This window comes from Cricetulus griseus, chromosome 2 (genome assembly GCF_003668045.3).
Source record: "Cricetulus griseus strain 17A/GY chromosome 2, alternate assembly CriGri-PICRH-1.0, whole genome shotgun sequence".
NCBI lineage: Eukaryota > Metazoa > Chordata > Mammalia > Rodentia > Cricetidae > Cricetulus > Cricetulus griseus.
In genome coordinates this window covers 419,305,567-419,449,745 of record NC_048595.1, presented here as the reverse complement: position 1 = coordinate 419,449,745, position 144,179 = coordinate 419,305,567, and the positions used below count along the sequence as shown (strand labels likewise).

General features: G+C 39.7%; 1 protein-coding gene across 1 annotated transcript; it reads right to left on the bottom strand.

Annotated features, from left to right (window-relative positions):
- Window positions 1-74,943: 74,943 nt before the first annotated feature.
- On the bottom strand, window positions 74,944-143,526 carry Pth2r (parathyroid hormone 2 receptor). Its single transcript, XM_027396062.2, has 13 exons — window positions 143,452-143,526; window positions 130,721-130,823; window positions 123,785-123,895; window positions 123,554-123,669; window positions 115,647-115,744; window positions 113,810-113,999; window positions 112,562-112,715; window positions 109,792-109,852; window positions 104,769-104,832; window positions 88,399-88,493; window positions 79,060-79,198; window positions 77,170-77,211; window positions 74,944-75,336 (listed from the first exon to the last, which is right to left on the bottom strand). The coding sequence occupies exons 1-13, from the start codon at window positions 143,524-143,526 to the stop codon at window positions 74,944-74,946; spliced, it is 1,641 nt and encodes a 546-aa protein (XP_027251863.1).
- Window positions 143,527-144,179: the final 653 nt, after the last annotated feature.

Genomic DNA, 144,179 nt, shown 5'->3' with positions numbered 1-144,179 from the left:
ATAGGGAATGGGGATTGACATGTAAAACAATCTTGTTTCTAATTTAAATTGAAAAAATAGAAAAGAAAGAAATTACAATTCAGTTTAGTTCTAAATCAAATCATATTTTTAGAAAAAATCAATCAGATGTATAAATAGAGAAAAAATAATTTTCATCATAAATAAAAAATAAGTAGTGTTAGGGGTTATCTAAAGACACAAAATGATACCATTATAAATTATAAAAAACTAAGGGGAAACATTTCAAAAAATAGTTTTTTGCTATATACTCCAGAGGACATTTCATTCCCTTGGTAATTTGAAAAACACTAACTTTGCATACTGAAAAGGCACTGAGTAAAGTTCTGTTGGGAAGGATCCCCTGACAGTGTGTCTGTACTGTGCTTTCAGCATAGAGACTGGAATGATTTATTCCATATACATAAGCTCACACTGATGGTGTTAATTGTAAACAGACAGAACCTACAGACACTGGAAAGATGGGCCTCTGAACATCCTTCGTGGGATTATTTTGATTTTGTTAGTTGATTTGGGAAGATCTCTTTTAACAATGGACAGAAGCCTTGCCTGGGCATGGGACCCTGGATGGTAAAAAATGGAGAAAGTGAGCTGAGCATGCGCTTGCATTCATTCGGTGGCCTCTGCTTACTGACTGCAGATGCAGTGTCAACGCTGCCTTGACGGCCCCACCATGACAACTGTAAATAATGTAACTTGAATTGACTCCCAAATAAACCTTTCCTTCTTTCAGTTGCTTTTGTACTCTATCACAGTAACAGCAAAAGAAACCAAAGTACTTATTATTGCAAAGTCCTTTAATAAAGTTAAATTTACACATGTAAATGTGCTAACATTTCCAGAGAACTACCTATCCACATAATGGCTTACCATTCGGCCTGAAAGCAATCCAGGGTTCTGGTCATTTCCATTTTGATCAGGAAATTACAGAGAAAATCTTCTATGGCTTCATGCACTACATGCCTTGAAGGAAGAACTGTTTTCTACTCCTGAAATTTAAATGTACAATTATTTATTCTGTAAACATCAAGATTTTTATTGAGGGAATGTGTAGACTGTTCACTTACTCATCGTGTAATAACTTTTTCTTAAATATTATGTACCATGGTTGATTTAAATGACTATGAATAAAAAAAAACTTAACTAGGTGGAATCTTGCCATGAGGTCACAGCTCCCTGTATTCCATTTCATAATATATTTATCTCCTTGATCATACTACTTAGCTTCATTCCACTTACTGGTGCTCTTCTCAAAATTTACATTTTGCTAAGCATGCTTGTTTTCAAACACAAACACTAGTGACCATCTGACATATTCTATACAAAGCTGTTTTGAGATGTCTTCTGCCAATGGGGAATCAATCCAAAAGGCTTCATTTTAATACTGGGCAGACTCTTTGGACAAGGGCAGAAAGAAGCCACTTTTTTCACCAAAATATCACAAGACCAGTCTCTGGGCCACATGCTAACATTATTCTCTGAAACCTCTTGAGCAAGCCCCCCACAGTTCATCAAATCACATTCAGTACAAGGGTCTTCCGTGCTCTTACTAGTATGGCCCATTAAGCAGCACTTAAAGTGTTCAACTGCTTTTCTAATCCACAGCTCCAAGGTCCATATTCCTTCAAACAAATGCATGAGCACGCCTATCAAAGCAATACCAACATTTTAATAAGCTTACCTGCTAGCATCAACTACATGACAGTCATTACCATCAATGAGTGTTACTGATCAATTGCCTAAAAGGATAAAATAAAACTACTTGTACTAATTTACATACTCTTCATTATTCAGGAATTATACACGTTCTTCCATTACTAGGCTACTGATGTTTTTCTGGCTTCCCACTTTGCATACTTTGCATATTCTTATCTCTGGATTTTTATTCCAGAATTACTGATCTACCAGGTACATCATTTATCCTGATCCCTATCTCCACTCTCTATTCAAGACTACACAACTATGTCTTAAATAGAAATTGCCTTGGAAGATAAGCAAAGAGTAACAAATTACTTGATCATTAATAGAATGATTGATAAAGACTTCTCCAAGTGCTAAGGCACTTGACTTTGGACCAGGACTCTGTGCCAAAATACACCTCTCATGTTTATAACTTAGTATATGCTATTTTATTCTTACCATGGAAAAACAAATACAATATGAGTACACTGGAAGAATCCAAAGGACAATTTGAACTTGAACTTTCCATACATTCATTTGTCCAGATTCAAAAAACTATAATTACACTAAACCAGTTCTATGCAAAGCTGTGCACCAGACTGAATAATTATATCTGTCTGATTTATAAAAATGAGTTTTGATGCACATCAATCTAAACCAAGTACAGCCACAAAAAAATGTTTTTACTAGATTGATTCAAAAGTAGCTTGAGAGTCTAGGCTTAGAAAGGGGTCCAGACCAGGCTGGTGAAACCCACAGAAACAGCTGACCTGAACATCAGGGAACTCTTGCTCCCCAGACTGATAGCTGGGGTACCAGCATGGGACTGATCCAAACCCCAGGAACATGGGTTTCAGTGAGGAAACCTCGGAAATCTACAGGCCCTCCTGTAGGAGTTCAGTACTTATCCCTAGCATAGGTGTGGACTTTGGGAGCCCATTCCACATAGAGGAATACTCCCTGAGCCAAGACACACAGGGGTGGGCCTCGGCCCTATCCCAAAGGATACGTTAGACTCTGACGACACCCTATGGAAGGCCTCACCATCCAGGGGGAGCAGAAAGGATATGTGATAGGTAGGGTTTTAGTTGGGTGGGGTGGTAGGGGAGGACGGGACGGAGAAGGGAACTGGGATTGTCATGTAAAACAATCTTGTTTCAGCCGGGCGTTGGTGGCGCACGCCTTTAATCACAGCACGCCTTTAATCCCAGCACTCAGGAGGCAGAGGCAGGCGGATCGCTGTGAGTTCGAGGCCAGCCTGGTCTCCAGAGCGAGTGCCAGGATAGGCTCCAAAGCTACACAGAGAAACCCTATCTTGAAAAACAAAACAAAACAAAAATCTGGAAAGAAAAAAAAAAGAGAAAAAGAGGCTTAGTGATTTCTACACTTGCTCTCTTATTTTTCCATTATTCTTTATTTATGCTTCATTATTGCTTTCAATGCAAGACTATACTACATAAGATCCCTTAGCTTTAAAAAAAATGAAATTTTTCCTTGCCAGCCATAACCCTTTCCAACCAGATTCCTGCCCTTTCCAGCCAGATTCTTGCTCTTTCCAACCAGATTCCTGCCCACTTCTCAGCACTATTTGAAGCAACAAAAATAACAACAAAAAAAAAATCCTCAAATCATTTTTTCTACTTGCTCTTCATCTGTTCTCTTGAATTCATCCATCAACACCATGTCTGCTTATATCTTCTGACGCAAATGTCAGTGCTACAAGTGTGTATGGCCTCTACCTGATGAACATTATGATCAATTCTTGGTTTTCAACTTGTCCTACAGCCAATTGCTTCCTCCAGATTTTAAGTTGCTCTGGGATCTCAATCATTATGCCCATCACTATCCATACACACTGGATTTCATTCTATACTTGAGAAAAATATATGTGTTCATGATTTCCAAATATCTGACCTTAAGTCAGGCACAGTGGCACACACCTTTAATCCCAGCACTTGGGAAGCAAAAGCAGGAAGATTTCTGTGAGTGCAAGGCCAGTCTTGTCTGCTGATTTTCAGGCCAGCCAGGGCTATACAGTGAGACCTTGACTCAAAAATACAAAACAAAAATATAAAAATACAAACAAATATCTATCTTTAGCTTTTGATCTTTATTCTGGTCCTCACACAAAACACAAATAACTATATAAGTGTCGTGTGTGTGTGTGTGTGTGTGTGTGTGTGTGTGTGTGTGTGTATGTGTGTGTGTGTGTGTGTGTCTGCATATGCCTCCCTCACATGTTTCCATAAATATCTAATTAGCATTTCAAAAATCCCATTCCAGACCAAGTCCCTTCTTCCAACCTTTTCCTCCCTCCCTATCAATGGCATCTGCATTCTTCCAGCCAAAAGCTTTGGGTCATCCTTAATTATTCTCTTTCTTTACCCTAGAAATAATTTTTTGGCTCTATATTCAAAGTATACTCAGAATACAACAATTTCCTCCGTATCATCTGCTACTTCCTTAGTCTCACCTTTTACAGGTAGTTTTAACAGAACCCTAAACAATCTGCCTGTTTCTACTCACTTTCCACAGTGTGGTGTCAATACAGAAACTGACTCACAATACTGAGAAAATCCTTCCAGAGTATAAGAGCATATCATTTACCTACATAAGCCTTCCATTAGACTCCCCTTCACTCACAGTAAAATTTGTCTCCTTTCCAGTCTTGTCTTCTTGCTTTTCACAGAACATACTAAATGTTCTCATCTGAAAGCCTTGGTACATGCTTTCTCTTTACCCTTAAGCATTTATTGTTTTTGTTTTTAACCAAATAACCACATGGCCCAATCTTTCATTTTCCAATATGGGTTTTAAAACAGTGAAATCAGAAATACCTTGCTGACCCCACTGACCCCAGGGACCCATCTTCCTCTGTCAGACGCCATCCTAATCCTTCATATGGCTGATCACCATTTAATATGGCAAATGGTTTTGTCTCTTGTGTGTCATTTGATGCTTTGCAGCAGGATGTAAACTTCATAGGAACAGAAACTCCTTGCTTTTCTATATCTATCATATCTCCAATGTCTGAAGCAGTGCCAGAGGCAGAAAGTGATCACTGAAATATAAGTTGATTGGATGAATAACAAAGTGTATAAAGGAAATACAGAAATTTGCAAATATGTAAATTTTGAGTATAAAGGTCATTACATTCATAAAACAACTGCCTGTTGGCATGATCCATTTTTCATTCAAACTCCAACGCAGTGATGAATAACTAAATTCCCTCTCCACTAAATCTTTAAAGATAGGCTCTTGATGTGTAACACACTGAAAATATCCCTGAATAATGAGCAAAAGAACCCACCAAGTGATACTTGAGGTGTCACTGATCATACCGTACAGCATAATGAGTAAGTTAGACCATGGTATGTTAACTCAGGCTCCCATAACAAAGTACTAAGATGAAGTGGTTTGAACAAAAACATATACCTTCTCAGAATTCTGAAAATTGAGATGAGAGTGCCAGCATAATAACCTGCTAAACTGTCCCCAACCAATCCTGTCTTGAGGGATAATGAACTACCAGATCCAAATACCCTTTTTTTGAAAGGCTTTCATTTATTTTTTTTTCCTCCACATGCCTAGATTCTGAGTTCACCTCTCTTCCAAGAAGCCCGACCTATTCCCTCCTGCCTTGCTATTGGCATTCAACTCTTTATTAAACCAATCAGAAGGCACATTGGCAAAAACACATCTTCACAGTTTACAAAAAGATTATCACACAACGCACAATGGATAAGATCAATAACACAAGTGACAGCTCATGCTGATGAGGATGTGGAGCAAGGGGAACACTCCTCCATTGCTGGTGAGAGTGCAAACTTGTACAGCCACAATAAAAATCAAAATGGCAATTCCTCAGAAAGTTGGGAATCAATCTTTCTCAAGACCCAGCTATATCACTCTTGAGAATATACACAAAAGATGTTCCACCCTACCACAAGGACACTTGCTAAACCATATATAGTGGGAAATTACCAAGTGGAAATATAAGGGTATTTAATAGGGAAAAGCCTTACTTACAGAGTGATCTAGCTAGCCAGCGTGGCAGCAGTCTGTCCAGCAAGTACCAAAATGAAACTGAAAAAGAAAACGAAGTCACTCTACGTCACCCTGACCACGCCCTCCCAAGTGTGGTCAGGCACACCTGTAGCCAGCCCCTAAGTAGGCATATCTACAGCTACCCCTACAATTCCCCTTCTAGTCTAAAAGAGGATTGAAACTTAACAGTGTAAAGTATCCAATCATAAAGGTAAAATATAAGAAGCTACAACAATCTGCTTATGTAACATCCTAGCTATCTATTTTAACTAAACCCTAAAGTCATCTGAAAGAGGTGTCCAAGCCTGAACACCTCCTTCCATTCCCAACCATAAACAATAGGAAGCTTTCCCTAACTAGGTATATACACTATCCTAAGTGACAACAATGGGGAAAGGGGGCATAGCATCCTCCAAGGTACTTCCTGCTGAAATGGGATGACGATAGTCATGTGGGGTCCTGTAGGAAGAAAATATTAGTGTAGTAAAAGTCTTGAATGGATTGTATCCAGTCCATGTTAGATGGGATTCTCTTGGTAGAAGATCTCACTTAAAATCCTCAACTTGATTAAAGTCAGTATCCAAAGCTTTGGCCGGAGTGTCAGTTGAAATGGAGCAAGTTGGATCCAGTGCAGTCGAGGAGGTGTGGCCCATGTTCTTTCCAGGGTGTCCAGGAATTGCTGTCAGGCAGGTCTTCATTGTCTGGGTGGGACTCAAACATAAACAGTTAGCAGAGAAATGTTTGCTTGTGTAGGTACACATGCTGGGGAATGCAACCATGAGAGCATAACAATTATGAGAGGGTGTACACCTTGAGAGAAAGATCCAAGAAAAGACAAAGACAGTCCCCAAATTCTTTTATTCTGTATTACATCAATTGGCTTCTTGATACAATACAGAAACACTAAAGCTTAGTTAAATAACGTGCTTGGATTTTAGAGGAGGAAAGCCAAATCCACCTCTAAATCCAGCATTAGTTTAATTGAATAGGGACTAGAAAAAGAGAAATAGAGTTCTCTGAGAGACAGCTGTAAAGTTTACAATATGGCACATTCCTTTTGTTTAATGGTTATAGGTACATTTTCTTCTTAAGCATCTACCCATGCAGTGTCCTTTGCCTTCTGGAGATGAGTTTTCCTGTGAAGAGAAAAGCAAAACACTTCCCTTTCCTTTGGGGGGTTTCTATTTAGTTTATAATATATACCTTAGTAGAATACCTGTCATTTCTCCTTGTTGAGAGGTTTTTCCTTTTCCACTCGAATCTTGATCAACTTTGATGGTATCCAAAGTTTTTCTTCTCCTGTAGAAACCAATGCAAAACCCCTACCCCAACATAACACATGTCCTGGTTTCCATACAGAGGTTAGTACATCTTTTAAGTATACTGGCTGATTTAGTTCAGCAGTTTTCTCCGTAGTCCAGTGTCTTTCTGCAGCTGTTTGTCCTTTTTCATTGGCATTAAGTTTAGTGTTAATAAAGCATTATGCAAACTATGTTTGGGGGGTTTAGTCTTCCAAGTTTGTTTGTTGAGCATCTCCTTAAGTGTTCTATTAGATCTCTCAACCACTGCTTGTCCTGTAGGATTGTGTGGTATACCAGTAACATGCTTTACGTTATAATATTTGAAAAATTGTTCCAATTTTGTAGAGACATATGCTGGAGCATTGTCAGTTTTTATTTGTGCAGGTATACCCATAACTGCCATCACCTCTAGCAGGTGTGTAATAACAGAATCAGCTTTTTCAGAGTTAAGAGCAGTAGCCATTGGAACCCTGAGAATGTGTCTATAGTATGATGCACATATTTCAAATTTCCAAACTCTGCAAAGTGAAAGACATCCATCTGCCAAACCTCATTTCTCCGAATGCCCTTAGGATTACAACCTGCTGGCAATGGAGTTTGATTATAAAAGGAACAAGTAGGACAGTGTTTCACTATCTCCTTGGCTTGTTGCCAAGTGATGGAGAAGTCATTTTTCAAACCTCTGCTATTTACATGATATTTCTTATGAAATTCTGAGGATTCTAGCACACTTCCAATTAATAAACGATCAATCTCATCATTGCCTTGTGCTAGTGGGCCTGGCAGACCCGTATGGGATGTGATATGTGTAATGTATATAGGATTACTTCTGTTTCTGATAGTTTAATGTAATTGTAAAAACAGAGAAGTTAATTCTGTATTATCAGGAACGAATTCTGCAGTCTCAATGTGTAACACGACTCTCTGCATATTGAGAATCAGTAACTATATTAAGAGGTTCTGTGAAATCCATAAGTACCATGAGAATTGCATATAATTCTGCCTTCTGTACAGATGTATATGGACTTTGAACTACTTTATTTACCTCACCTGCTTTATAACCTGCCTTACCTGATTTGTTGGCATCAGTGTAGAAGGTAAGAACTCCAGAAATGGGAGTTTGTCTTACAATACGTGGAAGAATCCAGACTGTCTTTTTTATAAATTTAATTCTGTCAGTTTTGGGATAGTTGTTGCTAATTGTCCCCAAAAAGGCAGTAAGAGCTATTTGCCAATATTCATTATCCTTCCACAAGGAGGAAATTTCTTCATTAGTTAAAGGTACTATAATTTCTGCTGGATCTTTTCCAGTCAGCTGAGGAAGTCTTAATTTACCCTTTAAAATCAAATCAGAAATCTTTTCTATATATGTCTTTAACTTTTTATTCTGTTTATGTGGCAGAAATATCCATTCCAATATAGTGTCTTCCCTTTGTATCAGAATTCCAGAAGGGTATTCTCTGGATGGCAAGATAACCAGAATACAGTCTAAATCAAGGTTTATCTGATCTATGTGTGCATCCAATATTCTGTTTTCTGCCCATTGTAACTCTTTTTCTGCCTCAGCAGATAATATTCTCTGACTGTTTAGGTCCTTATCACCTTTAAGGGCCATTTTTAAATGCTTTAAGTCATGTCCTTCTACACCAATAATCATCTGTAATTGAGAAATTTCCCCTAATAATTTCTGAAGAGAATTAAGAGTTTGATAATGATCTCTCCTAATTTGTACCTTTTGAGGTCGGATTCTTTATAAGTCTATCTTGTAACCTAAATAGTTAATAGAATCTCTTCTTTGTATATTTTCTGGGGCAATCTGTAAACCCTAATGAGGCAGAACTTCCTTCACCATTTCAAACATACGTTCCAAAGTTTCCTTATTAGAATCTGATAAAAGAATGTCATCCATGTAATGATAAACAAGAGATTGAAAATTTCTTATGAATTATTTCCAAAGGTTGCTGTACAAAGTGCTGACACAAAGTAGGACTATTTAGTATTCCTTGTGGCAAAAGTCTCCACTGATATCTCCTAACTTGCTGTGAATTATTAAGAGTTGGTACAGTAAATGCAAATTTTTCTCTATCATTTTCCTGTAACGGTATTGTGAAAAAAACAGTCTTTCAGATCAATGACTATGATAGGCCATCGTTTAGGTATTAAGGAAGGAAATGGCATTCCAGGTTGCAGAGAGCCCATGGGTTGAATTACCTTATTTATTGCTCTCAGGTCTGTCAGCATTCTCCATTTCCCTGACTTCTTTTTGATAACAAATACAGGAGAATTCCAAGGACTGGTAGATTCCTCTATATGTCCAGTGTCTAGCTGTTCCTGTACTAACTTTTCTAAAGCCTCTAGTTTCTCAGAGGTCATAGGCCATTGTCTTACCCAAACTGGTTCATTTGTAAGCCACTTCAATGGCAGAGCCTTTGGCTTCTTTGAAGGTCCATCATTTATACCTAGTTTCTGTACAGCATGGATGGTTGGTAATCATTTTCCATAGCATCTTACCAGATCTTTTCTACTATCTAGAGATTGTACATAATTTGTATCTGACACTGGAGGAATATTAATCTGAGTATTCCATTGCTGTAAGAGATCACGACCCCAGAGATTTATAGTTATATCTGCCACGTATGGTTTCAGTATCCCTTTCTGTCCTTCTGGTCCAATGCAGACCACTGAGTTAACATTCTGTCGAACTCTAGATAGAGTCCCAATTCCTAAAAATTGTACATTTGCCTTTCTAAGAGGTCATTTCTGAGGCCAAGGTTTTGGGGTAATAATAGTTACATCCGCCCCAGTGTCTACTGAGCCAGAAATAACTTTATTATTAATTTTCACTTTCAACTGAGGCCTTTTATCATTAATAGAAGCTTGCCAAAATATGCGTTTCTCATTTTGTCCATTCACACTTGATTCTTCGTCACTATTCAAATTACCATCGAGAGCAGTATCATTTTTCAAAATAGGCAAAGAATTATCTATTGTTCCTGTGACAGATTGTCTCCCTCTGCTACTAGGAATGACCTGACCTTTCTCGATGTGGGGGCCTTCTTGAGTTCCCCCTCTAGGTTTTTTGACCTTAATTGGTTTCCTTGTATGTCCCTGGTCAATCTACATTCATTGGTCCAGTGTCTGCCCTTACCACATCTTCTACACAATCTAGAAAGACGTGGCCTTCTGTATGAGGCATTGTTAGAATTCGTTTGTCTACAGTTTCTCTTAGTATGTCCCATTTTACCACAGTTGAAACATCTAGGTTCCTGGTGCCTTCGTGGTCCCCAGGAGAAGGCTCTTCCTACCCAAGGTTCTGGTTCATAGTAGTAGTAACCTCTAGCCTCTTGGTACCTATGTTGACCTCTGTAAGGTGCTTCTCCTTGCCAAGCCCTTACATCCTCACCTCTAGAACTTTTAATTTCCTGTTGCCTTTTTAAACCTTTTGAAATGGCTTCTCCTACCCAAGCTCCAGTATCTTGTACATTATAATCAATGTTGGCTGCATACAAAACCCATTCTTCTAGTGGAGCTGATCTGATCTTTAAAGGCAAAAGTATTCTTTTGCATATTGGGTTTGCATTTTAATAAGCTATTGTATATATAATTGATTGTCTTGTTTCTGGATCTGTTACCTGCAATTCTATCCTGGAACTGTTCTGTAGGTCCCTGTTCTATTCTGGTATAAGCTTGTAGGCGTTCTCCTGGCTCATGAACCTTATCCCAGGCATTTAATGCTGCTTTCCTGCATAGAGACAGTATATTGTCATCATATTCAGCCTGAACGTGTGGGTCAGCATAAATACCCTGACCAAGAAGCTTATCTAGAGGGGCTTCAAAACCTTCCTTTATGCCCTGACGCTCAAGGAGCTTTGCCTCTTCCCTTACTAATGCCTTCCACTGGATTTGGCATGAATTCTAAGTACAGCTGCTACCAATCATTCCCAATCTGTGGGTGTCACCCTGTTAAAGGTTTGCCATGAATGTAATAGCTGTTTTACGTATGGGCTATGGAGACCATATGAGACAACTGATTCTTTAATATTCTTAAGATCCTTCAGCTGTATAGGTTGCCATTCATAAGCCATCCATCTGTGAGGGTGTTTCTTAGAAGATGGCTTGTCTACCATGTTAGCTGGGTACACTAATGGTGTACGAGTAACAACCTTGTATTGTTGTAAGCCTGGGATTGGAGTGATTCTGCTTCTGAGGCATCCCAATGATCTTTAAGCCTTGTAATGATATTCTTTTGAAAAGTTTCAATCTCCTTAATCATAAAAAATTCCCAGCATGTTAGTGAATCTGTAAATTGCTCTAACTGCTCATCTACATGTTTTTCTAGGTCTTTAATACGATCATCCATAGGCAGCATCTGGATGGCATGGAAACTGCCTTCTAGGTATTAGAGTCTAGATTCCAGGTCATGATGTGCTGATTTTGAGTGCTCAACAATCAACCTTATGGACCTATGTAATCTGTCAGCCCTGTACTGTAAATTATCTTCCAAACATTCACATCTAGACTCAAATTTCTGATCTGCTACCTTGAATGCTTCAATAATTGGTTGAATGGCATTGTTCAATTCTTCAACCCTATCCTGGGTATTTTGCACCATTGCATCTAGTCGCTGGGTAACATTGCCTATCTGAGTTTCTAGCTGGCTACAGATATTCTTTAGCTCATCATGGTCTTCTGACAGCCTAGCCTCTAAGGCCTCAGACATAGAGGATCTCTCTGTGTTTATCTTATCATAAATACGCTGCATCTCATCAGACAGCTCTGTCTTTAGCATATTGGACACAGAGCCAAGCTTAGCCTCCAATTTCTGTTCCACTTGCTGCACAATTGTGATCTGACCTAATCTGTTCTCCAAAACCTCATTGCCTAAAGCTGTTATTTCCTGTAAATAGGTGGTGAGGTTATCCTTATCCCTATTCCTGAGTCCTCTGGCTAGTAATACTATTTGTACCAGCAAGCTAAATTCCATTACGGTATATAGGGGCCAGTAATTGGCAGATTAGCATCCTCCTCAAACAGTGAATTCACATAATAAGTAAAAATATTACCAATTTTAGCAAATGATAAATATTCCGCCATAATTTTACCTGATTTCTACTCCAGATGCAGTAAATATATTTGACCAGCAGGTAGCACAGGCATTCAGTTGGTCCATGGCGTTTGGCAGCAGTCAGTCAGCAGTGGAGAGAGGTCACAAAAGCGGCTGTGCTTATCTTAGAGAGCATACGGCCTTGCGGCTGCAACCACTGAAATAGATGCCGCTTTACCAAAGCAGCGACCAGGGGAAGCTCTGCTGAAAGCCGAGGCCTACTCACCTCTAGGCAGCTAGAAGTCTCCGAGCTGGGTGGATGGTTCTGAGCAGCTCAGCTGCAGTGGGTCGGCTGCTAGCCGGGAGCACCTGTGGAGAGAGGGTGCTTTCCGGGCCTAGGCTGCAGGCCTGGTGGAACCCACAGCCTGTCCCAAATGGGGTATAGGTTTCCAATATCCCGCTTCTGACACCAGATATAGTGGGAAATTACCAATACGGAGCCTAGTGGAAATATAAGTGTATTTAATGGGAAAAGCCTTACTTACAGAGTGACCTAGCCAGCCGGCATGGCAGCAGTCTGTCCAGCAAGTACCAAAATGAAACCGAAAAAGAAAACGCAGTCACTCCACATCACCCTGACCACGCCCTCACAAGCATGGTCAGGCACACCTGTAGCCAGCCCCTAAGAAGGCGTGGCTACAGCTTCCCCTACAACCATGTTCATTGCTGCTTTGTACATAATAGCCAGAAGCTGGAAACAATGAACTGAAGAATGGATAAAGAAAATCTGGTGTACACAGCTGTTAAAAAGATGACATCATGAAATTTGCAAGCAAATAGATGCACCCTGAAAATATCATTCTGTGTGAGGTAACCCAGACTCTGCAAGACAAATATGGTATGTATTCACTTAGAAGTGGGTATTAGCTGTTAAGTAAATGATAATCAAGCTACAATCCACAGATCCAGAGAGGTTAGATAAAGAGAAGGGCTATAGAGAGAAAGCAAAGATCTCCTTGAGAAGGGACAATACAATAGATTCTGTAGGTGAACTGGAGGTAGGTGAGATCAGGAGCAGGAGAGATCAGATAGGGCATAGGAAAGGAGGGAGAGAGCATGGGGAGAGACAGCTAGAATTGGGAGCTATTTGGGTGGGTAGCAGTGTGTAAACCTAGTGCATTGGATACTTCCTGGGAACACCCTACTGAGGACTCCTAGGAGTGGAGGATACAGAGTCTGAACTGAACATCTTTTGTGGCCAGGTAAGTCTTCCAGTGGTAGGACTGGGTTACATTTGGTTGAGTTGTAGGCTAAGGAGATCCCGTGGAGATCCCTAAACCACCCAGGCTAATGCTAGGACAGAAGGTCAATCTCTGAAAACTGAGGCCCCATTGCCAAGGGCAACATAAACACAGCTCATTGAACACAGAGAGGTCGAGCTGGTGCCTGCATGTAGCTTTAACGCCCCTCCCCCATTCTAGTCTCTGAAATGAGAAAGTACTCTGCAGGATATAGATAGAGAAATCAGGGCACCAACCCAGCCACAATCTGTCCTTCAATCTGTCCTTCCTGCAAGATGTGCTGGGAGCAATGGTGGCACAGAACTTGTGGGAGTGGCAAACCAATGTTTTATTTAACTTGAGGCTCATGCCATGAGAGGGATCTCATGCCCTACACTACCTAGATGCATGGCCAGGAACCAGAAAGAGACTGGATAGCCCAAAGACCTAGGGGAGAGCCAAACACAACAGGAAAAAACAGTGAAATGATCCTTAATGATACCCTGCTATACTCATAGATTGACGTCTTGTCCAGTCATCATCAGAAAGGATTCCTCTGGCAGCAGATAGGAGTGGGTGTAAAAAGTGGATTGGATATATTGCATAAGAGAATCATCTATTTTCAATTTTTAAAAAAGAATCCTACACTTCTAGTAACTTGTTACAAAGTAATCATAAATCTAATTCACCAAATTTAAATCTTGAGTTTGGTATATGCAGCAACTTAATGATGAAATTGAAAGCTTGAATGGGGAATGGTTTCATATAGGAAACAATTAGTATGGAAAAAAAGTTAATTTAACATGTAGGCCAGTCATTAATGGAATTCTATATATTCTCTGGCCATTGATTAGATGAAATTGAAAATACCAACATTTGAATTTTAACCTTTCAAATGCTTTCAGCAGGTAAAGTATTTAAAAATTCAGAGACTAAGTCACACTCAATGCCGCTAGTGAATGAGTATGGCAATAAACTCATTTCTGTGATTTCAAATCCATTATAGACCTGATGGAATACTGAATAACTACATAGAATTCACACAATAATTTTATGTAACAGGATGTCATGGGAGATGCATTGTTCCAGCTGACTTTGTTGGTAGTCATTCTTTTCCGTAGAGTTTTTATTCTGCTTGACAGAAGGTCAACTTAAAATGGCAGGCTTGCAAAATGAATGAATTGTAATCCTACCTCTGACTGAAAGATTATAACTTCTAACTGTTCTTGCTGCCGGTGCAGTCAGTTTTAGATCATGTAATTGTGCATAATTCAGAGCAGGTGGCAGACATTCTGATATAAATGCTCTTGCCCTCTAGAAGGTGGGAGTAGATTAAGATCAACTAGGTGGATAAATCTGACAGATTGCCCAGATACCAACTCATGACCTAATCATAGGCATTAGTAACAGCCCAGATCACATGGTTCTAAGCAGTGACTCCTGCTGAGTGTGCTGTATTTGAGACAGGCTAGCTAGCTAGTGATGATACAAAAGCATTCTAGAAGAGAGCTTCCTTAATAAGATGGAGACATCCCTCTGACTTTTCCATTTTGATTTTCTCTTCATACCTCTGCCAGTCTTCTGCCTGGCTAGTCACAGCTTCACAGGTAAAGCAGGTCTCTATATTTCCATTTGCATAGTCTCCTGTACTTGTGTTTTGCAGCACTTTGCATGGTGTGATTATGTCATTAATCATATGTAAACATTTGCTTAGCACCCATTTTTCTCAAGGACTTGGCTAATCCTGTATTCCTAAAATCTGCAATTTCTCCAGTGCTGAACACATAAGACTACATAACAACTTTCTGTAGATTGGTTTTAAAGGGCTGCTTTCCTATTTTTTTGGTGTCTGTTCTTTTCCTCATTTCACCTCTGAGCAGAAAAATGCCAAATGGAAAGAAGCCCAATAGTCAACTTGTGTCTTAGAGTCTGTTTACAGTTGTTAAAATGACTCAGACTGGGTAACTTATATGGAGCAGGGATTCGTTTGGCTCAATAGTCTAATCTCTGGGAAATTCAAGAGCATGATACTGGGGTCTGCTGAGGCCCTTCTTGCTGCATCATCGGCAGAAGACACATGAGAAAGACACTGAGCTAACAAGAGCATGTTCATTATAACCAGTCTATTCTCATAAGAAGCTCAGGCCCTCCACAAGAACATTAATCCATTTCTAGGGCACCTACACTTGTGAACCAATCAACTCTCATTGGCCCCCACCTCCCAACACTGTTATACTAGACATTATGTTTCCATACATGAACTTTGGGAGACACATTCAAACGACCACTTACTGAGTGCTTCAAAACACGACCTAGCCTCCATTAAATTAAAATCTCAGGGAAATCGGGGCTTAAGACTTGGTGTGTTGGTGTTTTGTGACTCTGCTGTTGAGCCCAGAGAATTGTATATACTAAGCAAGTTCTCCACCACTGATTGACATCCCCGGCTTTGAAGTTTTATCTTTTTTGTTTTGTTGTTTTGTTTGAGACTATAGCACACAGCGTAGCCCTGCTAGGCCTGAAACTCACTATGTAGACCAGACTGTCCTTGAACTAACAGAGATCTGTCTGTCTCTTGCTTTGTAATTTTTAAGCCTCTGACTAAGAATCACAGCTCTAAGCTTATAACTGCCATATTTGTTGTGCCTAGAATAACATGAGGTTTAACAAAATCCTATTTCCTGGTCTCATCGTGTGTGGCAGGCTACATAAACATTTTGACACTTTCCTGCCTTTACACTTTGTCATGGCAGTATGTGGCACCTATCCACTAAGGATGGGAAATGCCTTTTTGTCCTCTGATGTCCACAGAGCCAGGCCACTTGCTTTGACCAACAGGATGTCACCAGGTGTGATGTGTCAGAAGCAGTGACATGCAAAGCATTTACAAGTTCAGGCGGGTACACTAGCACCCCTGCCTTTGCCAAGAGAACATGACTGAGGTAACCCTCTGGTCTCTGGAGAAGAATAAGAGATATGTGGAATAAAACCGACTTAATCAAGCCAAATAGCTGAGTATCCAATGAGTAAGCCCAGCCAAGCTCATTGGAGCAGCTAGGGACTCTCCACTATATCAGATGACCCCTGCCAACTCCCAGGTATGTGATCAAAACACTCATTGAAATTCCATAGTCACTATACTGAAGGTACCTGGTAAAACCATCAAAGAAACTCACATAGTGATCATGATGGTCCAAATTCCTTTGTTTACAACTAATAAAAAGCTATTCCCAAACCTTTAGGTTTTCTTTTTGCTTCTTTTTTATTTAAATTAGAAACAATCTTATTTTACATATCAATCCACGTTCCCTCTCCCTCTTATCCTCCAATGCCCCCCACCTAACCCTCCCAACCCCAATTCACCCCCCACATGGAGAGTGAGGCCTTCCATGGGGGACCATCAAAGTCTGTCACATCATTTGGGACAGGACCTAGGCCCTCCCCCATGTATTTAGGCTGAAAGAATATCCCTCCATGGGGGACTGGGCCCCCAAAGTCCACTCTTGCATTAGGGATAAATACGGGTTTCATAAGAGGTCCCACATTCAGGGGGACCAGTTCAATCCTATGCTGGTTCCCAGTTGTCTGACTGGTGTCCATGAGCTCCCATTTGCTCAGGTCAGCTATTTCTGTGGGTTTCCCTAGCATGGTCTTGACCCCTTTGCTCATCACTCCTCCCTCTCTACAACTGGATTCCAGGAGTACAGCTCAGTGCTTAGCTGTGGATCTCTGCTTCTGCCTCCATCAGCTACTGGATGAAGGCTCTAGAATGGGATTTAAGGTAGTCATCATTCTCATTATAAGGGAAGGGCATTTAATCTATTGCTTAGATTCTTAGTTGGTGGTCATCCTTATGGATCTCTGCACATTTCCCTAGTGCCAGATTTCTTTTTAAACCTATAATGGCTCCCTCTGTTAACGTATATCTTTTCTTGCTCACCTCTATTCATCCCCCAACTCAATCTTCCTGATCCCTCAAGTCTTCCTCCCCCCTGCTCTTCTCCCCTCCTCTTTCTCCTACATCCTTTTCCCTCCCCTCTCCTTCCTCCCCCATGCTCCCAATTTGTTTGGGAGCTCTTGTCCCTTTCCCCTTCTCTAGGGGACCATTGAAAGACCCCTGCCCCTTAGCTCTTAAGTTTGCCTCCTCCTCTGGTCGGCAGCTGATGGGGCGCGCGGCGGATGCCTCGCTCCTGCGCCTCCCCGATCCCCACCCCCACCGGCCTCCACTTCCCCCGCCACCGCACGTCCGGCCGCCGGTTCCCTCCAAAGCTGGTCCACCCCGGCGGGGCCCCCGAGCCCCCTGCCCGCCCGCCTGGCACCGCACCCCGGGGCTGGGGCCGAGCAAGGAGCCTGCGAGGAGGCACGAGGGCGAGCACCAGGTGGGCCGGCATGAGGGCGAACACCAGGTGAGCCAGCCTGGGGCCCTGCCCCCGTGCCCCCGCCTGATGGGGAACACTCAGTCCCAAGGTCTCTGCCCCCAAGGTCAGCCATCTGGACGCGGAGGGGGGAATTGAGTCTGTTGTACCAGACACCAGACCTTGAGAATATGCTGGTCTGGAATGGCTCTGTGCCTCATTTGAACCATCCAATAGAAATGACTCTGTACTTTGCCTCATTTGAATGACTCTGTATTTCACCTCATTTGAATGACTATACTTCGCCTCATTTGAATAACCCTGAGTAGCGCCTCATTTACATTGACCAATGGGAATAGCTCTGTACTGCACCTCATTTGAATTATCCAATAGAATCCCTGCTTCTCGCTTGCACTTTTTGCTATATAAGGACCCCTCTCCCTTGGCTCGGCGCGCTTGGCCTCACAGAAGCTAAGTCTCCCCGGGTACCCGTGTATCCAATAAAGCCTCTTGCTATTTGCATCCAAGTTCGTGGTCTCGCTGATTCTTGGGTACGGGTCTCCTTCTACGAAAGTACCTCTTCGGGGGTCTTTCACCATCATCAGAGAAATAAAAATCAAAACAACTCTGAGATACCATCTCACACCTGTCAGAATGTCTAAAATCTAAAACACCAACAGTTTATGTTGGAGAGGATGTGGAGAAAGGGGAACACTCTTCCATTGCTGGTGGGAGTGAAAACTTGAACAGCCACTTTGGAAATCAGTATGGCAGTTTCTCAGAAAAATGTGAATCAGTCTACCTCAAGATCCAGCAATTCCACTCTTAAGCATATACCCAAATGATACACATTCATACAACAAGGACATCTGTTCAGCTAAGTTTATAGCAGCATTATTTGTAATAGCCAGAACCTGGAATCAACCTAGATGCCCCTCAATCAAATAATGGATAAAGAAAATGTGGTACATTTACACAATGGAGTCTACTCAGCTGTGGGGGGGTGGGGGGGCAATGATATGTTGAAATTCGAAGGCAAATAGATGGAACTAGAAGAAACCATCCTGAGTGAGGTAACCCAATCACAGAAAGACAAACATGGTATATACTCACTCATATATGGATATTAGACATAGAGCAAAAACCTACCAGCCTACAATCCATACCACCAGAGAAGCTAGAAAATAAGGAGGACCCTAAGAGAGAGATGCATGGTCCCTCTTTAGATTTTCTACATGTACTGAATTACAAAATGAGTAGTGCAGAAGTCCACAAAGCTCCAGCAATGACAAAACCCAAGCATTTAAGTAGCAAAAAGTATTATAGAAGAGTGGTCTCTGCACCACACTGCATGCTGGTTTCCTTCCCACAGAGGACTCTGCAACTTCCAGGTGTACATTCTATCAGCAGCACCATGCTAATGGAAAGAAAATGCCACTTTCAAGACAGTTTCAAAAGAAGTCAACAATGACATGATTTCATTGCTTCTAATTGGGCTATTCATGTGTTTTAAAATTCCTCTGACTCTGACTGATCAGGGTGTACTGTGCCAATTTCATGAGCTGGAGTGAAATTATTTAAAATAGTCTCTGTAGACTGAGAAGGTATGTGGGGTGGTTCAGAAATGAAACACCTGGGTGCTATTAGTGAAAGAAGAAAATAACGCTAAACAGCTACGTACGAGCCTTCAAAAGGTCTGAGTTGGAAGTAGTACATCAGCCAGCTCTTCTTTGTGGAACCCTGAGGCCACATCGATAAATAAATAAATAAATAAATAAATAAATAAATAAATAAATAAATAAATCCATGTTATATTAATAGGAATATCCTTTATTTTCCGGAGTGCTCAGACAAGAGGAATAACCTAGCCAACCTTTTAAATATCATAGTCCTTTATATACAAGGTATGTGATGATTTCTGGTCAGTAATGTTTATTGCAATTTAATCCCTGGGATTTTGCTTTATTATAGCTAACTTGCCCCATCATAGGCTTGAGCGAATACGTGGGTTTGAGAGAGTGGCTATTTGCTTGCTTTGGGAAGTTTTGTATTTGGTTGCTTGCTTGCGTTTTGGTGTTTGTTTGTGGCTCTCATTAGCTCCCTCTTGAATGGCAATCCTCTCTAAGGTGTTGAGCACTAACATGCAATTTTGTTGTGGGTTTTGTGCTTGTCTGTGGCTCTGATTAGCCCCTCTTGGATGTCAGTCCACTCTAAGGTGCTGACCATTAGCATGCAGTTTTGTTCTTTGGGAAGCTGACTATTTCCCATTACTTAAATCAAAAGGACAGGTGAGAATCAAGCACTGATGCCGCTCAGGGTGGAATTTCTATCCGCAGACCCTGGGGGGAAAATCCTGGCATCAACACACAGACTTGATGCATTCACTAGAACTAGTCTTCTTATTTCAATAAAAAGAGCGAAAGAAACTGTGATCATAAGCCACCAATCAGATTAAAATCATGAAATGAATGATATCTCTGTAGAAAGCTTATGCTTTCCAGAAACACTACTCACTTCCATGTGTTTCAGTTCAAACTCAGAGTCCAACAATTTTTAAGCTATTTATTTTTTACCCATTTGAATCTCGTGAGTCATATATACTAGTTATATATAGTTAGTTTTATATACTAACTCCCTTAGGACTCAGCAAGCTATGGAACTTTCTACTAATTTTTTACAATGCTTTGGAAGACAAAAATAAATAAGAAGATAAATATGAAATTATTGTTCTTCAAGGGCTAATGAAATATTTCTTCAGAAGCAATTGAGTACAGTTCATCAATGGTCTGTTCATTGTCATTGATTAGCAGGCAGAACTGTAAGAAAATGAGATACACAAGGCTTCACAACTAGTTTGAAGTCATGAGGGAATCATCGGGTCAGCCCTGCATTGAGGAAAGAGATTGCATTGCAACACAGATGTTTCCCTATATGTTAAATCCAAAAAAGAGATGGTGCCAGTGGTGAAATTAGCCATGCCAAACCTGATGAGGAAATCTGAGACAATCTCACCAAACATACCCACTGCACAGTAAAAGATGATAATAAAGAAAACCACTAGGTCCCAGCTTTTCTCTGAGAAAGGAAACAGACCATGTATCAAATTCGCCAACTTTTCTTTGAGCTATTCAGAAGTCAGGTTCCCTCCTTAAGGAACAGCAGGAAGTGGCAGAGCCCAGCCACTGGAGACCAATGACACGAGCTTCACCTGAAAGTCACTAGTCTATCTCCACAGGAGGGACCAAAGAGGCAGTTTCCAGCTTCTTCCCAAGGAAAAAAAAGGATCCAACCACACATCCATTGCCACAAATGTTCTAGCAACTGCACAAAGAAATGATTTCCACATTGCTAGTTTATGTGTGGACAAGACACAAGAAACCCTAGACACCTGGTTTCCAGCAAGATCAGAAACAGTAGAGCAGGTGGGTGGTCACTAAGGTCCTTCCTAATAACACGGGATGAATAGATGAAAAATCTGAACTTCCGGTGTCTTCCTGAAGGGAGAAAGAGATAGACCATGTACCAAAGACCTCAGCTCTCTAGGGGCTGACAGAAGGACCAGATTCTGCCCCAGCTTGACTTGACACACTGATTGCATCAAAATACATTGATTTGTTTGGGAACTGTAAGAACAACAAAAGCAACTTGGTATAGATAGCATGAATCTGTAAAAGGCCCCCAAATCTTAGGCTGGGCTAATTGGTGGTGGTCTTCTACCTTACAAATCCAGTTGCAGGAAGACTTTCAGGGGTCACTGTTTTCTATCATGCACAAATGACACCTATGATGACATAAAGAGTCAAGAAAAATGAAACAAAAAAATAGGAAAATATGTCCCAAAGAAACAAATAAATATGCTAGAAGCTGTCAAAACCACCTACTGAGCTATAAAGCAATTGTCTTAAGATATTTAGGAACATTAGTAGAAAAATGAATAAATAAAATTAAGTTCAAAAAAAGAAATACAAAGCTTGTGTTGGCTGCTTTGTGATAAAGCCTGACCAAAGGCAACTGTCTAGAAAAGGTTTATTTCAGCTTATAAGCCAAGTCCATGTTTGAGGGAAGAAGCTAAGAAAGGAGCTCAAGGAAGGAGCCTGGAGTAAGGAATGAAGCAGAGGAACACTGTATACTGGCTTGCTCAGCTGCATTTCTTACACAACACAGGACTAACTGCTCAGGGGTGGTACAGCAATCAAGAAGATGCCCACAGACATGCCTACAGGCCAATCTGATGAGGGGTTATCTTAATTGATGTTCCCTCTTCTGACATGACTCTGGTTTGTGAAAAATCCAACCAGCATATAGCTTTTGAAAAAAGTCTCTAAAGGGTTTCAAGGCCAAATTAAGCTGAAGACAAGATAAGTGACCTGAAAATAAACCACTAAAAATTACATTCATAAGAAAAAAGAGAAAAACAAAATTTCAAAGGAAGATTAAAGTACAATGAACTTAAAGTACACAATTAAATGGGTCAATGTTCGTATATGAGACACACAGAAGGAAAAGAGAGAAGAGGTGATCAGAAAACTTATCAAAGAAATAATATTTAAGAGCTCCCAAAATCTAAGGGAGGAAGTAGATACTCAGGTCTTGGAAGCCAAATGTACCCAAATAAGACCCCAGAGAAATTCTCTCTGAGACATTATTTCAAGTTTTCAAAAGGCTCTGCCATTAGCTGACAGACAAAGGGAGAATTTGAAAACATCGAGAAAAAGAAATGGCTTTACATGTACAAAAGAATCTCCATAACTCCTAGTGGATTTCTCAGCAGACACCTTGTAAGCCTGAGTGAAGCATTTTTAAAATGATGAAAGACAAAACTATTTTCTATGAAAATAACATGGGAAAAAATCTTTAAAGATAGGAGATATTTTCCCAACAAGCAACGTGATCTATATTTGCAATTAAATATTACTCAAGCCTTAAAAAAAAAGCACCTTACAATATCTGACAATATGGATGAAGTTTTAAAACATCATGCTAAGTGACATAAGCCATTCACCGAAAGGAAGACACTGTATGATCTCATTTATATGTGGAAATTAAAATAGACACAATCATAGGAGTGGAGAGTTCAGTGGTCGTTCCTGGGTCAGGAGAGGTAGAAATGAGGAGGAGTTTTTCAAGGAGAGAAACAGAGAGAACAGAGAGAAACTCTGGAAAGTGTTTGCCTAGCATGTGCAAAGTTCTGGGCACAGTCCTCAACACTACAAGAAGATAAATAAAAATGAATAAATAAATAAATAAATAAATAAATAAATAAATGATAAACTAAGTTTCGGTTTTGTAAAATGAACAAATTCTGTAATGTTGCTCTAAAATTTTGTACCCAAAACTAACAATACTGATTTAAAACTTTTATTCTTAAAGGTGTTAAATATTAAAATCTCTCTCTTTTTTTTTGGATGCAAAAGCAAAGAGTCTTTTATTGTTGTTGTTTAACGAGCTAACCCCATTAGCTCGGGCCCTTCATCCATTCATCATGGCAGATGCTTAGAGAAGGACCCCAAGAAACCACAAGGCAGGGAATATATTGGGTAGAGCAAGGGGAGTGTCTAGGAGTACACAACAGTCTTAGGATTGTTGCACTTCCAGGCTTGAACCACCTGTCTTGTGTTGATTGGTCAACTTGTTGTTATGGCCTATAGGCCCTCCCAGGGTGGTTGCTATGCTCTGCACATCACTGTTGTGCACTTGTATAGTAAATCACACCCATAGCCATAAAGCACAGCCCTGCCAGCTAACTTCTGATTAGTTCCTTGCCACAAGAAAGGTATCTGACCTCCTAGTGACTGAAAGGAGGGGCAAGGCCAGGCAAGCAAATGTTGAGTCATGGCTGCTAAAGCAGGAGCCTGGTCCCTTCATTCCCCACTTCTATAAGTACCAGTGACAGGACTCAATCCTGAGTCCTGCCTGTTAGGGGCTCAAAGGGGTAGTAACAGGCCCTGACATTAGCTAACAGATTTTTCTGAGGGAGTGATATTTGAATCTGTTGTCATACTGTTCCTTATGTAAGGGAGTTTCCTTTGACTTAGCATCTCAACCAGGGAAAGGGGAGACAAATTCTTTCCTGTGCTACTTCCTGCTGACTCTGGGGCACAGTTAGGGACCCAAGAAGGCTGAAATGATAGTCAAAAGCAAAGAAGGGAATTCAGGCAATCTATCAGAAGCTTCTGGTTGGCAGACTCTGTTCAAGAGACAGGAGGTGTCCACATCGGCTGGACTTGTTCATATCCACAGCAAGTCCAGGACTCGAAGTCTTTAGGTGCAGTCAGCAACTGATTCTCAGACCTGTTTGAGACATGTTTAAACTGGGAACAGAAGTTACAACTTATGTACTCAATGAGAACTCTTAGGCCCAAAGTTTTAGTGATCAGGAAAGGCAGGAGTCCCAAGCCGGGGGAGAAAATCTTATCCTCAGGAACAGACAGGTGGGATAACATAGGCTGTACTTATCCGGAGTCCTTTTGACCTGTGAGAAGTGGATCCAAGCTTTATGACTTATGATCCTCTGAATCCTATATGAACTTTATTATACAAAAGGACATAACAGTTTTAGATATATTAGCATTATCAATCTATACTAAAATCCACATTGTAGAAAAAGCAGATATTTGGGTATCTGCCAAACAGCAGGAAGACTCATACCTTTGAGTCCTAGTAAAAACTACAGATTTGGGCTAGTAGCATGTACATTTTTCTTCTGTCCAGAGAGCCAGGTATGGATTGGACAGAGGTGTATTAGGCCTGATGAAAAGCCCTTTAAGTTTATATTTAGATGACAGCCATAATAAATCTAAAAACCTTGAGCTTGTGACTGAACAGCAAGTAGTCATTGCTCTACTAGCTTATCAGAACTTTATTAAATGTTAAGCTCTGAACCGTTTATATCTTTAAAACTTCTGTGCTCTTACATCCTCAAGTCCTTATTGAGGAGTCATATTAAGGCTTGATTTTTATATATAAAATGAGTTATCAAGCTGACTATAGTCTTGTGGATTTGGCTGCCTGATGCTACCAAGCCGACAACCATTAATACCTTCAGAGATCTGAGAAAGATAAATTTTATAGTTTCTGAATCTATTAAAAAGTGACAGGGGCCAGTCCATATACAGTTAGTCATACCCAAGTCTCCATTAGCATTGGAGGCAGAAGTATTAAAGAACAGCATTAATCTTTATCAGGCCTATAAGGTGAGAGTTTTCTTTCTCTCTGTGGAAGAGAGACATGGAAAAGATTGACCTTATTTTGTCTAGGCAAAGGGGATGCAATCAATTTTCTAGGGTCCAGCAGCTTTGTCCACAGTCTGGGACAGGTCCTGGCAGCAGGTATTGCATTTGAGCATCTTGCTCACTGAGAAGTGTGGTCATAATCCAAGTGCAAGAACCAGGTTGCCTCATAATCTTCCTTGGAAACTGTGGGTCACTGTCAGGATCTGGCAATCTGTCTGATATTATAAACTTTTTAAATTAACAATTTAAATGCCATATTCTATGGGTCTCTGGAGCATTAGAGGTTTGTCTGTCTGTTTAGTATATCATAGGAGACAAAATTTGTAAACAGGACAGAGTAAGAAGGAAGAACCAGAATGGGATCTCTGATTCTCATGTTGCAGTAAATAGACAGGACACTTAAAGCTATAGAGTAGACCTAAACCTGCCAATGACAAGAAAGCAGTTCTGCTGCAGATGGAATAGTCAGGGTTCTTGCATGAAACATGTACCCTATCAAGTCCTGGAAAGGCACACCATCTCACAAACAAGCCATGAACAACAGAGCCGATGAAAGAAGAAATTAGAGACAAAGAAATAAAAGGCAAAAGTAAATGAATTATGTCTGGCAGAAGCTGTCCAGACTGTCCCTCTGTCTAGGTAAATTTCTGAATAGACAACTTGGTTTTTTAGTTGCTTGTTTAAGCTTGACTGTTGAAAACATACAGGGGACTAATAAGGTTTATCCTTGTAATTAACCATTAGTACTTATCATGACTAAAATTTAAAAAGTTGTTCATTTATAAGGATAGCTATTAACTTGTGTTTCTTAACATCTTACAATAGGTTAGCAGCTTTTATAAAACTAGAACTTTACACTGTCAGGTTTGGCTTTAAAAACAATGATTTTAAATTGAAGCCCTTTTTAGCAAAACATGAAAACATCTATATGACTCTGTTTATCTAAATAGCTTAAGCTTAACAAATTTAGCAAAGACAGAGATGTATTGTCTTATTGCATTGTAAGACTCCCGGAGGCTCAGGCCCCCAGGATCTCTGCCCAGGACCTTGACAACCCCAATCACCAGGCAGAGTTGAAAGCTTGATGCAAACAGCAAGAGGTTTTATTACAGTTGTTGAACGAGTTAACCCCATGTTAGTTCAGGCATTTCAACCATCCACCATGGCAGATGGCTGGAAAAGAGACGCCGAGAAGCCACGGCATAGACATCTTATAGGGCAGTGTAAGGGGAGTGTGTAGGGGTACGCACAGGCTCAGGATTGGTGTGCCTCCAGGCTTGGAGTGCTTGCCCTGTGTTGATTGGCCAACTGGTTGTTAAGGCCCTTAGGCCCTCCCAGGACGATTGTTATACTCTGCACGTCAATGCTGTGCACTTGTCCATAAAGCACACCCAGAGCCGTAAAGCATAGCACCACCAGCTAACTTCTGATTGGTTCTTTGCCACAAGGCAGGCATCTGACCTCCTAGTGACCAAGGCAAGGTCAGGCAGGCATGTGTTAGACTGTCATGGCTGCCAAAATGGGGAGCTGGTCCCTTCAGCATCATAAGAAATAAACATTTTAATTTCTGGTTGGCTATTGTGATTATGGCTCTGACTTCAAATTTTAGCTTTTTAATTTAAGTACAAACATTAACAACAAAAACATTTTATAAGCAGAAATGTCCCATAACCTTATAAATTTAAACATTCTTAAAAAGATATTCAAATTCCTTAATGTCTTTTTGTAATATCAAAAATAAAATACCCTTTATGCCTTTAAAACAATTGTCACCTGGGTGGCTGTTAAATTACAAAGTTTATCATTCCTGTATATAGAAGCATTAACATTTTAAATCTTATTTTTAAAAAAAAACTTGTTTTTAGGATGGTACGTGAATTATTATATAAAAATCTATCTTAATTTAAACTCTTTTGTTTATGTCTATCCTTACCTCTTAATTAGGCTGCTCTTCGTGGCCAAGATGGCAGTTGAAGTATCCTTTTCAACTTCAGCAAAATGGTACCAGCCAGCCATGTGAACAGCTTGTCATGTGGCTAGCTGCAAAATGGCAGCAACCTGCACCATTTCTGTTTTAGCTCTATGCTTGTAACAAAACTTAGATTATGCCAGAAAACACAGAACTTTTTAACAAAATAAGCTTACACAATTTTCTTTTGAGAATAAACATAATTAACCTAATCTTGTCAAATTTTTAATTTATATTACCAATTTTTTAAATTCAATACTTGTAGATATGAAAAACCACAGCAAACAATTCACATTTCCCTTTCCCTCTTGTGGTTTTAATAACTTTAAGGCCATCCCATTTCTGTGGAAAGACCAGATATAACCAAACGCTACCCTGCCCCGGCACCATATGCTCGAGGCAGAGAGTTGGGGGTGGGACAGGGGACTGGCAGATGGTTCCCTTGCCAGCAGGCCATGTGCATGGGGCAGAAAGACCTGGCAAACCCCAACCCTCTGCCCATGCAGACAGTGTAAAGAGACCCCACAGTTTATCTGCCCTGACACTCTGCTTGCCATATGCGTGGGACAGAGGACCTGGCAGGACAAGGCCAGGCAGTGCCCACCCCACCACATGCTCTGACCTGTGACACATGGCAGAGAGACCTGAGAAGGGGGCAGCCTGCAAGCCCAGACGCCTCTGCCCATGCAGAGGGTGCAAATGATACCCCCGTGTCTTCCCTGCCCCAACATTCTGCACACCACATGCGTGGGGCAGGGGGAAGGGAGAAGGCCGGCAAATGGTGGAGGGATCCCCGCCCTGCAAGCCATGTGCTCAAGGCAGAGAAACTCCCGCTGCATGCCCTAACTCCTACTCTCCGCCTGAGGCAGGATGGCAGATGGGGCAGGGAGAAAGAGAGATCCCCACCTTGTATGCTTCACAGGCAGGCAGGTGAAGACAGAGAGATATAGACATGCTAGCACTGGGCAGACTCATCCGTGAGGCCCACTGCAGTGGGCTGGAGTCCAGAGCAGCTGCCGAGCCTCTGGACCTCCTGGGTGCCAGAGTCAGGACAAAAACATGTTTGACAAACACATAACACAAACGTACAACTCAGTAAAACTGGGACATACAGCACAGTACAAACATAGACTGGGGCCCTATCCAGAGTCTTGCAAGAACCTTCAGATGGAGCTGGCACTTGATCCTCAACCAAGTCCCCTCCTACAGATTGGGCAACCCTATCCCTGGGTCACCTACCTACACACCACGGATCAGTTCTGAACCTCCACCTTGAATGAGGGATTGGGGTGTCCCCATTAATCAATCCCTGCAGGCCTACCCCCTTTATAACACATCTGTCAAGTATAGAGGGAAATTACCAATACGGAGCCAAGTGGAAATATAAGGGTATTTAATAGGGAAAAGCCTTACTTACAGAGAGACCTAGCCAGCTGGTATGGCAGCGGTCTGTACACAAGCCGAAAGGGGTAAAAACTGAAAGAGAAACTCAGCCAACTCAAACTCTTACTCTATGTCACCCTGACCATGCCCTTGCAGGCGTGGTCAGGCAGACCTGTGGCCAGCCCCTAAGTAGGCGTGGCTACAGCTTCCCCTACAATTCTCCCTTTTAGTCTAAAAGAGGATTAAAACTGAACAGTGTGAAGTATCCAAAATTAAGAATCATAAATCATAGAAGCCACAACAATCTGCTTATGTGACATCTTAACTATCTATTTTAACTAAACCCTAAAGTCATCTGAAAGAGGTGTCCAAGCCTGAACACCTCCTTACAATCCCAACCATAAACAATAGGAAGCTATCCCTAACTAGGTATATACACTATCCTAAATGACAACAATGGGGAAAGGGGACATAGCATTCTCCAAGTTGCTTCCTGCTGAAATGGGATGATGACATCCTTGTGGGGTCCTGTAGGAAGAAAATGTTAGTATAGTGAAAGTCTTGAATGAATTGTATCCAGTCCATGTTAGATGGGATTCGCTTGATTGAAGATCTCACTTGAAATCCTCAACTTGATTGAAGTCAGTACCTGATGCTCTGGCAGGAGTGTCAGTTGAAATGGAGCAAGTTGTATCCAGTGCAGTCAAGGAGGTGTGGTCCATTTTCTTTCCAGGGTATCCAGGAATTGCTGTCAGGCAGGTCTTCATTGGCTGTGTGGGACTCAAACATAAACAGCAGAGAAATGTTTGCTTGTGTATGTACACATTATGGTTATAGTTTTCTTCAGTTATTATAAAAGATAAGTTATCCTTCTTTGATTTAGACAGAAAAGAGGAGATGATGGGGAATGTACTTCTTTGTATGTTTATCTTATTGATTGTTGAATAAAATACTGTTTGGCCAATGGCAAGCAAGAACTAGTAGTCAAAGAGGATTCTGAGAAATGTAGTAGAGAAGTGATGATCCAGGCAGGAAGTGACATGGCAAGGAGACTCATATCTAAGCGAGGAAACAGGAAGTGTGCCCTCTTTTCCCCTCCGCTCCTGCTCCAGCAGCACGATGTGACCCACCAGCAAGGAGGGACGCCAATAAGGCATCCGATAAGATAAGTCTTATAAAATATATAGGTTTATGATAGTTAAGACTAAGCTAACAGATGAAAATCCTAGTCATTGGCCAAGCAGCTTTGAACCTAATACAAGTTTCTGTGTATTTATTTGGGCCTGACTCTGGCAGGCGGCTGGCGTAAAGCTCACACGTGGCGGTGGGGCTCAGGTGGCTTTAGGCAGAAGGATTTATCGTGTCAAGAGTCTACCGCCCTGCCCTGCCTACAGATTTCGCTAGCATACCTACAGAAACATAAAATCACAAAAAAAAAAAAAAAAAAAAAACTTGGCACAGAACATAGAACTCAGGATCTGCCAAGCTAGCACAACAGACAACACTAGTCTGGTTAGAGCCAAACTAGGCTGAAGGCAGCCAACAGATCAGATAACAAAAACCTGCCTAACTGACTGGAGATGAAACACTCAGCTTGCTAAGCCTCCTCCAGAGGAGCTGGGGAAACCCAATTCCAATTCCCCCACTGGGTCCTCTGATCTGAAAGCAGAGAGCAGGCTTCACAGAAACCAGAGCTCACATAATCAGAAACAAAGACCAAAGCAGAACTTCCAGGGCAAAACAGAGTTACCTGGTATGGCGCCACATGACTCAATGAAAAGGGGGTCATGGTGTATTTTGGGGATCCCAGGTGAGTCCTCAAATGTTGTGCCCAAATTCTGAAATCCCCAAATCACCAAGAGACCCATTTTGATGCAAAAGCAGAGTCCTCTATTGTTATTTAACAAACTAACCCCATTAGCTCCGGCCTTTCGTCTGTACATTGTGGTGGATGCTTGGAGAAGGACCTAAATATCAAAATCTTGTGTTAAATTTTCTTAGAAAATATTTAAATACTACTGCATATAGCAATTATACACACTGCCTTATAAGCCTACATGTCAATATGTATTGGGTATCAGAGTAACAGCACAAATGAGAGGATAAATGGATTTTGAGCAAATATTTTTATAATTACTAAAGTTAAACTGATGTTAAGCTGAGCCACATTGTTTAAGGGACTCTAATTTATAATCCCTATGGAAATAATCTGGGTAATAAAAATATAGTAAAATGAATAACAAAAAGCTTAAGCTGCTAAAATATAAAACCATCTTTAAAATACCAAGGAAAACAGAACAATGGAACAAAAAAAATAAGATAGAAAACAGTGAAACAACAGACAAAATCCTAACTTACTAGTAGCTTTATTATACATAAGTTGATTAAAATTTCTGATTAAGGGGAGCTGAAGAGATGCACCAGAAGTTAAGGGCATTTGCTGATTTTTTTGCAAAGAACTCAGGTTCAAATCCCAACACCACATGACAGCCCACAACCATCTGTAACTGCAGTCCCAGGGGATCTAACACCCTCTTCTGGCCTCTATAGGCACTGTATGCACATGGTACACACATACACACAGGCAAAACCCATACACATAAAAATAATTAATAAATAAATAAAATGTTTAAATTTTCTTATTAAAAGACCAACTCATATGTCACTTAACAGCAAACATATATTCTGAGAATATGTAAGAAGGCAATTTTATCATTTTAGAACACCATACATAGTTCTTAGACAAATTAAAATGGCTACAGTGTCACTAAGTCTTAAGCTCTTACGGGATATTGTTAACCAAAAAAAAAAAAAAAAGTCATTGTGAAGTATGTGAAATAATATACTATCTCCAAGAGATACATATTAAATGCAAGCATACAAATAGATTTGAAGTAAAGGGTTAGAAAAAGATACGCCATGAAACTACACTCAGAAGAGAACTAGAATGACTATGTTAATATCAAACAGGCTTTAAGGCAACAAGTAAAGAACATTTTATAATGATAAAAAGATTAACCTATCCGGAAGAAATATTATTTATGCAGTATAAACATAGATGCATTTAGTCAAAAGCCACAATGCACCAAAGTACCCCAACACTTAGGAGTTGGAGGAGAAATTGACAGCTATACAATAGCAAAGAGATAAGATAAACAGAATTACCTTAGACAAGCGATACCTGAACAAACTGTGAAGCTACTTAGACATAGTGGATACCTGTAGGAAACTCCACCAAACAACACTGAGAACACTCTCTTCTCAAGAGTGTCATGAAATACTACCCTAAACAATCATATTTTGGGTTATAAAATACACCTTAGTAAATTTTAAAGGATTGACATCAGACAAAGTGTATTTTATAACCACAATGAAATTAAAATAGACTGCACTAACAGATGGAAACTTAGGGGAAAACCATGCTTATGTGGAAATGAACAATATGTTCCTAAATAAACAATATGTTAAAGGATAAATTCACAAAATAAATGAAAATATAGGTTTCAAGGAATTAAGAAATCACAATATAACAAAATTTATTAAGTTCTACTAAAGCAATACCAATATATTAACCGAAAACTAAAAATGCTTATTTAGAGACTAAAGAATGAATAAAGAAAGACTGACAATATGCCTGGGGTCTCTTTGGGCCTAATACAAGTGTTCTAAAATTAGAGGAGTGACATTTGTGAATGCTGTAACTACATTAGCTATACTAAATTTTGAACTTCGGGCCCACTAAGCACGTTATTTATGTACTATGACCATCCCAGTCTTAGCCAGAAAAGACTGCAAAGGACTGAATGAGCATCCAGGGCAATCACTCTTTTAGGATAGTCTCTGAAGACTGGCTGCCATAAATACTTCTTCTATTGAGAAGCCTTTGGGGGGGGGGGCTTTTTAAAAATCTTTGAGTTTGTCTATTTAATAAAAATAGTAAAAGCCTATAAAGTCTGTGACATGGATTCAACCTTATGCAATGGTATTTTTTACACACAAGTGTTCAATTGGAGAATATTTTACTGAGTGTTTTCCAAGCTGGGCATTGAAACGTGGATTATTACGTACAAAAGTCTTAATCCTTGCTTTTGGAATCTGATTATGTTTTTGCCCATTAAGCTGCCTTGCTGTGAGGTTCTCTTGCTTGCAGATTTACTTTTTGTTGAAAGGCATTACAATAGAGTGCTTCAAAGCAAGTATCGTACAAATTTAGATCATTCTGGCTTGTGTGTTTATGGCTGTGTGTTACTGGAGAAAAGTCATTTATGTCTCTGACCCTCAACTTTCTAACTGGTTAAATGGCATGGTGATGATAATTATTTCACAGGGCTATTGATAAATTGGAAAAGACAGTCAGAGTCTGATACCATAAAAGTCAGACCACAGGAGGAGGCTTTGTGGTTAGACCCAGTTCAGATTATCTGAGTCTCATATCATTTTGAAACTTCATACAGTGACTAGCCATCCTATGCCTGTGATAAAAGTTTCTATTGCTAATTGCTATTAAGCTTAATATCTAAGTTGAGATTCTCCAAGGCACAGAACTAATAGGACAGTGTCTTGGACTATTTAAGTAGAAAGAAATATATTCCAAGATGATAGAGGCTGATGGATCCTCAGCTCTTCAAGGTAAGTTATCAATCAGAAGGGCAGGAATGCAAATGCCATGATTCCAGTGTGAAGGACAAGAGCCTGAGACCCAAGAAGAATAAGACATCAGTTCAAGGGCGAAGGCAGAAAGAACTCCATCCATGACAGGAGAGAGTCAGCCTCTGTGTAAATGATGAGTGAGCCGAGCCTCCCCACTGCCACGATCCAGTAAGCAAAACCCTCTTCACTGAAAGGAATGACAACTAGGGCTGATCTCTGGTTACACACACACACACACACACACACACACACACACACACACACGCACACACACGCACAAACACACAGGAGGGGGAAGAAACTACTAGCACTTCAAAAATGTAGATAGTTACTGCAAAATGGTTATGGGTGTTATTATAGATGAAAGACAGAAAATAGTAAATATAGTAATTTACACTGTAATGATAGACTGAATATTGAATGAGAGAAGACGGTCAAGACCTTGACTGCTGGCCAAGTACTTTACCACTTAGCAATATCCTTAGCCCTTATCCTGAGGAAATTGGGGTACACCTAAATGACCCCATTTTAAGTAACTACACCTGTAGTAGCCCTATTTCCAAATAAAGTCATATTCTAAGATATTAACAATTTAGACCTCAATTTTTGAAATTAGGGGAGGACACAATTCACTCCATAACAACCAACCTAGATCAGTCACCAGCCAGCCCAGCCCTAGATACACATAACAACTCAGTTAACTCCCAAGGAATTAAGCAGATTAACCCCAGGATATATGAGCAATAAATGTTCATTGTATGACAGTGACAGTTTGTACGTTATTATGATAATAAATGGCTGATGACGGTAGGTGTGATCTTAGACCGTACAGGGGTTTTCCCATGTTTTAATGGAACTAAAATGCCCTCCTACATTAATGTCCTTCTGAAGAGCAGAAACCCTATCCATCTTTTTTCACCTACAAAATGGTCCCCCTGGGAGAATCTCTAAGGCAACCAGCCCAGGTTTTTACATAATATGATTTAGGGAATGGCTAAAGCCAACACCAAGATTCATTTGAGAGCAGACTGAAGAATATGTAATGAGTTCATCCAATCCACTTTAAAGGGAAAGAAGAATTGTTTCTTTTAAAAATCAAGTTCAGTTAAGCAGTGAGTAATAACTGCAGTAGGCAGACACGGATCCCATGGCTACCTGTTGGTGGAGGCCTCCTGCTGCTCCATGATTGAGACAGTCTGTTACTTTTTAAATTGAGGCTTTATCTCCACAGCTGGAGCAGGGTTTCATAATAGCTTTTTAGACCGTGCAAACAGGAACAGGGAGGGGTTGGATTCTCTTGTGGGACCTGCTTCCTCCAACTCTAAGGTTTGTGTCTATCCTTTGCCTAACAGACCTGCTAGGGCTACATGACAATTTCAGTTTTCTCAGCAAAGTGCTACAGTAGCATCCTTAGTCTACTTCTTACTTCATCCTTGGCAAGGAAAGGAACTTAAGTCATTTCTTAATTAGAAAAAAAGTGATATGTTTCTATTGCTATCGATCTAAATTTGTATGAGTCTATGAACCTATCAGCTTTCAGAACTTATTAACAATCCAGATAGTATACAAAACATTATTTCTCTTCAAAAACAATCTCAGCTTTTTATAACTTATACTTCTTCCCAAGAAGAAATACTCTCTCTCTCTCTCTCTCTCTCTCTCTCTCTCTCTCTCTCTCTCTCTCTCTCTCTCTCTCTCTCTCTCTCTCTCTGTGTGTGTGTGTGTGTGTGTGTGTGTGTGGTACGTGTGCTTGTGTTTTAAATATGTGCTTTAAGAAAAGGAACAAATAAGTGCTATAATAAATTTTCAGACTCTTCACCAATATTCCTATACTCTAGCCTTGACTTTTGCTGAGGTGTTTAATAATATAATTATATAGGACCCACGTCACATGTCCTGGTTGTTTGTCATGGTCACGGAATACCTGGTTGTTTGTCATGGTCACGGAATAACTGACAGAAACAACTTCAGGGGAAAAGAGGTTGGACTTGACTTAGAGCTTAGGGAACACAGTCAGCCCTAGCAGGGAAGGCATGGTGACTGGGTGGAGCAGTACCCACATACTGCAATGCTGTGACTGTTAGCACAGAGTATAAGGAGGTACCAACAGAATAAGGAGAGGCAGTACCCTTAAATACCAACTATCAAGAAACAGGAGACACCACACTGTGAACCCCAGTGATTAGTTGGATGAAATAGATATCCCAAAGTGATCAGGGAGAAGGTTTTAGTCAGTATTATAAGAAATCCTCCCTCCAGGGACTCTTAGCTGAGTAGTGGTTAGCATCAAGGCATCAATCAGTTGACTAAAGTTCCAATGACATTGCCAATCATACTGGGCCAATGTGGATTAACCACTATGTGCACCTTCCTTGTTTATACCTGCTTCTTGAATGGAAATGTGTGGATGACTTTTAAAATGATACCGAGGACAGATGTAGCTTAATGTCTGAGTATATTAGTGTACAGAACTTGCCACTGGCATGGATTTCAGAGCTGTTTTTCATAATACTTTAATGAGTTCCAAAAGAGTCAGAACTATGCATCATGAGAAAAAGACACACTGTAGAACAAACTAACTTTAAAGATGTTAAAATAAGATTAGTCCAATGACATGAGTTCATGCAATTATGATTAATAAGAATGCAATTATTTTCCAGTGGAAGAGGAAAGAGAAACTAGTATAATGTGACCTACTTCCACCCCATGAAGATAATTTGTTATAGTAGAGAAATAACTAGTAGTTGTAGAATCTGGGAATAGCATTACAATTATGTGCAACAGAGGAGTAAGCCTTTCAGACTTTCCCTCCAACATGCTAATCTCCCTACACTGAGTCCTCAACATCAAGTCTGCTCTGACTAATTTTGTTTTGGGATGACTGCAACCCAACCATATTACGCTACAAATTATACTATGTTAAATGACTATGACAGGAGAAGAGGAAAGTGAAGCTGTTCAACTATCCCTTTGTGTTGGCCTGGTCTCTAATTCCCTATCCAAACAAAACCAGAGAAAATACCTGACCTATGCAAATATGATTTCACAGGATAGCAAATTTAACAGGTACATAAATCACTATTTTTCAACACTTAGTAATCAAGTTTGCCTGTTGTGGCCTAAAATATACCCAGTTCTTCCTTGCTGGAGCTCAGATACCCAACATGTAAGTTGAAATTCCCCTGTTTGTTGTTCCATAACACCTCATTGACTGTGCCAAGAAAAAGTTGAGTATCTCCTTCCCAGAAACAACTATCAGAAATTCATTGATGTGAACAACAAATTCAAACTTCCTACTTTCAAAGACAAGCAAGAAGAGCTGTCAATGCTCTTGTTTGAAGAGTAGAAGAATTATGTGGCCTTAATCAGTGGTGAGGATGACAAACAAGGTTTTCCATGAAGCAAGATGTTCTGAACTGGCAGTCCACTTGCTTTTGGTTAAGGAGCATCCTTGTTAAAGACCAAGGAGAGCTGGAGACAGGAAATGCAAGTCTGTTCATGGATGCATTGTAGATGCCAATCTCAGAGATTGATGCTGATCTCAATTAGTTAATGATAAAAGGGGAGGGTTCTTGGACTGACAGATACCACTGTGCCTCTGCAATAAAAGCCCAAAAGAAATAGTAGAATCTGAAATCTTTTAATCTCTCTGAAAAAGATGATGTCCACCAATGTTGTCAGAAAAAGCCTTGAAAGAGAAGGTCAGAAGCTCAAGACCAAAGCACCAAAGATCCAACACCATGTTATTCGACGTGTCCTGCAATGCAAATGGATATCTATTGCTCTGAAGATACAACATACTAAGAAAAACAAGGAAGAAGCTACAGAATACTAAACTTTTGATCAAAAGAGTGAAGAAAGTCAAAGACAAATGCCAGAAACAGATGTCAAGAGTCATGGGCTGTCCTCACTGAGAGCTTCTACTTCTAAGCAGAGTCCAGTAAAAAATAAGTCTTAAGAGGAACAAATGAATGACCAGACCCTTGGAAAAGCTGCAGGTAAGGCAATGCAAGATAGCACCCCAACTCAAAATCTGCTCCCACTGCATGACCCTGAGCATTTCTTTAATCTCAGTGAGCCATGTTTTCTGAGTTGTACACTATCAGTTATAATTGCCTTGAAATAGTTAAATGAGCACATTCTGAAATGAAAGATCTAAAATTTTATATGTAAGGTACTGAGGACAATAACAAAAGCAAATTGAAAGGTAAGCTGTATCTGATGAGAAGGAATTTTTAATCTAAAACTTGAATAATAAATCAGATGCAAGCCAAATGGACATAGGACACCATAGGAAAATTTTAAATTACGAAGAGTAAGTACTGATTAAGAGAAAACAATTATATGGGTTCTATCAAGTTCTTCCTAGTACTTCATGCCTCTTTCCACTCCCTGGGCCTCATGAGTTTGCTGTTCTTGTTCAATAGATTGGCTTTCTCATTAATTGACTCCAATCTGGACAAAGAACTTCCAATAATAAAAATAATGTGTCAGAAAGATCTTACAGGGTTCAAAAGATTGATTAATAGCATTTCCTACTCTTCCAGAGGACCTGAATTTGGTTCCCAGCACTCATATCAGACAGCTCACACATCTATAACAATGGGTTTGGAGAACTAATACACTGTGCATACATGACATTAACAAATGCACACACCAAAAAATTATAAAGCAAAACTTTTTTTAAAAAAGGAAGAACTTTGTTTTGTTTGTTTGTTTGTTTGTTTTTTGTTTTTTGTTTTTTGTTTTTCTGAGACAGGGTTTTTCTGTGTAGCTTTGGAGCCTATCCTGGCACTCGATCTGGATACCAGGCTGGCCTTGAACTCACAGAGATCCGCCTGCCTCTGCCTCCCGAGTGCTGGGATTAAAGGCGTGTGCCACCAATGCCCAGGATAGGACTTTTGTTCTTTAAATTGTGGTTTAAAAAAGTTAAAACATAATTTAAGAGAAAAAGTTTGTCCAATATTTATGTGACTACTCATTATGCTAAACATTGAGTCAATTAAAAAAGAATTTAATTGCAAGAAAAATTATATAAACACATGGAGATTGAACAATACAGTCTAGACTGGCCAGTAAACCACTACAAAAATAAGGGTTGTTTTATAATTTTTACAATCAAATGAAAATGAAGGTATAATTCATTTATACCTAAGAAGGCATAGATCAGTTCTTAAGGAAAGTTACAGCTATGAAAATCAGATGTAACTTGACACCTCAATATCTTAAAAACAACAATATCTAAACTCAAAATAAAAAAGAAATAAGAAGCAGAGCAGAATTTATAAAATGAAGACTTGAAAACCAACAGGAAGAACTGATTAAACAAGCTGTTAATTTCTTGAAAAGATGAAAAGGTTTGACAAATTGTTGGCCAAACTAGGTGCAATGAAGGCCTGGATTAGTAAGAGTTGAGCTAACAAGGGAGAATGTTATAGCAGATAACAATGAAATCAGGAAGTACTTTGAAAATTCATATTCCAAAACTTTGGAAAACCTAGAGGAAATGGATAAATTTCTAGACATGTATGAATTATTGGTGTGTGTGTGTGTGTGTGTGTGTGTGTGTGTGTGTGTGTGTGTGTGCACGCGCACGCGCTCACGCACAGACACTCAACAGTTACACAGAAAGAAAGGAAGGGAAGGAGAGAGAAAAATTGAGACATACAGAGAGAAATGTTACAGAAGCAATGTTACAAGAACAAATGGATTTACTGCTGAATTCTATCAAACTTTTAAAAACTAACACAAAATTATCCATACATCAGAAAGGGAAGGAATGTTACCAAACTCATTCTATCATGTCAAAACTACCCTGATACCAAAGCAGATAAAATGCAACAACAAAGAGAAATATCGTCCATTTCCCCGATAAATGTAATTTTTAAAAAAATTCTCAATAAAAATTTTTAAGCTTAATTTAACAATATATTTAAAATATTATCCACCACCACATCTGGTAGTTCTCCTTCCTGGGGTGTAAAAACAGCTCAACATATGAAAATTCAAAGAGGCGATACAGCTCATAAACAGACTCAGAGACAGACATCATATAATCAATCATCCATCCCAATTAATATAAAAAGACCTTTGGCAAAGTTGAACATCTTTTCATAACAAAAGCCTTGCAGAAATCAGTGATGCACTTCAAGATAATGAACATTGAGGCTGGAGAGAGAGCTCAGTGGTTAGGCATGCATACTGTTCTTCCAAAGTACCCAGTTTCAGTTTCCAGCACCCATATAGGATGGCTTACACTATATCTCAAGTGCCAGAGGATCTAATACCCTTTCCTGAATATTACAGACACCTACATATACATGCATAAATACCCCCACAAAAACATACACATATATGTGTAGATTTAAAAGATAATATAAATATTTTTGAAATAATAAGAAATGCTATATATTATAGACCTACATGCTACTAAATGGGAAGAAAATATAAAAGGGTTTTTGTCTTAAGACAAGAATGAGACATAAGTTTCCACTGTCTCCAGCCTTACTCAATATTGTGCTTGAATTCCTAGACAAGGCAGTAAAATAAAATAAAATAAAAGGTATGAAAAATTAAAAGAAATCAAACTATCCCTATATATAGATAGCAAGATACTATACCTAAGAGATTCTAAACATCCTACCAGAAAATTCTTAGCCCTAATCAAACACTTTTAGCAAAGAAGCAGCATGAAAATCAAAATTGGAAATGAGGCTTAAGGGCTCATGGCTGAGTTCTCTACCCAACAAGGCTAAAGCAGAGAATCATCATGAGTTTGAGGCCAACTTGGTGTGCAAGTTCTAAATTCCACACCAGCCTAGTCTACAAAGTAAGACCTGTGACAATAAACTCAAAAAAGTCTAGTAACAAGCCTAAAGGTGAAGACCTGTATACTGAAAACTGTAAAACACTAAGATACTTGAAGAAGACACTACACTAACAGACAGAATGCTCATATTTTCTATCATCCCAATTAAACTTGTAGAAAAATCTACAAAAAAAGCAAACCATAAATCAACATGATCCCCACCAAAACTCGAATGGCATTAACCACACAACTAGAAGGAACAATGTTGAACTTCATATAGAAGCCAAAATGACTTTGAATTGCCAAAGCAAACCTAAGAAGAAGGAACAAAGCTGGAAGTATCATCATACCTTAACTCAAGTTATACGACAAAGCCATGGTTACAAAACCAGCATGGCATTGACAAAAAAACAGACACACAAACTAGTGGAATACAATTGTGGGTCTATAAATAAACAACAGCCACATGGCCATTTACAAAAATGACAAAACTATATATTGGAGAAAAGATAATCTCTTCAACAAATGGCTCTGAGAAAACTGTCCATCAATGTGTAGAATAAAACAAGATCCCTGTACAAAAGTATCAATTCAGAAAGGATCAAGGACTGTAAAGGAAGAAGGAAACATGAAAACTACTAGAGGAAAATGTACGCAAAGCACTTCAAGACATTGGCACAGAGAGGCGTTGCTAAAAGAGCCATAATAACTCAGAAAATAACAGCAAGAATCAACAGCTGGTACCATAGGTAATTAAAAAGCTTCTCCACAGCAAAACAAAAAAAGTGATTAGCAAAATAATCAGCTTATAGAATAGGGGGAAATCTATGTCAGCCATGTATCTAAGAGTACGGTCATTAAGATGGCAAATGAAAGCCAGGAGATTGCTCAGTGGTTGAAGGGGCACATTGACAAACCCAGTTACCTTAGTTTGAACCTTTGAGCCCACATGATGGAAGGAAAAAAACTCTGACCTCCACATGTGTGCTGCAGCACACAGGCATACACGTGCATTCACATGTGCACACATGCATAAATAAATGAAGCATAAAATGTAGTGATGTAAAACAGACTTTATATTTCTGATTCTATATGATTTTGATTACACATAAGCTGAAAATAATTACATAGAAAAACAGCAAAACAAGTAGGCAGGAATATTCTATAACATGACATTTTGAAGTGGCCTGACAAAAACTGTGTTTGATAAACACAAAGTAGACTAAATAACAGGGTTTATTAATTACCCTAGCTTCGAAGTATGTAATTAGCGGTAGCATGTGATTGCCATTTATGTGCTGCAAGTAGCAGCTGTCCTAGTGTGGCTCTTCATCAGTGACTGACGTCAAGGGCAGCAATGACACACAAAAGAATTTTAATTTAAAATAGCCTAAAAAGATCAAAATATAGGCTAACTTCTAATAATTAAAGCCCAAGAAGATACAGCTTTTTGATATTTTATTTGGTGGTAGGAACTTTAAGAATGTTATATTAGTATTTGTGGGGGGAGCGTTGCTTGGGGAGGTCAGAGGACAACTGTCAGAGATTGATTAATACCCTCCACACTTGGTTGGTTCTCTCCTTCGACCATGGGTCCTGAAGACCAAAACTGGGTCCCAGATTTGGACAGCAAGCATTTCTACCTGCTTGTCATCCCTGGTAAAAAGAAAAAAAAAACTTTTTTTTTAAAACAACAATAATTCCTAGACCCTCTAAACCCAACTCTGCTTTTCAGTAAGACTAAAGGTAGGATCCACAACCTCTAGATCACTAATCAACAGACCTGGGCATTTTACTCCTGGCTAAGATACAAGCAAGATGCATGTTCATGGCTTATTAAATTAAGTTCTTTTGGAATCAAACACTGAGAATAAAATATCTTTAACGAGTAATAACAACTGAAATCCTGGGGCACCTGTGACATGAGGAGAAACATAAATAAGAGTGTGTTACTAAGTGGGTTGCTGCTTTGGGCAGCTGAGATAATCCTGAGATTATCTGGAACACTAGATTTAATAAACATATGGCTTAGTGTTCGATCTATTAGAGAGACCGAGGCACAGAGCGGATATCCACCAGCGCCCGACCGTCTTGTGCAAGTGTGTCTCCCTGGAGGAGTTTACTCCCCAGGACTCAGGTAGCCAGAGGAAGTCTGCAAGCAAGCCTTTGCAAGGGCTTCATGGAAAGCACATGGCTGGTGTACACAGCTGTGAGAGTTCCCAGGAAGATGTGGGCTGGGAGCCTGCAACCTCAGCAACAGGTCTCCCGCTTCTGTGATCTCGGATTACTCCTCTATAAGATTATGATGCTATTGAAGTATGCGAGGAGCAAGATATTTGCAAAACTTTTTCATTTGTATCATCAAAAAATATCAGAGTAGATAATTCTTAGATTTCTGTCATGTTTCTAATGTAACAATTGTTACATTCCCATAAACTCCATTCAGCTAGGATGGTCCAGCCTTTAGGATAACCCAAGCTAAACTGGAACGATGGGTGTGTGATTCTCCCCCATTTGTAACTTTTATTAGTTCTTTGAAATTTCACGCACTTTGCAGGATATGTGACTCTTACTGGTGGAATTTTTTTCTTTTATCTTTTAAATTGGTTGTCACATCTTTACATGTGATATCTGAAAACATCAAACATGCCAGTCAGATCAATCATATAAATGATTGTGATTTGCTACTTACTATTTACAGCAAAAGACAAAATAATTGTATTTGCATATAAGAGATGGCTCTGGAATTATATTTCTGTTAGCCGAGTGACCAACACATTTGGTCTTTATTTGGAAGTATGTTATTTATTATCAGAAACCCCCATCTCTGTCACAGGCCTTTTCAGTCTCTCTCACATCTGTGACAGTACCTGCTGTAATCTATTTTGTAGCACACCTATGATGCCAGTAGCTGGTGAAGATCTAGGATTCTGAGGGTTAAGGCAAGCCCACTGACAATTAGCATTTAACTATGGCAATGATCGTTTCTTCTCCACTCAAATAGACTATTGTTGTTTATCAACTAGAGAATTAGAATATACATTATCTTATGTTTGTTTTTCCTTTCTAGCTCTAAGCATAAGTCACTAAAGCAATCGGTGGGGCTCACTGTCCAACTGCACTAGAGGATCATACTAAATCCACAATGGCAAATTGTCACCCTGCAGACAAAGCAGCTGATGCAGTGTCATCTCCAAAGGAAAGTTGAATCTTTTGGAAAGGATGGATTCACTATCAGAAGTGGAAGCATCTCCTTCTCCCATTTTCCGGTTGCATCTTCATCATTGATTTACCAACCTATTGAAGCATTCTTGCATCTTCCAATATTATGAAAAATATAAAACTACAGATATTAGTGATTTTTATGTTAGTGGGAAATATCTATTTTTCTACTTTTTCATGAGTTCTGCAATACAAACTTTTTAAAAATAAAAAAAATCTTTTCTTTGAGACATTCTAGCTTTGGGGTCAGTTAGATAAGCCCTTTTTGCTCAAGCAATAAAAGAATTTTCTCATAATTTTCTACTATTTTTATTTTTCAATATATACGGATTTTATTTTGCATTTATTCTGTGACACATGAGACAAAAACCTTAGGCTTTTATTATTTTCTAAATTCATAGTTTTTAAATTTGTTTATTTTCTTCATGGGAATAAGACTCAACGTTTATCAACTTGTCTTAATAATGTTATAAGACCAATGCGGTTAATCCCTATTACTAGTACAGTCATCTTCTACCATTTTTCCAGTCACTCGTTTTCACTAAATACTAAGAGGAAAATGGATTAAATCATTCCCATCCATTGCTTTAACCATATTGCAATTCTACCACGCTGAACTATTCTTTGGTAAACACACTACGAATTACATAGTATGAAATGTTTATTCATGAACACTCAATAAACCTGTCATTTGAGCAAAGAAACTTTGTATAATGTTTCAAGTTATACAAAAATAAGCACATGTAAAAATGAACTGTTACCTCAGTAAAAATAATGTTATCTCTAGCATAATTTATAATTTTGTAGCAGTTTACAAGAAATTATAAAATATTGAAAACTGAATGTAAATGTGGTAAAACAGAACTCTGGGAGTCTGTCAACCATCATGGATCCCTCCTCAGCAAGTAGGACTTGGGTTCCTGCATTCCTTTGGATGTGATATGCTGCACACATACCTAATAGTTGGATAAAGACACAGTGTTAGTGTATTAGATGTCACTTTTTTGTATTGAGGAGAAAGTGTATTGGCTACTTTTGTATCGTTGTAATAAATATTATCTTACAAAATAACTTAAAATGGGGAGCTATTTATTTTTATCTCAAGGCTTCAGAGGGCTCAGTTCATCGTGTGGAGAGGGAGGGGGAAAGCAGAATACCTCACCCCACTGCAGAGCAACAAGCAAGCAGATGGGAATTCTGACACTTGACTGGATTTTTCCTTTTTCTCCTCTTACTCTTTCTAGGTCCATGAGATGATAACACCCATAAGCAAGATGATTCTTCACCTCTTAATTAATCTAATGGAGACATTCTATCATGGACACACCCATAGGTATTAAGTTTCACTAATCTAGCTGATTCTAAATCCAGTCCAATGAAGATTAACCATCCAGATGGCTTCATCATTTCTTCACCCAGTGATATTCCCTTTGCCTCTTGTGTCTGGATGCCAACTTTTCTGGCTCTTCTTAAACTTCTGGGCTTGTAGTCTTCATACAAAGTTCAGGGTTAGAAATAAACATTGCTGAAATTCCAGAGATATAATTCACTGTTCCTCCTCTAACTCTACAGAAGTATTTAGTGTGGTATGAAATATTTTTAGCCAAGGTGACAAAGGGTCAAGTTGCTAAGTCTCTGTCAGATCAAAAGGAGAGAAGACCTAGTCTGTTAACTTCTAATCAATTAGGCCCCATGCTGGTTCAACCTTTTTTACAAAACTCATCTCTTCTAAAACTGACCTCCCTCTACCAACTTCTTTTCCTCCATCTCTCCCTCCCTCTCTTCCTTTTATCCTTACTTCCTGTCTTCCTTTCTTAAAATTCGATCCATGAACAGAAAAATAAGAAGACATAAAGAAATAGCCCAATATATGTGTGCACTACAGAAAACTATCCATGGGAATATGTCACAACATCTTGGTGAGAAATCCTTCATAAAAGAGTAGTCACAAAAATAAAGTCTTATTTTTAAGAACGAATTATACTTTTAGAAATCTGTTCTTTGGTAATTCAGAAGTAATTAATATATCTATCTTAGTTAGGGTTTTATTACTGTGATGAGACACCACGACTATGGCAACTCTGTAGACAGAAGTTTCTGTCCCACCTGGTCCAGCAGCCCTTTAGTTCCAAATAAACACACAGAGCCTTATATTGATTATAAACTACTTGTTCTATTTCTCAGGCTTCTTATTGGCTAGCTCTCTCTTAATTATTAACCCATTTCTATTAATCCGTGTATCTCCATGTGGTCTAATCAGAGAATGCCTGGGCAACCTACCTTCCTGGTAGCTACATGGCATCTCTCTGACTCCACCTCCTGCCTTTGTCTATCCCTGTTTTGATTTCCTGTATGGCTAAATTCTGCCTGTCTATTGGCCAAAACAATTTAACCATCAACCAATAAGAGAAACATATATTCAAAGCATACAAAAGGGCATCTCCATCACAACTCTTATAAAGGAAAACGTTTAATTGGGGCTGGCTTACAAGTTCAGAAGGATAGTCCATTGTCATAGTGGTGGAAAGCATGGTACAGGCAGACATGATGCTGAATAAGGAGCTGAGAGTTCTATATCTTGATCCACAGGCAGCAGGCAGAGAAACCCCCACTGGTGAGCTCACTCTGGTGGTGAAGACAAGGAAGATTAGGTGGGCTGACCAACCCTGCAGCTTCCCAGGCTCAGAAACAGGGTTATGTGTTGGTCCATCTCAACACCCAACCCATCTGAGATCTGCTGGAGCACTTGAAGGGACAGATCCTGCAGACTCAAATTTGCAGGAGTTCCATGACACAGGGCAACAGCAGGACAACCAAGAGGAATTCCAGTGAAGGTCCAGCATTGAAACTGTAGCAGAAACGAGAGACCTCAAACCAGACCAATGCAAGTAAAGATGTGTGGGTAAAAGTGTTTAATGCATGACTCACTGACTATCACACTACGACTTCCATAATGAGATTGACTTTTTCCTTCTCTCTTTTTTCTCTTAAAATTTATTTTATTTTATTTTGGAGGGGAGGTTGCAAGGGCAGACATGAAAGGACAGGGAAATGAGTGGGATGGAGATGCATGATGTAAAAGACACAATTAATAAATAAAAAGGTGAGAAAAAAAGGCAATGTAGTGCTATGTGTTCCTTCCTGACTGATAACAGCACTACGTTAACCACTTGTATTTTCTTCAACACAGTGTGTTGATGAATTTGACAAGAAATTACTTTCGTGGAGAATAAAATTTGTTTGTTGCTAAGGAGACAGCTGCTGAATCTCAGGTGGCAGAGAACATTTAGAAACATTCCCAACACTTCACGACTACAGCCTTTAACAGTTTTGAGGGTTACACCTAACAGAGAAGGGTTTAATGTGAATTCTACTGCAGACCAGCAAGTGTCTAAATGCTTCTACCTCAGAACTGGGGAAAGAGAAGAAGAAAGGAGCCGTGGCACCTGTATCCATCAAGGGTCTCTAGAGTAACAGTACTTACAGAATGGTTCTCTTTCCATATGTAGGTAGGATTTTTAGAGTGACTTACAGGCTGCAGGCCAGGTAATCCAATGATGGCTGGCTGTGAAGAACAGAAAGCCCAAGAATCCAGTAGTTGCTCAGTACACTGTTTCAGCTGCTCTTCAGTATATGCTGGAATTCTGAAAAAGTAGACTCTAATGCCAGTGAAGAAATGGACTTGCTAGCAAGTCAAGGGAATGCAGGCAAAGGGCAAAAGCTTCCTTCTTCCAGCAGAAGGTGTGGCCCAGATTAAAGCTGTGTCTTCCTGCCTCAAAGATCCAAATTAAAGGTGGATCTTCATACTTCAGATAAAGCAAAAATCCCTCATAGGTGTGCCCTCCATTTTTGGATTTTGGGTAATTCCAGATGTAGTCAAGTTGACAATCAGCCATCTCAACACCTATTTCCTAAAGGAAGTTGCCAGAGGAACATTATCTCAGGCCCCAGGAAGCTACAATATCTCTCTGAGAGGTTGTCTAGAAGTCTATTCCATTAAATACCTGCTTTGTCAAAATATAGAGTGACTACCAACATCCATAGCCGAACGTCTCTAGGATGAGACTGTGACACGGCTCCTTCCATACTTCAGGTCCTTGGATCTAAGAGCCCCGAGCTGAGCACTGAACATCCATGCTTCTTTCTTGAAAGGTCTGTTTGCTTCTCTCAGAATCCTGAGAAAGTTTATTTTCCTTCCTTGGTTTTTCTTCAGATGTATATACCGTTTGCTCAGCTCCTATCTAGAGAGGAGTAAAATCAGGCCTTGATTAACCCCACTTTTCAAGTGAGACAGCACTTGTGCAGAGGGCAGTTTGCACACTGATAGTCTCAATTTCTGTGTGTAATTGGAAGATTTTGAAGTGACAGATGTCATAATGTCTGTCTTAAAAGAACTGATTCTATATAGTACACACCACCTCACCTGGAGCCGTAAAGACCCAACAGGGGAGGAATGATCTGTGGGTTGAGGAGGAGCCAATCTTGCTTTTTGCAAACCATTTAACCAAATATTGTTCTTTGTGATCTGATTTTTTCTGACAGAAAAAAATCTTAATGATAATTAGTGAACTATAATTTAATTGGTGATACACAGTTTAAGTGACCTCAAACTCAAGTACTTCCTATCTTTTGCCCCATGTATGTTGGAAGTACTGCTGTGTGTTGCCTGGCTCTATTTTTGTTTACACATACGTTTTGGTATATTTAACCATTTTCAGAGCAGTTTCTAGCTTGTATTTAGTTTTCAAATACCCCTCATCCACTCCAAATTCAAGAAGAATTGTAGAGGACATGGTCTTTCCCTGCCAAACTCTTAGACCAGACCCTCTGACTGTGGCTAGTTGAGATTTAATTTAAATTTGTTTGAGGTTTAAAATTTTTAAATTTAAACATCTTAATAGATAGTCAGCTTTTAGGGAGTGATATTTGAAAGAGAAAAGGGAGATCAGTTTTTCCAATGCCAGAAATGTTTGCCTTTAGATAAAACTAACACACACACACACACACACACACACATATATATGAACACTTATGATATGAAAGAATGGGGATGGAAATACTGCATACTAAAGGTAAACTAGTGATGAAATATGATATATGAAAAGGCTTTATGAGACCCCCCCCAGTAGTTTACAAACTAATAAAACATAATTTTATAAAAGGAAAGAGTTTGAACAGAGATATCCCACAAGGGAAAACAATCTTTCCCCCCAAAAGACAGGTTATTAAATTAAAATCCTAGTGCCAGGCATAGGTTACTGCTCTATGAGTTATTAATCAGGGGATCCCTGAGGCACTCAAAACAAGACAAGTCAATTGCCCTTTTTTTATGCAGACAGCACGAGGCTTTATTGCAGTTGTTTAATGAGCTAACCCCATGTAGTCTCGGGCCTTTCATCCACCCACCATTGCAGATGGCCAGGGAAAGACGCTGAGAAACCACAGGACAAAGATCTTAGAGGGCAACACAAGGGGAGCGTCTAGGGGTATGCACAGGCTCAGGATTGGTGTGCCTCCAGGTTTGAGGGCTTTCCCTGTGTTGATTCGCCAACTGGTTGTTATGGCCCATAGGCCCTCCCAGGGCAATTGTTATGCTCTGTGCGTCATTGCCGTGCACTTGTCCGTAAAGCACACCCAGAGCCATAAAGCATAGCACCACCAGCTAACTTCTGATTGGTTCCTTGTCACGAGGCAGGCATCTGACCTCCTAGTGACCAAGGCAAGGTCAGGCAAGCACGTGCTAGGCTGTTATGGCTGCCGAAATGGGGAGCTGGTCCCTTCATTCCCCCATTTTCTTTTTGGAGATTCCAATCATGGAATTGCTGTCTCTCCAGCATCCCCATCAGGGTGTGAGAGATATTGGCATCCCCATGCAAGGGAGTTCCTTTTGACTTAGCATTTCAACCAAGGAAAATGGGCGATGTATTCTTTCCCATGCTACTTCCTGCTGACTTTGGGATGAAGTTAGGGACCCAAGAAGGCTGAAATGCTAATCAAAAGCAAACAGGGAATTTAGGCAATGGGGAATCCATCAGGAGCTTCTGGTTAGCAGACTCTGTTGCAGAGACAGGGGGTGTCCACATCAGCTGGACTGGTTCATATCCATAGCAAGTCCAGGGCTCGCAGTCTACTTAGGAACAGCCTATAGTCATCAACTGATACTCAGATGTGTCTTCCAGAAGCAGAAACCTGTTTAAGACATGTTTAAACTGGGAACAGAAGTTAAAACTTATTTATTGAAACCCACAGTGCAGAAAAAGCAAATATCTGGATATCTGTTCAAACAGCAGGAACATATTTATAACTTTGAGTCCTAGCAAAAACTACAGATTTGGGCTAGAAGCATGTACATTAAGTCAATTGCTCTTGACTACCTTTACAGCTAGATGATAAGACCCTACCACTGACAACATGTGTGGCACACACTTTGGTTGTCAGAGAGGGAGAAAGCAGTCTGAACTGACCGGAAAGTGCCATGTAGGCTATGGGGGAAGAAAACATTTCAAAGATCCTACCTAGCACTGGATGAGGCATGCTATAATAATGACCTTCCAAGTAAGATATACCCTCTGGTGCAGCAGTGCCAAAACTGTTTATGGGGGTAATCAACAGTTTGTTTACTTGCACTTAGTTCTATTCATACCTAGCACAGTAAACATCGTAAAAGCCATGGCTATGGAAGCCATAAGCTCTAGGGGAGAAACTATTAATGTTGTTGTTTTTACATGTTAATATTGTCAGACTCCCTTCTAAATACATATGTTTATCTCCATAGATTTGTGCTACTCTCAGCCTTTGTCAGAGAAACTTCTTGTTTCAGTGGTTCATTCAGAGACACGGAACTGATTGAAATGCTGAGAATAAGTGACTCTGAGTGGTCAACTATAGATCAAACTTCTATATCATCCCCAACACACCACACACACAAACACCACACATATACAACACACAACAGACACACAACTCACACACACTACACACCTCTCTCTCTCTCTCTCTCTCTCTCTCTCTCTCTCTCTCTCTCTCTCTCACACACACACACACACACACACACACACACACACACACACACACACACACAAACTGGTCAGGGAACATTTCATTAAAAAAGGACAGAAATGTAAGAGCCACAGGACATGGAGGAGTGCTGTAAAAGACTGACCCTGACATGACACAGCTGTTACATACATAAATTCATGGCAGTTGTGTGTACCCACACAAAATGTGTACAGAATTAAGAAAGGCACAAACCCCAGCATGGTACAAGGAGGAGATCCAGATGTCCTCTCTCCAAGTGAGGGAGGGTGAAGGGACTCCAGCCAGTCCAAGCATGACAATCGTGGCTCTAGCAGGCCTTGCCCTTCCCCATGCCCTCTGTCTTGCAAAAAAAAAAAAAAAAATAGATTATATTCCTAAAGCTAGCCACCAACTTCTATTCCCTTATTTGGCGATTCCTCCCCCTGATTACCACCAAAATCCAGCTATCAAAGTATGCAAGTCTAGCAATCAAAATTCCCCTTTTGGCTGCCCTAATTAACATGCCCACCCAAAACAAACCAACTCAACCTAACACAGGGTTTCCTTTTTACCTTTATAAACTGTCATCTGCCTATGGGCCAGGCACATCTGTCTCCTCTCTGCCCAAAAACAGTCCGTTGTCCTTCCAGGACAAATATCCCTTCCCCTTCTCCCTTGTCCTCTATCTCCTGTTTTTGTCTCTTATTCCCTGCTCTTTGTCCTTTTGTGGCAAATAAATCTCTTTTGTGCTGAAACTTGGTCTTGGAGTGTCTAGTACCAAACACTTTAGAAAGAGAGTCACCTTTCTTTAGGGAAGCACTAATAGGTGCCAATACACCAGAGGGTGACCCCATACATACAAAGCACTAATAAAACTTGGTGGGGAGAAAAACAACAAGAAGAATTGGAAAGGGAGATGGGAGATATGTCAGATCTATTGGGAGTGGTGTAGAGGGAACGTATTGTCATCAGTGATGGATATGACCAGGACACATTGTATAAGTAAAATAATGTTTATGTTAGACAAAACAAAGAGAATGGCCTTGATAACTCCTTGATTTAATGAAGTCAACAGCCTGTTTTGTTAACACACCCCCTTACTCAAAATTCATGTAGTAATTCACAAAAACAGTTTATATTCTTCCTGCTTTTTTGAGAAAGATGAAATAAAGTAAATAATATATACAAACATATAACTTGAAATTGTAACCCTTGGTTGAAAACAGGAAATTTCCACTAAGTTTAGGAAATAAAGAACCATTGGAATAAGTGGGTCATATAAGACTTAGCATTACTTATGCAACATTCCACAAAAGACAACCAGCAGTTAATTCAATTTGGTGTCATTTTGCTAGATGAGCCTTATTTTACCTACTGGCGCATTTAGTTAGCACTGCCTTCTACCTGCTGTACATTCCTCCAGTTATTTTAGGAACAATAAAATTGAGCAAAACTCTCTATAAGAGTATTCACAGTTCGGGACAGGAAAGGTTCCAAACCATTATGTGATAAATCAAAGTAAGCCAACCTAAAAAAATGGAATGAGTAGTTGACATTGAGTGAGGTAACCCAGACCCAGAAAGACAAATGCCATTTCTCTCTCAGAGGTGAATTGCAGCGTCAGACATTTAGATTTCTTTAATTTGGAGTGCCTGTAGAAGCCAGGAAGCTAGAAATGAAGCATTGGCCAGTGGAGTGGGAGAGAGATCTTAAGGGAGGGGGAACAGTAGAACACAGGTGTTTTACAGACATTTTAAGTGGGAAGAGAAGCAGAAGAAAAGAAGAGGACCATGGGGACAGATAACTAACAACGAGTGTGCCCAAAATGACTATAGGGGAAACTGCCCTTTTTGTTTCATTGTTTTGTTTTGTTTTGTTTTTATTTATTACTTTTTATTCTTCTCTCATACAATAAATCCTAACTACAGTTTCTCTTCTCTCCTCTCCTCCCAGTTTCCCCTCCCACTTCCTCTCTCCCCCAGATCCATTCCTATTTCCATTCAGATAAGAGTAGGCCTCCCAGAGATATCAACTGAACACAGCATAACAAAGTTTCAATAAGACTAGACACCAGGCATTGGTGGCACATGCCTTTAATCCCAGCATTCCAGAGGCAGAGGCAGGCAGGTAACTGTGAGTTCAGTGCCAGCCTGGTCTACAGAGCAAGTCCGGGACAGGCTCCAAAGCTACACAGAAAAACCCTGTCTCAAAAACTCAAAACCAGGGGTGGGCCTAGGCCCTATCCCAAAGGATATGAAAGACTCTGATAACACCCTATGGAAGGCCTCACCATCCAAGGGGAGAAGAAAAGATATGTGACAGATAAGGTTTGGGGGAGGGGGGTAGGGGAGGACGGGTGGGAGAAGGGAACTGGGATTGTCATGTAAAACAATCCTGTTTCTAATTCAAATAAAAAAGTTGGAAAAAATCAAAACCAAAAACAAATAAACAAACAAAACCACAGTAAGACTAGACACAACCTCCTTATCAAGCCTAGGCAAAATCACCCAGTAAGAGGACTAGCACAGTTGTCATCAGAGAGGCTTCCTCTGACAGCTGATGGGATCAGATGAAAAGACCCACTGCCAAACCTTAGGCAGAGAGAGTGCCCAAACTGGAGATCTCTATCAGGTCCATCCCCTCTGAAAGGGGATCCCAGAGGAAGAGGGTGAGGAAGAATTTTAGGAGCCAGCAGGATCAAAGACATAGCCCAGCCCATAGAATCATCTAAGCAGGGTTCATAGGGGTTCACAGAGACTGAAGTGACAATCACAGAGCTTGCATGGGTCTATGCTAGGTTCTCTGCAAAAATGGTATGGTTGTTAAAAACCTGGTGTTTCTGTGGCTCTGCTAACAGTGAGATTAGGGTTGTCTCTGACTCTTTTGTCTGCTCTTGGGACCCTCTGTCTTATATGTACTAAAACACATAATTACAAAAGAGTTTGAAAGCAGGTACCCTACACAGGAGACTAATGCTCCTTACTGAAGCTATAGGTTACAAACTAGAATCCCACTGGCAAGCGTGGTACACTTTCTCCCAAGCCATTGGTCAGTGTAGTACCAGAGACACCCTCCTCAATAATGCAGGCTATTGTAATTATTCCTGGATACCCACAAGGACTTGATCTTGAGAGTCTGTTGCTAAAGATGCCACACATTTTTTGTCACAGACATGGAAAAATAAATCTGGTACTAACCAGGAACCTTCCTCACTGTTGGTTTGTTTCCATGGTGCCCAAAGGTCAGCACAGACTGATGGAGAGGAATCAACAACAGTCATACCCAACCCTGAGTCCAGGGAGCTACAATAATGACCAGTCTATCAAAATATGGCATGGTTGCATATAAAGCCTATTCTACAGAAGTAAACATGTCTGGTCCTGAGAACCTATTCAAGACCCTATGGCGGAAGATCTCAGGCCCTAGGGGAGAATTCACCATAATTATTTTGCTAGATAGGCATAGTGTGAAACTGCCTTCTAAATACTTCTCTTTATACCCACAGATTAGTGCTGTTCTTAGGCGTCATCAAAGAAGCTTCTTTTTGTATTGGTCAATGGTTAATGTAGAGATGGAAAGTGGTCAAAATGCAAAGATTAAGTGACTGTGGGATGCTCATTCCTAAATAGACATCTATATCACCCTATGCCTACCCAAAGCCTGAGGGAATATCACGAAAGAGGAGGCAGAAAGTTTGTAATCATGAAACGTGAAAGCACATATGGCCTTCAAATTTTCCTTCAGTGGTCATTTAACTAAAAAGAAAAGTTAAAAAATGATAAAAAAAAAAAACTGACAAAGTGAGCTAATATAGAGCTAGAGGCAATGCTGCAAAAAGTGTCTTCTGAGCATCACACGGCGAATGTACTTATGGACTCACTGTAGCTATGGTAAGACCTTCACTAGATTGGGCCCATCAGCATTTTGTTATGGATGTGGGAAGGACTCATGAGGGCCCATCCCTCCCTGGGGTACTAGTAGTAGTTAATTGAAGATGGAGGAAAGGGTATCACTTTCTTTGGTGGTATAATCACTGGTAAGTTCCATGCTCCATTTACCCATGCCTGTGCAGCAACCCTATTTACTCTCAGCGGGTCTCACATACAAGACATAAAAGTAATAAAGCAAATTGAAAACACCAAACAATTTTTATTATTTCTGCCAATTATATCCATCAATATTTACATGAGAAATTACTACTGTGGCACTTATAAATAGTGAAGTATTTTTAAATCACTGAAAATGGCAATAGTATGCTAGCTATGAATTGTTATTCAGATAAGACATCAGACTTGGTATGAAAAAAATGATTGCATTTTTTAAAGCATAAAAGTATATTGAGACATCCTTGTTTTCCAGTTTTGAGAAAGCTGTATGATGTCTTCACAGAAGACAGCTGGGTTTTTTCAAACTACTTATGTAGTCAGTTTTATATGGCATGCTGTTTTTGGTCAAAGTATCTGAAGGAACCCTGGCCTCACCCAGAGTTATAGTCTTGGGATGCCCCAGCATTCTGGGAACTCCATGGAAACATCTACTTTTCAGGAGAAAAATTGTGATAGAAGACTTGCCCCTTAGAGTACAATGTTTCCTCCTCTACTTCTAAGGAACCACTTAAAGTCCTTGCTAGCAGGACAGACTATGTTGCCCTGTATCTGCTCACTCTGTATTGATGGTTGGTATCAACTTTTATATTCCTTTTAGCAAAATGCCACCTAAGGGGAATTTAAATGCCACCCGTGCTTTCATGTTTCACCAACTTTCATGGAAACAGAAAGCAATGTTGCTGTGTATAATAAAGATAAATTGAATAAAAGTCCACAGAAACAAAATAATCCAGGGAAGAAGAAAATATAACCTGTAAATTGAGTTATCAGACAATTTTCCTTGTTAGGGAATGTGTACTTAGGAACATGGTAAAGGACTGTAGTGGGTTTATACTAAAATATAGCCACTCCTCTCAATAAAGTGACTTAGGGTGACATGATGTGATGAACAGGACTAGTCCTAAGAGTTCTCAGCTAATTCAGAATCAGAAAAATCAAAATATTGGCACGCACTTAGACAAATGAGTGCTAAAAGCCTCTGCCCTCACACCTTATTTACAGAGCACTTTCAATTTGCCCTCTTGCTTTGAAATTCCTTCTTTAACTTATCCAAGGAAAATTATCTATTTCATTTAGAAAATGGAGAATACATGTGGGCTTCCTTTGCTTTTTTATACTAAAATATTACTTAGGAAAACAACATCAATACAGTCCTATGACACATAACAATTCTTTGGTCATCAGTGGATCATATATCCAATAAGGGTCCCCTAAGACTATCATTGAGCTAAATAATTCCTATTGTCTAATGACTTTGTAGTCATCATGTTGTCAAATCATAATGAATTGCTCATGGTTCTGTGGCACTACCCATCACAGAAAACTATACACAGTTATATATGGTACATAATCAATAACAATTGTTAGTGGCTTATAGATGTATATGCTATACCTCTTACTGTGTATAATGTATTCCTTCTCTTTATTAAAAGAAAATCTTTATTGTCTTGGTGGTTTGAATAAGAGTGTCCCCACAGCTTGTAGATTTGAATGCTTAAGCACAAGAGAGTGACACTATTTGAGAAGGATCAGGAGGTGTGCCCTTGTTGGAGGAAGCATGGCCTTTCTGGAGGAAGTGTTTCACTGGGGGTGAGTTTGGGGGTTTTAAAAGCCCATATCAGGCCCAGTCTCTCTTTCTCTGTCTTTATGCCTATGGATCAGGCTGTAGCTCTCAGCTACTGCTCCAGCACCTGCCTGTATGCTCCCTGCTATGGTGATAATGAACTAAGCCTCTGAAACTATAAGCAAGGCCCCAATTAATGCTTCCTCGGTCATAGTGTCTCTTCACAGCAATAGAAAAGTGTCTAAGACAACTATGAAGCAGTAGACTATATTCCATCAACAATAATTCCCTACATCTCACACTTACCATTCATAAAATTCTAAGGTCTTGTTGAGAAGCCATGTAAGTGATGATTGGGATATCATCCAAACTGATCAACAGTCAGAAGAAACCAAACCCATGTTCATCCCTTTGCTTCAAAGCAACATCTAATGGTCCTAGATTCTAAGACCTGGTGTCAGAGATATTAACAGTGAATTTTCAAAGAGAAATCATCTCTTTTATATATGGGTAATAAAAGAATAGATTCACTACTCTACAGAAATTTGTACCTCAAAACCTTTGGGGTTTTTTTGGGGGGGTGAGGAATGTCCTAGTTAAATGTGTAGTTTATAACTTCTTGATCTAAGGAAACCTTAGTTTTTTGACAAAATGTTCAAATGTTACTCATCAATAAACTAAAACATAGACAAATGACTGCTCAGATTTTTCTTTTATGCAGATTTGTTGATTTGAATTAGAAATAAGATTTTTTACATGTCAATCCCAGTTCCCTCTCCCTCCCCTCCTCCCCTACCCTCCCCAACTAAAACCCTACCTATCACATAGCCTTTCTACTCCCACTGGAGGGTGAGGCCTTCCATAGGGTCAGAGTCTATTGTATCCTTTGGGACTGGTCAGATTTTTCAACCCTCCAGTGTTGTTGTGTGGTAACTAACTACCTGTCAGGGGCAAAGTGCTTCTGGGTGATATCTAGGAGTATACAGAGCTATCATGCCTAGATTCCCAGTATAAATTTCTGAAGGATTCTTTCTGGTCAGTATCTCCTCACTGTGGTAAATGTTAGTGAAAATAAAGGCAAGAGGTAAGATAGTGGCCCACCTACAAGAGCATGACACCAAAAAGGAATTAGAAGATACATTGCCAAGTTTTTTATTTTCTCAACTTTTTCCACACAGAAAGAAAAAATGGTTTTAGACCTGACGGCACATAAAAAACTGGAATATGGATTTTCTTGTTTTAGGAAGGAATGCCTTGGAACCTAATTGAAACTTGCTTTAAAGCTAGGAGCATAGCAAGATCTTTGGCTCCCACATTTCAATATGAATAGCTACTTCAATTTCTAGTTAATTCCTATCAAACAAGTAACAAGCAACTGTAGCAACTTATAGTTAGGGTTACTATTGCTGTGATGAAACACCTTGACCAATCATGACCAAAAGCAACTTGAAGAGGAAAGGGTTTCTATGTCTCACACTTCCATATCACTATTCTTCATCAAAGGAAGTCTGGACAGAAACTCAAACAGATCAGGACCCTGGAGGCAGGAGCTGATATAGAGGCCATGGAGGCACACTGCTTACTCCTCATGGCTTGCTCAGCCTGCTTTCAAATTCATGGCCTCTTTCTTCACTAATTGTTATTATATGAATATCTGTATTTGTATAGACATACCTATTCCTAAATATAACTTGTTGAGTCCAAATCATGCTACTTGTAAGTATGTTTCCAGGGCTGACCATTTGACATTGAACAACCAATCGGTGTGCTCTTCCCTGGGGAGGACCACTTCACCTGCCCCATCTTTCCTCAGTAGCATGTAGTTCTTTGGTGTCATCCTTGTTCAACTCACATCTGGACAATCATGTTGGTGAGGTTTTATGGATATAGCTCCTGATGTGACTTGGAGACACACTCTCACACCAAACTTCCTGATCTGCTGACTCTTACAATCTTTTCACTCTTTCTTCCACGATTTTCCTTGAACCTTAGGTGCTAGAGTGTTTTTTAAAAGTATCCATTGGGACTTGGCTCCACAAATCTACATTTTGATTGTATGTGGGCTTTTCGTAATGGTCTCCATCTGTTGCAAGGGGAAACTTCCTTATCCGTGGGCAGAAGGATAAATGTTATAAATGTTTATAGATTGTTGTTAGTGATTGTGATAGTTTAGTAAATTAGTGGGTGTAGATTCTTCTCTATGGTTTCACTAGCACTGAGTAATTAGCTAGATTTCTAGTACTTGGCATGGTATTCCTGTTGTTGAAAAAGTTTTAAGTCCAATTAGAGATCTGTTGGGTACTGGTTGTTTGTGTGTCTCATAGGCATCATAGCCAGGTAGGACTTTTGGTTTCCTCCCTCCTTTGGAAGCTTGCATGGTACCTTTTGCTACCAAGAAAGCCAATCTCCAGGAAGGGGCATTCAGGTCAGTTCCAGCTCAGGAGTCTCTGAGCCCAGTTTCTGAATTGCATGATGTCTTCAGCAACAGGGACTTAGCTTCTACCTCTTAGGGATAACCAAAGGCATCTGCACCATGCTGCATATTTTTGGAGTCTCTTAGATAGCCCTGACCAATAACTCAAAGGAGGGCTTCTACTCTACGGTATTGGAGTTTATGTTAGGTGGTCTTTGGATCCAGGCTATGCTTTTAGGCAGTTGGTAGCCACACAGCAGCACTAGAGGTTTCAAGTGTCTACCTATGGAATAACGTGATGATCTTTGACATTTCCCATGACCCTTCACCCATGATCTGACCTGATACTGAAACTATCTTTCAGAGATTTGGGCACATGATATGCCTACTCCAAAGTTAACTGCATGGGACATACCTATTCCAAAGTTCACTATATTTGCCATGATTTGTGTTTATATCATACATTCTAAATGCACTGGTATAAATTCAATTCATCACTTTATGGTAGCTTAGAATACCTTCTAGCTTACACTGCACTGTTAGTGACAGTGCCTTTAAAAAGAGACAGGAGAAACGTGTCTTATCTTGTCTGTTATGCCTATGTGAAGGTTGTGGGAGAGACTAGTGCAGAGCTTGTAGTTAGATATTTCCTTGAATTGTGATGACATGCCTTGCAAAACTCATTCCTCTCTTCAACTAGCTTTCATTGGAGTGTTAAAAATATTTTTGGTTATGTAGTCATTTTCTGTTACTTTCTTTTCAAGAGAAATGAGTTTTTAAAGATTACCATAATTTCACAGAGGTCAACAGCTTTTTTTAGCATGCTAAACACCAAATAATGATAACAATGAAATTTCCAAAATTTCCAAGATCTTTACATCTTGGGAGTTTGGGGTAAGTGCACATTTTTCTACAAAGTAAATGTGACGGTGTACTTGTTACTTAACCCTAGCAGAAGTTTCTACTTCTTTTTGCAGTGCCAGGATTAAAACCCATGTCCTGACATGTTAGGCATCCTCTCTACAACTGAGCTACATCCCAAGAAGTCTTTACTCAGTGGTGCTTAGCCTGAGTCCTTAATTCTTTGAGAAAGTCTTTCCCAACTATCAGAACCCTAACACCCCTAGTGTGACTCTTTTTGGTCATTATTTCTCAAGAGATTAGTGCAGGGTCAACTACAGGGTCTTCATAGAAAGCACTTGGAATGGACATGGCACAAACAAGTCCCTAAAATGTAGCCCAGACTTGATTTACCAGTGGGACATGATAATCTAAATGTTTAATAAACTCTTTATCCAGTGTACGCACTACACTAAGGTTTGAACACACATATGAATCATTTTAGTTACCCCTGAAGTAAAATAAAAACACTTTAAATTAAAAAATATTAATTTTTAATTAATTAAATAGCATGAAAAAAATCTTTACATGCCACAAATTACACAATATATTGTTTTGTGCTTCCAGTGATTCTCAACTATTTGTCATTATAAACTAACATTGTCAACTACAAAGTTCATGCTTGAGAACTGTGAAATTGACTTATAAGAAAAAAATTTCACAATATTTTGAGTAAGTTTGCAATTTGCTCTGAAACACTTATCCAATCCAAGCTGTAGGTTGGACATGACTGCTGAAGTATTTTAAGGAAACCCTATGTGTGCCACTTTAACACTTAAGATAAAGGTATATATAATATATACATCCGTCTTAATTAGGTCTAGGCTCCAATAAAACACTATGACCAAAAGCAGCTTGTGGAGAAAAGGGTTTGTTTCAGCTTACAATTATAGTCCATCATGAAGGAAATTCAGGACAGGAACTCAAGGCAAGAACCTGTGGAAAGGAACTGTAGCAGAGACTGAAGAGGAGTGCTGCTAACTGGCTTGCTCTCTCTGGCTTACACAGCCTGCTTTCTTATAAAGCCCAGGACTACCTACCCATTGGTAGCACTACCCTAAGTGGTCTGAGCCTTCCTACATCAATAAATAAATAACCAAGAAAATGGCTCATGGACTTGCCTACAATCTGATGGATGGGTGTATGTTCTCAACTAAGGCACCCTCTTCTCAGATGACCCGATCTTGTGTTAAGTGATCAAAAAGAATGAGCTAGGATAACATCTATGTAACCTATATGCATCACGAAATAAAACAGAAAACCTTTAAATAAATTTTTTCAGTCTCCTCCCCCAGAGCATAGTTCTATTTAAACCATATTTTCCCTATGACTTGTGCTAATGCATACAATTCCTAAGATACTTTCTCCTATTGATTCCTGAAGTTAAGGCCTCTGCTATGATTCTAAACAAATGGCTATAGCTTTACCCTGGCTGACAAAAAGAAATCTGTTTTTATTGAAAATTTAGCTGTAATTGGGAACTAAACCTCTATGAACATACTAAAGAGTCTGGGTTCAAATTGAGTGTCCCTGTGTACTACCTTCAGAAATTCCACTGTATTTATTTAGCTAACCAAGTGTCCAAAGAATGATGAGGCAGAAATTGATGCTATGCACTAAATAAAAGATATTCTGAATGGCTCTTCCTTTTAATACTCTAACCTATTGCTTGAATGTTAACTTACATTCTTACATAGTTCTGCTATTTCTGACCAAATAAGAATCTCAAAAATACTCGAAGAGGTTGTGTCAGTTAATATTACTTTACAGTTATGAATACTCCTATGACTCCTAAAGAGTGATTGCTCTACTGCCTGGATGCCTCTGAAGATAGGGAAAGCAGTCCCCCATCAAGGCTCATTCCAGCTGTGACAGCCTCAGTTATGCTGCCGTATCTCTTGGTACTGAAGTGTGAGATATGGCATGTAGTAAAGTCTCCAAGGAATCAAGGCACAACCAAAGGGGCTTTGGAGATGAGACAGGGTCACACAGTGAGCTATGAGGGTCACTACTTGAGTTATGAGGGTGGCAGAGCCATGCTGAAAGGTCCCCTTCAAACATTATGCTGGTCCTCTGGCTCTCAGTTCTGTCTCCAGATATTTTAATATAAAGTACACAGCTTTGCCAAGTTGATGAAGGCTTTTGGTTTACCAAGAAAATTTTCCTACAAGAGCTACTTTATATCTGTTTCATTGATCTACAAGAGTATATTGGTGACATGTACAGCCGTGATAGAAATGCTGATGAGCCAGAATGAGTGAAGACAGATCGAGAACAGAACAGTTTGTTGAGTTTCGAGATAAGAACCGGGATGGGAAGATGGACAAGGAGGAGACCAAAGACTGGATCCTCCCTTCAGACTATGACCATGCAGAGGCAGAAGCCAGGCATCTAGTCTATGAGTCAGACCAAAACAAGGATGGCAAGCTTACCAAGGAGGAGATTGTCAACTAGTATGATTTATTTGTGGGCAGCCAGGCCACAGATTTTGGGGAGGCCTTAGTGCGACACGATGAGTTCTAAGCTGTAGACAGAGGAACCTACATTTCTTCAAAAGTAATTTATTTTTACAGCTCTGGTTTCACATGAAATTGTTTGCACTACTGAGACTGTTATTACAAACTTTCTAAGACATGAAAAGGCATATTGAGATAATGAAAACCATCCTGCCCCCATTCCCTCTCCCCTCTGAGGGACTGGAGGGGACCCGTGCTTCTGAGGAACAACTCTGATTAGTACACTGTGTTTGTAAGTTTACACATTTATGATGTATAGCATGGTGTGTTTATTTTTGTATTGTCCTTTAGTTGGGAGTATAACGTGAAGGTTCAAGACCCTCAGTCCACACTTGTAGGCAAACATTAGCCCTTTACTCTTTCTCAATCCCTTACTACATATTTTTTTTAATAGTTCTCACTTAACTAATTGTTTTTAAAGCCTGAGATCAATAGAAATGTTCAGGAGAGAAAAAAGAAAGGAAAAACATGTACTCCATGATTTATGTTTAGAGAGAGAATGCTTTGTCTTTCCTGTTGAAAAGCTCCATTTTACAAGCAGCCGTTCAGTTGTCACAGACCCAGTCACTGAGCCTGCCATTGTCTGGGCAAGGCTAGATCCCAATGCTGTAAGACAGCTCTACGCAACTTGACTTCTTTTTCCTCCTTTAGAACTAGCTGTTTGCTAACTTTGTCAAGCCCAGCTGTGGTGGGAAGAATTAGGAATCAAGTAGTATGTATGATCTTGTCACAGTGCTATTTCTAGCTCTTTATAGACCTGTTTCCAACTAGAAACAGCTCGAAAACGAAAGGAAAAAAGTGTGCGGGGAATGCTTCTATTCTGATTGTGTACCTATTGAAATTACTGTGAGGCCCCTCCAGCTCCTTCCTAGGAATTAATTTTGGTTTTACAGCAAAAATTGACTTTTTTCCAATCATGTAATTGAAAGTGCCTTTAACAGGAAAAATAATTACTGAATGGGAATTTGCTTAAGAAGCCACAGGATGAATGGTTTGGGCCCCTTACATGATGCAGTGGGGAGTTTTTCCCTTCTTTTTCTCTTGTGGACAATAGCTAAATAGCAGTATTAGTTACAAGCTTGGTTGCAGTGTTCCTATCTTGGGGGCTAATTTCTAAAGACCTCATGCTGCTGATTGGACCAGGGATCCTCATACCTCAGAATGCAAACCACTCTCTGTCAGACCTCTTGCTTACCAGAGCTTGAGCTCTGACTTAAGGTGGAAGGGCACACAGAGGGGGCTCTTTGTTTTGAGGAACCCTGCTCACCCTTCCTGTCTTTAACCCATCACATCCCATTTTGTCATCTGCCTTTCTCTCTAACACTAAAAGGTGGGGTAGGTAGGAAGGTCATGAATCACCAGGTTGCCGTCCTTAGCAAAAACCTCATCTGTTGCCAACTATTTATCCATATTTTTTGCAATCTAGTATAGGTCTCTTACTACGGGCCTCTAAAGAATTATTGTACCCCAGATCTTTAACCCTCAGGTTCCTAAGATAAATATATGTATGTATAATCTTCATTATTTCCTATATCTGAATAACACATTCAGGTGGTGCTGGGTGATGGTCATATCTGAACCTAGACCTACCCTTTGGTCTTACACAACACTGTTGAGGTGGGCTGCCTGGTGTGGTGTAACTTCACTCCAGCATTGCATCAAGCTCTTGATATCAAACACACTCGAAGTTTTAACCCCAGGATAGGAGTAATGAACATTCTCTGCCTTCCAGACCCTCAACTCTTTTTTTTTTTTTTTCACTTACAGTTTTTGGGCCAGTGGCTTAGGCTTCTTTTTTTTCCAACTTTTTTATTTGAATTAGAAACAGGATTGTTTTACATGACAATCCCAGTTCCCTTCTCCCACCCGTCCTCCCCTACCTACCCCCCCCAACAAAAACCTTATCTGTCACATATCTTTTCTGCTCCCCCCTGGATGGTGAGGCCTTCCATAGGGTGTCATCAGAGTCTTTCGTATCCTTTGGGATAGGGCCTAGGCCCACCCCCGTGTGTCTTGGCTCAGGGAGTATTCCTCTATATGGAATGGGCTCCTGTTATGATAAATCTTTCTGCCAAAAGCAGCCTGAGCCCCACCGACACTCTTTAAATATGAGTCTCCTTGCTATGTCACTTCCTGTGTGGATCACCACTTCTCTACTACATTTCCCAGAATCCTCTTTGACTCCTAGTCCTGTCTAACTTGCTGACTCATTGGCCAAACAGTATTTTATTTAACAATCAACAAGATAAACATATACAGTACATTCCCCAACAGGCTCCAACTTGTACAGCCACTTTAGAAATCAGTATGGCAACTCCTCAAGAAAATGGGAATCAGTCTACCACAAGATCCAGCAATTCCACTCTTAGGCATATACCCAAAAGAAGCACATTCATACAACAAGGACAAATGTTCAACGATGTTCATAGCAGCACTATTTGTAATAGCCAGAAACTGGAAGCAGCCTAGATGCCCCTCAACCGAAGAATGGATAGAGAAAATGTGGTTCATTTACACAATGGAGTACTACTCAGCAGAAAAAAAACAATGCAATCTTGCAATTTGCAGGACAATGGATGGAACTAGAAGAAACCATTCTGAGCGAGGTAACCCAGTCACAAAAAGACAAACATGATAAGTACTCACTCATATGTGGATTTTAGACATAGAGTAAGGATTACCAGCCTACAATCCACACTGCCAAAGAAGCTAATAAACAAGGAGGTCCCTAAGAGAGACATACATGGTCCCCTGGAGAAGGGGAAAGGCTCAACTCTTTCTTGTTAAGGAGACCAGAGATAATTAATGCCACTAGCCCTGGCTTAGAAGGGTGCACCATCCTGTGTGACAAGAGAGCCTTACAGCTCGTTGGGTGCACAGAGCCTAACACTGACGTGAATGTCACACACTTAACCAGCAAGCTTAGTTGCTATGATGGCATATTCTGGACGTGGGGTGCACAGCAGCAAGAATTGCTCTCATCTCCAGGCACCCCACATAGTGTTGGGGTTTGGGTTTGGGTTTCTGGTTTAAGTCAAGTCTAAGACAGTGAGCAGTGGCTGCATGTCCATAGGGTGTGCTGTGTGAATGCTAAGCTCTCTTGAATTTGAGTATTGTTTCTTTTTTTTTTATAGAGTGTAACCAAGTTTTATATTCTGTAATGCAAACAGGTACCTATCTGTTTCTGAATAAAACTGTTTACACTCAAAAAAAAAAAGTGATGATGTATTTACTTCCCCCATCGAAGGCTTCACTCTCCCTGGAGAGTGGTTAGGGGATGGGATGGGGGTTGGTGGGGGGAATGGGAGGGAGGGAGGAAGAGGGAACTGGGATTCGTATGTAAAATAAGATTCTTTTTAATTTAAATAAAATTTAATAAAATAAAAAATAATATTTTTAAGTTTAAAAAAAGAATCGAGGGTGTGCATATTATGACAGACTGGTTTTCTTTAAGATAGTAGCACTGATACTCTAAAGGATCAGAATTATTTTCCATGGAGCTCTTTTGAAAGCAAGAACTATTCCCACAAATATCATACATGACAAATACTGATCCTTCAAAAGGTGTTTTAGTAGTCATTGCTCTTAAAATGAACAAATAGATTTCTTTAATCATATCTGTAGTCAGCAATCCTACTTTGTAATAAAACCTACTACCAAAACCTCAATTAGCAAATTTTTCTGATAAGAGAAAATTGGAATATGGCTTCAAGCTTGGTCATTGAATGGTATTTTACTGATTTTTTTTTCTTTTTTACTACAGCATCATGTGGAAATGGTGAACAGAACCCGATGCAATCCCATTCTAGTTGGTACTGCTGCTGTCCTCCACTAAGGGCAGTCTATGGGATGTCGGATTATTATTGGTCACAATAAACATGTGCCCTACATTGACCTCATATCCGATTAGTAAGATGGAAACTAAGCAAAGAAACCCTTCATGTGTGCTATTGTCAAAACATTGAGAGACAGAATAGAAACTTTAGTCCTATTCTTGCTTTAACTTAAAATTATGGGTTCTCAGTGGATGTATCTACCACAAAGATACAAGAGTAGAGAAACACATGATTTCATTACTCCCACAATGAATAACGAAAACCTGTCTAGGTCACTTGTTTCTTCCTTTTAGGTTGGAAGGTTGCCTCTATACATTTAGCTCACAACATTAACAGTTCTATAAAAAAAAAGGTATGAAATGAACCCCCAAGAAAAATTATAATGAAGAATGAGGAGAGGCATGTAATGATGACAGTCAGATAACTATTTTGCCAGTTCTGGCCTCTGGATACTAGTAAATAAATGGAAAATGCAAATAAGTGGATCAGGTATAGCCCAAAATTAGAAAGGAGCAAGAGATTACTATGAGCACAGCACAGGATTTTCAGCAAAGTGACAAAGCTCTACATGAAACTGTTATAGAGGTTAAATGTCCTTAAACAGTTGTCAAGCCACAAGGCGTTCGGTACCAAGAGTGTTGGGATAATCTTTTTGTACACTGAGAAAATGTGCCTTTGCCAAGGCACCTTCTGATTGGTTTAATCAAAAGCTGAATGGCCAATAGCTAGGCAGGAAAGGATAAGCAGGACTTCCAGTCAGATATGGGAACTCTGGGAAGAATCTGAGAGGCAGAGAATTCACCAGCCAGACACAGAGGAAGTGGTATGCACTGTACTGAGTAAGGTAATGAGCCACTTGGCAGAATGTAGATTGATATAAATGGGTTAATTTAAGTTTAGGATTTCTTAATTAATAAGAAGTCTCCATGTCATTATTTAGGAGCTAGCAATCCAAAGTCCAACTTCATAAGAGTTAACCCTAGTATAAACTGTAGGCTTCAGGGGATGATGAAGTGTCCATGATGTAGGCTCATCAATTATGGCTCATCAACCAAGTCCCACTAGTGAAAGCTTCATTTGGTTAAAAGAGATAAACTATAGGGGTTCCATCTCCTTCAATATTGGGCAATCTCATTGCATCACCTTCATCTATTTTAGAAAGTTTTCGATGCACTAGGCTTCCATATCTTGCTTCAAATGTTCCTCAATTACACCTATCTCTCTCCACATTCCCTCTCTCAACCCTAACTCCTCTCTCCCTCCCCACCTGATCCTTCAGTTCCCATTCCCACTAGCCCTAGTCTATTGTAAAATCAGTTTTATTTCCCTCTCCCAAGGAGATTCATGTGTCTACCCTAATCCTTCCCCCATACTTAACATCTCTGGGTGTACAGATTGTATGTTGCTTATCATTTATTTAATGAATAATATCCACATAAATGTGAATACATACCATATTTAGCTTTCTGGGTCACTTTTTTCTGATTCCGTTCATTTGCCTGCAAATTTCATGATTTTTTTTCCATTTTTGGTTTTTCAAGGCATGGTTTCTCTGTGTAGCTTTGGAGCCTGTCCTGGAACTCTCTTTGTACACAAACCTAGCCTCAAATTTACAGAGATCTGCCTTCCTCTGCTTCCTGAGTTCTGGGATTAAAGACATGCACCACCACCACCTGGCTCATGATGTCATGCTGTCATTTTTTTAACAGCAGAGTAATACTCTATTGTGCAAATGTACTGTATTTATTTATCCATTGTTCTGTTGAGGGACATCTAGATTGTTTCCAGTTTCTTGCTATTACGGATAGAGCAGCAATGTACATGGTTATGCAAGTGTCCTTGTGGAAGGGTGGAGCATCCTTTGGGTATATGCCCAACAGTAGAATAACAGAATCTTAAGGTAGGTCAATTCCCACCTTTCTAAGGAACTCCCATACTGATTTCCATATTAGCATAAAAGTATGCACTCTGACCATCATTAAAGACATAGAAGTGACCTCTGGGAGGTCAATGTGAGTCACCTCTGGAAAGATCTTTCTTCAATAAGAATCTGTTGACTACCCGACATAACCAGAATACTGAAGTTCACACTACCTGTCACCATAAACACAAATGAATAAAGCCAAGAACTGGATCTTTAATTTTGCTTTATTTAGAGAGCTGGAAAGGTGAAAATAAAGCTAGTTCAGACTCTAAACTGAGACAAATGCATCCCTTAGATCCCATCTCTAGTCAAGGGAAGGCAATGGTAGACAGTCATCCTCATGCCTAGTCCTGGTCCTCCAGTCAGCAGTCAGCCATGTTTCTGGACTTGTGATGCCTATGACATTTTTGTTATCATTTTTTGTACTCTTCCCTTTTTCTCAGGATGTCTGGGCTTAGGCATTTCTTGAAAGCCCTGATCTAGTTAGTGGCTGCCAAAATCAAACCTTACACTCCTCCAGGGCCACCTAGGCTGGAGAATTGCCTCAGAACCAGCAAGCCATTAACACTGTGTCCATGCCAAGATATTAATAACATTCCCATGCAGGCTCATTATACAATATGAAACATAAAGTGCTCCCATCATATATGTATAAAGGTGTCTTTGTCTGTCCCCTTCCTCTATGACTATAGATGTGAGCAAATATAACACAAACTCACAGCCTCCAATACTCAATCTGTTTTCCTTTTTGACTATTTAAATCATTAATAAAATGATCCACATAAGCTATCAAAATCAAATGTGGTTTTAAAGGAGATTTAATGTAAGAAGAGCTTGACTTAAATATTAATAGCATTAAATTAAGAGTTGGTGAAGGGTGAAAATGCTTATCCATTGCACTTAGCTTCTGCCATCTATAGATATGTCCACTGAGTAACTTTAATAATAGAGAATGAGTAGAAACCAACATAAAATATTACCTTTAAATGTCACAGGGATAGGTAATCAAGAGAGAAAATTGTTCAAAGTCATTTTGCAACAATACAATGAGTGAATTTTTCAGGCTTTCATGAGGTAGTCTAAGAACTGGGTTTATGTGTTTATATCTAATTTTATATTTTGGATGATATTCAAGAGAATTTCAATTCAAAAGTTATTTTTTATCCTCACAGTCATGAGATACTGGTACATAAAATTACTTTTATATAAAACGATAGTCCTATTATTTTTGATTTTTCCAAAGTCTCAAAATGATTGGTATTTCTACCACCAAAATTGTTTAATTCTCATTTATTCTAACTCACTATCGATTTGGTTTACCATCAAGCTCTGTTGAAGTAAGTTTTAAAAGACCACAAGAGTGAAAGAACAACCAAGGATATCAAATCAAAACACAACTGATTCTGTTACTTTGACTAGCAGCAAACTATAAAGTGTCTATAACTGCTTCTGAGTCCTTAAAGTGGAGATAATGATGCCGTGGTATGTAACAATGAGTACAAATGGTCCCCAAGTTGACTCCTGAACATAAGATTTTTTTCAGCCTTAGAGCCATTCTAGGGGGTTTCATTGGTGTTTTGTTTTGTTTTCATTTTCAGTATAATATTTTAAGGAAATACATGACATATTCAACAATCTCTTATGAAGTAGATTTGCTGTTAGATGTATTCTGGCTAATTTTATGTCAACTTGACACAGGTAGAGTCATTTGGGAAAGGGGAACCTCCATCGAGAAAGTATTTCGACAAGACTGGCCTATGGGCAAGCATGTGGTGCATTTGTTGATTGATGGTTGATGTGATAGGACCAAGCTCACATTGGTGGTGCCTCTGTCAGGCTGGTGGCTCCGGGTACTACAAGAAAACAGGCTGAGCAAGCCATGAGAAACAAACCAGTAAGCAGCATTTCTTCACGGCTTCTGTTATCATTTCCTGCCCCGAGGTTCCTGTCTTGAGGTCCTGCCTTGACTTCTTTCAATTATGGACTACAAGCTTTAAACTGAGATAAATCCTCTCCTTCCAACTTGCTTTTGATCATGGTGTTTTATCACAGCAATAGTGATATTAACCAAGACCAGTGGTTCCACCCAAACACTGGCTAAGTGTTCTGAACACATTTGATGTCTGATAAGCTAAGCCATGATATAGGTTAGGTGTTTCAAATGCAGTTTTGAATCCTGGCAATTTGTCAGGAAATAGTCACATGGTAAGTTGAAGAGCATCTAAACATGATAAAATACAGGGAAAACAAAGGAGGCAAGCCCACATTACTTATTTACTTATGTTAATTCTAAGCAAGTGTAGAGAAGCCATCTCTTCAAGCTAGAACCTCTCCAGATGCATAGAGAAGAGTGAAAAATGGAGCTTTTAGAGGGACTACAGGCAGAAATTGGGCAGAGTGAGCCTAATGAGGAAAAAGAGTGAATATCTCTGATAAAATTAGATGCTTATAATTATTTTTAACTTTCAATTAATATGCAAAATAATGGGTTTGTTATGACATTTTATATATACATCATTGCACACTTATGTACCTCTCATTGTCTTCCCCATCCTAATACATGCTTCCCCATATACACACATACCCTTCTGCTTTCTTGTCAGAGACATATGAATTTTTTGTATAGGTACATTTATATTTAAATCTAGATTGTGTAAAGAAAAAATATGATATTTTAGTCTTTCCCCCACTATACTCTTTATTCTCCTCACCTCTCCTTTGAAGGCCTCTCCTCCCCCATGGTCCCTCTTCTACTTTCATAGCATATATATGTGATAATGAAATGAATGGATAGATAGATAGATAGATAGATAGATAGATAGATAGATAGATAGATTCCATGTATGATAGAAAGTAAACATTTGTCTTTCTGATACTGGATTATCTGTCATGTGGTCCCCTTGCACTCATGTTCCTACAAATTACATAATTTTTTCTTCTTTGTGTCTAAATAAAATTCTATTGTGTATATATACCAGATTTCTTTATCCATTCATCTGTTGCTGGACATATGGGCTGGTTCCACATCTTGGCTTTGTAAATAGTACAGCAATAAACATGGGTGTGCAAGTATCTCTGTAATATGCTGACTTAGATACCTTTAGACATATATCCATGAATGATATCACTGAGTGAAATAGTAGTTGATGTTTGAGGAACGACTACATTGATCTCTATAGTTTACATCCCCTACCCAGCATTTGCAGTCATTTGTCTTCTTGATAATAGCCCTTCTTACTGGAGTAAAATAAACTTGAAAAGCAGCTTTAATTTGAATTTCTCTGGTGGATAAAAATGTTGAACATTTTTAAGTTGTTTCTTTTTGGCATTTGTATTTCATCAACTAACCTCCTATCAGATCATATACTGTGTGTAAAGATTTTCTCACATCCTATAGCTGTTTCTGGTAGTGTAGAGAAGATTTTTAATTCCATGCAATCGAGTTTATCAAGTCTTGTGCTGTTAGATCCCTTTCAGAAAGTCCTGGCCCATGTTTAAGTCCTGAGATGTCTCCCTTGTCTTTTGTTTTACCAGGTTCTTGTTTTAGACCTTACGGTAAGGTGTTTGATTCATTTTGAGTTGAGTTGTATTATAGAGTAAGAAATAAAAAACAAAACGTTTTTCTTCTACACATCGATATCCAGTTTCCCCGGCACTAATTGAAGAGAGCTTTTTCCCTTGGTATATTTTTTTGGCAACTCTTCAAAAGTCAGTTGGCTGTACTTGTGTGGTTTTTTTCCTATACCTTTGTTCCAATCTTGTCTAATCCACATGCGTATTTTGTACCATGCTTGTTTGGTTACTGTGACTTTTGTGATATTATTTGAGATCAATATTGTGATAATTCCAGGGTTGTTTTTTCTGTTTAGGATTATGCTGACTATTCGGGGTCTTTTATGCCTGCATATGGATTTCAGGATTGTTTTTTCTAATTCTGTGGAAAGTATAGAATTGCACTGAATTTGTAGATTACATTAGGTAATACAGCCAATTTCACAGTATCAATTCTGCCAACCCCTCAGTATTGGGGAATCTTTCCATTTTGTAACATCTTCAATTCATTCTTCTGTGTTTTCAAATTTTCATTGAGGAGCTCTGTGGTCTCTTTGCTTTGATTTTTTCCCTATGGTTTATTTGTTTGCTTGCTTGTTTGTTTTGTCTGTTGGCTGGCTTCAGAGTATTGTGAGTAGGTTGTTGGGGGGTTGTTTTTGGTTTTTCCTTATTTTCTCAGCAAGTTTCATTTTAGTGTATAGAAAACTGCTGATTTTTATGTGTTGATTTTGTATTCTGCCACTTTGATGAAAGTCTATCAAAACTGTAAGTTTGTGGTAGAGTCTTATGGTATTTTAAGTGCAAGAATGTGCCACCTAGAAACAGTATAAATGGCTTCTCCAACAGCATCAACACTGAATTTCCAGGATAAAGCAATTCCTGAAACATGTAAGCTTCAGAAAGACAGCAAATAAGACAGAGTTTTTCCCTATAAATATAGCACATGAAATACAGAAAAAGAAGACTGGCACAATAATTGATTTCCAAGAAACAGTAATGATGAATGATTTCAATCCTTATTAGAAATCCATGTAAATCTCTGTAATAGTTTTCTATGGCCACCATTTTAAGTTATCACAAAGCCAGCATCTTAAGGCACCCATTTTATTCTTCACTTCTGTAGAGGAAGTCAGCAAAGGTCTGGCTGGAGTCAGTGAAGCTGCTTTCCTTCTTGGAAGCTCCACAGGAGGTGCTGTTTCTTTGCCCTTTCCAGTTACTATAAGCTCTAAGATTTTCCTGGCTCAGAGCCCTTCCCTCTGTCTCCAAAGCTGAGAACAAGAGACCAGGTTCTCATATCACACTGCTAGGCCTCCCTCCTCTGTACTTCTTTTCCTTCCACTTTTAAGGGGCCAGGTGATCTAAGATAACCCCCCCACTTAAAGTCAGCTGATCAGCAAACCTTTGTTTGCCTTCACCATGGAGCCTAATACAATCATCAGTTCTAAGGATCATAACGTGAACATCTTCAGTGCCATTTATGTGTCTACATTATCCAAGACCGGTTCTTAAGTACTAACCAATGAGTGCAAACAATATACAGAAACTAGTATATATTATTCATCTGCTTCCTAATATTTAAAACCAAGGTTCTTGGGTATTTTGATATGTTTTGCATTATGTGCTGTGTTTTCATGCTATTTAGTAGGCATAAATAAAGAGCTAAGTGGTCCAAACCATTCATGTTTACCTTGTGTAATAAGTTTCTTAAAGATTTTATTTATTTATTATGTATACAGTGTTCTGTCTGCATACATTCCTGCAGGTCAGTAGAGGGCACCAGATCTCATTACAGGTGGTTGTGAGCCACCATGTGGTTTCTGGGAATCGAACTCAGGACCTCTGGAAGAGCAGCGAGTGCTCTTAACCTCTGAGCCATCTCTCCAGCCCCCTTGTGCAATAAATTTTATTTCTGATGTCAAACTCTTATTTGACTGTAAGGAAAATACAGTATTAATGTTCATTTCAGTACATCATATAAGAGTATCCTCCCACACCCCAGTGGCCTGTCCCACTGTTTAAACCTCTGGAACTTCTTGTGTTTGAAAATTGACAAACGTCTGGTCCATGAGCATGCATACTTTGCAGCAATCATTTAGAAAGTGAAGTTTTTCAACATGTGATGGGGATCTGTAGTATAAGGATGGACTTTCCTCCAATTATATCTGGTGTACAAAGTGGCTGTGGTCTAGCCTTAGGATTTGGAGCAAACTAGAAAGTCACTATTTTCCATATTCTCTAAATATATCTATTCTAAAATATTTTCTCATTGTTACAGTGACCACTAAGGCAATTTATAAGAGGGCAAGATAAAAATATAACTTAAAATAAGGATAAGAATGACATAAACCAAGCATTTATATAGAATATTTATGCCACAAATTATTCTCAATAATGTGCTTTTTCTTTTCTGTCATAACATCTCTTTGAAATAGATGGACAACTTCTACATTTTTAAATGGACCGACTGAATTATAAAAGGTTTTTTTTCATTTTTAAAATGGAGTAATTGAATTATAAAAGAAGCTAAGTTGTAAAAGTCGGCCTAAATTTAGCATAGAACTGAACTTAGTCTGTGCCTCAGCCCATGATGTTTCTCTCCTCACAGATGGGCAGCTCAGGTAGGCAGCAGTGCAGAATTGAGTTGGGTGGGTTAGACAAGCACAGTGGCATCTTCATGAGCTGAATGCAAAGGAAATGAGTCCAAGCTAACACTCAGGGAAGGAAAGAAAGGAGACTTGTAAGTATTGGGCACCTAAGTCATAATAACACCACTGTGTACTGTTGAAGTCATTCAATAGACTGAGAAATAGCAGCCTCAACTGTGTTATTTTAGCTCAAAAGACACTAGTCTGATGCCTTTTGCATAGATTTGTCTCCTACATGAGGAGAAACTTTATGAGAGTCAGATACTGAGATATATTGCAGTACAAGGTCTTGAAGCATTCTCTACCCAAAAGGAAGTAAACTATTTCACTGGTTAATGGTGTGTGTGTGTGTGTGTGTGTGTGTGTGTGTGTGTGTGTGTGTTAAGGGCATGAGACTTGGAGTCAGTGGATTACATCTGAAACCATACTCACTCAAAGACTTGGGATAAGTCGATCTACCTTGTGAGTCATAGAAAGAAAAAAAAAAAACAGTGACAATGGTAAAAACCTACTGCAAAATTAGCAGTGAGTCAATACTTGTAAAAATCCCAGCAGAATGCCTGCTCTGAAGCATGCACTCAGCAAATGTTTTCATAACTGAAGCATACTGAAATTTCAAAATTCCCAAACCATGGGTGATGAGTGCTGGGGGCTGCCAACGTGGGGAAAGAACGGTTTGGATGCTTCTCAGGAATAATGTGTAAAGATGAAAGGAAATTCTCTTAAAGACCAAATGAGTATCTTTAAAACAAGCCTTTAATTCACCCCACATACCATCTGTAACATAGCAAATAACAGAACCAAGAAGAAATACAAAGGTGCAGCATGGGTTAGCATCCGTATAAATGAGCCCGCACAGAATCAGCTTTCCAACACAAGATCACTGACTTGACTTGTCATGGTTTACAAAACAGAAGAGCAAGAGAAGATTTTGGCTCATCACACAGGGGGCATTCAAAGGAAAACTAGAATGGCTTTCTTTGCTCCTATCAATCGTAACTGTCAGAAATATATCACTTTTTTAATGTCCAGTCAACTGATTTTCCAGTGTGTCTTAGAATTTGTCTTCCTATGTACATCTGTCGATTGCTCCAGTACATAGACAAAATGAATGCAATAAGAGAAGTTCATTAAAATGAGAAGGGTAAAGATCAGTAATTGCTTTAAAGGAAAATGATGCAAACTAGATGATCTTAACTAGTGATATTTATGAGAGAAAAGTAGAGTCAAGCGTTTGAATCCTTTTCTGTCCAAAACAAGCAAAATAATAATAACCACAGAGAAAGTATTAAGAAGTAGTAATGCCAACATAAGTTCATAAACTACCACAATAATACCCTTTTATGTGTGAATATTTATAGTAGCCAACTGGTGGAAACTGAAAACGTTTAAGCAATGCCTTATTCCAGAATTCCAGTCTTCCAACTTAAGTTATCTCCTACCACCAGATCCGCCAATCTACTGGAGCCACAAATGGTGACTCAGATACGCTCGGTTTGTCCCTTGCATCCTTCGGAGTCTAGGGTGAATGCCACTGGCCTGGAAGACGCCCCCGTTGGGATATCATCTCCCTGCCTCCCATGTCTTTCTTTGGTCTCCTCAGGGGTGGAGTGTGGCTGGCAGTCCTGCTCAGAACTACTCCAGACGTAGCCAGGCAGCGTCACATGACTGTCGATCTGTCTGCTGGCATTCTTGGTGGGTTTGCTGGAGATGAGCACCAGGCGCGTGCTTGCCCCCATCTGTGACTGGCTGGTGGTGCTGTGAGTGACAGTGGTGAGCACAGAGCCGTATCTCTGGCCGCCACAAGGTGGCGTCCTTTTCCAGTCGATGGACAGATTCCACCGAGTCCACATCTTCTTCATCTCAGCCTGCACCTACAGGGTAAGAAACACGCTGTGTATCAGAAATCATAAAGCAGCCCCACGCCCCCCACGCCCATGTAATGACGAGCGTTGCTTAGATTTCAGTGATAATAATAATAAGCACTGGATGAGGTCCCTCTGTATTCAGGGACGCTACAGATATGTGCCTTTGGTACACCTCAAAAAGACCTTCCCAATCAATGTTACTTCTAGCATTTAAACTAGACCGAAGTGTCACTGAAACGAACCACTGCCTTATCAAAAGGAAGAAAGAGAATTCCGGGTTGGAGGAGAAATAAGAGATGAACAGTGGCGGGGGGGTGGGGGGCACAAGACTCTTCATGTCACAAGTCCTGCACGGAAGAGGCACCAAGTCTCACACACCCCAGGGATAAACAAACCTCCTGAAAGCGTTTGTCTGAGAAAGCTTACAGCTGCAGGGAAGTTCTGCTGTTCATTCTAGCCAGCCAGAGCACCCAATAAAAGTCCGCCTAGCTCCTTTCTTCAAACCCTTTACCACAGAAGACCCACAACTGTGCCGACACGCAGGACTCATCTCTAGGAGCCAACGGTTCATTAAGAGGCTGGGGCTTCTGCTGCCCTTTTCCTGTGGGAGGATGGAGCCTTAACTTGGCTGGCACAGCCAGTTAACTGCTACCCCTGCATCCGTCTAGCTCGGTGCTTTTTCCGCTTTGACTCTAAGCTCCCAAACACCAAGCCCCCAATTCTCCATTTGAAAAGCTCTCTGCCTTTCCCCCACTCTCAGAAGCTACTAAATAAACTTTAAAGTCTGATGTCTGACACCACCTCAGGCAGAGGAAAGCCAAGGAAGGTACTCTGCTTGCAACAAAACTGCCATACACTGTCAACCTGCAAGAGCCAACAGGAGGGAGGAAAATAAGGATGGGGATAGAAAAGCAGGCATAGCAGCTGCAGTCTGACTAGATGCAAGTTGGCCTCTGTGCCTGCTACAAAGGCGTCCTTTCTACTGACCCTTTCCCGAGAGCACCAGGGGAAGAAAAAAATCTTGTAAGTTGGTGTCACCTAAAGCCATATACTCATCTCTTCTTCTGAGGAGGGAAAAACAAACACTGATGCACTTAGCCCTGCTGCAAATTAAAGTAAAAATACAACCCAGCAGTAAATCCGGGTGGTGCATTGATAAGTTGCCACTCAAGTTCCTTATGCAGAGACCAACACCCCACAGAAAGAAGCCTCTGGTGATCCCCTGTAGTAAACAATGTCCTTGTCCTTCTGGGATGTGGAGCAAGTTGAAGATTTGAGAGAAAAAGGAGGCAGCATCCAACAGCAGGGCATGCCTAAAGCTCCAGAGTCATGTGATCATCCACGTGATGATCATGTAACTTGCGGTTACTTCTCTCTGGAGACTTCTGAATGGATTGAGATGGCCCTATCCTCAGCTTGTCATGAAAAACTTATCTGTTTTAATTGAATTTATTTTCATTTAGATTCATCCTAAGGAAAGTAGTTGACTTTTTCTAGAACTTGATGTGGACCAAAAGTGTTAGTATTAATTAACCAGAATTGATTTAGAATTAACTAAAATAAGAGTCTTCCCCTAAGAGCTCAAGGTTGTGAGGTCAATCTCTCAGAGGTATAAGCTCCCTTGTTTCTGCCTTCCATTACCCGATAATATGACAAGAAGACTCTGGGCAGATATGGCCACCTTGACATAGATGGCCCACTTTGGATCTGTGAGAAGCAGACCTCTACCCTTTGTAAATTACTAAGTTTCTTGTGTTCTGTCATAAAGACACAAAATGGATTAAGACAAATATTAATTTGGAGCTTATCTTCAGAGGCCCCTGGTGTCTTCAGACCTACCTCTCCATTGCAGTAACAGTAGACGATGGACACGAAGAAACCCTGTAGAGAAAAAGAGGCCATAAGCCCCGTGGCAGGAAAATATCTTGTATCAAAATTCACCAACTGAAAAGCTGGCTTTTGATGATATCTTCAGAAAATTACACAAATTATTTTCTCCTAACATTTCCAAATGTTTGTTTATATTACATTTGTTTGTGGCCTTTCCTTGCTTTCAGCCAAACCAAACAACTCAGTGAATACTCGGAGGTGAACAAAGAACTGATTCCTATTATGTGGTTTCGTTTATGTTAGCCCCTGCTTGGTAAAATATGTTTCTATGCCCTAAATGCTAGCAGCAACCAACATAGAATATTATATGCTACGAACACAAAAGACCTTTTCTTTACTCTGAAATATCTATTGAGCTTAAACACTGTGCTAAGAATGACTCAGCACGACAGGAGTAAGATATAAACAAAATGGTTCTGGAAGACGGAGACATGGATAAAATATATGACAACGGCCACATGAGAAAAACAAGACTATGAGGGTCTTACGGGTAAAGTTAGTGTTACAGGGAACAATAGGGTGGGTATATTGGATGAGAAACTCAGCCAAGACCCTCACTGGGATGACATTTAAGGTTGTCAGAGTAACAAGAAAATGATTGTCAACTGGATGGATATTATGGGAAGGTGGTTCTGGGGGGAAAGAGAGCAGAGTGTGACACTACCAAGCTCACTCTTGTCTCTACCCCCACCCCAGGCACACTGGTGAAGCAACAACCAGGTCCCATGAGGTCTGTGGGACATTAAGTGAGTGTTGACCAGCACCAGGCCATGCAGGGCTGTGTGGGGCAGAAAATGACACTTGAACTTGATACTGAGTACAACAGGAAACCTTTGGAAATTCTTGACAAGTAAGTAATACTACCAAACTGTGAAATTTCCAATTGTTCAGGCTGCTGGAAACTGAAGTTCCCTGACCAGGTTACAGATTGTACAGCCATATAGAACTTTGTAGCTGTGGAGAGTTGGCATGTTGCTGGTTAAGAGCCCAGATCACCTTGGGCTATTTTCAATTCCCTTAAGAGTCATTCATTGCCCACCTTTTAGAAACCTACATCATTATGACCATCAGGTAAAGCCTCTAGAATGTATTGATTTAGCAAACCGCTGGCTCTCACAAACCCAGAGCTAAGAACACTATCGGGTTCCATCTGAAATTCATAGTGGAGACTTTTTGTCTTTGTCATGACTCACCTATATGATGGCCCCACTAACATATTTGATAAACATACTGACTTAAGACTCCCTTTCATTCTGTAACTAGGAAACATGTACATAATCACTTCCATGAGAGCAACTTCCATCTGTGTTCTCAGGCTATGGTCACTCGTATCTGTCTCAAGCTCTCTGTTACTCCCCCTGGAATAAATACATCACAGATTTGAGGTGAAGGGAGGAGGTGCTGTGAAGACTCTCCATTTAAGAGGCTAGTCATCCTCTTTACACTGGGATGAAGTACATAGGGCAACCTTCTTCTATTTTCACCTTCCTTTCCTGTCTTGCTTTTCCCCTGCTTTTGTCTTCTTTTAATTTCATTTACTACACACACACACACACACACACACACACACACACACACACAAAAGCGAAGGACTCTGCCCTACAGCCGTGGTGTGTTCTCCAACAATGTGAGTTGTTATCTTGCTATCCAGGCTTGTTCCTATGCCAAACAGCTCCATGCTAATTCTCTATGGGGTCAGAGAATTAACCTGACCCCTAGGAGGAAACACAGTAAGAGCTGGACCCTCAGAAGACAGGCTCAGTGAACCAGGGCAAAGCTCAGAGAAAGCGGTTGAAACTAATCAATCGCAAGCAGCAAGCCACAGGCACTGCTGGTCACCTGGAAGGAGTTGAAGAAGAGTTCACAGTGCATGCGGATCTCCCACCAGAGCCCGGAGAAGGAGTGCGGCTGGCAGATAAATATGATGTAATGCACGCCAAACACCAGCACCAGGACCAGTGTTGACTTAGCCAGTTTCCTAGAAAAAAAAAAAAAAAAAGACACAAGGTTTTCTATCAACCGACCTTAGGTGCCTTTGGGGAAGCAGCTTATTGCAGAAATGAGTCAGATTTCCTCAGCTGCTGGTGTGCCCTTATTCTCCTTCCTCGACTTTTGCTGTTTTGTGGGTGTTTTCTTTGGATTGGTTGGGTGTGTGTGTGTGTGTGTGTGTGTGTGTGTGTGTGTGTGTGTGTGTGTATACATGAGTATGCAGGTACTCAGGCCCGGCCCTAGCATGCAGAAAATCAAACAGGACAACAGGACATCTCCTTCTATTTCTCTCTACTTTTTTTTTTTGAGCCAGAGCCTCTCATTGGACCTGAAACTCACCACTAAAACAAAGCTGGCTAGCCAGTGAGCTCTCAGGATTTGCCTGTTTCTACCTCCTAATGCTGTAGTTACAGGCATGTTCAGCCATGCCCAGATGGTACATGAGTGCTGGGGTTTCAAACTTGGCTCCCTATGCCTGCAGGGCAAGTGTTCTCCCCACTGAGACACCTCCCCAGTGCTGCCTCTTGTCACATTATAGGAATTCAGGTGGCTGATGCTAACTTCCCATTATTAGAGAGCATCCCTAATCTCACTAGAGATCCCCTGGGTCTCTAGTCTGTTCTTCTTGATGATATGACGTCGTTAAATGGCCTTCGTTACTATTCTAAGTCATCCTTAACTTGTGTGTTTGAGACTTAACAAAGCATCTCCTCCATCCTAACCTGAGATTCAGGGAATGTCAGGGAAGAGGGGGCAGAAAATTGTAAGAACTGGAAGACAAGGAAGTCTGCTGCAAGAGTGTGCCTTCTGTGAGAGACAGGGAAGCTGCACACATTAAATCTCAATATGGCTGCCTAAGTAAGATCCTGAACAATTCCAACACCAGTCGGCATCCCAATATGGGTAGTGGAAATCCCATGGGGCCCCTACCCCTGAATGAAGAGCTACAGGAATTCATGGCTGCTGAGAGAGAGAAAGAACCAGTCTTCCACAGGATGAGTCCTCTGATTGGTTACCCAATACCAAGTGGTCAGCCCTAAAAATCTCACACACATAAGCAACAGTAAACTGATTCAGCGGGTTGTGTTTATAATATTTGCTTATATGCAATAATAATTAAGAGATACTCATGACAATTAATAACAATAATAATTAAGGAAAGGCTATGAATTTGAGATGGAGTGGAAGGAGGAAGGGGAGAATGACAAACAATATATATACATATATATATGAAATTTTAAATTTTAATTAATTTTTTAAATCAACAACTCAAAGACACTTCAGCTCTTCCTCTTATTCTGAATGTTCTGTGAAATATTCTGTTTCCAACTACCTGTGATTCTGTTTAATTCTCTCACTTTCTCTCTCTTTCTCTCTCTCTTTCCCTCCCTCCCTCTTGATTTTTGTCTTGTTGTTTGGTTGGATGGTTGAGTTTTTTGTTTTTGTTTTTTGGTTGTTTTTTCTTGTTTTGTTTTGTTTTGAGAAAGGGTCTCACTTCGTAGCCTTGGCTGGTCTGGAAGTCACTATGAAGAACAGGCTGGCCTTGAACGCACAGGGATCTGTCCTCCTCTGCCCCTGCCCCTGCCCCTGCCTTTGGAATGATGCAATTAAAGGAATGAGCCATCCCTGCCCTGCCCTGGCCTCATCCTAATGATCTTGTATATTTGAAGCAATCCTGATTTTTCCAATGTGATAGTGTTGATATTTGGTTTTAGGTGTCAGTTTGCCTAAGGATGGCATAGATGACTGGTAAAGTATTATTTCAATGTATCTGTGAAGGTGCTTTCAAAGGAGATGGGTACATGAATGGCTGGACTCAATATGAAAGGTCTGCCCTTGGTGTCGGCAGGTACCACCCAGCCCCTGGGGCTCACTAGTTAGTACTCAGAAGGAGGACAAGTACAGGCAGGCCCAACAGCACTGGTCAGGCCCAACAGACCCATTGCTTATCAGCAATGCTGTCTTGAATGAAATGTGCGAATGTGGAATTCTAAAACTGAAGGAACTGTAGGCAAGGCAAGTGAGGACTCAGACTAGTGGACAAAAGGCCCACAGGCTACAAGAGAAACTGAGTGAGGGGCAGGAGGCTGCACCAAGGAAACAGACAGTTCTGTCAGAGCCAGAAGGCACAGGGAAGGTCTACACACCTCTTCTGCAGCAGGAGCACAGCTCTCCTGCCTCCAGTCCTCCAGGCTCCCAGCCTTTGGAGCTGGGATTTGCACCTGTAGGCAGATGAGCTGTTGTGTATCCCTCTTGAGCTGAGGGCTACACCATTTGTTTCTTTGGTTGTGAGACTTTGGACTTTAAACAGAGTCCTGGAACTGTGAGGCCTGCCGAGGGCCTCCAGACTCACATGAACCAGTTCACCAAGTACCGTCTCATATATCCACTTACCTGTAACTGCCTATTCTCCTATAAACCTACCTGCATGTGTACACCTTCGTACATCTTGGCAGGCCTATTGATTCCGCCCTGAGAGAACCGTGTCCAGTACAGACAGACTTAGTCTAAAATGGTCCTCGCTGATCCCACCTCTTGGTCCTTATGTCCTTGTCAGTCCTTTCCCTGAGTATGGTTGGGTTGGGGGATTTCCTCTGGTTGACTAAAGCCACTTCTGTGACTGTGTTACCTACGATTCTAACTGCCATCTTCCTAGCCTTCTGCAGTGAAACAAGCTGCCATGTTGGGAGCTGTTCTACTCAAAGTCTCATGTGGCAAGAAACAGTAGCATCTGGACATCAGCTGACCAGCGCCCAAATCTGCAGTAGTCACACACACTCAGATATATTCTGCCCAGTCCAACTTTTCCATGACGCCATGGCCCTGATTGGCATTTCATTTGCAGCCTTGTGACAGCCTAGCAGAGGAGGAGGACACAGATCCTTGACCTACAGAGAATGAGATGGAAAGTGTGCTCCCCTAAGCCACTGAGTTTGGAGCAATTCATCTGTCACCAGGTCACCAAGTGCACCATTTTCCAGTTCTTGGGTTACTTTTGTTAGGTTTGCACTTGATCCAAGAAATTGCCAAACATGGCCCATTTTGTATGTATTTCTTGAGTTTTTTCCCCTTTGTGAATCATCTACACTCAAAAATCTTGAACAATTTTGTCTTCCATCTTTATCAGTCTCTCCTCTAGTTGCATTATTTACTTATTATTTTTCTTCTTGGAATCAAACTGCATGGGTGAGCCAAGATCTCACTAGTCTAAGACTGAAGGGAACTAGATTCAGAATCTAGGCTTGATGTTTTCTGCCTATGGAATGCTGGTTCATGTATCTAGTCTCAGGAATAGGAGGGCAGGGTCCACAATCCCATCAAGTCTCTAGTATTTCAAAGCTTTCTTGGTAGTCATCATTCCCATCAACACACTATCCAGCATAGCCTGCTTTCTGGAGTGCCCACAGATTCGCATGGAGATGTCCAAGGCTGTCTACCTCCCTCATTGCCTGTGGTGTCTCAGTACTGTCAGAACCAGCTGTCCAGTGGCCTGCCCCTCACTCATAATTTTCCCTGCAGACTGTGAGCTTTTCATCTGCTGGGCTGAGCTCCCACTTGCCTTGCCTACAGTTTCTTCAGTCTTAGAATCCCACATTAGTCCATTCCATTCAGGAGAGCATTGCTGATAAGCAGTAGATCTCTTGGACCTGACTAACACTCTCAGCGCTCAGAACCTGCCTGTACTTGTCCTCCATCTAAATGCTGAATAGTAAGCCCAAGTTCCTGTTTCTGTAAGTCCAGAAAGGATGCTGTGAACACCTAGGGCATTTAATTTGGTTTAGTTAGATCCAAGAATTGCATTAACTGCACTTGCACAGCCTTAAAACTCTTGTCTAACATCTCTCTGAAAAAAATTATATTCTGTTTTTAAGATGCAGTGTAAATCCCCCGGAGAATGCACTCAAAATCAGGCTAGCTTTGATTGATCCTACTTTTGTAGCTAGGAACCAAAAACTAGGTTGAAACAAGAAATTAAATCAAAGCAATAGATTATAAAATGGTCACAAATACTAAAGTTTTGTCACTATTCAGTTTAATGCAGACTAGGAGAATAATTACATCAGGCAATGAAATCCATTTGATATCCTGTTAGCTCTATCCTTTGAACTCCCTCTTCTTGTCTATGACTAAGTTATTGTATAGTTCTGTAAGGATCATCTGTGAAAACAGTAATTGAATTCATCTTTGGTTTGCTGTATAACAAAGAACCACAAAGTCCCTGCCTTAAATACTCATTCCCTCTGTTGCTATGCAGTGCTAGACATACAGATCAACACAATTGGGTGTTATACTTGAGTCTCTCAAAACTGAACTCAAGGTTTCAACTAGGGTTGGATTCACAGCTGGACCCAGGGTTCTCTTATAAACTCATTCAGATTTCTAAAGACCTCCGCTGCATTTGTAGGGTTGTCTTCTGGCTCTCAGCCCCGAGTCACTTGGATCCTACAGACTGCCAAACCTGTATGTCCAAACCACAGGCTCTCCCAGGCTTCCAGGATGGACTCTTAATATATCACAAGACTGACTAGTCCTCTTTCTTTGACATATAATGCAACCTAATCAAGGAGAGAACAATGCAGTCATAGATCTTGCCCACATTCAAGGTCTCGATGACAGAGCAAGTATTGCACATGGCACATATAGGATACTAAAGGCTAGAGATCCCAGGGGTCCTCATAGAAATCTGTCTACCCAGACTTTGAGTATTACCCATGGAAGGCCTCACCCTCCCTGAGGAGCAGAAAGGGGTTGGGATAGGGAGTCAGTGGGAGGATGGGGAGGAGCGGAGGGATAGGAAATTGAGATTGACATGTAAAAGAAGCTTGTTTCTAATTTAAATTTTAAAAAGAAAAAGGAAAGAGAAAAGAAAGAAAGAAAGAAAGAAAGAAAGAAAGAAAGAAAGAAAGAAAGGATGGATGGAAGGAAGGAAGTCTGTCTACCACAGTAATGCAAGTCATAAGTCATTCCTGGCCACTGAAACACAAATTTCATCCAGCAGATTATAGATGCCTCTGACTGTAGCCCTGTAGGTATTAAGTTTTGCAGTTTGCATCCACTTATAAACTCATTCCAGCATGCATTTCCTAACTATATATCCTCTTTTGAACCTGGTGAAATGTTTTGCCACCTCCTTCATTAATTATGGAATTAAATAAAATGTTGAACTGAGTTCATGTTTGTATATTAGCTATGATTACATCCTCTTTTAGAATTTATCCTGCAGAGCATATGACTAGCAAATGTACACCTAGGTCATGATGTGTATTCGTAGCAGGTTAGGCACAAGCCACTCTGGGCACTGGTGCTCATTAGTGTTCATATGGTCAATCACAGACACTGTATGGTTTTAAAGCTTAGCCTTTAATGAAGATACATCTGTCTGATGAAATGATCTGGGCATGTAGCAACTGATATGGGTCTTCTGGCTTGCTGGGAGTATGGTGTTGGTTTGGGGTACAAGAGAAATGCAAAGGAGTCAAGCGGTTTAGGGACATGGTGTCCAATTTGGAAAATAGATGCCCAGCTCTCATAGGATCTAGCCCACATCATTCTCCAGATAAATTTGTATGGAAAAAATCTCTAGTATAGCTAAAACTAAAGAGGACAGGCTCAGGATCCTGTTTATCTTAAGCCTTTCTTGGTCCCTCCTGGCTTTAAATGAAGCTTTCCTCATGTCTATGTAAATAGGTTTTTCTTATTTTGTTTTATTTTTATTTTAAATTTATTTATTTATTTGAAAATAGAGTTGTTGTTGTTGTTTTGCAGGTTTCTTCTCTTTAATTGACCACTCTGCTTATATATAAACCTTACAGTATACAGGAACAAAGTTAGTATTTAAATCAAATATACACAAGCTGCCCATACAAATCTGCCATTTAGCAACTTTACAATTCCAGACATACATGGTCTGACAGCAGTAGAGTTTTATGGATGCATTTCTGCATGTGCTTTCCTCAATTCAAGAGAAATATTTTATAAGATGTCAGTCACTTTCTCTCTCTTTTCCTTATTTCCTCTCTCTCTCCTTCCAAGAGGGAAATGTAGCAAATGAAACTGTTAGCCATTTTGTACCATGCTACTGAAGCAACCTGGAGTGTCTCACTTCTTGTAAGAGAAGGTATATTATCCATTTCCAGCTGGGGAAAGAGGTTCAAAGAATGAAAATATCCACCCAAAATTATACCTTAAGTGACTATTCATCTTTAAATCTGTCTGCTTTGCTGTCATACTGTGTTGGTTTTTCCCTAACCATTAAATTGGTTTGTTAAGCAAAAATCATAATGACATATTTAACATCATATTGATTGACAAGTTCAGTTTGAGGAAACATTCAAGTGTTCTCTTCCTTGAATTCTTTCACACATTGTATTTTCCAAGTTCTGACAACTCCTCTTGATTGTTAAAGTATATTAAAATGAGGTATAAAAGATCATGTAGTGGATATTGGTTTATTTAGTGACTTACTTAAAACTCCTGTGTGAACTGCCTACTTTCCGAGCATAACTTTACTCGCTACCTGGAACAGAATGACCTGAAGGAATATCTGAAACAGTGGGTAGTCTCCCTTAACAACCTGCTGACTGCCACATATGTTACTGTAAAATCTGACTTGCTTTCTTGTGGTTTTAGAGTATAAAATGAGAGTGCCAACTGGACCTTGGATCAAAGACTTTCAGGAGCTGTCCTGGCTTTGTTCCACAGGTGATATCTCTCTTCCACTCTCATTGGCATCACAGTGCTTATACCAGAAAGACTCTGGCAACATTTCTGGAGGCCCCAGTGAGATCTTCTTCACCAAGACCCCAGTTAGTCCAAAGAGGTTGCTTCTCCTCAGCCACTGAAGGTCTCTGGAACTAGGAAGTATGTACCCATAATGGAATTCTGGGGTTCTTGAAAGATTAGCCAGACACTGCATAGAAAATTGCTTTAAGTTGCAGGTGTTAATTGTGGATAACCCCACACACACACTCTGAGGCTGCTGTGAACCATGAGAGATGACCCAGATAAGCCTCTGAGTTTCGATTTTTCAAAACAACCTCAGAATGAAGACAACAGGCCAGCTTCTACTCTGCCTCTTGCTGTTCTTCCTGGTCCTGTGGATGTGCACCAATGCAGCCCCCACTTAACGTCTCTGATCCTGTCACATAAATTAGTCTGGAGGGCACCCCTATTCCAGGACAAATCCACTCACTATCATTCATCAATATAACTAACACCACTTCCCCTCCTAGAAGTATTCTGCCATTGAATGAAGATGTAAATGTGAAGCCTGGGTTACCCTGATAACAGGAACTGGAACCAGCCAAAAAGAAAGAAGCTAAAAGGAGTTGGAGATCTGAAGGGCATTTTGACATCAGATGTGGAGATGCAGAATTTGGTGTTTGCCCAGCTGGTTTTCAGTCTTGCTTTGGTCTAGTATTTCCTCACTATGTTTCCTTTCCTTCCTTTTGGGATGGTAATGTATATCCTGTGCCATTACATGTTGGAAGTATGTGATCTGCTTTTTCATTTTGATTTTACAGGGGCTAACAGTTAAGAGATTCCCATGAGTCTCTAAAGAGACTTTGAACTTTTTAAACATGGTTGAGACTGTTAAAGACTATGGGGACTTTGTAAGTTGGACTTTTTTGCGTTATAATATGGCTATAAGCCTATGAGGGCCAGGGAGCATAATATAGTGGTTTTAATAAAAATGGCCCCCATAGACTCTTAAGGATTGGTCTTGGAGTAGGTGTGGCCTTGTTAGAGGAAGTATGTCACTGGAGAGTAAGCTTTGAGGTTCCAGAAGCTCAAGCAAGGCCCAGTGGCTCACTATCTCTTTCTGCTTCCTATGGATCCTGATATAGAACTCTCAGCTACCTCCAGCACCCTATCTGCCTGCATGACATCATGCTTCCCAGCATGACAAAAATTGACTAAACCTCTGAACAGTAAGCCAGCCCAGTTAAATGTTTTCCTTTATAAGAGTTACCATGGTCACAACGACTCTTCACAGCAATAGATCACTGACAAAGACATATACATTTAAGTAATATACTCTGAAGTTAAAACTAACTAACACTGAGACAAGAACACAAATTTCACTTTCCATGTCTGCTTCAGAAGTAAGGCTTGATAATCTGAGGATTCTAAAACAGAGTACTAAACTGAAAATATAAATAAACATCCTACATTCAGAACTAAAACTCTATACCATTTACAAATAACATCACACTTTTTCATTTTATGAAGAATGAAAGGTTATTTATACCCCCCACACACACTATGCCATCATTCTTGGTCTATGTCTTCACTGATGGACTATAACATGAGGCAATTTATATTAGTACAGCATAGGCCTTTGTCCACAGATTCTTGGGCACTGTGTATATCACAATACTACCACTGTAACTCAAGGAACATAGTTGGAGTTGGAAGCTGCAGGTTTTTTCACACTGTGCATCCTAAGAAAGTCTGCTATACAGAAAAAGCTAGCTGCACATTAGAGGAAAGAATTAGAAAAATTAGAGAAAGAATCAGCAAAGAATTTGGAAAATATTTGCGAAATAAAACAAAATGTTGAACATGGTTCGTTCATTCTTCTGTTGTTACCCATCTAATGGATATAAAATCTAGTCCACTACCTGATTACTAGATATGTTAGTTCAATTTGATAGAGGCCATTATTACTCTGAATTACCATAATGACCACTGGAAGGAATGGGCACTCCCTTGAAATGGATTCATAGTGATCATGAACACTCAGTTTGTCTTTTTCTTCATAAAAGACAAAGAAAAGGAATTCCTCCCATCAGTGTGTTTGAAAAGTTCTTAAAATTTGTATTTGATAGGTATCAATTTGCTAAAGGTTTTGATGCAATACAGCAAATGCACCTGCTTGATTATTTTCATAAGGACATATTTTTAAATACAAGACAGTTGTCTAAGAAAATCACCAAGAGATTTTGTGTGAATTTATATAATTTATAGAAAATTAACAACCTGCTAAGAACAAATATACATAGAGAATCCAGACACAATAATATTTGTATCTTAACTATAATACTTTCTTCCAACAAACAATATAAGTGAATGAAACAAAAACACATATTCATAGAGGAAATTGCCTGGAGACACTTCAGACCAACTGGTGTTCATTCTTTAAACAGCAAACAAAATATTTCCTCTGATGGAGGTGCTCTGTGTTACCTGTACTGCTTTCTCATGTCATGCCCAACAGCATTGGTCTCCCAAATTTTGGTAGCAAGAACTCTAACTGTATTCAGGAACAGAATAAAATTCAGCTGAAAGACAAAAGAAGGTAATATCACAACAAAATTAAGCTACTCTTCAAGACATTTATAGAATTTAGTAATTTGAACGTCTTTGAATTGAGATGAAAAGTTACCCACTCTATAAATTTAAATACAGAATCTGAGATATAAAAGAGTAAAAGCTACTGACTTCCAATTTGACTTCATTTTAAAAATGATATTTTTAATATCATTAGAAACAAGAAGTATCAATGAATAATATACTAGGATCCAATTTCCAAACATCAGATGAAGCTCATGGTAGGTTGGCAAGACAAAATTGAGTTATTGTACATATGGGACAATCTTTTTTTTAAAAAAAATGAATTAATACCTGGCTTCTGTCTCTGTGCTGAGGAGGGAGAATAATGAATTGTTCAGAGAATAGTATTCTTTATTATGATGTGTAATGTGTACTTGGAGATGCACATTAAGGATATTTTATAGGCTATGTAAGAAAAGACCCCTGAATTTGAATTTGAAAAGTAATAGGTGTGGGAACCACTAGAGAGGACTGACTTGTATTCAAACAAGGGATATAACAGAGAGTTGGTGAGATGAGCCCTTTGTGTAAGAGGGAGGTGCTTCTAAACTAATGGTTCATGGATGCCATTTCCTGAACACTCTCTGAGCCTCACACGAATATGAGATATTTTTATTGTGCACAATTATTAAGGACCCAAAATTTTCCAATTCAAAGAGATTTGATCTGGGGTACCCAACTATTAGCTGGAATTTTAAGCCATATGCATAGTTCCATGATGTGTTTAAGGATAACAGTCTCACACTCTCTCTTCAGATAGATTTAAAAGAAATAGAAAACTTGGAGAGTTGAGGCTTTTCATTGGGAATGCTTTCTGAACAGCCATATTTATTTCACACTACAGGATTTGCTATCTACCTGACAACAGTTTCCAACAATGTAGTATGTGTGGGGTGAATACCTGGGAAAGGCTGAATCATGGCAACTGTGTGAGAGACTGAGCATTAGAACCTGAACCAAGAATTGCCATGGGTGCATGACCAGCTGCAGACTACCATTCATCTTCCCTATTGCTTGTGATAGAAGACCAACCCTCTACCATATTAAAATATTCAGAACCAAGGTCTCTGACATCATGACATATGTCAAAGATAAATTCTGAAAACCAAAAAAAAATATTTGATTGGAAGTAATACACACCAGTTCACCCAACAGTTTAATAGGAGAGAAGACAATTAAGAGTAGCCAAATTGATTATAAAAAAAATTAAGAAAAACTAAGACTTAGAAAAATACATATATATGCACATAGTAACACATGAAAGAATAGTAACAGGAAATTCCAGATAATTAGTGTAAATGATTTAGGAAAATATAGAATATAGGGTAACTAGAAAGTGTTATTGGCACTTAATATCCTGAATTCTTACAGGAAAAATTAGCTCTAGGAGATGGGCATCTCATTACCATCACTGCACAAGGTGAAATGCCACGTGGTCACACGGTCAGTGAGTGGCAGAGCACTCATGTAGACCGCATGTTGAATGTACTGTGTGCTCTCAGTCATTCTGTTGCTCTGCCTATCCAATGGAGTTGAAAAATAAAAAATTGAATTGATTCAAAACGGATCAAAGACCTCAATTTCAAATCTGAAATTCTACTTCTAGATAAAAACGTTGGAAATATCCTTCAAAACAATGGTGTCAGCAATACGTTTCTAAACGGAACGTTACTAGCACAGGCCAGTTTGGAGGACCAACTAGGGTGGCTCCAGGGAACTAAAACGTGGGTGCATAGCAAAGGAAACAATCAACAAAGCACACGACCCAGGGAGGGGAGAAAACCTACACCAACCACACCTCAGACACAAAGAACTGCAGAAGTTAACTGCCAAGGAAATAAAACTAAAGATCAACGAACAGGCTAACAATAAATGTTGGAGAGCGTGTGTAGGAAGAGGAACCTTCATTCACTGCTGGTGTGGGGTGTAAATTAATACAGCCAGTGGGGAAATAGGTTTGGAGTTTTCTCAAAACATTAAAAATAGAATGGGAATTCTATACCCCACCATGAAGATATTTCAATTCCCATGTTGATTGTTGCTGTACTCATTAGACCAAATAAACCGAACCAAACTAATTGACTGGATGTTGAAAATCTGCTACATATATAAAATGGAATATTATTCAGCTCTGAAGAAAAATGAAATCACAAAATTTGCAGGAAAACTTGATAACCTTAGAATGCATAATGCTAAGTGAGGCAGCCCAATCTCAAAATTTAAAAAAAAAAAAAAAAAGCATGTTCTCCTAAATTATATCCCGGCCTATAATGTATACATGTACATATGTAAGCAAATGTAAGAATACTATAACATTTTAAAAGGACAACAAGAAAGGGCAATAAAACAAAGCCAAAATGCATACTAATGTATTAAAGTAAAATTATATACTTTGTGCAAGTCCTTTGAATACACTGTCAAGGTGTAACACATTCTCAATGCAGACTAGATCCTTAATGGGAAGTGTCCATATATGATTCCACGAGGGGCTGTTATCTTCCTAGGAAACCTGAATTTTAAGTTAAATTTTTTGCTGTTTAAAAATTCCTATAGGGAGTAGCTCTTTATAAGCATTGCTAAACTCCATTGGGGGGGGGGAGGACACTAAGAATCTTAACTTCCAAATACTAAGAGCACAAAGATTATGGAGGAAAAGAGTCACAAGATCAGGCAGTAGAGTCAGAGATACACCTACTCCCACCATTAGGAGTCCCACAAAGACACCAAGCCAACAAGCATAGCATATCTGCCGAGGATCAGCGGCAGACCCACGCAGGCCCTGCGCTTGCTGCTTCAGGCTCTGTGAGCCATCTGTGCCCTTCTTAGTTGATTCAGTGGACCGTGTTCTCCTGGTGTTCTTCATCCCCTCTGACTCCTACAATCTTTCCTCCCCCCCCCTTCCTTGGAGTTATGTAGATAGAGCTAAGCAATACCGTAGAACAGCAATGAAAAATAGATCATTGAAACTTAGTTTTTGAGCAACCCACAGCTGGCATTTAAAAAAGAACCCAAGACTAAAATAAGAAATCAGACCTGGCCACTTACTGACACATTTGATTTTGTATGCTTGTTTTTCCACAGGCTGTGGTTGATTTTTCTCAGAACTCTTCAAAAATAAGCCCCAGGATCAAAGAATGTGCAAGGTGGGAAGCATTTAGAAGATGTTTTCTTGATGGTAATTTGACAATGCTAGTGTAGAGATCTTCGAATTTAAATAACCCTGCATAAATCAATGCAACTGTGAGAGTTTGAAGAGTTTACAGTTTACATGATACATGGTGGTAAGAATTAGAAAAATGTGGATCAGAGATTTCTTTCTTAGAGTCACTTTTATCAGTTTATCTTCACAATTTTCTAGACATTGACAGCATCATTGTGCATTCTACATGGACCAGATCCTCAGATGGCTAATGGTCTACTTTGAGGGAAGTATGTTTAATACAGAGTTCAGACTTTCAGCGGTTTTCTTTTTTTCATCTCATGAATGGTTTGTTCTACACACTTGTAAAAAGATACCTTCAAGAATTCTGATAGAGGAACAAAGATGGTAACTCCCATAAAAGCTTTTAGAAAAATCTTAAAAGATAATTTTTAAAATACCATATCCACTTCTCTTTAAAATATGAAGAGGACATAAACAGGTATTATCTACTTTCTGTTGTTTAGGTCCATGATGAATCTGTCCCCTAAGTATTACCACAGGACGGTCAACCTCCAAAACCATGAGATGGGAATGAGAAGGAAATTGATAAGGGAGGGATCTATATAGATAAATATTAGTATGTAACTTTGACAGATTTGCAAATACCAAATTGATTTTTTCCTAGAGAAAATTCTGCCTTCCAGAAGCCTTGCCTAAATTTCTCAAAAATAGCACTACAAATAAAAATCAAGCTCTAATATATATTATAGAAGCTGTCTGTGAGTTACAGACTAGCAAGAAGTATGCATTTTATATTTGTATTTATTGTAGAATCAAATTACAGTATGAGAATGGATAGTTTCTTACTTACTGTTTAAAAGCTCAGTAATTTATTACAATATACCTGTCAATGAAGTAAAACTATTTCTCATGTTCAACATATTGAGAAATAAGGCAATGTGGTGTGAATGAATGGCCTGCATTTAAAGGGTCTCTGGGGGGAATGAATGCATAGCATTTGACTTTGACACAGACAACTGTTTCAGCAAACGGTGAGGATTAAGGTCAGGGTTAACCCAACAGAACCCTTCTTGCCACCAGCAGCTGGGCTGAAGATGTATCTTGGGTTTATTCGCTAAGTGGACCTGTTAAAGAACCCTATAAATAGTGGAGATTGCCCCACTGAGGGACAGGATGCTGAGGGATGGTGCTGTCCCTGAAGACCTGGAAGACATTGCTCAGGTTGCTCAGTGCAAGTTTCTAGAACAAAGGATAGGCTATCTGAAGCCAATTCCACATCTTACATTCACCCACCCAGGGCTTCAGCCCCTTCTCCAGGGATGAGGAGGATGAAGAAGAGAAGAAAAAAGTTCACATCAGTTGAGCCCCTCTTGTGAAAGGAAAACTCAAGACTAAGGGGAGGGATGAAGGCAGCAACTCCAGAGTGTGTTCAAGGGCACGAACTGAAGCAGATTAATGAGACTATCTGGAAAGAGAAGGGAAAAAGAAGAGAAGGGAGAAGGCACGAGAAATGGATGGATTCTAGAAGTTTCTATTCATCCAGGATCATCCATCTATAAATTAATTATGTGTTTACGATTATACACATTGGTTACATTTATTTTCTTGGTTTCTTTTTAAAAAATGTTCACTCAGCTGGTGGCAGCATACCTTTAATCCCAGGCAGAGGCAGGTAGATCTCTGTGAGTTTGAGGCCAGCTTGGTCTAGAGTTAGTGAGTTGCAGGACAGACAGTACTACAAAGAGAGCCCCTATTTCTCTCCAAAAGAAAGTTCATTTTATTGCACATACATGTTTTAATTCAGCTAAGGTCTGGCAACACATTGTACAGAAAAATACATGCAGCCTTCACATGATCACTAAAGAAATCATTTAATGAATAGAATGTGTGAGATTGATTTCCAGAAAGCTAAAAAGATACAGGCTGCCAGTCACAAGTTGTCACAACTTTGACCTTCCATTGCTACAACAGCAATATGGATTATGGCTTCTTCCTTAGGTTCTTAGGTCTCTGGAACCAGCACTCAAGGATAGATTATTTCATTTAAAAAAAATGGAGGGCTTTCAGAATACCATAACTGATGCCAGAGTCAAACAAGGCTGTGTTGGAATTCCATTGGCCTCTCTAAAATAGGCATCAGCTCTTCTGGCCACATGGTGCCTCCAGAATCTTCTATTTTCTTTTCAAAATTCATATATCAGGCTGAGGATGTAGCTCAGTTGGTAGAGTGCTCAAATTACTTGCACAAAGCCCTGGGTTTGGTTCCCAGCACCACATAAAAAATAATAAAAAAAAAAACTGGTGGGGCTCAAGATGGCTCAGAGAGTAAAGGTATTTGCTGTTAAGCCTGAGTATCTGAGTTCAGTTTCCAGAATCTACATGGGGGACAGAACAGCCCCACTTGTCTTGTGACATCCCTACAAGCACAGCGGGTGTGTACCCCCTGCCTTCCTTCCACACAAACAAATAAATAAATAAAATATAGGGTTGTTTTTTTTAAGATGAAGATGGGTGTCGTCATGCATGTCTGTAATCTCAACACTCAAGAGGTAGAAGTAGGGCTGTATTCAGGTCAGAGCTCTATGCTCAGTTACATTGAGTTCAAGGCCAGCCTGGGGGAGGGGGGACCACCCAACTCCAATCTCTAACTTCCCTTAAGTCTCTCCATGTGTCACCATACTTTTTATGGAAAACTGCAACATACATTAAATGGGAAAGTAGCTCAGTCATGATTCCATCTCCACCCCAACTTCCCTGCTAACTGACCTCTTATGTGGTGTGCAGCTGTGCCTTCAATCCTGGCACAGAAAACATGCCCGGTGCACTTACACCTCATATGGAGAGATGCTTAAATAAAGGCAAATGTCATCAATATCTCATTTACTTTCCCTTAACCTATGAATCCAGTATCTCGGATTTCTAGAGATACCCAGGCCACACTCTATTCCAGCAGGGGCATCCTCAAAGCCATCTTGAAGGGCCCCATCACAGTCTGCTCAATCTCTCAATTGATCTGTCCTTCTCTAGCTATGGTTTTCATTCTTTTCCACCTACACAGTCCTTAAACTCAGGTCTCAGTGTCTCAGGGGAGTCCTGGCTTATTGAGCACTTACTCAATCTACCCGTTGTGTCTTCATGGTGTCCTCCAGGCCTGAATGGTCCTGCCTTCTGCTTTCCTTGCTCTTCTACCTGGGTATCCCTACGTTTTCTGATGAGGCTCTGGAAGCCCCAGCATCTAAACATATGTCCTGCTCTGGTTTGATTGTTGGTTTTTACTTTTGGAGACAGAATCTCCGGTATCCCAAGCTAGTCTTTATTTCTGTTTGTAACCCAGTGAGAGTCATCTTGACCTTTTCTCCTCTTGCTTCAGCCTGGAGATAGCTAGGAATCCTAGCTTAGGCAAGCACCATCTCCATGCCTGGTTCATCTGTTGTTAATTAGAGCATAACTCCTCTTGTATTTTGGTGCTGTGTAGAAGAATTTAAAAGTCATCATCATCGACATAAAGACAGTGGGCTTTATAACCAACTGTCACATTTGGGCATGCCTATTTTCATAGCAAATCATTATTTTCTAGTGACTAACTGACTTAAAGATTTCAACATGGGAAAACAAAACATAACAGGACAATGCTTTGCTATCAGTCCCACTCTTCCAAAACCAATTTTGGCATTTGTGCTGAAGTCAGTGTTTATCTGGAAAACCTGGGTTCTTTTACATACTTCTGACTGCCCAAACTCCTGTATTCCCTTAAACATAGTTTGCTCTGTATGTCACTGAGAAATCCTGACCCCATTCTACCTGGTTCTACTCTCAGAAATATAAGAATTCCATTAAGAGAAGCCGCACCATTTCAATGGCAGATTTAGAATTGGGCTAGGGACCCAATTTGGACTGAAAAAATCTGTGCTACATTTCTTGTGATTGTACACAGGGAAGTAGGTCTGTTTGCATAATGCCATAGCACCCTTGGATGTAAGGCCATAAAGAAAACAAACCTGATATTGTAAGGGAAATATATCTTTTAAGTATAAATGTACCCATTGAAACAGAAAAAAAATGTTTTTTTACAATAATTGTTCAACATAGGATTTGGCAATCTTTTGAGGGCATGTGAAATAAATAGGGTCAAAATGCAGCTTGTGCTCTTTTCTGTCACACTGCTGCATGACCTTTATCTGCAGGACTGCCGTTTCCCTCCCTAGACAGAAAAAGATCTAGTGGAAAAAATACTTGAAATTTCTACAGTTTTATGTGAATTTCTTTATTTTACTTTTCTTCTGTCCCAGTCCCCAAGGACATCTACTTTTTATGAGTGGTTGATTCTTTCAACTACTATTGATCCAGTGGCCACTGTGTTCCAGGAAACTCTCAAAAGGCATTAAGAATGTAGGTGTTTAGGAGACAATATTGTACTTACACACATACACCCTGCAGTTTAGTGGGCAAGGAAACAGTCAACAGACAAAGAAGCCTTCGGTTTCTTTGAGATTTGGAGCCATCCAAAGGGTGAAATTGAAAATATGATACTCCAAGGAATCAAGAGAAACACATCCTAGCCTTCCAAAGGCTCCAAAAGACATGTGGAACAGACCAACATCAGCAGAGGTGGACAAGTTCAAGCTCAGGTAAACAGGTGTGTAAAGGAGTGTGAGCATGAGCAGAAGAGTCCCCTCTACATACTCAAGGATCTTGGGTTCTATTAAAGATGGCTGGAGTTCACCAGGTAACAATGTATATCCTCACATTAGAATGTCAGTTCTCCCTACTTAGCAGCTAAGCGGCTTGGTCTGTTATTTTAGAGTTATTGCCCCTGTACCCAGTCCATGTGAGCTTCGTGTCATATCTGTTGCCATTATTTTCTTCCTGTATGCTTCACATCACAGAACCACTTAGAAAGAGAAGGGCCACTCTCTGTACACCACAAGGGAGTTCTAGGCTCACTTTTCCTTTTGTATTGTTAGAGAAAATGGGATGCCTGGCATGGAAATCCCCAAAGGTCAGGAAACCCAGGAGGAGAACACATAGAGTTTTCCTAGACGTCACTGCAAGGTGGTTTGCAGTCAAACTAACTGGGGACATCTGCTCTGGAGTTAGGATACGAACAAATACATATTAAAACTCAGAGCCTTCATTGTCCCTGGTGAAGAAGGGAGAAGACATTTTTTCCTTCCTTTTCCTCATACCATTTACCTACTAAAACTTTTAAGCATTTTCCCATCTCTCCAAAATCTTTTTCTTGATACAATAGGTCTTTTATCACATTGAGGGCCTAAGGATGTCTTTCTCAAAATCTTAGAATATGTGTCAAAGGAGATGGTTCCTGTGGCCTGGTTTTCTTTGGGAGGGAAGGAGCCTGTCTCCTCCAGATAGGCATTTTCAGGGTTCAGAGCCACCTGCTGCCACAAAGTGTTGAGAAGTTTATTTTCCCTGTGTGTAAAGGTAGTTACAAACACAGGTAACCTCGCCAAGTTTAGGATGGCATTGTTGAACACTCCTATATGAGAATCAGCTGTTGTCCATCTTGAAAATACCAATGCAATGGCTTGTTTTGTTTAGCCACAAAAATGAATGAGATTTCTCCGCCATTGCAGTCCCCTAGCAAACGACCTACCACGCACATGGCACTCCAGTTTAATAATTTAATACTAAAGTGTTTTCTTCCTGAAATAACTTTGTAAGCAGAATTTCAGTGACAGGAGAAGGTTCTGGCTTTTCATTGTGCCTCCTTAACTTAATGTGGTGATGCACGCCTGTAATTTCAGCACTTGCAAGGTGGAGGCAGGAAGATGGGAAGTTCAAAATTGCCCTTGGTTACCTAGCCAATCCAAGGCCAGCTATCAGACAGACAGACAGACAGACAGACAGACACGCAGGCAGGCAAACAGACATACACACACACACACACACACAGAGAGAGAGAGAGAGAGAGAGAGAGAGAGAGAGGTTTCCTCCATAGCAAAGCCTTATTCTTCTGATTATAACAAAAAAGTGCTGGGTAATCAAAGAAAAGAAAAAGTTTAAGACAACAACAAAATGATAAGAGAGAAAAGCTACAGAACAACCCACTTCCTTGAAAAGATAATGACTTCGTAGAACAAAAAAAAAAGCAATCCTAAAACGAATTTGACACTACCTAGAGTCCTAAATAGTTGAACCAATATTGAGCAGGGCCAAAGCTGAAAGCATACTACTTGACTTCAAACTATTTTAGAAAGTCATAGTAATCAAAAGAAAACTACAAGTGGCCCACTAGAACTAGAAGTCTCACAAATAAATGCACATATCTATGCTCAAATAATTTTCAAGAGGAAAAGTGAGGAATACACAACATGGAAAAGAGAATTTCTTCAACAAATGGTGTTAAAGAAACTAGCTATCCATATGCAGAAGAAAGAAATTGGATCCTTTAGTCTGTGATCATGCCACAGACTAAATCATCTCAAAGTTTACTAGAAGCTTAAATATAAGACCTTTAATAGTAAAACTGAGTTCTTTGTATATTTTGGAGATCAGCCCTCTGTCAAATGTGGGGTTGATGAATATCTTTTCCCAGTCTGTGGGCTGCCATTTTGTCTTGATGACAGTGTCCTTTGCCTTACAAAAGCTTCTCAGTTTCAGGAAGTCCCATTTATCAACTGTTGATCTCAGTGTCTGTGCTACTGGTGTAATGTTCAGGAAGCAGTCTCCTGTGCCAATTAATTCAAGGGTATTTCCCACTTTGTCTTCTAATAGGGTTAGTGTGGTAGGGTTTATATTGAAGTCTTTGATCCATTTTGACTTCAGTTTTGTGCATGGTGATAGGCTTGAGTCTATCTGTAGTCTTCTATATGTCCGCATCCAGTTATGCCAGCACCATTTGTTGAAGATGTTCTCTATGTTCCATCATATAAATTTGGATTGTTTGTCAAAAATCAGGTGTTCATAGGTGTGTGGGTTAATATCAGGGTTTTCAACTCTATTCCATTGGTCTACCTGTCTATTTTTGTGCCAATACCAAGCTGTTTTCAGGACTATAGCTCTGTAACAGAGCTTGAAGTCAGGGATAGTGATGCCTCCAGAAGTCCCTTTATTGTACAGGGTTGTTTTGGCTATCCTGGGTCTTTTGTTTCTCCATATAAAGTTGAGAATTGTTCATTCAGGGTCTGTGAAGAATTGTGTTGGGATTTTGATGGGAATTGCATTGAATCTGTAGATTGCTTTTGGCAAGATTGCCATTCTTACTATGTTGATTCTACCTGTCCAAGAGCATGGGAGATCTTTCCATTTTCTGGTATCTTCTTTAGTTTCTTTCTTTAGAGAGTCAAAATTCTTATGGTATAGACCTTTAACGTTTTTTGGTTAGTGTTACCCCTAGGTATTGAAGCTAGTCTCCAAAACACCAAACAACCCAATTAAAAAGTGGGGTACAGAACTAAATAGACAATTCTCAATAGAGGAATCTAAAATGGCTGAAAGACACATAAGAAAGTGTTCAACATCCTTAGCCATCAGGGAAATGCAAATGAAAACAACTCTGAGATACCATCTTACTCTTTTCAGAATGGCCAAAATCAAAGACACCAATGACAGTTTATGCTGGAGAGGATGTGGAGAAAGGGGAACACTTCTCCACTGCTGGTGGGAGTGCCAACTTATACAGCCACCTTGGAAATCAGTATGGCAACTCCTCCAGAAAATGGGAATCAGTCTACCACAAGATCCAGCAATTCCACTCTTAGGCATATACCCAAAAGAAGCACATTCATACAACAAGGACATCTGTTCAACAATGTTCATAGCAGCACTATTTGTAATAGCCAGAAACTGGAAGCAGCCTAGATGCTCCTCAACTGAAGAATGGATAGAGAAAATGTAGTACTCTACACAATAGAGTACTACTCAGCAGAAAAAAAAATAATGGAATCTTGAAATTTTCAGGAAAATGGATGGAACTAGAAGAAACCATTCTGAGCCAGGTAACCCAATCACAAAAAGACAAACATGGTATGTACTCACTCATATGTGGATTTTAGACATAGAGTAAAAGATTACCAGCCTACAATGCCAGAGAAGCTAGTAAACAAGGAGGACCCTAAGAGAGACATACATGGTCCCCTGGAGAAGGAGAAAGGTTCAAGATCCCCTGAGCAAATTGAGAACACAGGAAGAGGAGGGAGGGAGCTATGAGAATGAGAAGGGAAGAAGAGGAAGGATGCAGAGGTCATGAGGGAGCAGAAAGTTTGAATCAGGGGAAGAATAGAAGAAAGGATATGTGATAGGTAGGGTTTTAGTTGGGGGGGTTGGCAGGGGAGGACAGGAGGGAGAAGGGAACTGGGATTGTCATGTAAAACAATCTTGTTTCTAATTCAAATAAAAAAATGATAAAAAAATTTAAAAAATAGTAAAACTGAGAGGGAAACAGTGTAGAGATGCTTCATTACATTGGTCTTGGAAATATACATTTATATATCCCCCAAACCACAGACATCAAAACAAAAAACTGAATGACGAGAAACCTATCAAAGGCAGTCTAGCCCCAGAGTCTACTCTCTATGACCCAAGACAGGTCAGACCTCCCTAGGGATTCATACAATGTCCAGGTACAGAAAAAAAAAATGCTGTGTATGTCATGTCTGATGGTAGGTGTCTATAAACACAGCACTCAGAGCACAGAGGCAGAATGATCAAAAGTTCTAGACTAGCCTGGGCCACACAGCAACATCCTGTCTCAAAACAACCTACAGTAGTACAAAAAGAGCAAATACAGCTACACAGACAAGCCAGGCGTTATGGCGCTAATGCTCTCACTCTCTTCACACCTCTACACAGACTCAGTGAGAGGAGACCAAGGCAGCTTCCACACATGGGTGTTGACTGACTGCGTGGCAGGATTGCCATGGAAAGTAACCAGGAAGTCAGTTTCTCTTTAATCAAATATTTATTAACTTCAGAAATGGGACCTCACATGGGAAGCAAGAAAGTGAAAGTAAAATTGTATTTTTCCTCAGTGAACAGAAAGTGAGTCCTGAAATGCCTGACCAGAAAAGTTATGAAAATAAAGGCATACTCACTTTTTCAGATTCTAAATACCTATGCCTTGAGGACATAAGAAAACTTTCTACTATCAAAAACAGTTCATACCCAAAAAAGTTTGTTTGTTTATTTACTTTTTGAGATTATACTTTATATAACTGTCAGATAATTACTCAGTTGGGGTATGCACTTTCATAGTCTTTTTTACAATATCAAAGTAATGGCATGTCAGCCTTTAAGCATATGGGAAGAAAGAGTATTCTATCATCAGAAAGTTCTGCATAGCCAGAGGACCCCTCAAAGTCTCTTTGGGGAACCATGGGGTCAGGAACCAAAAAAGAGTCTCTGAGAGGCCTTCTGTGTCTAAAGTCACTTACAGATATACATTCTCATGTATTAACACTACTGTGGTCTGTGATAAAGGATACTGAAGTTATCCTTTATCACTCCATGAAGACACCAGTCTTTGTCCAGTTCTTTATTCTGGGACACAAGAACCTGGAACTCCTGACAAGTTCTCACCAACCTCCAGAATCATCATTACCACTGAGACCTACCCGCCCTCAGTATCATCACTACCTAAAAGCCCCAGTACCAATCTCCTCCAAGCCCCAAGGACTCTCTGAGTGAGAGCTCTGATTCCATGGGTCTTCAGTGTGAAAGCTTTGGGTTCTCCACCACTTTCAGAATACTTTCTCAACCTCTTATGAGACATAAATCCTCCACAAGGTCTATCTCCAGCATTTCTCACCTTTAGTTCCTGATGCTAACTAGCTCATACAACATGAAGTCTCCTGAGTAAACTGGGAGCATGGTGGGGGGTAGGAAAAAGAGGAGAGGAGAAGGAGAGGGGAAAGGGAAACATAAGGGATCAAGAAAGTCAAGTTGGGGGAGAACAGAGGAGAGCAAGAGAAGAGACCTTAATAGAGGGAACTGGTATGGGCTTAACGAGAAATCTGGCATTAGGGAAATATCCAGGGATCCACAAGGATGACCCCAACTAAGAATCTAAGCAATAGTGAAGAAGCTACCTTAAATGTTCTTCCCATACAATGAGATTGATGACTACCTTAAATGCCATCTTAGAGCCTTCATCCAGTAGCTGATGGAAGCAGAAGCAGAGATTCACAGCTAAGCACTGAGCTGAACTCTTGGTATCCAGTTGTAGAGAGGAAGGAGTAATGAGCAAGGGGTCAAAACCATGCTAGGAAAACCCACAGAAACAGGTGACCTGAGCAAGTGGGAGCTCACAGATCCCAGTCTAACAGCTGGGGAACCAGCATAAGACCGAACGAACTAGGCTCCCTTTACATAGATATCAGTTGGGGGTCTGGGCAGTCTGTGGGGCACCTGGCAGTGGAACCAGTATTTATTCCTAGTGCACGAATGGGGCTTTAGGAGCCCATTCCCTGTGGAGGGATACTATCACTCTAGATACAGGGGGAGGGCCTAGGTCCTGCCCCAAATGATGTGACAGACTTTACTGATCCCCATGGGAGGCCTCACCCTCCCTGAGGAGTGGATGGGGGGGTGGGATGGGTATTTGGTGTGGGAAATGGGAGGATAGGAGGGAGAGGGAACTGGGGCTTGTATGTAAAATAAGATTGTTTTGAATTTAAATAAAAATTAAGACAATAAAAAATGAAAACACTGAAAAAACTTCATGAATAAATAAGCAAATGAATGAAGTCGCCCCATTAATTACTAATTTTTCTTGCTTGAGGTTTTCTAATATTAATCTCTACCTTCTTTTGAAATAGATATGAAAGCACCTTTCATTTTCTAGTGACCAATTTTACTTATAAGAACTGGTCTTAGGCTGGAGAGATGGCTCAGCAGTTAAGAGCACTGACTATTCTTCCAGAAGTCCTGAGTTCAATTCCCAGAAACCACATGGTGGCTTAATAAATAAATAAATAAATAAATAAATAAATAAATAAATAAATAAATAAATAAAATCTTTAAAAAATTTAAAAAAAGAACTGGTCCTCAGAACTGAAAGAAAATAATCACTTCATAGAGAATCTAGGTTCTAAAACCCATTGACCTGGGCTTGCTGTGTATCTTCCCATTCTTGACTCTATTGGATTGATGTGCGTGCTTTCCAGATTCCTCTCAGCCATTTCCTTCAGCAGTCTTACTACCTGAGGTGATAAATACATTTTGGTTAACCAAACAGGCCCTTCCTCAAGGAGCTGTCTTGCCTCTCAGGATAATTCGTCATTTTATTATAAGCTCTACCTTTGGGCTTTTCTTTGTAGCTTGTAGGGAGACACTATAACCACACCTCTTAAGGGCTGGCTACAGCTGTGCCCGACCACGCCCATCAGAGTGTGGTCAAGGTGATGTCAGGGTTACAAGGTGATGTCAGGGTAACATGTGAGAGGTTTAAAGGGATAGCCAAGGCACATGGTAGCTCTCTTTCCTTGCTGCTTTGGCACGCTCTGTCTTTCTGTTGTTTGGCATTTACCTATTAAAGTTATCCTGACCTTATGGACTACACATTAGTTATTCACCGTAATAGTAGCTCTGGCTTTTCTTTTCCTCAGGCTTCTACTTGCCTTTTTAAAAGTTCTTCCTTATAACTCAACTTTCTCCAGGCTATTGGTAGAAATAAGAGAGATATTGATTTCCAATGTAAATTATGGCATCTGATGAGAACTTGCTGATACATTCATGGACTAAGTAAATCATGAAGAATTGAGGAGTTTCTTTTATAACTGAATTGTTAGAATAAACCCCAAAGGCAATTTTCAACTGAATAGAAAGTTGCTCTTGAATCTTGTCTGTGATTTATAAGACTGACTAAAAGAACTTTATCGGATTGGAAACAGTAGCCAATGATTCTTGGGCTGGGAGAAGCCTTGTTCAGTAAAGCCCTGCCCTACAAGCTTGAGGACCTGAGTTCAATCCTGAACCTATCCCTGCACCTTCTCTAAGCATCGGCATCCACAAACCTCAGGAGAAGATTCTTTATTAGCTCCACCAGTTTGACCTTTGCCAGTTTTCCTATAAGCACCATAAACTCCTATTGATTGTCTAGAAGAGACTAGACATATTAACAGGTACCCACCTGCACACAATATGGTCATGGGCTGGGAAAGTGGATGACACTTGTAAGGAAAGGTGGAAGGAGGCAGAAAGGAGAGAAATTGGGGGAGGAAGGGATAGATGGAGGAGAAACATGATCAAAGAGAGGGAAAAGTAGTAGTTGGGCTTTTAAATTACTTTCTAATATGTTAATATCTATCATTTGTGTTTTTAAGATGTTCATCATCTTGTATTACATGCAAGAACCAAGTGAATATAAACTAGCATAATTTCTTCATCAAACCACAGAGAAGCTGATGCCGTGGAATCATCCATAAAAGTGAAAAGTAAGCATTTTGCTGAGTGTTGTGGGCCCAGCTGTGTAATTTTGTTTTCCTCAGAAACCCAGATGCAATACACAGTAGAAATATTCAGGCGCACTTGAGTCATATATGCCAGTTCTAGCCCTTTTCTCTGTTACCTGGTAGACAGGGTCTTGCAGGGCACCTTTTTTGGGGGACCTGACCCGTGTCCATAGAGCAAGACAAAGAGAAGTCAGGCAATGCTCTAGAGAGGACCTCACTATCACTGTTCTTTCCCCAAAATCCTCTGTTCTGCCACTATTCTACCTTTCCCTGCGCGCCACCTCCATTCACTAATAGGTATTGAGAACATTAACTGCAGGTGCAATTGGTGAAAAGGGGGCTCTAATGGAGCCTTATAAGTCCCTGCACATGCAAATATTCACACATGTAATGAAGCCTCAGAACTGCCCCCAGGTACTACCTCGTTACTTTGATTCAAAGAATGGCAAGCACTGTCTGCACCAGTTCCAGTGTCAGTCACAAACAAGGCCTGACCCTCAGCCCTGGCTCTCCCAGCTATTGAGAAACATGAGAAAGTTCCTAAAACCCTACTGTGCAGTAAAGTAGCAGGCAGACTTGCCCAGAGTTTTAGTAGTGATTCTATTTGTTTATTTATTATTTACTGAAGCTACATAAACTTTTAAACTTACCCCAATGGCAGCTAAGATTGGAGCCTGGTAAATCCACCGGTCTCCAGCACTAAGTTCCCAACACCTGAGATGCAGAATAGAGGAAGGAAGGAAGGAAGGAAGGAGGGAAGGAAGGAAGGAAGGAAGGAAGGAAGGGAAGAGAAAAAAGAAAAAGAAAAAAGCTTAATGAATTTGACAAAATAAATAAATGAGAATCAATTCTAACCCCAGCTGCTTCTTTTGGAGAAACAAATGCATTTTTTTACATTCTTATCCCGATTTCCTTACCATGAGGGAGCCCCTATATCAGTGTTATAGTATTGGGAAGTTACTCCTATAGTGGTCAGGTCAAGACCTTGTTTCCATAGCCACAAAAAAAGCTCCTAGTTTCCTATTTGTGGCACAATGGTACTTTGCTTTTGATGGCATCACGATGAGACATAATAATTTAAAAGTTTTTGGCAAAAAAATCTACCTCTTTCAGAAGTTAGAACAATTTTATTTCATAGTTTATTATCTATAGAACTACAATAGAAAATTGAACACAAATGGTTCTTATCATATAAATAAATAAAAACTCAGCTTCGTTGATGGACTATAAATCGTTAGTGTCCTCTTGTCTAGATTTTGCATTTATTTGTAAATCTTCAGTATTGAATTTCATGAACATAAGTGGTTCATTCATGTCTCATTTGCACCAATTTAACATCTTCCTAGTTATTGAATAGGGAGATAAACATTTTGGCAAGTGTTCATTTAATATCTGTTTACAGTTTATTTTAATAGCATTAGTAAAAATACCCCACAATTTATCTATTTGTTACAATTAATTCTAATAATTCCTAACTAAAATTTAAGTGACACATAGTCAGAGAATCAGTGTGGGGAGATGGTGGGGGTGTTGTGAGGTACCCTAAGTGCCCAGAATATATAGAATGCAGAGGGCCATTAAATGTTTGTTGAAATAATGTAAATTGAATCCAAAATAAGTTTAACTCCACCTCACCTAATCTGGTTTGTAAAAGCCATACACTAGATTAAATATTATAGATTTTTTAAAAATTATCTCTACTTACAAGTTTAATGTAACATTTAAAACAATTGTTTTAAACTTACAGACATGTAAATAAAAGTCTTCCATTCTTTCTACTCAAAATTCAGTATTGATTATACCCATAGACAATGATGGAAAGAATTTGAGGCAATAAAATGTTAATTTTTCACATTCTAGATGATAAACTTATCAAGAAATTATGCTTTATAAATACCTTATAGACAGTGAAATGCTATTTCAACAATTTTTAAAGGGTAAAATATATTCAGTCCATATATACAACTATGTGTTTTTAGAGTATATTTTTCATATACAAGTAATACATTCTCACCTCAAAAACCCTAAAATAGAAGAAGACTATTTTATACTGAGACACTCTGATCTTCCCTGAATTCTCTCATTATTTTATTAAATATGTGACAGTGCCTATGCATTTCTGAATGAATACAAATAGCACACTCTTACTTTCCCTTATTGCTGTATTTTGGATCTTAAACTGCCCTCTGGAATCCCTTGCATTTAAGGTCTTATCCCAGTGTCTGGCATCACTGGAAGGTGGTAGGATTTCTACCAGGTGGTGTCTAGTGGAAGGAAGTTAAACTGTTGGAGAATGCCTGTGAGGGAAAATTGGGAGCCTCCAGCCCCTTCCTTTTGATTCCCAGATACCATGAAGTGAGCAGCCCGTCTCATTGAGATGAACTATAAAGCCCAACAGCAGTCATGGGTCAAAACCTCTGAGAGTGAAACATAAATTTTCTCCTACTTTTAAGTTGATTGTCTTGAGTATTATGTCACAGCAGCAGAAAGCTCTGATGACTAACACTGATGGCAGGCATGATGAAATCTAGAATCACCCACAAGACAAACCTCTGGTCCTGTCTGTGCGTTTCTCAATGGGTGATTGATTTCTGAAACCCCACCCTAAGTATGGGAGGCACCATTCAGTGGGTGAGAGTCCTGAACTGAATAAAAAGAAGACAGCAATCAGAGTGTACATATTCATCCTTCTCTGCACCCTGGCCACAGAAAAATGACCGGCCACCTCATGTCCTGCCTCCACGACTTCTCACCCTCGATACCCTCAAAATGTGAACCAAAATAAATCCTGCCTAAGTTGGTTTTGTCTGGTATCCTTGTCACAGGAGCAATAAATGGAACCAAAACACTAACAGACATATCTCACAAAAATACGTAATCTATACGCTGCTGTGCAATTTTATTTTCCTTTTGAATATACATATAAAATTGTGCATATGTAGATTTCTATATTGGTACCAAAATATACCAGTCACACATGTATTTTTGCAAGACTGTAACGTAGAGATCAGCAAACTAATTCTGGTCCCTCCCAACTGAAGTCTGCACAGCCAATGAACTTAGAATCTTAATAGACTGGAAATCCAAGACCCAGAACTGTTACACTTGCACATGGAACACTGAATTGAACATTTCCAGCATTATGTACAGGCATCTCTTCCACATTATTCAATAGGCAAGAAAGATAAAAGATTGTAACTAAGTTGCACACATCATGGATCACACTACCCTCAAAAGCCTTCATCTGTAAAGTCTTGATGTATCTGTTACAAGGCTTTTGGATCCCATACATTTTCATTTCAGTTTTTAGCGTTTAATAAAATTCTCACAAACTTTTTTCTCAGCCTCACTGACATTTTAGTATCATGTCTCCTAGCACATGGGATTCAATCATGCAATTCCAACTCTACAAAATCATTATATTTGAATGTAGGTCAAAAATCTGCTGTCTCTAAGTGTATCAAAAACTTGACTTCGATGGGTTAGAGTGTTAAATTTTCAAATTTTCTTTTTTGACATAATAAAAGAGGCAAGTGAGATGTCAGACATTTTCAAGAAAGTGCTATAACTCCGTATTCTAAATTAATTTTTTAACGGCCCACATCATACACAGCTGAGGAATGAAACTCAGTTCAGATGTTTTTAAATAGATTTTAGCACTCTTAGAATAAAGTTGAATGTTGTAGTTACAGGCTCAAATGTTTGACTAGAAAGTAGGACTTTATACACTAATATGGGGAACCAGCCACGTTACTTCCTTTTCCCTCTCCACCATATTCAGTAAAAATAGAGGAGGCAAGAGAGGCTGGACCCTGGAGAGCATACAAATCCTAAAATGTTTGAGTGCATCTTTTTGTTGCCTTTTCTACTGCACAACCCACCTTTGCTTCTAAATGATGAAACTAAAGTAGAACAAAGGAGTTACAGGTCCCCTGCTCACTGGCATCCTTTATTTCCTCTAAATGAACCAAGAATAAAGTAGTTTTGTTTCTGTTGCTGTGATAAAATGCCCTGACAAGAAGCAATTGGGGAGAAAGGGGTTTATTTGGCTAGCATTTCTAGGTTACAGTCCATTAATAAGGGCAAACCAAGGCAGTACTCAATCAGCTAGTCACATCACATCCATGCTGCCTGCTTGTTTGCTAGATACTCGGCTACCTTTCTTCTATCTTATGTAATTCAGGACCTCTGCCTAAAGAATTGTGCTGCCCACAGGCATCAGGGTCTTCCCATCTCTGGTGTCTTATAAAGTGTTACCAGTCTTGTAAGTAAATAGAAACAAGAACAAAAAGTGCTTATTTCATAATTTTATCAATTAGCTTACCTTCCCCTAGTCTGATAAAACTTGATAAAATTTTAAGACTGGGCCAGGCAGTGGTGGAGCACACCTTCAATACCAGCACTAGGGAGTCAGAGGCAGGTGGATCTCTAAGTTTCATACCAGCCTAGTCTATAGAATGAGTTCCAGGGCAGCCATGGATACATAGAGAAACTCTGTCTTGAAAATGCAAAAAGAAAAAAATTAAGACTGGAAGAGACTTTTTTGTATTTCCAATAGCTCGGGGCTGAGGGTCTATTTTAGTGCTAGATTGCATGCCTAGAAAGTACAAGGCCCTGCAGAACTAGAAAAAAAAACAATCCTAAGTGAGGTAACCCAAAACCAGAAAGACAAATACAGTATTACTCACTCATAAGTGGATACCAGAAATAAAGCAAAAGATACCCAGCCTACAGTCCACAACCCCAGAGAAGCTTGAGCCCTCTTCCAGAAACAGATGGAAGCAGATACAGAAATCCACAAGTAACCAATGGGCCAAGCTCCTGGAGTACAATCAAAGTAAGGGAAGAACAAAAATATGAACAAAGGAGTCAAGACCATGATGGGGAAAATCCACATAATCAACTGACCCGAGCTAGTGAGAGATCACTGACTTAGGTCTGACAAATGGGGAACCTGCATAAGACCATAATAAGACCAAACTAGACTCCCTTAATATAGGTGACAATTGTGTGACTGGGACAATAAATGAGGCCACTGGCAGTGGGTCCAAGACCTAACACTAGTGCACAAACTGACTTAATGAAGGCCATTCTATATGGAGAGATACCTTACCCAGTCTAGACACAGGGTTGTGGGGATGGAGAGGTGCCTTGGTCCTGCCTCAACTAGATGAAGGGACAAACTTAGTAGACTTCCTATGGGAGGCTTTACCCTCTCTGTGCAGAAGACAGGATGAGGAGGGAATGGAGGGAGTGGGAGGAAAGGAGCAAGGGGGAACTGGGATTGAAATGTAAAAAATAAATTAATAAAAAAATAATTTTAAAAAGAAAGTACAAAGCCCTGGGTTCAAACCTTGACAACACACACAAAAGAAAACTCAGCAGTTGAGTGTGGAATCTTAAGAATAATGGACAAAGACATGTTTTGATTATCATAGTTTTTTTAATTGATCACAAAGATCATGAAGTTCAACATCTGAATCTCTCTGTGAGCCTCTCTGTTCTCTGACCTATGAGCTAAACAGCTTCTGGGCAATGCACTAGAGTCTACCATTGCACCACTGCACACAGGCCACTTCATGTGACTCCCAAAAAGGACCACAGTGTCAGGAACAGCAGACAAGAGAAAGCCTGAGTCTACAAAACCCCCACCCCCATTTTGATTGCACTAACCTTGTGTCTGCTACAGTGGCCCGCACCACTGCCCAAGCCACAACAAACGCTGCTGGAAATCCTGTAACAAGAAAAGGATTTGGAATCCATATTTACTTTCAGATCAGATTTTTTCTCTCACCTATAATTAGCAGTTGAGACAGAAAAATAGATACACAAAAAATATTGTTGTAAATAAGAAAAGTGTACCTAATGCTATCTCATCCATTTGAGAAGTGAGTGGCAGCATAAAGGGCAAATTGCACCTGGAAATCTGAAGATGATGGTATTTGGTCAAATTTTCACAGCAGGGATTAGAGAGAAACCACATTTGGAGGGAATTGGAATTCTCAAAGCTATAACCATACAGAGGGTGGTACATTCTGACTTTCGCCACAAAAACACCTACTTCCAAGGAGTGGGGCAATAAGGGTAGAGAAAGGTTGGAAGAAGCTGTGGGCTTTAAAACATTACACTGTTTGCATTCTCAAAGTGGAAGGCAGGGAGAAGCTGCCAGCAGGCTTCAAAGTCAGGGTGACGTGTCAGATAACGTGCATATCAGATATTTACATTACAACTTGTAACAGTAGCAAAATTACAGTTATGAAGTAGCAACAAAATAATTTTGTAGTTGGAGGTCACCACAACATGAGGAACTCCATTAAAGGGTCACAGCACTAGGAAAATTAAGAACCACTGCTGTACAATTTCTTTCAAAGACTGAAATTGCAAAGAGAGAGGCAGAAGATAGACTAGCTACAGAATTTATTGTCATGTGGGATTGTGCTAACAAAATCAACGTAATGTTGGGTAAAAGATGCCCCATACCCGTGTCTGTGAGAGTCCTATGTACTTTAGTGTGTGTTCTGAAACCCCCTCATGAAATAGAGATTGCAAAAGACTGTGGTTGTTTACTGTTGCATCATCCCAAAGACAAAATCATTGAGAGAGAATTAACAACAGTTGTAAAAGAAAGTTAGAAACATAATTTGCATGGAAGTATACTAGTAACAAATCACTTTTATCCTTTTTTTCTTTCCTCCATTGGAAGATCTGAAATCAGGTCTCCAGGTTTCACTGTGTCCAACTCCCGGCTTTAACTGAGCAAACACAGACTTCGCTGAGTGGCAAGAGCCCAAATAAAGAGCTGGTGAGGAGGCCTGAACCTGCTCGTTATCAAGACATAAGAAATCAAAGAAAAAAAGAACGAATTCATAATGCACACAATCAATGTAGAAATTCGTAAAGGGAAAAAAAGAGCAAGCTGGGTTCACAGACAAAACTTTACCCATAAACACCATTTCAAAATTACAACAGCATTACAGTCAGTCAACATTTTGTCATCCTAAAGGCCTTCAGTGAGTTATCGAGAAGTTCTTTTTTCCTTAGTTCACATTTTTCAGATGCTGTGACAATTTTAAGGCAAAATGGGCAAAGGAAAATGTTCCTGCATGGAAGCAGACACCCACAGCTAAACACTGAACTTAACTCCTGGAATCCAGTTGCAGAGAAGGAGGAGTGATAAGCAAAGGGGTCAAGACCAGGCTGGAGAAACCCACAGAAACAGCTGACCCGAACAACAGGGAGTTCATGGACGCCAGACTGATAGCTGGGAAACCAGCATAGGACTGACCCAGACCCCTGGGAGGAGGTCTGGGCAGTCTATGAAGCCTCTGGCAGTGGATCAGTAATTATCCCTAGAATACAAATGGACTTTGGGAACCCACCCCATATAGAGGGTTACTCTCTCAGCCTAGACACTCAGGAGAGAGGTCTAGGCCCTGCTCCAAATGATATGACAGACTGTGAAGATCTCCAATAGAAGGTCTCACCCTCCCTGGGGAGCAGAAAGGGGATGGGATGGGGGGCTAGTGGGGGACAGAGGAGGAGGGGAGGGAGAGCGAACTGGGATTGACATGTAAAACAAGCTTTTTTATAATTTAAATTTTTAAAAATCTGAAAAAAAAAAGAAAGAAAATGTTTCTGCATCTTTGGGAGGGGAAAAAAACAAGTCTTCCAATTTAGTCCTCAGACTTTAGTACCTTTCCCTATGCTGAGCATTCATAATTCAAATATTAAAGTAGCAACTTAGTTCTGTCTGCAACTGTTCAATCTCCAGGCGCTTCTCTTCTAACCACCTTGGTTTTTCCTTTCCCTGAAACTTCAACAAGTACACGGTATTGTTTTCTCTGTCTCTTGTTGAGATCTTGACTGATCTAGTAATTGCCTAGTACTGGTAAATAGTTTGTGGAATGTGAGCATCCTGTTTTTAAATTTACTCTACTGAAAGTAATTTGAATAGTCACCTGGCAAGAATGGTAAGGCTCTGTAACTAGTTGTAACTTTATGTGTTAAATGCAGTCAAAATAGTACTGCAGATGCTTTTGTGACATCCTCATTATTTGACCTGGAGACATAAATCAGAGGTATGCTGTTGTAGCTTATAAATTCAACCTTCAAAATTGTTAGGAAGAAACCATGGACAGAGAGAGCAGACATGGCACAAGGCATGGGCCTGGAAGGTTTGAACAAGTACAGCTAATAATGTGCTCCTTCAAGCTCCTTCCACAGAGTTCTAGTGAGAATTTGGCCTAGGAACACTAACCACAATTTAAGTTTGAGAAGGTTGTTAAATGCATTTCATTAACAGGACAGTGAAACAAAAGAAAAGTAATAAGGTAAGATGGGCAGGATCATTGTAGGGAAATAACTGCAGGAATGCTGGTGATGAACAAGACACAATACACTCAATTCCATAACCATTCAGAGGAAAGGTGACTCGATTGCTTACCCCAGCCTATCAAGATGAAGCCCCACAGGTATTTGGTGTCCGAAAAGAAAGACACAAAGATTAAGTTATGCAGGTAGAGCCCTTCCACCAGGATCCAATAATAGTTTGTAGCCAAGAAATAAATAAACATCACCACAGCGATCTTGCATCCAACCTGTTAAAAATGAACCAGAATTGGATTGAATTAGGACATTTCATTATGCTGAATGCCACCCTGAGACCACCAAAAAATAATTCTTCTATTTAGCTTCTGATAATCAAAAAAATGTCTTAATTCATGAGACTGCAGAGAACATTGGAGAGACCAGAATCAAGTTGTCTTAACACAGGACTCTACAAACTACAGACTTGATTCTGTTTTTTAAGTAAGGTATTTTTTTTTCTTTTTGTAGCTACCAAATTTCATAATTCTTTCTTTTTATAAAAATAACACATGATCATCAGGAAAAATAGAATAGAAAAATGAGGAAAAATATTATATTAGTCATGTTTCTATGATGAATTTGTTTCATTCCAGGATTTTCATGTGACTGCTACAGCAAAATAAATTGCGTCAAACGTTAATGACTGAAAAGTGTAAATGTTTCCCATCTGAGGGATGACAGAAGGACTCATCGTTCTGCTGATCTGAGCTGGGCTCAGTTCACCCTCACCAGACTCCCTCACAGGGTCTGCTTTATCCATCTCACTGTCACTTTACTCCATAATACTGGGGGAAACAAACCATAGGTCAGGCCAGGATCACACAACAGAACCACAAAGTCAAAGGGAAACAGAGATACAGACGGCCATTCACTGGGACTGTGGAGAAAGATCAGTCTACTATAATTAAGTACCAGGTGCCAATCTAAGTTGATCATCTCCCATGACCAAATTACTGAATTACTGTGTGACTCTAAACTCTAAGACTGGAGCATTTAGAGAAAACACACTTCAAGGGTACCCATGATAGCCACTGTGATCCATACATTAAATTCCTTTGCAATCATTCATTTTGCAGATGTTCTTGTAGAATGAATCCAAATGAGTGATTAGACATGAGAGGACAGTTTTGTAAATAGATAGATAGATAGATAGATAGATAGACAGACAGACAGACAGACAGACAGATAGATAGATAGATAGATGATTGATAGATAGAGATAGATAATAGGAGAAATCCCAGTGCAAGTTAATAAATGTTTAGTGAAATATGAAATGGAACTTATTTATTAAAATTCTGTAGTGAGAGAAAATGAAAACACGTACATACTGAGACTTGTCCACAGATGGTCCTCCAATGAAGTTCTGAAGGTCACCCTGCATCACCAGAGACTGCAGAGCTTCTATTCCTAGGTGAGCCTGGGCCACTCTGTCCTTGACAAAGATGCTCACAGCTCTCAGCATGAAGGACACAAACAAGTGCAGGTGGATATAGTTCCTAGTACAGTGCAATCGTCTATGCAGAGAAAACGTTCATTATTTAGATTGGATAAAATTAATAACAGAGGAATAAAATACATCTGACCAGCACAAACATCCCCCCTTAAGGAAAATATGGTAAACTCAAAAATGAAAAGTCATTATTATGTTTCTTACATAAACTACTTGAGTCTGAAATTAAAATAAAACTTTATGAGTATTCATTTTAAATATATTCTGACCTACCATAATTGGGTTCCAGTTTTTGCTTTCTTAACTATTGTACTATACTATACTGCAATGTCAATACAGTGCTCTCTCTCTCTCTCTCTCTCTCTCTCTCTCTCTCTCTCTCTCTCTCTCTCTCTCTCTCTCTCTCTCTTGGATTCCATCAGTAAGAGTCTGCTACATGTTCACAAAAATTGGGAGGTCAGAAAAGAAATTCTGAGTTCTCAGATAACAAGATTTCATGACTCACACATGGGTTTGATTACTCTTACCCTGTCTGTTCTTTGCTTACATCGTATGTTTATGTATCACTTGAAGTCTCAGTCAGAGACCCTTCCTTCTCTCTTTTTACCCTCCAAAACCACTACACACTGGTTGGCATTGTGCAAACCACTGTATACTCCCTCGGGCCCCTTTAGCCCCATCTCCCACTTCTTTCATAAACTCCTGGACTCACAACTGTGTGTGTCATATAGTATAACCATCCTATACATGCTATTCTCTGGTGTAGTTCAGTTTTGTTGGTTACAATTTTGTGTCAATTTAAATTATATAGAATTTTGTGTTTTGTGATGATATCCAATAGTACCAAAATAATTTGGGAAAAATGAGTTACTCCACCATGAATGAAAATTTTTGTTAAGTTGTGTACAGTACCAACCACTTTGCAAAAAAAAAAAAAAAAAAAAAAAACTGAGCTAGAGATTTATTAGCCTAAAGGCGTCACATACTTGATGCTTTCAGTTTTTAGAAAACATGAGAATGAGTTGTCAAAGACAATTAACAATATGTTTAGTTAAGTATCCTATATTAGCTAGAAGGAGGAATTGCAATGGGAAGCTCAGTTGGTGGAGTACTTGCCTAGCATTCATGAAGCCCTAGATCTAATCCCTAGGACCATATAAATCAGGTATGGTATTGAGACTGCTATCCCAGCACTGTGCAAGCAGAGGCAAGGGGATCAAGATCAGACAGATCATCATTAGTGTGGTGGTTAGAAAGAAAATGGTCCCCAAAGAAAATGGCACCAGAGATGTGGTCTTTGGGAGGAAGTGTGTCACTGTGGGGGCAGGCTTTGAGGTCTCTTTTGCTCAAACTTCCCTCAGTGACTTCCTGATGCCTGTAAGATGTAACACTCCAGCACCACATCCGACTGCCATGCTCCTCGCCATGATGATAACAGACTGAACCTCTGAAACCATACCAATTACATTTTTTTCTTTATAAGAGTTGCCATGGTCATGGTGTCTCTTCTCAGCCATAAAAAAACCCTAATTAATACAACTAGCCACATAATAAATCTGAGGCTAGCCTGGGCTACATGAAACCATTATCTCAAAAAAATTAAATTTCATTAGGAAAAGGTTATTGAAGACAGATTTTGTGCATTGGATGTCTTCTACAGATAGGCATTAGAACATTCCTTCTAGGAGAAAACGAAATGGGAACTATTCACCTGAAGTAGCCAATGATGAGAATGGCCACAGCCAAGGAGCCAAAAGAGATGGAGTAGCCAACAGTGTACAGGATGTAGATACTTTCAAAGAACTCTTGCTGTAGGGGGAAAGACAGTCAACATATGTAAAAGAAAATGGTTCAAAACAATTACATCACTTTTGGAATATTGTGTCTGATTCTCTCTAGCTGTTATGGGCTGTAATTTACATGCTATGAAATGGACATCTCTAAGACAAGCTGCTTGACAGCTTTTGAGACACCAAGTTTATTTGTGCCCCTTACTAGTAAAAAGGCCACCCACACACAACCTCTATTCCAAATTTTGTCACCACAAATTAGCTTTCTCTATTCACACTCTTGATATTCTTCCAGATTGTTCTTAGACTTAAAAATTATAAAATGTACGCTCTTTTGAGAACAAACAGCTTTTGATAATCTTCAATACTGTTATATGTATTTATACTTCATTTCCTGATAATTTTGTATTTAAAATGATCGAATCACAGAATATGGGAAATATAATAAGTGGTGTTTCATGTACTCTCCATCCATCATCTTTTAATGGTTGTATCTAACATAATTATATATACTAAGAAATATAAAGAATTCAACACTGTTGCAATGTACTGATAGCTATTTCTGTATAATTGTATCACACATGAAAATTTTTATGGCTACCACTGAAATCAAGGCACAGAAGTCATCCACCAGTGCAAAGATCTAATATACTGCTCATATGTGGCCATGTTTATTAACTCCCTTCTTTCCCCAGGACCCAACACCTGGAAACTTTGATTATGTTTTCCATCACATGATTTTCTTTTCATGGTGGTATGTAAACCAACTGAGACATTAAAGGATTCCCTGAAGAGTCCTTGAGATCCATCCAAGTTGTCACATCCGTTACTAAGGTTTTTTTTCTTAATTGTTGAATAGTATCCATGGAATGTTCATATAATATATACATTATTATATTTGAGTGAGTTCTTTATCAATAGTATATAGTTGGATCATATTTTAACAGATTCAATCAGTTGATTTGTGTATTAAAAGTATATTTTATATAGTATCATTTTTTCTATTGTTATTTTTTCATTTTAAAAACTTCCTAACTTGTGTGTTGTTTGAACATCTTTAGAATTCTACTTTATTATTTTGTATATTATTTTCAATGTTTATTTTAGGTATCGTGTTATCCCACTGAATGTAGAAGATGCACTCCTGCATGGAATAACTTCAAGTTTTCAATGATCTCATTTTCTAATTAAGCCATCAACATTATAACTTTCTTTCTTGCCATTTCACATAATTTGTGGTACTTCAGACTTTTATTTCTTTAGTTTGAACTTTGCCCTGAGTCATGTAATTTTCAACTGTTTGTGAATTGTTTATGTACTTACTATCTTAATTTTAATTAATCATTTTATAGTCAGAGACCATATCTAGAATCTCAGTCAAGGCACTTATGGAGAGTTATTTTCAGACTGCTGTGAATTCTATCCTGATGAAACTAATGTGTGCTCTAAAAGATGTGGCTTTTGAATTATTGAGTATTCTATAAATGTCAAATTAATCCAATGTTTGAAAGGTAGCCTATAGAAATTGTATTATCTGTTGCTTGAGAATGGTATTTTTAAAATTCAGCTTCGTGGGATATGGGTATCGCTCATATTAGCTCTGACAGCTTTTGTTTCCTGGCAACTCTGAAGATGTTCTATAGCTTGACAATCAAATAATGCTACAAGGAACGTGGGTAAGCAAATGTCTCTCCAATATTCGGATTGTATTTCCTTTGGATATGAACCCAGGAGTGGGAATTCTGGGTAACATGACATTCAGTTTTTAATTTCTTAAAGAACCACCATATTTGTTTCCTCAATGGCTATATTGATTTGCACTCCCACCAGTGAACAGATTTCAAGTATGCAAGTTTCCCCTTTCTTAAGCTCTTGCTATTTTTCTTTTTGTCTTTTTGGTAGTAATTGTTCTAATAGATACATGATATCTGTTGTAGCTATAACTTGCTTTTTCTAGTGATTGATCATTTACAGTTTTCTGATTAGTAAGGTTGGACATGCTTTCTTATGTCTGGTGGCTGTTTGCTTTGGTTTTTTGTTGTTTTGGGGGGGTTGTGGGTTTTTTGTTGTTTTTGTTTTTGTTTTTCTTGAGAAATGTCTATTTCCATCCTTTGCCTGCAAAAATAATTGCTCTATTTCTTATACTGAGTTGTCCTTATTCCTTACACATTTTGATATATCCTTTGGTGGTGGATACATAGGCCAGGCATGATTTGAACTCACAGTCCTCCTAGCCTTACCTGCCACATGATGGAATTAGGGTCTGCTATACCATGTCTGGATGGATACATTCTGTTATGGTTAGTGGGAGCCCACAAGTGACTCAGTTCCCATCTGGAGTCTATTCTAACTTTTAAGACATTGGAGTTCAAGCTTGCTTGTTTCATTCTCCTTTAGAGCCATGAGAAAGTTCTGATTAATCCCATGGAAAAGAGCATATTATCTAATTAACAAGCTTCTGATGCCAGCCAAAAGGCACATAAAGATAGGTAATGAAGGTGCTTGCTGCTAGCAGGTCTCACATGATAGATAGTGAGCCTGACTGCTCCTTGATTCAAGGACAGTGCAGGGAGCTGGTTAATTGACTCTTCTTTCTTCTGCTTTGCCTTTAGTCTGTATATAAGCAGAGTCTAAATTAAACTCAGGGTTGTCCAGCGTACTGAAAGGCATGGACTGGGTGGTCCTCCCAAATTTATCCTGTGTTTCTGTCTCTTTTTTTTTCTGCCTTTTCTCAGTCCTCATGCCCCTACTCAGGTAACCCAGCTGACTCATTGGAGCGGGCTCTGACAATGGTTCTTGTGCATGCCCTCCTGCTCTGTAAGTTGTCTCTTTGTTCTGTTGATTATTTCCCTGGTTGGGTGAATCTCTTTTGTCTGTATTGTTGTTGTCTAGCATTTGGGAAGCCACATCCAAAACCTAGATGAATTTGATGAAGTTTTTCCCCTCTGTATTTTCTTCTACTAGTTTTACAATTTCAGAAGTTACACAGATGTTATTAGTCCATTTGACTTTATTTTTGTACATTAGATAACAGTCCTTGTATTCTTCAGCATGGTGATACAGAGCAATCCCAACATCATTTATTGAAAAGGCTGACTTTTCCCCATTGTATTGTGTTTTTGGCTACCTTTTTCAAAACTTAGTTGGCTATGAATATGTAGATTTACTTCTAACTTACTATTCCATTCTGTAGGTCTGTTTTTATGCCAATATCATGCAGCCCTGGCTACTAAGTTTTGTGATGCATTTTGAAGTTGGATAATATGAATATTCTAGCTTTGTCATCACCCAAAATAGTTTTGGCTATTTGTGTCCTCCTAGCCTTACCTGCCACATGATGGAATTAGGGGTCTGCTATTTGTGTCTATACAAATTTTAGAATAGTCTCATCTACTTCTGTAAAAAAGAATAAGGCCCTAAAATCCTTACAGGGACTGGGTTGAAGCTATATATCAATTTGATTATTATGGGCATTTTAATATTAATTCACCTAATCCATGAATATTGGCGACCTTTATACTTACTTGTAGCTTCAATTTCTTCCAGCAGTATTTTATAGTTTCAGTGTACAGGTCTTAAAGACCCTTGAGTGATTTATTTCTAATTATCTCATGTCATTTGGCAAATGGAAATGACATTATTTTCTTGGTGGTTTTGGAACAGCTTATTAATGTAGGGGAACCTTATTCATTTAGTGCAAATATTTTTTAAGCCTGAAACATCACTGAATTCATTCATTAGCTCTAGTAATGCTGGAGTTTTCTATAAGATGATATCATCTGCAATTACAAGCAGTCTCACTTCTTTCCCCATGCATGTGCTTTTTATTGTTTCTTTTTCTTTTGCTCTGTTAGAATGCCCAGAGTTAAAATAAATGGAAAACATCAGAGACCACCCTTGAAATCTTTCTGCATCTCAGGAGCTTTTTCTCCACCAGCTGACTGCAACACTCTTCATTTGGAAACCCTTCTCTGCTGCTTTTTCAGGCTGCAGCCTTGTGTTCAAGCCTTGTGTGGCTGGACAGTGTTTCTTCCTATGACCTTCCTGATCTACAGTCATCATATACTCAATGAGAATTTTATGTGTGTCAAGGGATTTCTCTCATTTCCTGTGCTCTGTCCCCAAGATTTCAGATAACTTACGATTTTTGTATTTAAATTAAAACAATCTTATTTTCCACACCAATCCCAGTTCCTTCTCCCTCACATCCTCCCACTCACCTCCCCCATCTCCCCATCCCATCCCCCATTCACTCCTCAGAGAGGATTACCAATCAGGGGAGGGGGGCTCATCCATGAGGAAGACTAATCCTCCCTCTCTAAGCAGTCATTAATTGCTGGAGCTCTTCATCTAAGAGTGGGTTCCCAGGAGATTTCCCCTATCTACAATAACAAGTCATCTGCCATTAGAATTGCTCAGATCTTAGAAACTGGAAGCAGCCTAGATGCCCCTCAACTGAAGAATGGATAGAAAAAAATGTGGTACATTTACACAATGGAGTACTACTCAGCAGAAAAAAAAATGGAATCTTGAAATTTGCAGAAAAATGGATGGGATTCAAAGAAACCATTCTGAGCGAGGTAACCCAATCACAAAAAGACAAACATGATATGTACTCACTCATATGTGGATTTTAGACATAGAGTAAGGGATTACCAGCCTACAATCCACACTGCCAGAGGAACTAGTAAACAAGGAGGACCCTAAAAGAGACAAACTTTGTCCCCTTGAGAAGGGGAGAGGGTCAGGATCCCCTGAGAAAATTGAGAACATGGGAAGAGGGGGGAGGGATCTACGAGAATGAGAAGGGAAGAAAAGGAAGGATGCAGAGGTCATGAGGGAGCAGAAAGATTGAGTCAAGTGTAGATTAGAAGAAAGGATATGTGACAGGTAGGGTTTTTAGTTGGGGGTGGTAGGGGAGGAAGGGAGGGAGAAGGGAACTGGGATTGTCATGTAATTCAATCTTGTTTGTAATTCAAATAAAAAAAAAAGAATTGTTCAGGTCTTGTTTAGGCAACCGTGTCATCACCAAGTAATACAGCTACAACATGACTCCTACGCCTAAAGTTTGAGAAACATGGAAGAAGAGGAGGCAGAAAGATCTTAAGAGCCAGGAGCCCAGGAAATCTACTGTGAGACTGTACCTTCTAGTTATAACAGAACTACACTCAAGAAAGTCCTTTGAGATTTTTAATATAAATTGCTAATTGTATTCTAAGTTGCATATGTCTATTAGACAAGAGAAAGTATACATGTTATTTTCTATAAAATGCTACTGTTTAACATACCAGACTCTAATGGGGTTAGCTCACCCATGTGTGTATGGGGGTCAGAGGTCAGTGTTGGGGGTCTTCTTGCATCCTCCATGTTTTCAAGAAATTAACTTTAATTATTCTTTTGATATTTAAATTTGTTCTTTGGCAATTTCATACATGTAAAGTTTTGGAGACAATCTTTCCCTGAACCTGGAGCTCAACATTTTGGCTATAATAGTTTGACCAGCAAACACCAAGAACCTGCTTGTCTCTAACAGACAGCACTTGGGTTATAGACACATCCTGCTGTCCCCAGCTTTTCCCTAGATGCTAGAGAATCAAAGTATATCTTCATGTACTAAGCAGTTTATACACTGGGCCTTCTTCCTAGCCCAATCCTCTGCATTTTTTATATTAAGGAAATAAAACTGCTTAATAATCACAAGATTCTTTACCTCTTAGTAAGTTTTCAAATAATTTTCATATGAAATAATAGATTACTACCATGTAATAATATATGTAATGATAGATATTATTAGATAATAATATACTATTATGTATAATTTTGTGTGTGTGTGTGTGTGTGTGTGTGTAAGAGCCAGAGCCCAGAAGTCCACACAAATGCAGTAGACAAAGAGGCATCCCATAATTCTAGCTGCAGAAATCAAGGGATTCCCAGAGTAAATTGACTAGTGTGACTCATCAAATGGTGAGCTCTAGGTTTGACTGAGAGACCTAGCCTCAATGGACAAAGTGGATGAGCGACTGGGAATGTACCTCAACACTGACCTCAGGACTCTACATACATACTCACACAAGTAGACACATGCATGCACACACACACATTAAAATGGGGAGAAAGAAGTAGCATTTATCCTGGATTTATTAGCCATCTCACTATTATGCTTCTTAGAGTGCACTGTAATCACAAGGAATGGTTGAAAGATTAGAGTTCTATATAAATAAAGCCATAGTCATAAATGGCCATGTAAAAAACTGTGATGATGTGCATTTGTCATTCTTTTACACACAAGGAAAGATCACCACCAAGCACACCACTTGTCAGTGAATGTTAACTTTTTTATTTTTTTATACTCACATTTTATTGGCCTTTTAAAAGCACCTTTAGTTACCAGTGATTTTTTTTTGTCAAAGACTGAAATGATTTTTGTAGCATCTCATTGTAATTACCTCAGTGTTGGAATGAGTTGCCTTGTAAAGTATATAGCAATCTCATATTGTCTGTTTAAGAAGTCTCAACTTGGAAGTACAAAACTAAAGGTTGAAAATTACTAAAGAACTCACTGAAGTGGTGAAACCTTATTTAAAAGAAGAAGAAAAAAGGAAGTTCTATTTGCAAAGAATAGACAAAGAAAACTTCATCTCAAATACTTCCTGGTTCAAGGTTACTATTGCTCTTGAAGAGACACCTTGACATGCAACTCTTATAAAGGAAAACATTTAATTGGGGCTGGCTTATAGTTCAGAGGCTTAGTCCATTACCATCATGTCAGGCAGCAAGGCAGCATGCAGGCAGACATGGAGCTGGAGCAGAGAGTCTTTACATTTTGATCCAAAGGCAACAGGAAGTGAACTGTCTCACTGGGTGTTATTTGAGCATATATGAGACTTCAAAGTCAGTCTTCACAGTGACACATTTTCTCCAACAAAGCCACACCTCCTAATAGTGCCACTCCCATTGGGGACAATTGTCTTTCAAGCCACCCCACTTCCTCCAACAATTCTCCCTTCAAACAGAGCTACTATATGATGGCCTGTTCTATGGTCCTCATAAAAGTTCTTGTACATCAACTTAGTACACTCATTCCCAGCTTCATGCTCATATGTCACCACACACTTTTGCTCAACATGTATATGTGATTAGAAATTCAACTATGATTTTTTAACCACTGTATATAAATTTTTTCACATTTACATATGGTTACAGCACCAAACCACTCTAATAGGAAAGCACTCAACCTTTCCATCAATAAACTGTCTCCTGGGCCCACAGTGTTTCCCTGGTTCACAGTTGGCTCATATCTATGAAATGAAGGTAGTGTACTGGAAGACCTATATGCTGAACCTTGCTCAGTATAATGCTACAACTCTGATTCGTCACTTCTAATGAAATCATCAATTGCAATCTTCTGAGATGGAACACACTTAAATGAAAACATCCTTCAGAAACATAGTGGGATGAGATTTGGCACTCATAAGTAATTAAGAGTAAATCATGTTACATGTTGCTCACTACCTATTTGTATACTATAACTTAATATAGGATAATATAACAATGTAATATAATAAACAGTGTGTGTGTGTGTGTGTGTGTGTGTGTGTGTGTGTGTGTGTGTGTGTGTGTGTGTGTGTGTGCCAGATAACTCTAGCTTAAGGAAAACAGGAGAAAGGGTCAACTGCATCTGAAAAGATTCTACCACTATTTTTATCTTTCATGATCTTTGTGTCATTGAATAAAAAGGGTTTTGTATATAATGCCTGACAAGCAAAAATTGTGTGAAAACATTGTTCTACTTTTCCTTGGGGATTCACAAACATAGAAATGTTATTACCTTTCCTGTGCTGATATCTGGCTGCAGAAAACAGTCTGAATAATTAGCCCATGTTTTATTTGAACTATGAATAAAATCCCAGGTACCATTGGGGGTACAATGCCGGAAAGCAACTCCTGGAAAGACATGAAAGATGCTGAAGTTACACAGTTCCCCGCAAATCTGTTATTAAACATCAAAGAAAAGAGTAAATGTCTGGTTGCAATCAATCATCTCAGAAAAGTTCAATACCTTTATGATTGAAGTCATAAATATAAGGAGGGCATGGCACAGATGACATTTTCCCCACTGTCCCTCTAGGCCAACAGATAAGTCCATCCCATTCTGGGAGGCAATTACCTTCTGATGAGAAGAGAAAATAAAGAAAGACAAGAAAAGAATATTGAACAAATGCTTTCAACACAGAAAATTTCAGCTCAGTCCCTGTGGTAAAATGTAAACCCAGTAAGTTTGGAAACTAAAGCAGAAGAGATGAGATGCAAATGCCCCCAAATGTCTCATCATGGGCACATTATCAGGAGTCTTTGATTGGCTAAATTAAAGTAACTAAATCATTCCAGTATATTCACTGTGAAAGCGACAACAATTAATGTTCAAGAAACATTGGGATCACTGTGAACAACTCTAGCGTATTTCTTCCAACTGTCCTGGTTGTCGATATAAAATTTAACTTAGATTTTTAAAAACTGCTATTGAAGAACATGGCATGAAGAAGTGATTCAAGATTTATGTTCATTTTACCAATAAGTAGGAATCCTGTGCTCACCTCAGACACAGGTGTCATGGCTCCACACTTCTCTTTTTTTTATTAGTTCAAATTTACACTTCTCTTTTTTATTCTTATTTTCAATCTTTTATTTATTTTCTACTATGTACATTGGTGTTTTACCTGGATGTATGTCTCTGTGAGGGTGCCAAATCTCCTGGAGCTGGAGTCATAGATAGTTATGAGCTGCCGTGTGAGTGCTTGGAATTGAACCCTGGTCTTTTGGAAGAGCAGTCAGTGCTTTTAACCACTGAACCATCTCTCCAGCCCCCTCTACACTTCTTAAGATGAATGCAGTCTCATCATTGTTACGACCTCTAAGTCCACCACACCTCCAGCTAGAGTTGCTGGATGAGTTTCCAGCAGGTCATGCTTACTAAATATTCCCTCTGGTTTTTCTTCCTCCTCCTGTTTCTCTTCTTCTTCTTCTTCTTCTTCTTCTTCTTCTTCTTCTTCTTCTTCTTCTTCTTCTTCTTCTTCTTCTTCTTCTTCCTCCTCCTCCTCCTCCTCCTCCTCCTCCTCCTCCTCCTCCTCCTCCTTCTCCTCCTCCTCCTCCTCCTCTCCCTCCTCCTCTTTCTCCTCTTCTTCCTCTTTCTCTCCACACCCCTAAGACCCTTTCCAGGACAATTTTCTACAGCTCTCCCCATCAGTGTGCTTGTGCTTCTCATGACTAGCTGTGGAAAATAATGCAACATGTTAGGATAGAGAGGGAGTCTAGCCAGAGAAGAGCAGGCTGTGTTCAAGTCCTTCTCAGACACAGGAAGTTCCTGGAACATAGTGTGTGTGTTCCCTGCGTTGTACATCCCAGGGTGGGAAGCTTTCTAAGGTCATTCAACCATCTGGGAAATAGTAGATCTGCTGTAGAGAGCCCATACATCGCAGTACTTGCCCAAGTCTAAGCCACTAGCCACAGTTTCATGATGAATCCTTGGTGTCTCTTGTCCTTGCTACCTGTTTAGCAAGTAAAGCTACTTCCTGTTATCTGTTGTGTGTCTGCATGTTCACTTACCCAATTCAAACATCAATGACACATTCGCTTTACTCATCATATTAGCTCCCAAATCCTCCCAAAGTCCCTTGCTCCCACCTCCCTCTGAGCCACAGTCTACTTCCTGGCTAGTTCTGAAGGCCCTAAGGATATGTCATCAACTTGTCCAGGTACAGCTCAGCTGCCTCTTGCTGGGTTTCAACCTTGTTCTTCATGGTCACCTCAGGACTCATCCCCTTACCTCCTCCAGACTTTTTCTCAAATGTCAACTTCTGAGTATACATTCCCAATCTAAAATTGCTTCCCAGTTCACCCCTCCCTCTCCTCCTACTGTCATTCTCCACAGGTCTCATCCCCTCCCAATATTACTTGGAGGTTTTTTTTTCCTATTGTTTTCATAAGTCACAGAAATCCAGGTGGAACTCTTCTGTCTGTTTTGTCTCAAGCATTAGCCCTGCTCCAGGCACAGCCCCTGATACTTAGTGGAGTTTAGCAAATGCTCACTGTCAATGCTGTGCTCCTCTGGGATCCTCTGCTTTGGTCATATACTGAACTACCAAGAAGAAAGCTTGTCAGCCACATCACACCTCCACTTCCCCAACAGACACTTGCCATGAGTGTTGCATTCATTCTCTATGACAAATTTCACTTTTAAAGAAGGTCGGAACTCTGGCTCAGTAAAGCCTTTGCTTATGAACACACAAAGCCAAAACCAAGGGCTGACAGGGCTGTGCTCCCTTCTGAAGACTCTGAAGGTGCACATATATTTCCCTGCTCATTTCAGTAGTTGGCAAAGTTCAGTTCCTCCACTGGGAAACTGGTTTCTTTCTGGCTATTAGCTGTGCACTTGTCCAACTTCTGAAAACAGTTCACGTAATTAGCTCCTGATTGCCTTCCTCCATCTTCACAGTCGGCAGCACACACTGGATCCTTCTTGCATTCTGAGTCCCTCTCTGTTCTCCTTTGTTTACAACTCAACTCATCCTGCCACCTTCCTCTTCCATTTTTCAAGGCCTGGATAATGATAGTGTGTAAACCCAGATAATCCAGAATTACTTCCACAGTTTAATGTATGGAAGTCCACCTACAAAGTCTCTTTTGGCTACGTAGCATAGCATACATAGGCATAACACTGTGTGCTAGCAGTAGATATTTTTAGGGGCTTGTTATTCTACTATCACAAGTACTAGCTAACACTCATCGTGTCAAATCATTTTGTTTGAAAGTCAGCCCAATAGAACCTCATACAAACACTTATAATAATTCAGCACCAACCTGGAATTAACTTCTCAGTGTCACATAGAAATAAACATTTGATCTGTTTTGTGTCTTGCTGACAGGAATAAGAAAAGAAAAATGTCTTCATTCACCCACACTGTTCTCACAGAAGAGAACATTTTCCTGGAAACAGCCTCACTTCCCTCACACAATCACAGCCCGACTTCACACACCTCAGGCAACCTAGGGATTCATCCCACTGCCATTTGCTTCAGATGTACCATTGCATCTGCCTCTCTCTCGACAGCATCTGCCTTTGCTGTTGCTGTTGCTAGATGTGGTGGTCCTTTGCTTTTCTTGTTGGGCACCATGGTTAACCATATGACTTCCTGCCCATTTACTTTGTGGTTAATAAGGCATGTGTCTTTTCATATCCAGACTATTGCTAAAGTTTGGGTCTTAAATGCTCCACAAGGTACCATGGGTTAAATGCTTAGTCATAGCTTGTGCTATTGGGAGGTGGAAGGGACTTTTATGTGTGAGGGCCAGTGGTGCATCTTCTGATGATTGGGAATGGTCCCTGGAAGGACCAGGGCTCCTTCCTTCCTCTTTCCAGGAGTTGAATAGCTTTGCTCTATAATGTGTTTTTGCCATGTTATCCCGAAGCAACACTGGCAACCAGCCATGGAATTAAACCAAAAGTGTGAGCCAGAATAAACCTTTTTCTGTATAAGCTTACTTATCCCAGTCATTTCTTATTATTGCAGAAGGCTAATACTACTATCCAATCAACATGTACCCAATACATATTTCACAAGCAACACAAACTGGAAGCATGGTCTTGTTTTCCCGTCTGGAAAATACATACTGCAGTGTCGTGTGCTGTATTTGGGAGTTAGTCCCACAATGAATTAAAGTCTTCGTATATATCTAAAGTCTTTGGGTCAGTATGTTATACAGTTACTCAGTGTTAAAATGTCTATGAAAACGAGTTTTCTTAGGTTGTGAGACAGTCTTCTGGTTTCTACAAGAAACCATTGAATGAACACAGCCATGGACCTCACCCCTAAATTCAGAACACTAACAGCCTTCAAAACAATGTTTTTATAGAATATGTTAATGCCTCAGGTGGATCTTTGATATAAGAATGATAAATATTCACAAAAAGTTGTAAAGACTGGGGAAGCCCGAACCTCAAGCATGCAATATGGAGCTTTTAACATCTCCTTGGCCATGGTGTGAGAAATACTTCCAGCTTTGGCACAAAACTGATTGCTAATGACTCATCGATCTTCCTTTTATAAATTAACACCACTAGTGATAACTCTGACTCCTGTCTATATCCCAAGAAAAGCCCTATTTACACAGAATGGTCTAAAATTTAGAAAATCCAACTTTTATCCTTTTAACTCTTGAGTTACTCATAAGAAAATCAGACCATACTTGGAAGGAGAACCAGAAGGAATGAAACCTTCATTCTTTTTTGTTTTTTAAATCTTCAATAATTTTGTGACTAGGTATTTGCATTTACAGTTTTCCTTTGATAGATATTTGGAAGTGTTCATGTTCTTATTATAATTTTAAATGTTTAGTTATTTAATTTTGTGTATATGTGTGTCTGTCTGTCTACCAGAGTGTATGAATTTGCATGACATGTGTGCAGTGCCTAAGGAGGTAAGATGAGGCATCAGACCCTTGGAACTTGACATGTGGTTGTTAAGAATTGAATTCAGGTCCTCTGCAAGAGGAGCCAGTGCTCTTAACCTCTGAGCCTTCTCACCCATCCCAAATTTCTTCAGAAATAAAAAATAATATATTGTTGTAACACAGAATTGATAGTTATTGGTGTTTTATAGTATATTTAACTTACTTTTTGTTATAGTTTTGCAATGATTGTATGCATTCTAACAGCCCCTTTCTAAATATTTTTATATCTGCCTTTCAACTTTAAGACCATTTAAAATGAAATTTTTTTAAGTTAGCTAGCAAATTCAAAATGTCAGTCTAGTCTTTAGCAACTTTGAAGTGCAGAATGCTTTACTCAATTTACATATCATTAAACATTTTCACTAAAAGGTACACCAAAGTGTGACCACATCTAATTCTATATTATTTCTGTATGAAGAAAGACCTTAAAGCAAGAGTCCTCTTTTTTACTATTTATTCATGCACATACGCACATATTCACAAATGTCAGTACATCCAAATAATTTATTCTTCTTTTTGATGTTCCTACAGCCTATTACTGATCTATACTGGGACTTGAACCCTGGTCTTCTAGAAGAGCAGTCAATGTTCTTAACTGCTGAGCCATCTCTCCAGCCCGCAGATTAAACTTTTTAAAACACAAAGATTATCAGAATAACTATGCACAAAATTCATGTGTGAGCTGTTTACATAAAATGCTTCTAGGTGGATGTGGTGGCACACATCTTTAATCTCAACATTTGGGGGGCAGGGGCATGGCACAGAGGGAGGTAGATCTCTGTAAACTTGAGGCTCACATGCTCTACAGAGTGCATTCCTGGCTGTTTCCTCTCTCAAAATAAAACAAAAAGACATTCCTAGAATTTAAGTATATGGAAAGTTTAACAAAATACTGGGAAATATAAATGCTTGTTTAAAATATATTAATTATTATACATTTTCAAGATGAAAAATTTCTGGAGATTGGGTGCATAATAATGTGAATATACTTATTACTTGAGCAGTAGTATACTTAGGTGCTGATAAAATGGTAAATTTAAAATTGTGTACACTACATTACATTTAAAACATTTTTAAAGGATTGGAAAAGTTACACTTAACTAACAAAGCAAGAAATAAGTTGGTGTTGATCAAATTTTAGTGTGATCATTTAAGTATACATAATTTCAGGATTCTAATCAAAAGTATCTCTAGAGTTATAGAAGCCTTCTTTATATTGACAAAATATTTAATCACTGGAAAGCAAATTTCTAAACTTGCATATATTGAATAACAGTTTCAAAGTATATGAAGTGAAAATGTCCAATAAACTTTTCAATGAAAAATTCCCCAGCATGCTACTATAAAAACATGTATCTTGGGAAATAATAAGTCAAGTGATCATCTGAATATAGAGTATATGAACAGCATAACTGAGGAGCTTAACCCAGCAGATTCTATAAAACACTGTAGTGGAAAAGTGGAGCACACACATTCCTTTGAAAACCACATAGATCATTCACCAAAAGTGGCTACAGTAGAAACCATTAAGTCTCAACACACTTTGATAAGTCACGATCATGCAAACTACATTCTCTGACGATAACAAATGGAAAAAATCAGTCACAATTTTTTAACTTTTTAAACCAGTATAAGTAGATGCCCATCTGCAAACTACAGGAAGTATAACTTTAAGGACATTGCTTCATACGATTAGTTGGGATTTAGCAGGCTCATTAAATCAACCTCTACTTCTGACCTGAATTTAGAAATAATTAAGAGATTACTCAAAAACTCAGGAAATAGTAATTTCCTGGAAATTAAGTTATCATTTTATTTTAAAAGTTTTCTGTAGAACACGGCTTAGGGACTGGTCTGAACTGAGATCACAACCATAGACTATAGGCAATATCAGCAGGGGCAGTCTACCACCCTCCGAGCTTACTGAATAGTCAAAGGCAAGTCAACATGCAGGCTCCCCACAAGCAGGCAAATCCAAAGAGAGGTCACACATGCACATGCCCAGTTGATACTCCCCTACTCATGAATCAGACAAGTCACTTGTTTCAAAGGGAAAGTATGTGTGGTAAAAGGTGGAAGAACTTCATTCTCTTTGCATAACTTCCACATGGAAACATGGAATGGTTGACGAGAATCTCCCTAGCACTAAGGGAGATTATTTAAAATTTTTGTGAAGATAAGTGTAGGGGAAGCTGTAGCCACGCCTTCTTAGGGGCTGGCTACAAGAGTACCTGAGGGCTTGTGAGGGCGTGGTCAGAGTGAGTAGGGGGACTGCGTTTTTGGTTTCGGTTTCTCTTTGCTTCTTGCTGTACAGACTACCACCGGCTGGCTGGTTCGCTCTGTAAGTAAGGCTTTTTCCTATTAAATACCCTTATATTTCTACCTGACTCCGTACTGGTAATTTCTTACTATATCTGGTGTCAGGAGTGGCTTACTATAGATAAGATTGAAGAACACAAAGAAAAGACATGCTTCTTGGCATCATTACCTCCTTCTTGGAGTTGAGTTGTAATGTTGAGCTCACATTGCACTTTAGCTTTCATAACAAGAACAATCTGCTCTTCTATAGTGATGGTGCCATCAGAATCCAGCTGTGGAAGCAAATGAAAAGCCATCATTCCCCAACATCTTCAAAACAGGATAAAGTTCTCACTATTTCACTTCAATCAAGCTATCTGAAACAGTCCCTTATCAGAATGCAATATTGGGGTTTGGATATCCACTGTCCTCCATAGGCTCATGAACTGAGTTTTTGGTCCCAGGTGATGGTGCTACTTGGGGGCTCTTTAAAAACCTAAAAGATCTGATAGAACTGCAAGAATTCATCAGAGGTCATCCAGAGGTGGGTCCTTAAAAGAATATTATCCATGGGCATTTCCTATCTCCTCCCAGCTGCCTAGTTGGCCATGAAATAAGTGAGTATCTCTACTCCACCCATACATGGTTGTGGTGTCACGCTGTTTTACCATATTTCACAGGTGTCAAGCGATCATAAAGACTGAATCATTTGAGACTATGAGTCAAAATAAGTCTGTCCTTCTTTAAGGTTGTTCTGTCCAGTACTTAATTAAAGTAATAAAAGGAAACTAGTGCATATATCAACATCATCTTTTGGGGTGATTTTGATATAGTACCAGAAAATGTAAGAAAACTCGAAATGGTGACTAGGTAATTACATTAGAAATAATGTAAGTAGAAGAAATAATAAATACTGAGAATGCCTAGCTTATTATGAAGGCACAATACATTACTAATTCTTTCACAATATGACAGTTATATTACATAGAAATAGAAGACTAACTTTAGCTCTACCAGAAAAATGATCAGCAAAACCTGGACATAACACACAGCATCTGACTTTGAGTTTATTTATCTGTTAAAGAAATAGGTTACTCTAAATGATCTCTATTCATCTCCTTGTCTTAAAACTGGGAACTTTATAATGGGGGCAAGATATGCACCCGTAGATCTTTTATCCATTTGAGCAGTATTTATTATTTGCATATGAAAATCATGTGCTTTGTGAAGCAAGAAAGAACATAATACCAAGGACATTAAGCACATTTGTGCAAGTGTTGTTCCTGACCTTGGAGTGACATGAAATGATAGTGTAATTAAAACAGGAGCAATCTTCCTCCCCAGTTTCTATTACTCCAAAAGCAACAATTGCATCCACAACAAAGTGTCACATTTAGAAAAACAGACATTAGTCATTTGTTCTGGGAAAGTGATCACTCATAACTTGAAATAAAGTATTGAATTCCAATGTCAGAGACTTAACATGTAAGAGAAGCCCTAATTTGATTGTGTGTGTTATAATGAAAGTTCATAAACTTGTCACTGTAGATATGAATTCTTAATGTCATAATATTAAAGTCCTCATGATTACAATAATTACAATACCTTGCATATTCTATTTTCAAGTAGATATCATGCAATAAGCTAGAAATATTCAAGAGGAATCATTCTGGAATTTTAGTACCAATAGAATAAGCAAACATTCCCCTATTCATCCCAGAAACCACAACTAAAAGCCCTAGAATAGAGATAAAAATAAAGATCAGTAGATAGATGATAGATAAATGATAGATACATACATACATACATAGGATGGATGGATATATAAGAGATAGGTAGGTAGAGATAGATAGATAGATAGATAGATAGATAGATAGATAGATAGATAGATAGATAGATAGATGGATCAGTCAGTTGGTAGATGGGTAGGTAGATATATAGAATAATAGATGACTGATTAGATAGATGATAGAAATACATAAAGAGGGAGAAAGGGAGGGAGGGAGAAAGGAAGGAAGGAAGGAAGGAAGGAAGGAAGGAAGGAAGGAAGGAAGGAAGGAAGATAAAATTAAGAATCTTCTGAGAGACGCAGAGAAGAAAGCACACCAGGCCAGGACTTCGGATCCTGGAGAATGGCACTGTAGAAAGTGACTTACATTTATTTTCTGACTCATACACCATAAATGTGCAGTTAAAGTCATTGGAAACTCTGAAACACTAACAAAGATAAATTGGCATCAAGAAAAGTCTCTGAACCCAAGGAAGAAAAAAGGCATCTGACAATACAGAAAACTTACAGATGTGAGTAGTCTGGCCCGGTCAACTAATAGCCAACTGTGGGAAGTCTGAATGTGTAGCCTAGCAAGACAGACACAGACGCCCTTATGATCTTCTATAGTGGTTTAAGAGAAAGGAAAAAACAGAACATTAGACCTAAGAGGCTGACTTTTTCACCCTCAATATCTGCGTGTCAATAAAGACTGTGTTGGCAACCTAGGAGCCAGCAACATTAAATGGAGTGAGAGATGGGAGGGTGGAGTACAGAAGAAAATGTGAGGGAGGATGACAACCCCTAAAGACATGTCAAAGTCATATGAAAACCTACAACTGCAGATGCTTCTCTATATATGGTTTAAATGGAGTTACACTCTAAAGGGGCAACAATGTCCCTACTAAACACCACAGACAAAAAGCCCAGTACCAGGAATAGGTTGTCTCTTTTGGAGTTGTTTGCCAATAAGGTTCTGCAGAGTCCCAAATATTAGAGGTTATTGTCAATGCTCTTGGTTACTTTCCAAGCTTGACAGTAAGACCCTGTTGCTGAAGACAGTTCAACATGGAGAAATCAAACTGCTACACACCTGGAAGCTTCATCCCTTCTGTCTTGTTTCATATGGCTGGAAGGTTCTATGCACACTAACAATGGAGAAAAGTAATCACCAATCTTACTCAGTTGTGAACCCTGTGAGCTACAGTAACATCAGGCCTGTCAAGACATACCCACTGGTGCAATAGTGGCCTCATGGGAGTAGCCAACAACTTTACAGTTGGATTTAAAACACACTCCACAAGGTGAAACCGAGATCTGGCACAGTTGATGGGACCAAAAACCTGTGGCGAGACAGGCCATAGGCCTTAGGGGAGCACCTACTGCTATAATTCTACTAAATGGACTTAGTCAGCAAACTGATCTTCAATGACTTATCATTGTACCTATAGATTAGTTCATCTCTCAACCCTCATTACAGATGTTTCCATTTGAGGTAGATGGTGAGTGACACATAGATCTACAACTGGTCAAGGCACAAAGAATGAAAGGCTGTGAAATGCTCAGCCCTAAATGCAACATCTCTACCACACCCCTTCCTGTCAAGACCCAGGAATCATTGAAGATAAGGAAGTGGAAAGAGGCAGAGGCAGTGGATGACTTCAAGGGAACCATTCTCCAAACACAGCCAGGCAGTTCCACATATAAACTTGGGGTTAGCAGTTTGTGACAGCGTGCACAGGACCTGATCAAGTTCAAACCAGGTGAAGTCCCAGCATGATGAGCAGAGATGGGTTCAAAGTCCCACACCTATCTGAGGAGCTCCTAGCAATCGATAAATGCTGGGAAAAGGAGAGTCAGTTTTCTTTAGTGGTGTGGCCCCTGGTAGGTTGATGTGGTGATTTGAAAGAAAATTGCTCTCAGAGGGAGTGGCACTATTAGAAGGTGTGTTCTTGTTGGAGTAGGTGCCGTCTCATTGGAGGAAGTGTGTCACTGTGGAGATGGGCTCTGAGGTATCAAATATGCTCAAGCCAGGCCCAGTGAGACAGGCCCTGTTACCTACAAGAATAAGGACTCTTAGCTACTTGTCCAGCACCATGTCTGCCTGCTCACTGCCATGTCCCACCACAATGGACTGAACCTCTGAAACTGTAAGTAAGCCACCCCAATTAAATGTTTTCCTTTATAAGAGTTGTCATGGTCATAGTGTCCCTTCACAGCAATAGAAACCCTAATTAAGACAATTGGCCATGTTCCATATACATCCAAGACTATATGAGTTGCATAGATGGTCTTGATAATTATTAAAAATCTAAACAGGATATGCAGTTGGATATGTAGGAAAGAGGGTGGATCTAGGAGGAATTGGATGAGGGAAGAATATAATCAAAACACATTTTATAAGACTCTCAAGAATCAATTTAAAAATTAGAAAAAAACATGAATTACAGATAATAATGTAGGGTTCTCATCTATCCCCCTGCTGTTTTCCTTTTGCTATCTTAATAAATATATTTTTATAAGTGACAAATTAATATTGATGTATTAGTACCAGTTAATGTTCACACTTATACATACATATTCTTTATACAGCTCCCCTTACATTTTAACTTAATGTCTTCCTGTGTTCCAACAGCTCACCAAAATGTCACAGTACAATTCATGATATTTTCTTAGGATTTTCCACACTTCCTCACTTTTAACTATCTTCATAGCTTGAGGAGCATTGATCAGGCATTTTACATGAAGTCTGTAGTTAAGATTTATCCGGTGTTTTGCTTGAGAGTGGACTGATGTACCGTATTTGGAAGTGGAAGACCACAGAAGTGAGGTGTCATCCATAAAGCACCATATCAACAGCATGTAGAGTCAATATGCTTCACTGTGGAGTCAACCTTGGTCTTTCTTTTGGACTTTATTCAAACATCAAAAGCATAAAATTGGAGCCGGGCAGTGGTGGTGCACGTCTTTAGTCCCAGCACTTGGGAGGCACAGGCAGGCAGATCTCTGTGAGTTCGAGACCTACCTGGTCTACAAGAGCTAGTTCCAGGTCAGCCTCCAAAGCCACAGAGAAACCCTGTCTCGAAAAAGCAAAAAAAAAAAAAAAAAAGGCAAAAAACTAGCCCTCAACCTGTACTGAAGTAGGTGATAGGTCATATTTGGATGTCAGACTACAATTTGTCAATTTATGTTTAAGTGGATAAAATTTTTGAAACAAGTTTGAGAATTGAAGTTATGTTAACTCAGAATTACCTATTATAGTGAGAATGGTTGTAAGAAAACATGCACTGTCTTTAGTGGCTGACAGAAAATGCAAAATATATAAGAAAATAAATAATACAGTGGCTATTGCTTATGGAGTAGTTAGGAGAAATACTAAAGGCGATTCAACTATGTAAGATGTCCTATAAAATTATCCTTAACTGTAGATGTCACTACCTATATCAAGAATATAATCTGTAGAGTGAATTCTCCTTTGGTTTTAGTTGTGAAATTACTCAACGTGACTAATTAGATAAAATGGATAAGTAAAAGGTTTTCAGTACTAGAACACTTCAGAAACGTGAAAATGATACATGATCAAACTCATCAATATTTTATATTCCCATGTGAACCATTTTCAAAAATAGTATACAATAATGCTGATAATTAAGTGTGGCTCTTACACTACTGAGTTACTTCACCATTTTCAAGTGCTGATTTCTTAGACGCACTCACTCCTAAAATCTCAGTTTTTCCTTCTGCTTAGTGATATTTGACTGAATCCAAATGCTGCTGACTGATGATTTAGTTTTTAGAGTTTCTATAATTGTTACTTCTCTGCAACTGTATCTGGAGCAGTTATGACGGCATCATAGGTGAGCATGCCCAACTCAGCTCAAGACCCAAAACAATGGTCCTCAGCTCATTTGGAATATAATCTAATAATTTCAAATTATCAGCCTCCATGTTGTATAAACAACCCCTCCATTGCCAACTCCAGTGTGTGTGTCATGGGTAGTAATTAGTTTTAACAAACAAGACCAAAATGCTTAGTGTTTGGTAGTTGTACCAAATAGGCTCTGAAGAAAGCAAGACACACATAATTGGAAACCATGGAAGAACAGTGAAAAGAAAAGAGAATGAGTGTATAAAGCAGGAAAATGGTTGTGGGAAATGAAAAATGCATTCTGTAATTTCAAATGAATTGTAATGCTTAAATCTCAAATATATAATTGGAGGTATGCAATAGCTTAATATAAACATAGATAAATAGTAAATAGGGGTGTAAATCATTTTTGTCTTGGACGCAGTTTTAGACAAAAAAAACCTTTTATTGTTAACACTGTATTAATAACACAAAGAAATCTGAATTCCTTGTATGTCAGAACTCAAAACCTTCTACTGTTGATATGAGAACAAATAAAATGCAGTGGCCAGCCACAGGCAACCCAGTTATTTATGCAAGGTGTGGACTCCCTGGACAACTTTCCAGTGTGCTCTCTGTTACTTGGGGTGATTCTTGATATGCTGTCTGACTACGGAGTCCATTCCATTTGGAAATGACAAGCAAACAATAGTTACTACTGTCCAAACAGTGTTGACCTAATTTGAGAAATGATGAATTGTTAAGAAGATCATTTCCTTCAGGCAGTTAGCAACCAAAATTTGAGATTACAGAAATTCAGAGTGTGTACCAAATGATAGATGGGTACATAATAGCATCAAAGGCCAATGGCCGAGCCATTTGTAACTCGTGCCACCCCTGAAGCAACACATCTGCCATTAGAACACAGCTGTATCTTCCTGGGGAAAAGTAGAGACTAAAAAAACTAGCATAGCTCATATCAGTCAGCAATGAGGAGGTCATTTTGAATAGAAACAGTGATATAAAATCACTACTAATAATATGATCACTAAACTAAAAGCTTATAAACAGCAATGGATATTCTGTGTACCTACAGCAGTAACAACTAAGCATATCAATTAAGAACTTAAGATTGGAACTTGTAAATTAAATAGTTTTCTATAGCCTTTTATAAAGGTGAACCCAATAAGGATACAGAGGCCCTTCAGAGTGCACGCTAGGCAATTGTGATGACTGGAGTTTGGATACCAGCACCCAGACAACAAGGGAGGTGTCCTACTCACACCAATAGCCATACTCTGAGCAGAGAAGGAGGATCTCAGGGACTTTCTGGCTTTGGACCCAGAAGAGACAATGAAAGGCCCAGGTCCAAGTAGAAACCCTGCTTCAAATAAAAATGTGGAAAGTCCTAGAGAAAGACACTTGTGGCATTTTTTCTGATATCTACAGGTGTAGCTAGGGGCATGCACCCACACCCACATGTAGGCTACACTCAACACAGACACACAGACACCCACACTCACACAGATACACACTCCCATACACAGAAACACACACACAAAGTAAATACATACTTTTTTAGTGGCAAACCCAGGAGTTAAGCTTTAGTTTCCCCCATTTTCCAATATAAAGATGTGACTGTCAGTCTTTGTGAGTGAAAAGGAGGAAGTCAAAGAGAAATTATTCTTAGAATAGATTAGATGTCTGAGCAATTTAGTCAGCAATTCTGGGAACAAGGAAAGGCTTCCAAAAGAGGGAATGTATGTGTTGTAAGAAAAGCCAGGTCCAAATGAGGGCAAGTGTTACACTTGATGATACTGTGCGGTATAAGTGTAATTTGGGACCCAGACTTCTGTACAGACAGAAGGACAAGACACAAGAACAGGACACAGGTTAGCTTCATTTCCCCTCCTACTGAGCTGCCATCACTCCAAGTTTGTTTTAGTCATTGACTCTGATTTAGAAGCATTTCTAAAAATGTTGAACAGTCTGGAGCAGGAGAGGCCCTCGGGGCACCTGCTGGTTTGAACTGTCATGAGTTATCATTGTATTTTTGTTAGGAAGTTCCTCTCAGTTTTCTAGGATCTATACAAAGAGCAAATACTATATTGTTTTTGAGTTAAATTGTGCCAATGATACACTTAACCAGGTAACATGAAGAAAATCCTTAGCTAGCCTATGGAACTTATAAGTAGAATGGGCTCACAGAGAATGAGAGACTATGAAGGTAAGCATGCTGGCATTCAGTTGTGTAATTTTCAGTGCATTCTACTGTCCCTTCTGCTAAGCAAGATGGCGATAACTGTTTTCTGATTCTCTGATTTGTCCTCAGGGTCAAAGAGGAAAGCCTATCCTTATGGTTGGTTTTAATAGGAACTTACTTGCCACAAATTAGAATTACCTTGGTAGGGAACCTCCAGTGAAGAATTGTTCTGACTGTCTTAACTGACTCGCCCAAATTGTGGGTGGCACCTTCTGGTCGAAGATACAAAGGGATGGCAGAAGAAAGGTTAGTCACTGGCCTTCTGAACCTTGCTTGGCCTTCCCTCTGGCCCCTCAGTTGGTTTACCCTGATATTAATGATGATAATTCCTTTGTCGCTATAAGAGCCAGTGTTTCCAGGCTTCCATTGTAAAGTAAGGACCAAGGGACTCCCCAAGAACCTTGCAGGTCTTTGACACCATACTGGGACTGCTGAGGCACCAAGCCTCAAAGAACAAGCAAGGATCAGGTTCTCAGTTTTTCAGGGTGCGATTCTGCTGTTGCTGCTATTTTAGAATAAGCTGAGGTTAAACAGTTTTTAATAAATATATGCATTCATGCTTTGGTTCTGTTTCTCTAGAAAACCCCAACTAACACACATATTATTCAAATACTCTCAATAATAAACATTTTATAACAACCATAAATAATACAACTAAAGGATCTGATTGCTATCGGGAAGAAATTAGGTTCTAGAGATGTCACAAGGAATAAAAGGAAAGCATCACAGGTGGAGGGAATGGCCTCACAAATTCTCTCTCACACCAATTCAAAAGCCTGTAGCAGCTCCCTATCTCAGCCAATCACTTTTCATTGAAAGGAGCTTGGCTAATCCAGCTGGAAGAAACGGAAGCTGACACTTTTGTTTTCTTCTTGTTTGTACATTTTTAAATTCAAGACTCCCATTCTGTGCATAGGTGATATTATCATAGCCATTTTACAATGGGAGAAGTGAAACTCAAAAGGGAAGAAATGAAGTGCCACTTAAAAAATAGAGAAAAGACCAGAGAGAGGTGACAAAAAAAAAAAAAGGAAAAGTAACCAACACAGCTGAGGCCACAGACAGGAAAATAAACAGAATGAATGGGTGTTGACTGGGAATGTTATAGATTTAGTCACAAGGAATTGGGAAAAGTGCTCAGAAATTAAAAATGACTTGCTGCATTGCAAAGAAAAAAGCAAAGTCTAGCTCCCTTCCATCCCTCTGCCTCTTGGCTACTAGGGCTGAAGAGATGGCCCAGGATTAGGATAGCCATTAGGAAATCTATCCCATCAGGGAAACAATGTTTCCTTGTACTTTTAACTTAGAAGACAAATGACATGAGTTGGGGGGGGAGCCAACTATCCTCTGCTTGGCTCCAACAGGACTTGCAGCAACCTGAACAACAGGGAGATAACAGTCACATTTAATCTTCTAAAAAAAAAAAAAGTGAACTAGCTGCCATGGCCCAGGACTCTCCTCATGGCTCTATCTACCAGTGATGGCTCCGGGGTAGTTCTGTCTCTTCCGACTGCCCCCAGAGGTGGAGGCACACAGTGTCAAGTGACTACAGGGTATTGATTTGTCCCTTACTTCGCACTCACAATTCTCTATCCCCCCGAATATGTCTATGTGAGACACACACTTTATCTGAACACATTCACACAGCATGCATTAGTGCTTTGCATTATCTTTTAACATTTGTAAATGGTTCTTTCTCGTTGTCCCATGGCTTCTCTGTCCCATCTCCTGCTTTGTGATGGCATTGTGCTGGCCAGAGCATATTTAACCCATTGCTTTATGCTGTGCACAGTATTCCATTACGAACACTCATATTGTGCCCAATTCTATAGATCTGTTTCAGTGTTCATCAAACAATAAGGTGAAAAATTCTATGGGCTACCTCTTAGGAGTGAGCATTACTGGAACAGAGGGGGCGGTGTGCATAATTTAGCTGAGCAATGCCACCTGACCTCTACAAAGAGGACACAAGCAGGAGATGGGAGTTCTGAAAGCCAAAGTGCAAATCATTGTGCTTTAATAGCAACTATCCGAATTTGTGCATTCTCTGATATCTCTTAGCTCACTTCCTTCATCTATAAAAACGTAAGTAATGACAGTGCCTATCTCATGGAGTTATTGTGGGAATTAAAGGGACCCTGGAGTGCTTAGCACATTATTGGGTGTTTAGTGACTAATTAAGTGGAGCCATAGGTTATCTTGTTTTGCCACCCACTCAGATGTTTGACCTTTCAGGAGACTGATTCTTTAGAATAGGTCAGTAGAGTTCACAGACCTCTGCCTCATTGCACAGAAGGGGACAATAAAAGCAGAGGGATCTAAGTCTGTACCCTAGGATTTACTGAAGACAAAGTGCAGCATTTCAGGTTCGTGAGGCTGCTGCCCCTGCTAGAGAAGGTCCATCGCAGCTAGCATGCCTTTCAGCATGACAACCAGAAAGCAGAATCTGGTCTCTGCTCACATCAGGCATTGTATCATTGTACAGGCATTCCATACTCCCATCCACCACATGAGCTTCCAGGAGCTTTTTCAGGTGCTGGGAATCTTTTGTATCATACTTCCCAGAACACACACTGTGTACCAGTCTGACCTACAGTAAGTACCACAGGTCGGAACTCCCTCCTGTTCTTCCATCTTTCTCGGGCACCACTCACTCCCTCCACAAAATTCTTATACCCTTATCTCCATCTCAAAGTCTGTTTCCAGGGAGGCCCACTAGCACAGTAGAGAAAACACAAAGCATATGGTGGTACTTGCTATCATGTGATCATCTGACTTTAAGTCATGCACTGCTGAGCTCTGTAATAACATCAGGACCATGGATGCATGGGTCCTGAATTGTACCTTGAGGCAAGGCTACTTCTACACAGAAATAACAGTGATCTTTATAAGAATTGATGAGCACTGGTCCATGCTATCTATTTTGTGATGTGATCCAATGTGAATCAACAATTAAACATTTATTCTATACTAGTCCGGTCTGCTTGATGAGTTTTCTTTAATGTTTTCTCATATTTTATAATTTTTAAATATATGTGTAGCTGTGAATATATTCATCAGTTACTTAGCACTCCAAAGATAAATCAAGACAGGTGCATTTTTTCATAAATACTTTGCTTTAGCTAATAGAATCAGCAGGTAACACTTGGATAAATAATACCCACAATGTGTTTCAACTCTATTATTCTTCCAACTAACCAATGAAATTTCAGAATATGTAATATCCATATACTAATGTAATAAACCAAGAATTACAGAATTTTAAAAAATTTAAAAGAAATAGCCCAGTATAATTTTTTGAGATGAAAAACTGAAGGTCAGAGGTTGTATAGCTATGTAAAGGTAACTTGTTAAAACCTACAGCTTCTCCTTTAAAGATTAAAACTGCAATATATATTGCAGTATATACATAATATGTCATCATACTGTAGGTTTATGAATTCCTACACACACACACAGAGAGAGAGAGAGAGAGAGAGAGAGAGAGAATGGAAAAGAGAGAGAAATGTTAAATCAAAGTTAAAAAATAATTCCCAGAGGGAATTTCAACACGCAAAGACATCTGGCAATATCTGCAAATGTTTGCTACTGTCACAGTGAGGGCCAAGGGGATGGCACTGGCCCCTAGTGGACAGAGTACAGAGCCTCTTCCGAGCATCCTACAGTACAGGAGACAGGCCCGGAAGAAACAGATCCGTGGTCCGGAATGACAGTAGTGCTCAGGCTGAGGGCCCTGCTTGTTTTATTGAGAGCAAAGGCAAATGAAATATCCTACTCTTGATTTCACGGTGATTCTTTTCTTTATTGAGTTAAATAATATCTCTCATTTCTTGGGAGAAGAAACAGACACTGGGTTAAAGAGAGGGTCAGAACAGATGTGCCCCTTACCCAAGAAGACAGTGGTTTTCAGTTTCATTCAAATACCTTATTAGAGAAAAATGTAGGAGGCACCTTGGAGATCACCAGAGTCCTATAACTCTAGCGGAAAGTTACCATCCAATCTAGAAGTCTTTCCCGCAGACACACATATTCCTTCCTTTGATTGGGAAGATTCTTTCAAACTTGAAAGAACCTATTTTTAAGTGCCCACTGAATGATACACTACCCATTTTTTTAACAGAATAAGTCTCCATGAAATGTCCTGATCATGCAAGGTAAAGGCTAGTATTTCTCAGGGCACTTATTTCCTAGAAATACCTTCTGATTTGATGTGGCTATCACCATGGCATATTAGTTGTTTTTAACTGTATCTTCTGAATAATTAAAATTTAAATTGGTCATTTAAAAGTCAAAGACATCGTTTTAAGTACCACAGGAACATATATATTCATGAGTGCATTTAACTTTGTCGAAGGAAAGGTTTAAAAAAAAAAAAAATGAATCTTTATTTGACGGTCAACGTGCGCCCTCTACCGAAACGGAGAAACAAAACCTCAGATCTGTTTTAATTCATAGGACTCAACCCGCAGAACACCACAAGCATCTTTCTAGTTCATCTGAAAAAAACAATAAAACTGTGAACCTTACATATTTTTTGACTTGAAAAATAAGTGAGAATGAACACATTAAAGAGACACGTTATGAAAGATCTCCCAGATCTTTTCGCCCTAAGCGGCAGTGGCAACAGGAAAATTACAGCGACCACCGCTACTCAACATCAGAACCTAGCGGTATCTATATCCAGTCTAGTTCCTTTGCTTCTGTATCAGAGAAGGAGACAGTTACACTTTTACACTGTACCAGCGATCCTAGAAGTTCTAAGCTCTCGAACACGATGGTGAATCGACAACAGACAAAAAACACTGGGGTGGTTAAATCAAGTACCCGGGGGATTGCGTGGAAGAGCAAAGTTCTTCCCATTCCAGCTGTGCATTCCCGATCCCGAACGCCAGGATGCTGGTCGGATTCCCAGATCCCGGGACCTCCCGCCTAAAGAGGATGCGGGCGTGTGCGAGAGAGTGCGATGAGATGCTGGAGAAAGGCCAGCCCGCCTGGACTTGCCTCGCGGGCTAGGGAAGCAGGCGCCAGTGCCCCAGCTCTTACCTGCGCTCCGACCAGGAAACAGCTTCTGAGAATCAACCATCCACAGACGTAGGGTAAAGCCCCCAGCCAGGCCATGTCCAGAATTGTCCAAGGAACCGGCAGTGTCTGTGTCCCAGACTCGCCTACTTGGCCGGTACTGAGCAAACTTGTGATGGGGAGGGAGGCACAGCTGAGCAGCTGGGGCGCGGGAGCCACCCACCACGATGCTCGGGTCTGGCCGCCTGCACCCCTGGGTCTGGGAACCTGGGTCCTGAGTGTCACAGCTCCGGGTGGTCCCGCCTTCCACTGTGCACAGCCACGAGGAGGCGTCGGAGGATACAGGCGCGTCCTTCGCCAGTCACTCAGTCCACAACCCGGGAGCCCCGAGGCCACGCGATTCCCAAGGCGGGGCTACAGCAGCGCTCTCACTGTGTCTGCTTTCCTGCACTGGGTTCTGAGTCCCCCCGCCATCTCAGGGCACGTTCTGAGTCCTAGGAGGGGTGACCCAAAACTTTCCTCCTTCCCAAATGCATGCTGACCATTCACCACCACAGAGCCAGGGATACAGGCTACCGGGGGCTGTAGGGTTGGTCTCTGCAGCAGTCCACTGAGCCCTCTGAAGTTCTTTGATTCATTTTCTCCTGATTACAATGCTACTCCCTGGGAGGGGAAGTAAGCAGGTATGTAAGGGGTGTGTGTGTGTGTGTGTGTGTGTGTGTGTGTGTGTGTGTGGTGTGTGTGTGTGTGTG

Coding starts and splice junctions, on each gene's coding strand:
- Pth2r (XM_027396062.2), bottom strand. CDS start 143,526: ATGGCCTGGCTGGGGGCTTTACCCTACGTCTGTGGATGGTTGATTCTC. Junction 123,896..130,720: donor AACTCAACTCCAAGAAGGAG/GTAATGATGCCA, acceptor TCTTCTCATCAG/AAGGTAATTGCCTCCCAGAA. Junction 79,199..88,398: donor GACATGAGAAAGCAGTACAG/GTAACACAGAGC, acceptor TTTTTTTTCTAG/GAAACTGGCTAAGTCAACAC.